At 40.8% G+C, this 143657-nt stretch overlaps 8 protein-coding genes and 2 long non-coding RNA genes across 14 annotated transcripts; 4 read left to right on the top strand and 6 right to left on the bottom strand.

Annotated features, from left to right (window-relative positions):
* The first annotated feature begins 5108 nt into the window (after positions 1-5108).
* hmx1 (H6 family homeobox 1) lies at positions 5109-8092 on the top strand. Its single transcript, XM_046378909.1, has 2 exons — positions 5109-5736; positions 7123-8092. Exons 1-2 carry the CDS (start codon positions 5436-5438, stop codon positions 7743-7745), a joined length of 924 nt encoding a protein of 307 aa, XP_046234865.1. The 5' UTR covers positions 5109-5435; the 3' UTR covers positions 7746-8092.
* Positions 8093-9202: 1110 nt separating this feature from the next.
* Positions 9203-11276, top strand: hmx4 (H6 family homeobox 4). Of its 2 annotated transcripts, none has more exons than XM_046378894.1 (2): positions 9203-9944; positions 10077-11276. In XM_046378894.1, the coding sequence occupies exons 1-2, from the start codon at positions 9722-9724 to the stop codon at positions 10649-10651; spliced, it is 798 nt and encodes a 265-aa protein (XP_046234850.1). In that variant the 5' UTR covers positions 9203-9721; the 3' UTR covers positions 10652-11276. The 2 variants fall into 2 exon arrangements, with proteins under 2 accessions (XP_046234850.1, XP_046234843.1); XM_046378887.1 differs by having other exon boundaries at positions 9203-9950.
* Positions 11277-55944: 44668 nt separating this feature from the next.
* On the bottom strand, positions 55945-65853 carry cpz (carboxypeptidase Z). Of its 2 annotated transcripts, none has more exons than XM_046404001.1 (13): positions 65557-65853; positions 64532-64564; positions 63916-63967; positions 63467-63789; positions 63137-63352; positions 61085-61320; positions 59544-59705; positions 59280-59438; positions 59023-59158; positions 58776-58915; positions 58310-58409; positions 57721-57866; positions 55945-56829 (listed from the first exon to the last, which is right to left on the bottom strand). In XM_046404001.1, exons 1-13 carry the CDS (start codon positions 65648-65650, stop codon positions 56626-56628), a joined length of 2001 nt encoding a protein of 666 aa, XP_046259957.1. In that variant the 5' UTR covers positions 65651-65853; the 3' UTR covers positions 55945-56625. The 2 variants fall into 2 exon arrangements, with proteins under 2 accessions (XP_046259957.1, XP_046259966.1); XM_046404010.1 differs by having other exon boundaries at positions 61124-61320; positions 65557-65846.
* A 908-nt stretch (positions 65854-66761) lies between these two features.
* Positions 66762-69239, bottom strand: gpr78a (G protein-coupled receptor 78a). Its single transcript, XM_046378873.1, has 3 exons — positions 68166-69239; positions 67863-67976; positions 66762-67174 (listed from the first exon to the last, which is right to left on the bottom strand). The coding sequence occupies exons 1-3, from the start codon at positions 68837-68839 to the stop codon at positions 66931-66933; spliced, it is 1032 nt and encodes a 343-aa protein (XP_046234829.1). The 5' UTR covers positions 68840-69239; the 3' UTR covers positions 66762-66930.
* Positions 69240-79663: 10424 nt separating this feature from the next.
* Positions 79664-84966, bottom strand: htra3a (HtrA serine peptidase 3a). Of its 3 annotated transcripts, XM_046403982.1 has the most exons (11): positions 84838-84966; positions 83981-84732; positions 83706-83811; positions 83234-83456; positions 82570-82764; positions 82031-82063; positions 81071-81185; positions 80886-80960; positions 80738-80795; positions 80413-80508; positions 79664-80140 (listed from the first exon to the last, which is right to left on the bottom strand). In XM_046403982.1, exons 2-11 carry the CDS (start codon positions 84399-84401, stop codon positions 79972-79974), a joined length of 1491 nt encoding a protein of 496 aa, XP_046259938.1. In that variant the 5' UTR covers positions 84402-84732; positions 84838-84966; the 3' UTR covers positions 79664-79971. The 3 variants fall into 3 exon arrangements, with proteins under 3 accessions (XP_046259938.1, XP_046259930.1, XP_046259947.1); XM_046403974.1 differs by having other exon boundaries at positions 83981-84899; XM_046403991.1 differs by having other exon boundaries at positions 80886-80936; positions 83981-84894.
* Positions 84967-86686: 1720 nt separating this feature from the next.
* On the bottom strand, positions 86687-97195 carry pi4k2b (phosphatidylinositol 4-kinase type 2 beta). The gene is made up of 11 exons (XM_046403961.1): positions 96633-97195; positions 92253-92404; positions 91667-91747; positions 91431-91550; positions 91060-91191; positions 90261-90414; positions 89817-89887; positions 89163-89265; positions 88698-88831; positions 88503-88562; positions 86687-87985 (listed from the first exon to the last, which is right to left on the bottom strand). The coding sequence occupies exons 1-11, from the start codon at positions 96985-96987 to the stop codon at positions 87812-87814; spliced, it is 1536 nt and encodes a 511-aa protein (XP_046259917.1). The 5' UTR covers positions 96988-97195; the 3' UTR covers positions 86687-87811.
* A 2484-nt stretch (positions 97196-99679) lies between these two features.
* On the bottom strand, positions 99680-101578 carry zgc:195282 (uncharacterized protein LOC100192223 homolog). Its single transcript, XM_046403950.1, has 4 exons — positions 101408-101578; positions 100240-100334; positions 100080-100134; positions 99680-99970 (listed from the first exon to the last, which is right to left on the bottom strand). Exons 1-4 carry the CDS (start codon positions 101448-101450, stop codon positions 99960-99962), a joined length of 204 nt encoding a protein of 67 aa, XP_046259906.1. The 5' UTR covers positions 101451-101578; the 3' UTR covers positions 99680-99959.
* Positions 101579-110131: 8553 nt separating this feature from the next.
* Positions 110132-134848, top strand: rnf38 (ring finger protein 38). The gene is made up of 13 exons (XM_046403936.1): positions 110132-110266; positions 111265-111941; positions 124079-124140; positions 128612-128814; positions 128909-129278; positions 129377-129541; positions 129847-130017; positions 130686-130868; positions 130989-131092; positions 131224-131308; positions 131570-131691; positions 131817-131916; positions 132223-134848. The coding sequence occupies exons 2-13, from the start codon at positions 111347-111349 to the stop codon at positions 132283-132285; spliced, it is 2223 nt and encodes a 740-aa protein (XP_046259892.1). The 5' UTR covers positions 110132-110266; positions 111265-111346; the 3' UTR covers positions 132286-134848.
* A 624-nt stretch (positions 134849-135472) lies between these two features.
* On the top strand, positions 135473-137709 carry LOC124053578. The gene is made up of 3 exons (XR_006842186.1): positions 135473-135703; positions 136065-136431; positions 137302-137709. It is a non-coding gene; the product is annotated as an uncharacterized LOC124053578 (long non-coding RNA).
* A 664-nt stretch (positions 137710-138373) lies between these two features.
* On the bottom strand, positions 138374-139666 carry LOC124053586. The gene is made up of 3 exons (XR_006842188.1): positions 139498-139666; positions 139035-139091; positions 138374-138948 (listed from the first exon to the last, which is right to left on the bottom strand). It is a non-coding gene; the product is annotated as an uncharacterized LOC124053586 (long non-coding RNA).
* Between the last annotated feature and the right edge of the window lie 3991 nt (positions 139667-143657).

Below are 143657 nucleotides of genomic sequence, written 5' to 3'. Positions count from 1 at the left end.
TATGTACAGTGAATTATTAATGCCAGAGCTAGCACAGCCCAGCTAAACTGGCTTGCCGGTTAAGGAAACAAGGTTTTATTAGACAACAGTTAAATACTGCAGGATTTGGTAAGATTCTAAATAAAGACTGCGACCTACTATCAAACAGGCTAAAACAAGAAATATTTTCAAAACATTTTTTGTTGTTTCGAGAGGGAAAATCCATTTTGTTTTTAGTGTAGTTCTGAATTACTGACGCATGCTGCCTTGCACTTTCATGCGTTTCTTAACTTCTAGCATGCACTTAACACACCAGCATAATATTACTCATGAGTAACGAAAGGATGTAAAATATCTTGTGGCTGCTTTCTAACCAACACAATGTGGGGTGGTTTCTGCAAAAACTTCTCTGATGATGAATAACTCCAAGAAATGCATGAGCCTAAGGTGCACTGAACTCTCTTCACCATTAGAGGGCCCCCCACAAAACTGACACAAGTATCTGTTAGGGAGCTACAGCGTCGGGCCTCAGATCTGTGTGTGAATGTCACAAGTCTCAGTGGTTCAATTTTGCCAGCATCATTAAAGCCTAAGTGTGCTTTACTTGTTTATGCCACAGTTCTCTTGCTGGAAAAATAAATAAACAAAAGTATTTATAGAAATGTATGTGAGTACTGTATCTTTATGTTGTTGCATGTCTGTGAGTGTGTGTGCCTCAAATACAACTCAGCTGAGGTAACTATACCAAAGTTCACTGAGTCACTATGAAGACTTCTTTTAAGGTAAAGAGAGCTGTGAAAAGCCCCTGAGGAGTTACATGCTTTCCTGTCTCACTGCCTCCAGTGTAATGAACTAGGTCAAACTGTCTCCACTTACATTGACTGTAAACCCCCACTGAGAGTGGCAGACTCCACAGCCATTAATATCACACTTGAAGGAGTAACGACTGCTATAAAATGATGATTAGACTTGGGTAAATCCAAAAGTAACAACAAGAGACTGTGGAGGTAATATAACTGGTTAATAAAAATCAAACATCTGCCTGATTTGAGGCAAGAGTGAACTGCATTTCAACAAAAAATATTGTTAATAGAAATAGACAGTCAGGAGAAATCCCTACAAGCACCATCTCTTCTATTATGTTTCATTCCTGTTACTTTTTAAGTACAAGGTCATCTGTATCTGTAGCAGAGCTAAATCAATTGTGGCTGCCAAAAAGGAAAATGTTTCATGTTGTTCCTGTGTAAGAATTTCAAAGCCTGTAAAATGTGTTAAATACAGTCAATTTGCTCTCAAAAAACAAACAAACAAACAAAAAAGACATGCAATTTAACCTCTTTGCCACCTCACAGATGACTTCTGTTTTCTCTTGGATGATAATACCACAAACTGTAACTCTGTGCTTTGCCTCTCATTGGTCTGGCTGCACTGAGGGCTGGAAAACACTGACCGCCGCCAACTGGAGAAACACGCTCAATTTGATGCAGCTGTCTCCTGGAGCACAAGCTGATGATGTGATTTTTTTAATTTTTTTTTTAATGTTTTTGTGGTGAAAATGTATTTCAAAGTTGTGGTCATATGGAGGGGGCCGTGGCTGTGGAGCGGGCCAGCAGTCAATATAAAGCAAAGGGCATGCCAGGCTGGATAAGGATCAGAATAGGATGAGAGAGAGAAGAGAGAGAAAGTGAGAGAGGGGCTTCTGGGTCTGGGCTGTCAGCCCACAAGAGCAGGAGGCGCTGGCCAGGGTGCCACATCGTTCAGACGGCCTGGTGTACACAGAGAAACCTGATCTAATGTGGAGCTTTGACTCACGCAAACATCTTTTTCCCTTTTAAGAAACGCCATCAAAGCGCTGTGTAAAACACTTAGCTCAGAGCAGATGGTTGGCAAGATGAAATAGTGGCAACCTAAGAGTGATGATTCATAAGCTCATGGTCTAAGGTACAAAGAGTCAATTTTAGAGAACCTTGAACTTTTACTTTTCAGCACTGTCACCTCCTATATTTACACACTTAGTCCAGCGGTTGTGAACCATACAGATCGTTGAAGAAGTCAGCATCTTGGACCTCCAGGAAGTGAACCACAGCACCAGAACACCTAACACAACACACACACACACACGGGGAAGATGTCGTATTCTGAGAGTGCCACCCTCCCTTATGTTGCCACCAAGTCCTTGTAGAACTTCTTGGATGATAAGCGCTTAAGACCGCAGTAATGCATGATGGCGCAAAGGCTGATGTTGTCCATTTTCTCAGACAGTGAAGACTTTTCAATTACTTGAAACAGAAATACCTAAAAAATTAGTAACTTTAAACTTCCAGCATAATCACTCAAAGAGCTGGACTGCACGTACTAATCAGTCACCTCTTGTAACAGTGATGATGAGTGATAAACTGTAGTGGAAAGTATTTCTACTACAGTATCTCTACTGTTTTGTACTTGTGTGTTCCATTTTTTACCACTTAATACTTTTACTGCACTACACTTAAGACACAACCGTTATACTTTTTGCTCAGTTACATTTATTTCATAAGCTACTAGTCATTTTAACAATCAAAAAAACATAACCCTAGAAAGTTTTATGAAAGATGTTGCTTTACCTTAGATTAAAACAGTTGTTCCAAACTCTTCTGGCTTGTAACCCACTGCAAAAAATAAATTAATTTATATATATATTATTATCATATTTTTATGCCTTTGAGTTGTTGAAGACATTTACCCTCTAAACCTGTCAAATGGCTTCATTTAAATAACTGTTTGAGGCCCAGAAAGGAAAACCTATCCATTATTTCACCTCAAGCAGCTAGCAGTCCGTGTCATGTGTCAAAATACATCAGTCACAGAATGAGTGAGCAGAATAGTTTAAATACACTTTGTTAATAAATACACTTTTACTTAAGAGGGATTTTAAATCAGTTGACAATATATCTGAACATGTTTATATCACATAAACTTTGCTGTGTGCAGACTCCTCTTGAACAGCAAATATGACAGATTGTAAGATTATCTGTTATAAGCTAGGTTTTATTAATTTTAGACTCTTTTTACATGATCAACAGTTTATTGCTGCACAATGAGCAAACAATGAGGTCGTCCTTTGTATTGTGGAATTACTGTGATGTGGGGATTATTTTTTGGGTAGGGTCTATTATTACACAGATAAGATTATGTAATCTATCATCACGTCATGATCCTGATTCTGAAGAGTAATTTAGCTATAAACAATTAATTGTCAGCATGTTACCTAAACATTGTAAACATTGTGCTTTTTTCCCCACACTTGCTGAGTTTGTTTTAATGGGACGAGCTACAACTGCATGCAGACAGACCCAGCAACTAAATTGTTCCTATGTAGAGCGTATATAGACCACGATGATTGTCTTTGTCTCCACGGATCATTAACACTCTATATCAAACTGAAATAACAGATAAATAAATAGGCTAAGAAATATTTTATTTCTACGGATAAATCTCGCAGCGGTCTGAGAAGGGGCTGTTAAAATTCATTGCGCCATTAAATAACTGGTTACCTTTCACCGACTGTCTGTTATGCTCGTGGGGCGAAGGGACGTTTTTTGTCCTCATGTTGAAGACAACGTCACTTGAGGCACTTGACTTAGCGGGATATTACAAGGCAGGTGCAACATTCACGTCTGCAACGCAAGGCTCGTGTTACTGTTGTCTGCGCTGAGTGTTAGTTTGAGGAGCAACATTACCGCTGATCCTCTGTCAAAGGGTAAGGCTGGCCTTAGGGGGGAGAGGGAGGGAGGGAGAGAGAGAGAGAGAGAGAGAGAGAGAGAGAGAGAGAGAGAGAGACTGGAGTTAAAGGTCAGCGCCGCTGAGTCTATTGAGGAAAATAAAAAGCTTAAATGTCTTGCCATTTCAGCGAAAAGGGTAAAGACGGCCGTCAGCACTCATTTAAATGTTTCATTTGATCTAATAGTGATAAGCTTATCTTAATCTGCCTGATGAAAAGTGTATTCTCATGACACATACTACTCTTAATAACTGATCTTTTGTGTGCTTGCAGCGTAGAGGCTATAAGTAGAACCAGGAGCATCTGTGAAGCGGCTACTTTCACTCTCAGATCTGTAACGAAGCTGCAGCGGCAACTTGGAAACTTAAAGTGACTCTGTTTGCATATTTATGCCTACATGGACTACTTTGTAAGGAGGTTACTCGCTGCTTTGAGGCTGATTTTCTGAGGAATATAAAAGGCTCGTTGCTCGAAGTCAAATAGAAATGTCAAGTTCAATCATTTTAAAAAAGAAAAACACATAAAGTGCTGCTTTGCACAAATTTCTGAGTACAACCTCCTGATTTTATTTTATGTCTAGGCCCATGCTACATCATGAAACGCTAAAGGGCAAGCCACTACAACACTGTTGACAAATAATGCAGTCCTTCATAATGCTGTCGACCAACTCTGAAGGAGGACAAACGGGGGGGAAATACTTTAAACCCAATTAAACCACGCAACTCAGCAGTAGACAAACAGGCCTATTATCTATTATTATCTATTTGAGCCATTACGCAAAGTTTTCGTAACCTTTGACAGCTGCCGCATCTCCGAGACGCAGCCCTCCTCGTGCCACTGCCAAGCCATGCACGGTTCAGTACGCGCATGCGTTCAAAAATCATAATCCAACATTATGCCACCACGGACATAGCTAGTTATTATATGGGCTTACTGTACATAAAATGAAAACTGAACCGTCAGCGTCTTCTTGACGCTGTCTAAAGTTATCCAGACTTTGTAGCTCAGGTGCCTCGAACATGAACACAACACAGCTAGCTTTGGTTTTTGCTGCATTTCCATGATGGTAAAAAGGAGCAAACAGGATATTTCAGCAAACACATGGGACCACCCTTAAAAGTGAGCGGCTCCACACTGTCGTTCCCTGACAGTTAATTGCTTACTATGAGCCTTCATGTCAGAGTGGAGGGAGACCCCGGGGTTGGCTGCTGCCCTGGCGGGATCTTTATTTTGATTTGCACTCTAATTGACCCAAATAAAGAGTGCTGTACCACGAATAGAGGTTTTCTCCTGGCTGCATGGCCTCAAGGGGACGGGCCTGCACGTGAACACACACACACACACACACACAGATAGAGGGGGAGAGCAGCAGCGGCTGACGCAGAGACAGTCATTCTCCTTTCCTTGGAAAACCCCATTTGCCACTGCGCTCGTCCAATCGCTGGATGCCCTGAGTCGGCTCGTTAAGCGTTTGACTTGACGTTTCACTGTAGTACCGCTTCCGTCTCCCTGTCTCCCTCTCCTCCCGCTGGCATCGAGGAGATCCCTGTCCCGTCTCTGCCATGAATCATCATCCGATCACAGCGCAAAAGCAGCGGCGCTTGAAATGACTGCTTGGACTTTCTGTTGCCGTAACGCACAATCGAGACAGGAACCGCTCGGCTTTGGCGTAAAAGCGCTGTGAAATCGGGAAAACATGCAGGAAAAGCTGACGGACACCCAGACTCCCACCTCGTCGAAGGCGTCGTCATTTTTTATCGAGAATCTGCTGGGCAGAGGAGGGAATGGGCAGGAGTCGATGTCGACCAGCAGTCGTGGGCAAGCTGCTGTGGACACGCTCTCCACTGGCAGAGTCCTGAACGCACATCACGCCGACAGGACTGCTCCAGCGCCCGATGGCTCCAGCTCCACGACTCGGTCCCCGTACACAGCCTCGCCGTTGCAGTGGTACCGCGACGGGAATGCCTTAAACGTACCAACTTTGGAAACACCGCAGAGTGAGTACAGGGTGCTTTTACGAGTCCTGAAAATAGCTGATTATTAACCCCAGACCAGGCACCAAATAAAGCTGCGGATTTATCATCGTTTATCATTATTTTTTATTTGCGGACTGTTGGCTTATATTCATTTTCAAAACGGCGATAGGTGCGTGTCTCTTTCCAGGTCACATTTATACAGCTTTTATTTAAAATCAGATGTCACCGTGACATTAACCACTCCGTCCGGTCGCTTGTTTATTTATTTGTGTAAGTTTATTACGGAGGCTTTATTATTAGAAGCATATGGAATTAATCTAGAGAAGCATGACATTCTACTTCTCACTTCATTAAATAAAACCAACAAAGTCAGGACAAATGTGGAGCCTTGACTGTTGTCGTCGTGGCTCTTCTCTCCGTTTATCTGCTCCCAGCTCACTGAGATTCCCAACCCGGTTTACAGACTACCGTGCGCTTGGCTTGCAGTGCGTGTTAACATTCAGCATTTTCACGGGACTTTGCAGTGATTCGTCTAACACGTGTTCTTCATGTCTGATCACCATGAGCGCAATTCATAGTCTGTAGTGTTTCATTGTTGTTTCTCATCAAGAGATCAGTACATCAATCTGAGGATTACGCACAAATGCCCAGAATGCAACCCAAAGCACATGTACGACGCGCAGCACTGCATTCCCATATGACGCTTTTACGCAAATTCCGTGAAATTTGCCCTACACGTACGCACTCTCACATCAAAACAAAGTGCCCCTCCCTTTGTTTAGTACTGTAAGATAGTTTGTAAAATTCCAATATCACCATCCTTGAGTGCACGAAATGTAAGTAGTCGGAGCCAGTGCCGACACAAGCGTGTGTATTCACTTTTTGGATATTGTTATTATTATTATTATTATGGAAGCTTGCTGGATTTTCTTCAGTAGTCTGTCATCTATTCATTATTCTCTTATATGTGTCACAATCAGGCCTGACACGTGGATTGTGTGTTATGCAATCCAATAAAAACGCTTAGCTTTGCCCATGCGCACCCCAACTTTCCAGTAACAGGTGAACTGTAGGACACGACTTGACCAGACTAATCTAAATAGAATTTAAATCAAATTTCATTTAGAATTATGTGTCTTCGAGTAAATTAAGACGTAGTTTTTTTTTATGTTTTAAATCTGTCTCGCTAATTTATTGCGACATGCTTTAAAGTTTTGGAGTGGATGGGAAAAGTTTTCAGCCCCTTTGTTTTAAGGCCAATAATATTTCTGAAAGCTGGGCTGAGGAATTCAACTATTTGGCAAATACTATGTAAAATAAAAAAAATAATAAAATATAATAATTTATTTTTTGTTGCCCTTTACAATCAGTCATATTATTGTTTGTTTGTTTTTTCCCTCCTCTCAGGTCCAAGAGATAATACAAATACAGACGACCACTGCTGCTCCGTTTCAACCAGTGACAGATGCTCTCCGGCCGTGTCTGAGCCCATAACGGAGGGAAGCGATGAAACCGACAGGAAAACCGGTGACAGCAACCTGACAGACGACAACGAGGACGCACAGAACGGTTACAACGCTCGGCCCGAGCAAGACGCGTCTTCGGACCCGAGCCCCAGTCGGAAGAAGAAGACCCGCACAGTGTTCAGCCGCAGTCAGGTGTTTCAGCTCGAGTCCACCTTCGACGTAAAACGGTACCTGAGCAGCTCGGAGAGAGCAGGACTGGCAGCTTCTCTGCACCTGACAGAGACTCAGGTCAAAATCTGGTTCCAGAACCGGAGGAATAAATGGAAGAGACAGCTGGCGGCGGACCTTGAGGCGGTACATATCCCACACTCGACCCAGCGGATTGTCAGGGTCCCCATTCTGTATCACGAGGGACCCGCACCCCCTGCAGCACTGAGTTTCAACCTGAGCGGACATCCAGTTTCTCCACCCGTCTCGGGCTTCTCCAGTTCCATCAGCTACCCTCTGTCCTCGTTTGCTCACTCAATGAGCATGTTAAGATCGCAGATGACCGGCTTGGTGTAAAGAGCGCTGAAGAAACAACATGACTAACAATATGAAATCACCCTGTTGAAACTGAATCGTGCAATAACACACAATACCGCAGAAACAGCATCCAAAGATAAGAGCCGCACAAACCGTGATCATAACACGGAAATGAATCGTTTTTATGAATCTGTTCGTTTGAGAGTCTGTGCCCCTGTGGCACATTAACAGCCACCCCTGAGAGCAAGGGAGGCCCCAGCTGTTCATGTACTGTACTGTATGTCTGAATACACGCAGATTTTTTTGCAAACTTTTATATTTAAAGCCACAAATCTTTCCAACTTTGTCACTTTTTTTCACTTAATAGCTAAATAAAAAAAAAAAAAATCAAGCACAAAATTGTCTGCTTGTCTGTTGCTTACACTCCCAGACGTCAGTGTGCCTTCCTCTCTGTCAATCACAAAAGTGCAGGGTCACACAGAGAAGACAAGTGAATCCATATGTGCTGTGACACGACGAGAGCGTGGAGCTTGCAGCAGGAGCCCGTGGGCCTATTCGGAAATGGCAAAGTTAACCTTTCATATACTTTTTGAAGTACAGGCCTTTGTTATGACCCTTCACCTTCTTCTCTCCGGTGTCCACCCCAGCTGAGCATCCATTCAAAAATAAGTTATATGCACGAATGTACGAATGTTTTCGCACATTTCTTCATCATTTAAGATAAGATGAACTTTATTGATCCCACAGTGGGGAAATTAACTTGTCGTGGCAGCTCACAAGAACAGAAAAAGAGTGCAAAAAAAGCAAGAAGTTTTAAATTTAGTGCAACTAAATGCAGTAGACAGACACATCTTATTTTAGTCCTGTTTTAATTAACCACCTGTTTTGTAGACTCTTTTAAACCCAAAGCCACCTGGCATCAGGAACAAAACGATCTGAACTGAAAAATAAGTCAAAACAGCACATGCGAACGCGCTGTTTCGTGAATCTTCTGAATAAATTCGTATCATTTTAGTTACACAAAATCCCAACCAGTTCTGTATTTTAAAAAAAAAAAAATCAAATGTAGGGGACAGGAAACACACAAGCAAAATAATTAAGCTAATATAGGCAAAAATTTTGAACATTTTTTTCACTTCACCGCTTTAAAAGAGATTCAAAATGGAGCATATGATTTGCTATGTACGAATGAATTGTGGGCTAACAATAAATAATCCCTTAAAAGAAACGAACATTTTGTGAAGGCAATTTTGTAGACTTAACTTTTGAAAAAGCAACTATTTTTGTTGGTATACTTTCACTACTTTACTTTTTAATCAGCTTACTGGTGAGAAGCCCTACAGAAAACAGAGCAAGCGGAATTCAGAGAGAAAAGAAGATATCAACCTACTTTTATAGATTTATTTCATAGGAAAAACAACAACAACACATTGCCACTAACGATTGGATTTTCTGTACGTTTGCAAAACAGGTGAAAAACGTTTGTTCATGTTTGGGATTTCAAAATCTAACTCGAAATACCTGGTGATAACACAGAAATAACTACGGTCAAAGCCAGCATCCACTGTCAGCGGCCTCACAGAGCAAACACTACGGTGTGAAGTAACAGTGAAATTAAAACTATGCCTTATTTCCTCGGGTCCCCTGCTGGTCTCCGGACTCCTGGTCCCGGTCCCCTTGCAGCAGTTGTATGACGATGAGAGGGTGGGGGTTGGGGGGTGCGGGAGAAGGAGGGCACAACAACAATCTCGTGCCCGCCCTCTCCTCCCATTCTTCGCGGTTTTATTGGTCCATATTGCACGCTCCTCTGGACCAATCAACGAGGACAACGCGCGCCCCATCCGGTGTGTGCAGTAAGTGAGCAGGCAGAGAGCATCGCCAGCCCGGCAGTGTCTGCTCAGTGGCTGCTGCTATGGTGCGTAGAGCATCGAGGCGTTAGTGGTCAGATTAACGTCCCACTTTCGACTTAGTAGAGTCGCGGTAGTAAACAAAAAAGGACTTACGCATTGGAGAATATGAACAAAGTGGACGCACCATGCCGACCCGCCGCCTCTCTCAAATTCACTATTGACAACATCCTCAACCTCAAGACAAGCGGGAGGAACTATGACAGCTGTCACCCCGCCGGACTGCAGGATGACTCGGCTACGGCGATACGTGACGACGGTTTCCAGAGCCACCACGAGGAGCACGTAGCCCAGCAGAGGCAGGACCCAGACAGCAGGCTTAACGAAAGTGGTAAGGGTGAGTCTGTCTATAGAGACCGTCTGTCATCTGTGTTCTCCGTTACGCACGACTCTTTTACGATAATCTTACAGTTTCGGTTGAAACGTAAACAGCGTGTTCAGCGAAGTGTCATTTTGTTCGCAGAGTTGATCTCAGCCTGCAACGGAGCAACGGAATCAGTCATCATCAGCCGGGCAGACCCGAAGAAGGCGACGGAGGTGCGCTTCGAGAGCGGGGACAGCAGCTGCGACGACAGCAGCTCCACCACAAGGGCCACGGACCCCCACAAAGGAGGAAGCCCTGCCAAAAAGAGCAAAATCATAGCGAAAAAGAAGACGCGCACAATTTTTTCCAAGAGACAGATTTTCCAGTTGGAGTCTACCTTCGACATGAAACGTTACCTGAGCAGCGCAGAGCGCGCCTGCCTCGCCAGTTCACTTCAGCTCACAGAGACCCAGGTGAAAATATGGTTTCAGAACCGCAGGAATAAATTGAAACGGCAAATCTCGACCGAGAGCGACGGACCTGTTAACGAGTTCTCCGAGACTGGAAAGCCCGTGGTGGTGGGGCAGCTCCCGGCCTTGTACAAAGAGAGCAACCTGCTGGGGAGATGCCTGCTGCCCATGCCGCTGCCAGTCGTATACCCGGGCAGCAGCACGCCTTACCTCTGCTTCTCAAACGCCAGCAAGTACTTCAGCCTGTATGACGGGGACGTATGATGGCTCCATTAACACCCCGCGTGAGAGAGACACTTTTTGGTGGTCTGTTGCCAACTTTGAAGCATTTACGGTGTTGAGATGGTGGGCCGGACCCGCGGCCTTACTATTCTGCAAGTACAACTACAGAGGAGTAGTTACATATCACTTACAATAAGCTGATTCGGTATTATTTATTTTTCTGTGGGTTTTGTAGGTCTGACACTAAACCTGCTAGAATTACACACAGTCGTTTTTAGGAAATCACGGGCTGAGCTAATGATAGCCTGAGGGAGGCCTAAAACAGAATCAATCCCTACATGTTATTGTTTACATGTCGTCATTATTATTATTATTATTATTATCATGATTATTATTATTATCATGATTATTATCAACAACAGGATTCCAGCAGCTTAAGCCACCAAAGAAACTACAATAGCCTAGCAACAGTATTTGCATGCATTTTCTGTATCATAATGAATTTTGAATTACTGAAATTACCTATGTATTTAAATGAATGTAATTAACATTTTATTCTATGTTTCACGCATGTCTATTTTTTCTGAGCATCCTATTCTTACTTTATTCCACGTTTGCGTATAGGCTCATTACACCATTTATTGAAACTGTAATTAAAACATCTTCATTCAAGAAATATTATTTTTTTTTTTTACAGAATTGACTGAGTATTTTGAATTTAACTTTTTTATGTTTCAGACCATACAAAGTATGTTAAGTCAGTTTATTAATCCAAACAACAGGTTTTATATTTCACAGTAATTTCAGAATAAAACGCAACATGGATTTTATAGGTAAAAGATTCCGAGAAGACTTGTTGATTGAACACATTGAACAGCTGTCATATAAAAGGTGTAAAATCTTACAGCAAAGTGTACACTTCTGGTGTCAGTAAAGGCCTCTTAAATGACACAGTGCTTGGAAAACAAATAGGCCCCACATGGTTGCCAGCATACACTCCTTTTAACCACTGCTTGCGTTCTATTGGGAGCAAAGCAGTTTGTATAAATGGTATAAAATATATATAAAATCTATATTATATTTAATATTTAAAACAGAAGGAAAAAGGCCATTATAAAACTGTAATAATACAATTTAGTCTATGAAAGAAATTGCAACAAATTGGTGAATGTCAATATATATCACAACCAGCATATACCAGATTAACAATATGATATGGGTCTTATTTTGCTCCTCCTTGAGAAACTTAAAACCGTTGGAAAAATACTGATTCATTACCACAGATGTAGGTCAATACGACCAACACATTTCCTGCACGCAAACTGCCACTCCCCTTCTAAGTTAAGTTTCTGGATATGCATGGAATATTCATACAAACTACACAATATTCTGAGCAATATGATGCTAATTTTATCCCTCACTGAGAAACTAAAACATTTTGGAAAAATAGTGATTCATGCAGGAAGTGTTGGATGTGTGAGCTGGTGTCTGTATCCTCAAACCCAGACCAGCGACAGCAGAGACTCTGCTGTCACAGCACAGCCACAGACCAAATACACCAGCAGCCTCAGCATAATTTAAAGCGTATACAGTGGTAAACTGTGCTCCCACTCCTGTGAAGCTAAAGCCCAGGCTCATTCCTTCAGGACTAGCTTCAAGTCAGGCATTTTGCTAAAGATATGGCTTTTCACTTTAATGAACCTAAGGCTTCACTGTGCATAAATGCAGCATGCTAATCCTTAAAAAGACACAGAGTTATTGGCTTGCTGGATTTCTTGTTTCTCTGATAACTTAATTGTCACATCATCTGCATTGTGAAATGTGTAACTCTTTAGCAGTAACCAGCAAGGCCTGCTGGCTGTAACTGGGAGGATCCAGTTCATTTCAACTGCGACAATAACTGAAGCAAAAGAAAAATATAGAGGTGTAGAATGAGTCAGTTTCAAAATCTAGATACAGTATATATCTGTGACTGGTAATGTAACCTACATATTCAGGACGGGAACTAAGCATTATTGTATACCAAACGGGGAACATGATATAACTGAATCTGATTTTACCTCTTGCTGAAAAGAAAAAAGAAAAGAAAAAAAGAAAAAATATCTTCACCAGTTTTTTTTTTTTTTTTTTTTTTTTAACATTGAAGTCCTTACAGATCTTGTGACTGGTTAGGACACTAAACTATCCTTCAATAATATCTCAAATGGTTGTAGCAGTTGGGAAAGCTTTACAGTTGGAAGTTGTGATGCTTGGAACCTCATGACTTTCTGAAGACCAAACATAATGCGATATTTAATTGATGCAGGGAATTGTTTTCACTCTCACCCTCCTTGTGCCACAAACAGGATTTGTTGCTTAGCAGAACTAAACTGGATTCATTTTCCAAACTGACTTACAACTATTGCTTTACTTACAAACTAACAAACTTCAAATCCAAACTAAAATGATCCTACAGGAATTGTCAAAGGATGAAAATGCTGTTTTTTCCCTACTAATGAATACCCACTTCCTTCTCCGACTCAGCTGAAAGCCAGTTGACCTTATCAGTGCTGCCCTTTGACCCCCAGTTGCACTTTGCCACAACATTTCACATTTCTATAAATGTAGATCTAAATCATAATGAAGAGAAAAGTTAAACCTTAAAGGACTAGAGGTACCATTCACTGATGTAAACCAGATTCTCCATCAAAAACCAGGATGCTATTTGTTCATTATTGATCCACTCCACCAAATAATAAAGAAATCTCTGAGGCATTTGCATGCATCATTGTGTGTGTGATTCAGATACACTGACTGACTGTGTGTGTGTCTATTCACCGAGGAAGAGAAGCCTGTTATGTCTGGCTGTCTCATGTTTCAGAGCTGCTACAGAGAGTCACACTACTACTCAGTACCCACAATCCCTGGCGGCTACCCGCTTAGACATTGTGGCAGACGAGATGCAAGGTGTGGTCAAATGATTTTTGTTGTATTTAATGGAGACATAAATTTAAAGACATTCAGGTTGGATCTATGGACTGCAGAGAATAAAGTAAAACGATTTTAAATAAAGTTTTATACATTATTATGAATGACCTTAGTGAGTGCATTTCAGACATGCCTGTTGTAAGTGCTAATTGTTTCTACAGCTGTGCTCTTTTCATATTGTCACTCCATCCTCCTCTCCTGCTCTTACTGTGCTTGCTTCCCGCCTCTTGCCTTGTCATAGTTCATCACAGCAGTCTGTGCACTGAAGCTCACTGTGCGACTATGACTGGATGAGAAGGACTGAGGAGTGTGTGTAACAAAGAGACACAGAGGAGAGGAGAGATCGCTCAGAACCAGTTGATGAGTGTGTGTTTGTGTTGGAAAAACTACAATCACGTTTGTATTCCTCCATGGGTCTGCGCCTCTCTATAGCAAAGGTCTGCCTGGTCAAGAGCAAGGAAGTCCTGTTCCTGTTGGATGGAGAGTGTGTGTGTATATGTTTTACACGCCTGTGTAAAACTTTGGCAGCTCCTTTCTGCATGACTAGATGGGGCCCCCTCTCTCAGCTCACTTGTTACTTCAACCTCTGCTGACCTCTCCCAGTCATCTGACAAAGGTCACTGCCCAAGATGGTGGGAGAGACTGTCCTCGAACTTGTTTTCTTTGTTCTGCATTTTCTGCGTTATGTGGAAGCACATAAAAGATTTCACATGGAGGATTTCATATAGATGCTCTAACTTAGGCTCCACAGGCCAGTGATGTATCTGTTAGATAAATTTGTCTATATGATTAGGGGAAAAACATTCTCAATTTGGTGAGGAAAAACATCCCTGAGTTCAAAAGTGACTTAAAGTTGGTCATTCTAATAAAAGACTGAAACAAAACGTGGAAGATGTATTTGCGGTTGTGCTCTCCAGCATCATCCCTGTCCAGGGATTCCCAAGGGGTGTCCCAGTGAACTGTGGGGCAACCTGAGACCAAAACTACATGACACAGCATATTGTAAAGTAAACAACAAGGCTATTAGTTAGAGGAGGAAACCTGAGACACGAGGACTGTGTATGTGTCACGCTTAAAGACTGTTTGATGGCCTATTGATCTGCTAATTTAGTCAACCCCCCTTTTTCACAATGCAAAATGCTGGAGGAAATTGAAAGAGGGGGATGAAATCAGATAACAGCAACTGATACAGAGATAAGAGATGAGAGAGTGCAGGGACGAGATGGACCAGACTGGACCACGGCTTAAAAATAACTGAAAAGTAAGCTAAGTGAGAGAGTAAAAAGAAACAAACTTACATGAATGAATTTACAGATTTAGACACAGGATCAAACTCAGTGTGCATTATCATAAAACTCTTCAAGTTTTAACCTACCAAAGGAAAATTTAAGTGTTACAAAGTATTTTCTGTGTGATCATGATCATGATGACATAATATGCTGAAGAGCAAAGTAATTTGGATTTATCCTCTGGAAATCACGAATGTCTTTACAATGTCTGTTCCAATCCATGGTACATGTTGCAATATCTCATTAGATAAGTGGAAACTTTGACCTGCTGATGGTGGACACAGTAATTACAATTCACTCTATACAGAACATGGATGCTTGTACCAGATTTCACAGCAGTCCATCCAAAAGTAGAGATACTTAATTAAAGACAAAAATGTCAGCCTCGTTATAGAGTAAAAACCAGTGGTATACCAAAGTCAGTAGGACTGATCCTCTGGGGACAACAAACGGCTTCCATTGCAATGGATTTGATAGCTCTTGAGATATGTGTGTTTATGTGTTTTAGGTGCAGTATTTCAGCTACTACTACCTACTTCATAATCTTAAATTTTATATAAACAAACTCTTAATCTATAGCCACAATAAAGTGAAAAAAGTCTAACTTAAAATAAAGTATTTTCATGCTACTTTAGTCAAAACAAATGACACTAAATCCTCGCTGCATCAAATCTATGTAAAACAAATTCACACACATGCACACACACACACACACACACACACACCATGTATCAATTAAATAGCATCGTCTCTCGCGCCCTCCCTCACGTCCTGTCCCCTCAGACACCCTTGTCAGGATAATGTGCCATTAATCTACCACTGAAAACACATTATTGGCCAATCAATAGGTACGATGGAGGGATAAAGGAAGAAGAAAGAGGAGAAGGAAGGAGGAGAAGGACAGGAGGCGGGGGGGGATGCTCTAAGTCTGGGGGGAGGCATCTGAGTGAGGGAGAGGGGGTCAACACTTATCCATAACACCAGAGAATGAGCTCCACTATTTGCAGACATGGAATACTCAATGTGGTTTCATACCGACAGTCAATACAGGTCCATTAACAACAGATATAGTTGTCAGAGTGCCCTAACTTTTTCTACACCGCTCCCCCCCAACTCCCTTTGGCATCTTTTCTTTTAACAGCACCGTCTTACATTTTACAGTTTGCTTGCTTTTCATCTAAATGGTTAAATCCCAATCATTTTCATGTGTTATTATGACATCCAAGTGTCAGTTTTATAACTGGGACAAAATTAAATGTTATTGTGTGGTAGCAGTCTGCAGCCAACTCAACACAAGGAGTGTTGAGTGTTTTCCTCTGAAGGGGTAGTTTAAAAATGCCAAAGGAAAAAAAAAACGCCTTCTTCGGGAGCCAGTGATGACTATTCTGTACTATCGTAGAAAACATGGTGGTGCATCATGGCAGACTCCATGGAAGAGGACCAACAGTATGGCACACACACATGCACACTGACATTTGATATATATTTTAAGCCAAATGTTTTGGACATTCAAATTTGTATCACACTGGTAATTAAAGGTTAAACTGAGTTAAATTAATTTTATTAGCATTAATAAAGATTTGCTAGCTATTAGGGGTGCAACGAGCCATCTATGATTGAGGCAAAGGCCAAGCTATCTCATCATTTTTAAGAAACCCCTTTATTTTAAAATATGGCAAGTCTGTGTCACTGTTTCTTATCTCTTTTCTAAACATTCAAATAGCGTTAACACCAAGCAAATAAAGGCAAGCAGCCAAGGAAGGACAAAGAGGATATTTACTCCCTTCATGTGAATAAATCAACATGAAAATATTTTGGATTTCAGTTAACTACACAACAATGCCTTACCCTACAGATAATAATGGTGACTGGCAAATCATTTTGTCTGTGAAGCTCCATTATTGAGCCTAATATTCTGTTAGAAGTTCTTGTTTTTAAGCAATGTTTTACATGTGTTAGTGGAATCAATTTAAAGGAAACTTTAGTGCACTCTAGTGCACTGCAATTATTTACAATTGTTTATGTGCTGTTCTTTTGTTCTTCAATGGCCAAAAATTAAAAAAAAGCAAAAAAGCAGCTCCTTCTGTAACTTATTGTGTCAAATGGGCATATGACACAGTCTCATATCATTCTCAGGCCCCTGAAATAAATTGAAATGGTATTGTGACAGATTTTTTTGATATCAGGAAATCAATCATTGTTCTAATAATCAATATAATATTATACTGTGATGAAACTGGCAATTTACATCCCTACCAGCTATACCAGTCCTTTCATCTGTTTCCTGACCTTTAAACATGGACACACTATTGGACACTACTGGATACTTAGAGCACTTGCACACACACTTAAGCATGGCTGCATACACTTTCAACTACAAAGACTCACCGGTCCTTCACATGTACACCTTGATGGTGTTGTACCACAGGATGCGGTCATCCAGATCTAAGCAGAGCACAACATGTACTGTGCATGTAGCAGAGCTGACCTGCATGCCACTACAGTGACATGACACACAGTAACACCCAGGAGACCCGACAGACACTGGCCTGCTGCCATTTACAGCTTCACTGGATGCTGCTGAATTAATAGCTACAGTGAAACCCAGTCCCCAAATACCCGCAGATTATCCGATTAAGGCCTACACAATTTAATATAGTCCTATCCATCAGAACAATCTCAATGGGTTAAGAGCTCAAACAAAAAACTGAAATACAAGGGGAACAAGAGGTCCGGATTGGAAAGCACTGGGATATAACAATTCACTCTTGCCCCAATTTTTAGAACTTTTAAATCCAGAGGGGAAAAAAGAAGCACATTATGCTTGTTGTTAAAAAAAAAAAAAAAAAAAAAATCAGACAGGACAGCATATTAAGTTTTGACATGAGGGCTTTGGATATTACAGCCAGTAACCACCATTGATGTAATATCCACCAAAAATATTCTAACGCTAACACCAAATCAGCTTATTAACAGATTTTTAGTGTTGATGGTGTACTACTAAGAAATTAAGTATTGCAACCGTTGAAGTGTAATGAATCAAATTAAATGAAATGTAAAATAAGGAATAAGTTACTGCACAGTCACTGCCTGAACGCTGCTGTGTTTTCAGTTAGATGGATGCTCTTCCAGCAGAATGAGCCAAGACATTCAGCCAGTAGCACTGTTGTGATACAGTGGGCTTTCGACCGTGAAGCCGTGGAGGATCAGTCTCTGACGTTTTGGCTGCTGGTGTTGCTGACTAGGCAGCTAGCTGGTGTGATGAGTTTAAAGATAAATTAAAGAAACAACCAATAACAGTGAAAGACAGTAGAAAACGGCTGGTGGCTAAATATGGACAGATGCTAGGGGTAGCTGGCAGACAAGGGTGGCAACTAATGACTGTTTTCATTATCTATTAATCTGCAGATTATTTTCACAATTAATCAATTAGTCTACAAAATGTAAAAAAATTGCTCATCACAATTTTGCAGAACAAAGGGCTTCTTTTGTCCAACCAACAGTCCAAAATCCAAGGACTCTTCATTTACTATCATAAATGACAAAAAAGAGCAACAAATCCTTATATTTAAGAAGCTGGAGCCATTCATTTGTATTCAAATGAGAACATTGAAATATTGGTCTGAGTGCAGATTTTATATTTTCAGAATGCTATTTTCCCAAACCCTACTGAAAAGCTGCAGCTCTGTGTTATTGCCTTTACATACAGACAGACGACATGAGAACATAACCACTGTGAATCGATCATAAAATTACATTTCATTTCTCTGTTTGACTGTTTCTCTGTGCCTCCCTCATTAAGCTATAACAGTCACCAACAAATGAAGGTTTAATAACAACAAAAAACTTCCACCTTCAAGCTCAAATCTACCAAGCTAACACTTCAATCACGCTTCATGTTCACACTGTAAGCAAACTTCTGTGTGTATGGGTTGAAGAAGAGGAGGGCACAAGTGCTGTAACCTATACGCCACTGCTTGTGACAAACAGTTGAGTAGACAAACCTGAAAAATAACGCAAATGGAGGCTTTAACCTTGCCAACGTTGGAATATTTTGTAATGATCTAATAAGGGGCTGTGGTGTGGTGGTTAGCACTGTTACGGCAAGAGGGTTCCAGGTTCGAATCCCAATCTCGACCCTTATGTGCAATTTGCATGTTCTCCCTGTGTCGGTGTGGGTTTTCTGTCTTCACTCTGGTTTTCTCCTGTGAGTGTGAGTGTGTGTGTGTGTATGTGTGTGTGCGTGAGATTGTCTGGACTGAATCTGAAAGGCTATTGGCAACCAAGTGAACATCAAAAGGGAAAATCAAAAGTCTCCCAGTCAATAGCAAGATAGCACCTGCATGCATGTGTGTATCTAGAAAGGTTGTATGGTTAAAGGTTTATGAAACTTTGGTTAAATGATTCTAAAAAGGTCTAAAATTGGATTCATGGCATGTTACACTGACGCAGAATAGCATGTGACAAGAGGAAACTTTAACTATATAAAGATGTAAACATCACAAGAGAAATCTTAAGCTCACACTGCTATGAGGGGTAGCAGGAGGAATATACGTTTAAGCAGAGAGAGTGCATTTTTAATGTACATGAAAAGTAATTTATTGAACAGGACAGAAATAGTCCTGTGATGACTGTGAACACCTTCTAACAGACTGTGAACACCGGAAATCCTGTGACTACAACACAACAGAATTTTTATATGTACAAGTTTGTCTTTCATTCGATATATTTTAAGTTGCTAATACTCGTGATTACTCTCTGTTACTTCCTCACAAAAACACATACAACAAACACACCTCTTAGCCCTGAAGCAAGAAGATCTCTTGAGGATTGTGCTCCCCTCTGGCCAGTTCAGGAGAGGCTCTAAGTGCTCTGTAATAGCCAGCAATCAGCACAGATGGATAGAAACCAACGTCTCGCCCTCAGGAAAGAAATATAAATAAATAAGATGAATAAATAAAAGCCCCATGTCCTCACAACCACATTCTGCATTGGGCATGTGTTTTATAATGAATATAGATTGAGAGGTTGAAATATTTATGGTTCAGGGGTGGCGTGAGGTGGGGGGTGGCTAATGGTGTGAAATCGCATCCCAAGTGGACGGAAATGAAAAAGGAAAATTCCTTTTGGTCCGGAAGCTTCCAAGCAAGCTTTTGGGATGCCTCAACTGGGATTCTGCAAAGATGCTTTCTACAGAATACCCTCAGGATGATTTTTTTTCTTTTTTTTTTTGGAGTCACAAAGAAAATCCTATGTAACACTGAAAAAACCATAATCTATTCTTGTCATAAATGGAAACATCTGCATTTATAATAATGTTTTCATAATCCTTGTGTGATGTCACAAAATATCAACACACTGATCAGTCTTTCCAAAATACCTAAACACTTGGTTTCCTCTGAAGTGCCCTATTCAAGCCTATTGCCTAACTTCCTCCTAGGAAGCCTACACCTAACAGCTATAAACAGTTAAAGCCCTCCATTGGTCAGTGGAGAGGTGTCTTGGGACACAGGCTGACTAAGAACAGCCCAGGGGCCAGATGAAGAATAACTGAGTAGACTGCTGCAGAGAGAGAACATATTGTCCCTGACAAGAACAAACATTAGACTGATAAACAAGTGGCTCGGGGTGAGCAAGCATTTTAGGGAAGCATGAGAGAGAGAGCAAACTGCAAACTGTATGAAAGAGTCAGAGGAGATGAGCCGAGATGAGCGCCGCCTCCAAAAATAGTCACACCGAGGCCTCGGGAGAGCTCTGAGATTCACCGTTTGTCTTTTACATCGTTACCTGGGATCAGCTTCAACGTGTTTTGTGTCAGTGTGTTTGTATACACAGGGGCGTGTGTGTGTGCTGTCTGTCTGAAGGAATATTTGTGATGCTATTTATATGTGTACACCTGCCAATATGGGACATGTAACCAGAGACATATTTTGCTACTTTAATTCAGTCTCAACTGAATTGCGAAACACTAGAAAGCATTGAGGTAACCCTGGTTAACCCCTGGTTCACTAAGGCAACTGAAATGCAATGTTCATTACAACATTGCACATCAATTAAGCAGACAGAATGGTGATAAACATGTAAGTCGACATTAACTACTCTTGCCCTGTAGCACTGAGACTGTCTATCAATAATAATGTCCAAGTCTCATAAAAGGGTCTCCCTGCTCTTCTGGTGATGATAAAGGAACGAGTCATCTGAGATCTCTCTTTTCAGAGCTGCACTACTCCCGGCACTTTCACTACTTAAGAGGCATAAAGCCTGCTTGTTGTCACACAGAAATATATTCCTGTCTTGAAGTAAATATTTTGCCCTGCATTTGAGGGGTGGTTTCAAGTTTAAGTGTTTTAAAGCGTCGTTTGGGGTTAGAGGCTTAGATGAGTGCTGGAGAATATTTGAAAGAGGCAACTTCTTTCGGCAGGCGGAATAAAAAGTTGATAGTCTGTTGGGAGGGTTTAATAATGAAACAAGAACATGTGGACTCGCTGGAGTTAAGTACACTTAAGAGTGCACTCAGAAGTGTTGTGGCAGAGATACCAGATGACAAGTTGGGACAAAGAGGTGCCATGAAGATGGTTAACAAACCACAGCTGAATTTCAGTTGATTTTCTTTTGATCAAGACAACAGATTTCCCTTTATGGTAACTGAAAAGATTAAATGTCAAACAGTTCCTGCGGACCTGTTTAACAGTTTGTGTTATGAAGCACATAGCTGTAAAATTTCTACATTCAAACATGGTAACAGTTAATGTGAATGTTCATAAGCAAGAATTTCTAAGTGCTGGTGTCTGGACGCTATGATGCTGCAGACTGAACAATAAGTGTATTTCCAACCATTGGTGTATAAACATAAGAATGCGTGTGCAAGTGTGTGTGTTTGCGTCTAGCCTCTCTCTGCCATCAGGAGGTTTTAATAGAGTAGTATATTCCTTTGCATTTTACATGACTCTAGGGCACGCTGCTCTCGCCTGTCTGCTCTGCTCAGATCACGCGCTCAAATTGGAGCACAGAATGGACTGCAGGTCTTCATACCATCGCGCTCTGTGATCTGCGTGTCTTTATGTGTGTTTACAGGCATGTGTGCATACTTTACATAGGAATCCAAATATGGATTCCTGGTATTCCTACAGTTACATTTTTAGGATTATACTGGATCTTCAGCATTCTGTCATTGTGCTGCAATGCTGTATACACTGGCCTGAGATGTGGTATGTCAAGCCAGAATTCAAACACACAAAGTGAATTTTACATACTTTGAAAAAACATACCATACGCACTCCTTACTCTTCATCAAGTCAGAATTCACGCTGTTTTCCTGAAAGCCTCGCACCTCCGTGAGGTACGTATAAAAACAATCTTCCTCAAATACTTCACTTTAGCCTAGTTAGCAGCTTGCCATGGATTGGCACAGACATTCATGGTCACATTATACCCATTATATTACCAGAATGTTAGAATCAGTATGAGCATGTTGGCATGCTAATGTTAGCATTTAGTTCAAAGCACTGCTGTGCCTAGGTAAAGCCTCACAGTGCTGCTAAACAGTGGACTCTTCTATAGGTTCATAAAAAAGTTAGACATGAACTAGTATAAAATTTGACTCAATATTTTCCCAGACTATCAATATTTTACCAAAACTCAGTGAATACACAGCCGGCAGTGATTGGGCTACTATATTTTAATTTATATTTCTGTCTCGATAGTTGTGACTTTGCTTTGTATTTTTAAAGAGAAGTAGCACCAATCTGTAATTGGTGCTACTTCTCTAACCACCCAGGCTGATACGTGTCTTTGTTTTCACAACACAGAAACAGGTCTCTGAGGTCCTTTCTCACACTTCCACTCTCCCATGCCCATGTCAACTTCGGTATTACATACAGCCTTAATTCTCTGAAGTATTCATGATGTTTCCTTTAGAAAAGCAAATTAATCATTTATCGGCCCATATTATAACAAAGAATATAAATCTATTTGTAATCCAGGTTCACATCTTCAGGGTGTAACATTCATCTCCACTTGGCATAAACTCAAACACAGGTGGAGCACAACAGAAAAAAAGGGAAAATCATTATTGTGGGATCACAGAAAATTACACCAACACTTCCAATTTCTTAACTGAATGAGCAGAGCAGGGCGGACTGTATATCAGCCACAGCAAATAGGATGCTCTATTGTAAATCAATATGTCAAATTCATAAATGGACATACTTAATGATAATTTACCTCAGACCCCTTATCTTCCTTAACCAGAAGCAAATCTATTATCAAAACTATCATGAGTGATTATATTGTACCTAACACTGCTAACGATGAACTACTGTGGCATGCAGGCTCGCTAAGCACTAACAGAGCCAGAAGAGTGACTGACTCTCACATTTCCACACGAGAGAGCAGAGAACTGGACTGTATGACCAGAGTGAGTTGGCGTGGGGGGGGGGGCTTGACAGCAGATGTAAAAGACACCATATGGAGAAAAACCAAGAGACAGGGACAAGAAAAAATACTGTGTTAATAACAGAGACAGTAAAGTTGAATAAACCCATCAACCTCTAACAGATTCATAAGACACATTATTGCGAAGAAAGTTCTATTGGGACATACTGTGTTTTATAGAAATGTCAATGGGGATTATACATGTTGCATTGTGTTTGTGAATATTTCTAATGCAGATGCAAAAGCTGCTACGTGTTTCTGTGTGTGAGAGCATTTGCGTGTGTGCGTCTTTTAGCTTAATGCAAATTTAATGAGACTTGCCATGCCTGATGAAGAAAAGTACTGCCAAATCCTCTCATCCCCACTGACAGGGTGAGCAGTGAGTGAGAAACCACTAAAAAGGGTAATTGCTAGGCAGAAAAAAGGTACAATCTAGATTGAGGAAATAAAATTTGCCATGTTAGGGAAAAACTGGTTACAATTAGGGGGCTCCAGGGATTTTTTTTATTTTATTTTTTGCCAGATTTAACGCTTAAATGTATCAATCTGTTTAACTGAAAAACAAATTCACAAATTCATACAATCTTCCATTCCATTTCGGGAGCTGGCAATCAATGTTTAGGCACAACAAGCAGAAAAAAGCAGCACATCTTCCCCTAATTCTGTCATTTTGAAAATAACACACAAAACATTACGACGGTAACCTTTCCACTTTCCAATCAGTCCACACTGCGACAGAATTTATAGTTTTCAAAAGAAGATTTATTAAAAATAGACTCAGGTTACTGGGGGCCTGGGTCACGCTAAACACTACTATTAAGAATCAGAATACAACAGGACTAACTGAAGCTACACGTAAACCAACACTATGTTTGGTTTACTGGTCTATGTTAAAAAAAAAAAGGTCTGAGAACCACGTAATCTAGAATGAATGCAGAGCATGTGCAACTTGTAACTGCATCTTCTCTGACAGCTCAATACGCCTGGCTAATCAGCCGTCTGCCACGGAAATCTCATCGTCATCTCAGACAATCACTCTGCTAGCTAAATAGCTAGTCAAACTACTAGCTGCTACAGTTTATTTGTAACTAAAGTATAAACATAATAAACGTGATTTCTGAATGTGCAAAATATCAAAACAACTGGTCTTATTAACTCTTTTTTAGAAGCACTGCATTGTGAGCATGAAGCAAGTGCTGCCAACCAACCTCTAATGAAGACTAACACTCATAAATTTACTCAGCTGTAGTAAATTCTGTCAGTTGATTAAACAACAACAAAAACCAATTATTGGATGTTGCCTGGTTAATATACTCTCTGGACTTGAGTGTCTGTAAATTTACAGGATCAAGATGCTTTTGTGAAAGAAGAAAACACCACTCGGTTCATAGAAATACGACAGAATGAGTCGCTTTTTAAACAAACACACGTTAACATCACTTTCAAACAGAGTTGCCAACTATGCAAGACTTTTGATTTGCACATTTACTTTAGTAAATATTGCAAATAAACCCTCACTCACAATATCAGTCAGCACAATCGCAACTTAATATTTTTGCTCAAATCATTGAGTTGATGATATTATTCAGTTTTCTTATTGTCAGTGACTTTGTATAAAAAGATCAAAACCAACACTGATCTACAAACAAGTATTTCCTGTGTAGCTAAAGCTGGGTATATCTTACTACACTACACTCTGTACCATAGACCTCCATTGACATTATCAAAAATGCAAATAATAATGCGAAAAACATAACTCAGTAGGTTCAAAATGGGAGTAAAGTCTGCTGTCCCAGCTGTATTAGAAAAAATGAAAATAAAACCCATTTTGACTTATTTAAGTCAAATCTATTTATTTAAGATTTACATCCTCAGGAACTAAAGGGCTCGCAGATAAAATTCATCATGTAGGAAAGTATAATACTTATGTGGCTTGTTTGTTAAGAAAAACAGAAACACCCCAGCCACGTCCTCTGTTTGGTTTGTAGACATGTCTCTGGTTTCAAACAGTGATATCAAGCAGAACAAGCAAAATCTCTAATTGCATTTCTGCTTCGTAGCGAGCACACTGAACAAGTTTTGCCACCTAAAAATATCATGTATACTCAGCACTCTCCCGTCTTTGTTCACACTAAATTGAGTGCCTGAACACAACTCAATTCGCAGAGTGTAGGTAGAGTTATATTTATAAATATTAGATGGGATACTTTTATTGCACGGACCTTGTCGTGCTTGTCGTTTCAGATGTGTGCTGCCCATACTTACACAGCAAACCGGAGGGTGAAAAAACTCATGCAAATAAACAAACCAACAGAAATAGTACATGCAAACCATAAGAAGAAAAAAAATAGAAGAAAAAAAAAACTAATGTTGTTTCATCTTAAATACTGAAGCAATAAAAGAGGTGTTTCTTCTCCATTTGGATCTCTAAAAAGCTTTTAAAAATTTAATCAACGTTGCAAGGGTGTTGTGGGGATAAATAAATAAATGAATAAAATACATTTCAAGTCTAAAATGCTCTTATTGCTGCAGAGTTTCCATGTATGCCCTCTGGCCAAGAAGCAGAGAAACATGTGTCCCATTACAGAGTGGGAATGCAAGGAAGAGGTATATCCATCACTTTGTACATAATAAAAATGAGAACATACAGCAGATGCTAGGCTGGTGTGCAAAACAGACTTTGCTTTAATTCCAGCATACTGAAATAAACATTTTCTGAGCATCGTTCTGTCATCAAGCCCTTTTCTCATCGCACTTTTCCCCTTTGATTCTCTCTAATCGTCTATCAAGTTACAAGCAGCCTAAGAGTGACTTCATCTGCATCACCCTGTCCTGTGAAACCCCTGCACCAGATTTATTGTTATGATTTCATAAGGTCTGTGTGTGTGTGTGTGTGACAGTGTGTGTATGTGTGTTAGAGTGAGAGAAAAACAGTGAGAGAAAAAGAGAATGTCTGCATGTTGATTTATGATGCTTTACTGGTAATCAATATGGCTCTTTTAAGTCATTTAGATGCAGTGATTGATACTTGGAGTGGTCAGCATATGGGCTGGGAACTCGAGCTGCAAGTCTGACCGTTCCCACATGGGTAACACTATCTGCGATGAAACCAGTGCATCTATTGTTTGTGCTCAAGCGAATTAGCCTGAAATAAAAAGGACAAAATAAAAAACACTTGTCAACAACCGAAGCTTTTCTACGTGGGAATTTAAGAATCTTCTGAAATAATTTTTAATTTGCAGTAAAACTTATGAAACCTCAAATTAAAAAGGTGGTTCTATCTTCTTTGGAATTGTTTAGTTCCTGGAGATGATGAAGGGCTGCACAGTTTAGGTTTGGGGGTGTTTCTTGTGTTTCTTTCATGTGCAGGTTGATTTGACAGGAGGGTTAGATGAAGATAAGAACATACAGAGCTCTCTCTTTGGTCATCTGTCAGCGGACAGAGACAAGACTCCCTGCAACAGACATATTTTACCTCTGACCAGGCCCTGGAAGAAAGGCAGCTATTTTGATTGAGCTTTGATTAAATGTTGTTAACAATGCAGAGAACTGGTTTGGCCTTTTCCTAACTTGGCCGGCACACGGGCCGAGGGGCCACAGACGAAGACTACAAAGAATTCCTGCTCGTGCTTTAAGATAGGTAACGTCTCAAAGAAGCTGTCTGTGAATTAAACTGTCATGTCTTGGGTTCAGCTTTGTGGTGCTTATCACATTACATGTTTTTTTTGGAGGAGATCAGAGACTAATAAAACAATAAAGAGCATGTTGGGCAATATAAGCGATATTTTTCTCAAAAATTTCTGTTCAAGAGATTCATTTTGTAACTGTGTAACTAAAGAAAACAAATATAATTTGTTCTAACTGCAGACATAAATGTCACATGTATTTTTCAAGATAATCTTTGCAAATACTTTTTCAGTTTCTCTCTTTGGTTTTAAAAGTGCACGTTGACTGGCTCCACATGAAAAATTGGTAATACTTGTGCTTTTTCAGCCAGTGGACACGTTGTTCAGAGTGTCTTTGTCTAACCTGTGTTAACAGCCTGTGAGGCTGATCCAAACTATTAGAAAGGAATGTTTCATCCAGGGCGATGAAAGACAACAACTATACCCATCTTATCAGCTCCTGGTGATCAGGACGGATACTCAAAACCCTGCATGGAGGGATCATTGCCCTCGAGACAAAGAGCACACTCTCACACAGGCAAATAACGGCACAGATATCTGCAAAAGACACACTCACAAACACTTGAGCGTAAGCAGACGTTGACAATTGATACAGCCCCGCTGAGAAATACTCTGTTTGTTTTCAGTAATATTCCAAATAAAACACTGCAGAATTTTTATTTTGTTGTGTTTATCATTTAAAATGTATTTTCACAATTTTGGAAAATATTAAAATATTAATTATGAAGTTAAACCAATGTGAAAATCCCCCAACCTTCTGTACAATAGCATTGCATCCATAATACTGTATCTAGAGGGAAGATTTTTGCATTTTGTGTGTCTCTGCTTAATATGGTTGTAGTTGACTAGAAAAATGCATTTCAAATGCTAAAATTTGTAGGTAATTGGCATCAAAATGACATGCTAAGCTTTCAAGCTGTCAAATAACTACAACAGGCTATCAAAGGTGGTGCAGATATATTGTATAGCCAGTATATTAAGTACATGTGTAGGTTAACCTAATGCTTGAACAATCCTAGAACATGCCTCCTTTCATGGAGGTTATATTGTTCAGTTTTTGTTGGGGAAGTGTTTTAGAGAGGTATTGGCTTAACTTTATGGTTGTTATGGTGGCTGCAGGTTGTGGTGCTTTTGAATTTTATTGCATTATACTGAAATGTTACTAATATTAAGCCCTCCCTATTTATATCAATAAGGGCAAGATTTCTTGCAAGGCTGTTGTATTAGATTGTATTAGTTTTAGTTGCCCATCAAACTGACTGAGTGTTTACATATACAGTATAAATCTTTTCTTTCTACATAGACATTAATCTGTCAAAATAGTAAAAAAAATAAATAAATAAATAAAAAAAAACATAAAAACTTCTAATTTAAAAAAACTACTTCATATGAAACAGTAAAATAAATAAAATTAAAAAAGCAGAAATGTGAATAATGCATAATTTTAAATGTTTCTCAACCCCTCTACTGTGTGTCTCATTGATTATTTTGGACTGAAACTGTAACAAAAAGCCATCTCAACACAAACTGGCTGGCTCACACACACACACACACACACACACACACCTATCAGATCTCACAAGCCTGTATTTCATGTCCAGCACAGCGCTGATTGCAATAGATTTCAGATGAGGATCAACACTTTGAAACTGAGTCTATGACCTGAGGGCTGAGAAGAGGGGAGGAGAGAGAGAGAGAGGGAGAGAGAGAGGGAGAGAAGATAGAAAAAAGAGGATAGAAAGATGGACAGCAAAGGAGAGAGAAAGAGCAACTGAATAAAAGAGACTAGCACAGTCCAGAGAGCGACAAAATAAAAACAAAGGGAAACACAGATAAACACCTAAACAGTAGGAGCATTCAGTGGATTTAACATCTGGGTGCTGGTGTTCATGTTATGTCTATGCTGTAATGACAGTCATAATGAATAGCCTTGGCACATTCACGGCTGCTTGTGTTTTCCTGCGTGTGCAATCTAAGAAAGATGTATTCATAACTCGCCGTTCATAATCCAATCTGTGACTGATTTAGCCGTCTGCTGCCCAGGAGCCAGGCGGGCGCTATGGGATACCCCATCCAACACTCCGCTTTCCCACACCGGGACAGCGGGACACTAGGATATCCCCGCGGGGCCGGAGCTGGGTCGAAGTGGGCCGATCACCTTAGTCTAAACTGACGTGTCTGCTTAACACACACACACACACACACATACAACACTCCAGGTAGTTTGCGTGGCAAGATCTTAACGGCACTGCATCAGTAAAGATATGTGCTTTAGTCTGTGGTGTTGAATATCGTCCCTAAAGGGGTTCGGGAGGTGTCTGTGTTTGATCTGCTGTATGTATTTCTAAGTTTCTGTGACTCTGTGAGATTGAGCGTTGCATGTTTTGGCATGTTCGCCCACATGTAACAGAGACAAAAAGGCTCTTAGAGATATAGTTTACTAGCCTACACAGTAATGGTACATTTGAGCAGCTTGGAAGACATTCATGATCACACAAAGCACACGGAGGAAACACTCACTGGCATTAATCCTCAGGCAGTGAACAGAAATTGCCTTTCCCTCAATGTCTGGACAATAATCATCACCATGATTTTCATCACCGTATTTCAGATGCACTTGGCTGTTGCCTCCAGCTCTCTTTTGTTTCTAAAATACAAAACCTCCTTCTAATATTGGTTTCAAACAACAATCACGATCTGAAAACACACCACACTGATTAATAGTTCGCGTAATCGCTCCTCCTGAACCCCATTTGGCCTCTTCATCAGCGCAAGAAACACTTACCCAACTTACCCAACCCAAAACCGTAGCCTGTATATACAACCAAAAACCAACAGAAAAACATCCTGGGTCCAGGGGTCAAGGTAACTAGAGGGTATTGTTGTTCCCTGGATCTTTCGCCTCTCACCCTCTGTAATGAATATGAGAGGCCTAATAGACCCTCAGTGTGACCTCCAATAAGTGCTCCACGCTTGGAAACATGAAATGCTGTCTTCAAAGTGCTGCCACTTCCTGAATGTTGCCCTTTCATTTAACGTGCAATATGTGTGTGTGTGTGCAAGTGTTTGTGTGTCGGTGAACATACACTTGAAACCAATGCAGCAGAGGTGACTGCCCCCTTGAGCAGTGAGGAGAACCAGGGGATTCCAGTCTCACACACATTTCAACAGTTACAATTATTCATAATTGCAGAGAAAGGTTGTGTGTGTGTGTGTGTGTGTGTGTGTGAGAGAGAGAGAGAAAGTTGCGCGAGACCCACAAACTGACAAACTCAATAAAAGGTTAAAAATAACTTGGCAAACTAGTGGGAAAAGCAGAGAAAGTAAGAGGGTGAAACTGTTTATTTCTTGGGCAAGATTCAGGCAGTTTTCACATGGATTCACAGTCAATGAGCCAAGCTGTTTTTTTTGGAAGAAACCAAAATGAAGACATTGTACAATAAATGGTTAACAATGTTCATAACAATCTTAATTGAACCGTTTCCAATCAGACACAAATCTACGAAACAAAAATAATTCTGAATACATGCTTGGATTTCATCTTACTAAAGGCCCAAACAGAAAAAACGTGATCTCGTAACTGATGCATCTTATAAATTATTTCAGTTAAATGTGTGCTTTCACAGGCTTCCTCACACAGGACACAATCAACTGCAATTAATCTGATCAATGGAATGTTAAACGGTATACAGGATATGCTGCGGCAAGACTAAGTGCCCTCGAGCCCCATCGAGGATATTCGACGTGATGGAGAAAAACCATGTCCCCTTCTCCTCAGGGGGCTAAATCTCTCCCATGTTAGATAAATTAGTCTGGGTTAGTACCTGGACTTCCTATAGTCAACTCACAACCTTTTGATCTCTAACTACGGCAAAATGGATCCAAGCTGATGAATTTGTGCCCCGGTTATGATTGATTATGTGGGTGCTTAGGACGGAAAGGCCTGCCAAAGTTTATTTTCAGGCTTTCTGGCACTGGAATGAGAGTTGGTTTCTCTCAATATCAGGATTTTAAGAGAAGGAAGGGTAGCATTTGAGAAGACACAGAAAATGAAAATATAACAACATAAAGGCTTACAAATATCCAGAATTTAAGGAGTTGAGGTCATCATGTATGAGCTGGAGTGGGTGGAGGGGAGCTGTTGTGTGTGTCAGTGTGTGTGTGTACGATTGTGAGACAATGAAGGTCTTGGGAGTGGTGGGACGGGGGGGGGGGGGGGGGGGGGGGGGGGGGGGGCAGATCTGAAGTTAAATGATGACTCTAATGAATGAGCCTGTAATGATCTTCATATGCAGTGGCTGGTTCTCATGCTGACCTGGAGAGACAGAGTCAAGCAGGAGGCTATCACATACGCACAAACTCAGAATAAAGTAGAAACACATGCTGAGTGCGTATGTGTGTGTCTGCGTGCACTGCTGCTGTGTGTAGGAAACAAAGCATAGCATAAAATTACTTCACACCACTGCTCACTCTTCTGTTACTTTCTCCTTTCATGCCGTTACACACTAAGCAGCAGGAAGTAGCCTCCTCAGTTTGTTTCAGTGACAGTTTGACAGGAGCTTTGCCCCCCTTGCCAGGCTATGGCGGCACATTTTGTCCATCTGCGTTTACACACATGACGGGGTACAGAATATTTAAAACACATTATAAAATAATGAAAACCAATGCACATCACAAAAAATATTTTTTTTAATTATCATAGACCATATTTGTGACCCAGACACATTGTCAGCACAAACTGAACATGATAATGATAAAATTTATGGAAGGGTTGCTGTTTTTGTATGTCTTACCCTGTACAGGTTTGTCCTGTAAGTTGGTAAGTCACTGTGTATACTTTTACTGCTTTGCTGGGTTTTTACCATAGATGTACCACGCAGAATATCACATGATCTGATGCAAAATGTTATGCAGGATTCAACCGCCAAAAAAATGTTGCAAACTGGTACAAAGATTTTACACTGAACGCACACACATGCTATGAAACAAGCTGAGAACCACAAGAGGTTGACCTAAAATCTGCTGTAGACATGAAGGTTGCCAGTGGGGTTTTTTTATGAGCTCTGTGCCGTTAAAATGCAGCTGCCTCTTTTTTCACAGTAAAAACAGCCCTTGCACACAAGTATATATACACACACAATATTTTTTCAATATTTAAATTTTTTTCCTTTTAGATTTACATTTGGGAACACAAATACATGAGCTTTACGGTAAACCAAGGATATAAATGATTAATTGTTAATTGATTAATTGACCGAAACTCTAAAATATTAACTTTTATACCACAAGCGGTGGACTTCATCCTTGCAGCTCAGAAGAACGACTGGCACAACAAAGGAAGAAGGAGTTGATGGGAAATGTCGAAGCAAGATGAAGAGGGCCAAACCTTGAAAAACATTCTCCAGTGTGGGAGCATTACACTATAAAGGGGACAACTGTTTAATGTTAACATTGCGATACTGTCTTCAAATACAGCTTTAGTGCAATGCCAATGTTGTACTACCTGAAAGGTCAATATCCAACGGTTGCATTGCAAGTCCAAACTTGTGGAACACCACCATTTAAAACATCATCACACCTAAATAACAAACTATCATGACTATGGCGAACAGGCGCAATAACTGATGGTAATTTGGTAGTCTGTAAAAGATTTCATTAGCTACAGAACTACATAACAATCACGTAAATAATGTCACTAGAATTTTTAAAATAAAACTTACCAAGAGAAAATGACATGTGTTTTGTATCTTATTAATTATTAATTGATTGTTAACATGCTAACTAACTGACTAAATATCAGTTACGAAAAATGTGTTTATTTTGAAACCCTACTGTGATGGGTTAAAAACCTCAGCTCAAACAAAAGCTAGAATGACTGCCTCACATCTGTATGGCTCCATGCACCACCAAGTTGCAGATTACATCCGTATCTACATCCTGACTCAAATAATGCATGTATGACTGCTAACAAGCTTTATCACATGGGGCACCAACAATGTGCTCAAACACAGTATCATCAAAACCAACGAGTTTGTGTTGGACAATGCATCAAATATGGATGCTGCTGCAAACCAGCTACAAATTTTAAAATACTGATTGATTCAAAGTGGACACCCAAGACCAGTGCCACCAATTCAGTATCTGGCAAAATGTGAAATATGGTCACAGTCTCCCGGTCTGTCCCTGAGTTATGGTATGGTGAATAATGGACAAAAAACATTATGATGTCACAGTGTTATCCTATTACACATCTGTGAACTGTTGTTATAATCAGTGTATGAATTTTTGAGTGATGGACAAGTTCTAATTTGTAACTCACCATGTATGCATCAATTTGGGTACAAGTGGACATTTGTGCCAAATTAGAGAAACTCCCTCAAGGTGTTCCTTAGATATTTGCTTTCGCAAGAATGGGGTGGACGGACAGACAGCCAGCCCAAAAACATTATGCCTCAGGCCACAGCTACCTCCGGCGTGGACGCACAAGAAATTTGTTTAATGCAAATTTACTGTCCTCATTGTCAACAATGAGGACAGTAACATTGGCTGGCTGTCAACATTGGCTGGCTATATTGCTTAACCCTCAGGAGTTGACAGACGCGCCGGCGCGTCCTTATCACAAGACCACTTTAAGACCACGTAGCTGCAAGACGCAGCCTCGCTGAATCCCAGTTTTGTTTGTTTTTTGTGTCGAAAGTGGGCACTTCAAACTATATACCAGTTTTTAAATTTTGTTAATATGTCAAGTAAAACCCGAGTTATGATAAAAAATATACGCACTGTTTTTTTCATGACCATTGCCATCAGGTTTGGTGCGCGTTTGGGGCGCGCATTTTATTCAAGAAGACGCAGTAAACACCAGCGCATTGAGCACACTTCATTCAGCGCATTTCAGCGCATTTTCCCCAGTCGGATTTTAGAGTTTTGTGTGATTTTAGGTCCAGTGTGTCAATACAGTATGTCAAAATGAAAAAAACAACAGTAAATCACACTTGTGAGGTTGTGATGATCAAAAATGATTCAAAAATGGCAAGATAAAAAAAATTCTAAGTTGAAATATAAAATTAGAATCAAAAATAGTCAACAACTGACAATTATACATGACTTCAGAGGGTTAAACCTATTATGGTCGTGAACACAATTACCTCCCAAACCCTGTCCAAACAGTTAAACTGTTAAAAATATACAGCATCCTGGTGTGGAAAGTGTTGTCCATTGCCTCATGGCTTAATAAAAAATTTATCCCTGATTTTAATAAATATGTGATGCCTCACGTCCAGAAACCACCTAGACTAGGGGTGTCAAACTCAAATACACAGTGGGCCAAAATTTACTGAAAACAAACTGAAATGACCTTATTGAATATACTGAACCTGAACACTGCACAGCAGTTACTTCCTATAAGACAACATCTATCACTAAAAAATGTAAACTTGTTGCATTCATTTCTTATGGCTCTTTATGCAATGTTTCCAGAGTAATTTAAAGTGAAAACATTTTTTGCTACAGACCAAAAACAGCCAGAAATTAATCTACTTCAAAGAAAAATCAGTTGTCCTGTAGTAGCAAGGAAAAAAAAAACAAACAAAAAAAAACATGCATTAAAGTTCAGTCTGATGCTCTGTAATACTTTTCTGTGTTTTGCCATTTCTGAACATGGCCTGCTGTGACATCAGACTTCTGTTCAACTCTTCTACCTTCTGGAGCCTTTGTTTCATGTCCAAATCCCTGTACCTGTCATGGTGTTTCGCTTCGTAGTATCTTCTTACGTTATATTCTTTCATTATAGCCACATTGTCTCCGCACAGAAGACAAACAGCTTTGCCCTTCATATCCGTGAACATATACTCTGCCTACCACCTTATTTGAAAACCCCTGTTTTCAAAGTCCACCTTCCGTTTAGCCATTTTTCAGGAAGAGACGTAACGCTAGCTGAAAGGTGGCCACAGGTAAGCTAACTCACTCCATCAGGCTGCTGATAAACAAGCGGGACAGGGACTTGCGCTCGCAGGCCTTTGATTGATGTGCCATCGCACTAGCAGTGCATTGTGGGACTTGCAGTTGTAATAGTGCGGTCAATATACCAGCGGGCCAGATCTAATAACTAGAAATTATCATGCAGGCCAAAGATAATTCCATCCATGTGACCTAGACTAAGTCTGCTCAACCATTAGTAAAGGCACATATGATGTAATGAGTGCAATGTGTCAGCCACATAAATACTGCATTCAAATCAATGCTCCACATGGGACACTGGCTGCACTTATGACTTGAGTGAAACATCATAATTACAAAGTTTTACTGGAAAATTCAAACAAGTTGCTCAAGCCTTTTAAGATTTTTCTTCTGCTCAGGGATGTATGTCTGTCAGTATGGCATCTAACAAAATACAATCTGATTTCTATTAGATGTGGTAACAGCTGTTTCAAAAAACATAAAGCTTCTTGCACTGTGATGTTTTGACATACAAACGTATTGTGATAAATAAGGGACAAATTCCATTAGCTGCTTCAGTATCATGCTGGCTAACTGTCACACTATCATGGAACCACTGATACTGTTATTAACAGATATTCTGAAAAGCTCAAGGGTTATTGTAAAAAAGGCCTACTAACTAATACAACAATATATGAATACACAATACAACTTGTGAACAAGAACTATGTGAATATTGCCTTTATGCCTTAAAAACAAAAGATTACTCTGTGTGGGCATAATGACTTTGACCCCACCATAACATGCAGTAAACAGATATCACACCTAAAACTGAACCTTGCCTGGGCATAAATTCAAGTCATTATTGCTCAGAAAAGACAGTCTATCCTTGCTTTCGCACTGGCAATACGATCAAACAGTGCTAAAAAAGTGAATTCTATGGCATTCTGTGGCTTGGAAATGATGAAAAAGAAAGTTTCGACAAACTTTACTCAAAACGGTTTGTCAGATAGTTCAGTTGCTGAATTTGATGATGTTTGTGTGTTTCATGAAAAGAGTCAAAGCTGCAAGTGAGCAGCAGTGGGCAGAAACAGAGGCGGGACAATCAGGATCCAGGCATCCTACATGAAGGCAAAGGAGTAGAGTTACATCTATGTTAATGTTTGAAGCGACTGTTTTCATGGAAATTAATTTAGGGGTTTAATCAAAGTCAGGAGTGGAGCTTTAAAATGAAAGTCTAATCTCTTATTTAATACCAAATCAAATTCTAATTTGTTTTTGTTTTTTTTGTTGTTGAAATTGTCAAAATATGTCAAAAGTCTGACATGGGCTTGGGTGCGGGCTACCTAGTGTACCACAGTACAGACTTGTTCAATAGCTATTTTCATTTTGTCTCCTATCCAATGGCCTGTGAAAGGCATTTGAAACGGGTGTGTCCAGCCTTTCTGCTGTGTTGTCAACGCAGTTAAAGCTAAACTTAGAGCGTGTTTTTTTTGGAAAGTAGCCAAAGCTATTTACTAACAAAATTATAACTATAGTGGAAATTACTTTTCAGTACTTCATCTTTCAATATGTGCATGGATGTGGCAAGTAGAGGCGCTGACACACGGACAGAAGTGCAGATTCGAACTCAAACTGGTCATTTGATCATGAAGCCTGATGTAACTATAATTTCATCTGTGAAATGCATGAATTACACAGCACACTGACTTTATTCAATGGATTTTCCTTTTTTTTTGCAACCTCCTCTGGGAGGTCATACATATGCTTTGATGACTCAATGAAACAAGCAGCTTTAGTGGAGGAAACATTGTGAAGCAAAAATAATCATTTTTTTTTAAATGTATTTTAATCTCAGATGTTGCAAGCAGGCTTGTATGATATTTGGACTCAATAGGCACATTAAGCCTACATTTACAACACCGGAGTCACTATTTGTCAGATACATTCATTAACAACATTTCCTCATTATGTTGATAGGGCTGTTAACTAATTGTCATGTGTGCCAGTTACAATCCTGTTAATATCCCGCAACAGACTTTCCTATTTAAAGAACTCGCCTCTATACAGCTGTTACTGTTTACTGCTATGTAATCCACTGGCCAGTGGCCACAGCTGCAACTGGAGCTGAAAATGCTCAAAATCAAAAGCTATTTGATTTAAGCTACCTGAGGGATTACCTTTTCACTGCTATTTATGATTCACCATTTGAATATGAACATACAGTATCTTCAAATATCTGTGGAGACATCTGGTATAACATTGGTGTATAACATCAATATTATACCTACTCTACTCAGTCTATTCTGACAGGAGGGTTTTGTTGTAATTGCATCGGCTGAAATCAGACTGCTTTCTGATTGGGCAGCCATCCTGACTGTCAAAGTCATTAAAGTCAATGTTGTATTCTCATAGAGTAAAATGGCTAAATTGGATTAATTCTGAATCTGAAACATTCTAGCTGCCTCTTCGTAGTCTTCTTCTCTTGGCCAAAAATTGCACATATTGTATTATTTTAGACGTTCCAAATAATATTGCTTAAGATGGTCATGAGTTTGGCTGCCAACCAGTGCAGGGTGTACCCCACCTCTCTTGTCAGCTGACTCCAGCCTACCCATGGCCCAGCAAGGATGAGCAATATAGAAAATGGATGGATTAGATAATTGAGTAGTAGGTAGACAGAAAATACAAATGTTACTGTCGGACATATAAAGCATAATGCATACATGTATAAATGGGTGATGTAGCCAGGGCAATCAATGCACATAGCAAGGAGGTCACTCTTCTTGAGTGTGTGCGCATGTTGGACTAGGTGTTGTAGAATTAGAAGTGGACTTGAGGTGTCATGGTATCAAAGGCCAGATGTCTCCATAGACGTCGTTTGCCATTTCACTTTATAGCCCCTTTGACTCAGAATTGTGAGGGCAAAAGTTAATGGACCATCTCATGTGTATCTGTCGGAGTGTGAGCCCTTGTATTACTTCCGCTCAGTACTGTGTATTTAGACAAAAAGCAGCAAAGTGGATGAAGGAGCAGCAAAATAACTTCATAAGCAAACTCTGTTTCAAAATGTTTCTCTCCCCAGGAACTTTAAATATTTTGCATTCTAAGACAATGATAAAACATTTACAGAGAACAACCTGAGAGGTCCAGGTAAATGCGAGTCTGTATGCAGGCAGTAGAGAGTGCAAAGTGAGTTCCTGCGTCTGTATCTTGGTCCTCTGCTTTTAACATTAACAGAGTGCTGGTGTGACTTACTCCCAGAATAAACTCTCTAAATAAAAAATAAATACAATCTGATCTACTTTCAGTGACTACACCTTTTCATCTTATCTTCAAGGCCCTCCCCTCCCCCCACTGGAGTTACCATGGAGATGACCAAATGCATATCATATGCATGCATGAGCTTGTGTGGCTTATGCGCTCAGGGCTGGTCGGCAGAGGGGGAGAGCGGGGCGCGACACAGAAATGTGTTCTACTTAAAATGCTAATTTTACATATTTAATGCCATGGAGCAATTCCTATTGGGAGATGAGCGTAGAAGCACTGAAGTGAAAGGAGAAGGGGGAGAGCACTTATAGCATACACTCGACTGTCCAACAGGAGGGAGGAGGGTGTGGGGGTGGAGGTGACGATGAAAGCACAAATTCCCTTCTCCCCACTTAACTCATTTATTCATCTGTTTGTACTCTCTCTCTCTCTCTCTCTCTCACTCTCTCTCCCGAGTCTCCTTATATAATTGCTCTGAGTGTGTTGAGACAGAGATTCACTGACAGTAGCCCAAACTGTTTCACGTCTGACAGACAATATCAACCAAAGATTCCACTAACCTGTTGCCAAAACACCAACACGCCTGCAGTTTGTACAATGACACAGGAACAAGTCTGTCTTTAAAAATGTCTGTCATAAAGTGTATGAAATGGTGTATTTACAAAATTTTGCAAATATTTATTTGTGAAAAAAAATGTTTTACAGAGAGAAGAGATCTATATTGTGTATCAACATGGCAGAGCATATATGTATCAACACCACATCCACATCATTTTTGACTATTAGTTCAATGTCCCAGTGTTCTCTTGAGGTCTCTTCCTGTTGTGCTCCCTGACCCAAGCTAGCATGCAGCCATCAGTGGTTTCATGGTTGATTACAGCTGTTCCTGGATTACTCCTGTGTTGTTTTTGGGGCTAAAGGTAAAACCAGATTAACTCGACTTTGGATCTGTGAACTCAGCTGGAAGGCCAGAGGGCCGGTTCTCATGGAGAGAGAATGGACACACACATCCACAGGGCAAGAGCATGTATACACACACACACACACACACACACACACACACACACGGGCCAATAGTGTTCTTAACTAACTTACTATGTATCTACTTAATAAGTATAAGTTAATATATTACATAACTGCCTATGAATTATATCATTACTGGTGTTATTAATGTCTTAATAATTAATAACAAAGTTATTAACTATGGCTACAACCAGCTGGAGTGTCACTGCTAGAAATGACTATGATATTGAGACACTAGTATGGACATGTAGCTTAATGTAGATAATCGACAGTGCACTTCTGCAGGATAGCATTGTATTACACAAATTCTATTCTTGGCAAGCTCTCAAGGGCCACTTAAAATGAGGTGCTGAGTGCACTTTTGACACAAGAGGACTCATACTTTTGTTCTGTGTTGTCAGTCACCACCAGCAATAATACCAACTTTTAAGATAAACTGCCATCTTTCATCTGGTAAAAACACAATTCAGCCAGATTTACATTTTGGGTAATGACCAATCATAGTAATTCCCATGCATGTTTCTTATTTTTTAAAAAAGAAACATATTACAATACTATTGCACTTTTTTCCTAGCTCTAATTTATACAAAATTTAAATACTTCAGTATTTTACACCGTTCTTATTGTGGAATGGCACTAAAACCATGAATAGTTGAAGATTTCTAGTTTACTCATATGGAATTCTTTTTATTATAACAACAAACCTTCCCTGCTATTAAGATTTAAAGTTGCCTGGTCCAGATCCTCTCAAAGCTGATGTCAGTTGCTGTTTAAATATTTGTTAAATCATCAATAAATTTACTATATTTAACTTTTATGGACCCTTTGAGATCAAACTAAAAATGGCTATGATAGTATCAACTCATAAACCCCCTCTTTTAATACACCACTTCACAGCTCTGTCTCAGGTGCAGTGTTATGTTTTCTTGCTCTACCCACACCTTGTAGAGATAATTCCTCGCTTCACCTTGTCTGCATATCAGCAAAGAGGCCATTAGCAAAGTTCTCTCAGCTTTCTCCGTCACACTGACAGGTTGCTTCTGCTGTGGAGCTCAGTGGAGTCAATGGGTCTCTCTGGCTGAGGATGCTCATGGCTGACTGGAGCTATTGACAGTCCCCAGCACTGACAGCAAAGCAATCTGCCCCCAAAGTCCCTGGACTCACCGTCTGTGTGTGTGTGTGTGTGTGCACGCGTATTTAACTCAAGTCAACTGACCTCCAGTTTCCAAACTACTTTTCTGTGTGAAGATGTGGAGTTATTTTAACTCCCCCCCCCTCCTCTTGGATCTAAGCTCTTGTAAAGGGGTGGTCTGCCTGTGATTTATTTTCATTTGCTGATACAGTTCAAGTGTAAAATACAGTGAATTATAGAAATTATTTTTTCCTCTCTTCCTGCTGGAGGTTGGCATAACCCAGCATCCCAGTAACCTCCAATCTGGTTTTGTAGCAGCACTGTCATTATTTCTGTGTACAACATGGCCTTTTGGTCATGGTAGACATGAGTGAGCGTGCCATCTTGCCAGTCACAGATGTCCTTAACCACTGTTTTAGTCTGAGGAAAGACAAATAACATAAGATAAAACTGACAGGTTAACCTTTTCAATTATCTCATCGCCATGAGGAAAAACAACGCACACTGTTAATGTAATGTGGCATGGAGACAATTGAAATATCATCACGCTCATATCCTGGGGCCTACACACACACACTATATCTCCATGAGATACAACATAAAAATGCCCAAACAAAACAGCTGGAATTCTGCTCCTGCGCATGTTTGTAAAGTTCAACTCGCCGGTGTCAGTCGAGTCTCTATGTGTCGTATGCCTCAATGAAACAACGCATACACAAATCTCAGTGAGTGGCCTGCTAGACACACACAGTTTCCCCAATCCTCCCACAGGCACCAGTCCAGCCCATGAGGTCATCGCCTGCCGAGACCCAGGATTATAACTCCAAAGGAACCCTTGGAAGCATGCGGTTATACGTTCTGACAGCCCTGCAGCCTGATTAAGCCCCCTGTTTGCCAACGCTAATGCTAAGCTAATATTAGCTTTGTTGTCAGCCGAAAGGTGCCTTTTTCAATAGTCCCGACAGGCTAGGCTATGGCAGGCTAAGCTAAAGCTATGCTAATTTCCCCGATTGCACCTCTGTATTTCCTATCCAAATGACTTAGCTCGATGTGGGAGACTCATCATCATGTAATAAGCTCATTGCACTGAGCTAACAGAGGATCACTTTGGTCTAATACAAGATTAAGGAGGGTCATATGCAGAGGATTTGGGTTTAACTAGTTTGGAGGCTAAAGGGAACAAGACTAAAAAGGGTGAAGCACAGGGACACAAGCTTAATGTTGCTGCTTGCCCTCAGGATAGAACTTTACTGGCTGAATGAGCTGAATTGTATAGGAGTTGTTTTCAACAAATGAACATGGAGCCTCTAAATTCATCATATCCCTCTCACTAGTTTATAGTAACTGCAATAGTTGTTCGCTACAGTATACTCCAACAGAAATTCAGGCCTCTAGATGAAAATGTTTTTGCCAATTATTACTTTGCCCAAAATGTTTAGTCCCATCTGTTTGTTGGCACAATGTCTCCATAGATTTCACATAAACCTTGAGGCGTAGCTCAAGAAAATGACAAAAAATCTGCTATGTGTACCGTGTGATTGTGTACCACTACTTGCACAGTAGTATATTCTTATGTAGATCAAATGGTTTTAAATATTTTGTAGTATTAGAATAGCATGTTTGCAGACTTTGCTTTTTTCTCAATGAGCATGTTGCACTTACAGTTGAGTATAATGGAAAACATCATCACAGTTTGCTCATCATAGTTGGCTCTAAACAGTTAACTGTCAGTTGGTTCCTCAGTAGCATATTTCTCATCTACTAGTTGAGCTTACCATAAGACTGTCACAGGCAGAGTAATGACAAATGTGACAAAATGCCATGAAACAGAAACTGAGAGAGATGGAGCTCTCCCAAGAAGGTGAACTTCTGACATTACGGACATACTTTGTCATCAACACACTGAATATTGTAAGGTTAGCACAGGATTATCTTGTTATCAAAATTGCAAAATTAAAATTACTGGGTTGCATTGCTCCAGAGTGATCCTGTAGTGGACCATTTCTCTCTCTCTCTCCCTCTCCCTCTCAATACATCAGCACTCTGAGCACTTGGTGGCTTTACCATTAATTAAAATCCCAGCGCCACTTGCTGAGCTGCACTGTGCACTGTCACATCGTGTTGTGTGAGCTCACAATGTGGTGTTTCTCTGCAACACACACATTAACAGACACAAAAAAACTCTTGTATGAAAACATGCAAAATGGATCTCTAACATACAGCCACTACGATAACCGTTCTTGTGTACACACAGATTTAAAGACATCCATGCATGGCTGCACAAGCAAACACAATTACCAGATAATAAGCTTTGGCTGAGAAATCAAATAGAAAATGTCATTAATTACAATGAGAGAAGAGAGAGTGAAAGAGAGAGAGAGACTTGTGTGAGAGAAATCAACCATCATGATCTCCATCCGTACGAGTTCTCCGCTTCATTCTCCCTGTCCTAACACATCGCCCAGTAAATAGGCTGAGGGCAACAGCTCAACTCAACGCCACCACGTGTTATCCCAGAGTGTCTGCTTACGCCTCCCTGGCTCTAATCAGCTCTGACAAACCAAATATCTCTGGAGAGTTTACGCCACTTGGTTTGACTTGTCAGTTGACTTCTAACTACACAGCAGATTGCATGGCTTTGAGGTCAGTTGCTTTTTCAGCAGTCACGTGATATCATGAATCATGAACTCGTGCTGTTTTTCTACTGACAGTTAAAGTAAAATATAGGGAAAGGCCTTAAAAATTGGTTTTACATATATCCTTTCATTTATCCACATATGCAATTTGCTGCTAAGCTGGGCAAAAGGTAAAGATGGAAAAAAAAGGGTTAAACTGATGCTTTGAAGTTTTTTTGTTTTTTGTTTTTGCTTGCTGCTTTCTTGTTTTTTTTTTTACTTATTCTGTTTTTTGCAATGATTTTAATGATGTTTCAAACTGACTGTGATGACTGAACAAAATGCTCAGTCATCTAGTCAAAACATAATAAGTACCTCAGCTATCATCATCATCACCATGGCTATCTGTGTGTGTTCAGCGATGCTGACTGTGTGCTCTCACATACTCTTGCATGACAGCTAAAGTAGCTTCATCTAATGGGACTGATGTTCCCTGCCATTTGCCTTCAGGGCTTTTCCTCATTCTCTCTCTTCCTTGCTGACTTTTAAAGTGTTTCTCTGTTTTTTTTTCTCCCTGAAGAATCATGACCAACAAAGCTTGGCTTTTGAGAGAGAAAAGGCACTGATCTCAGTGTATGTTTATTGCTTTATTATGGCCCTGCCAAAGTCTTCCATCACTTTATGGGTCATTCAGTAAAACAGAGGTTGAAGTGAGGGTGGGTGAAGTTGGCGTTTGAATAGTGCCCCTTTCTGAAATTCCTTTATAAAATGATGGAATTTGCAACTGTAGACTGCTGTATTGGAGAAAACCACATCCTTGTTGAGCTGCCCCAAACACTGTTGTGTGGGCTCTGGAGCATTGGTAGTAATCAATAGCAAATATTCAAAGCATCAGGATCAGTTGCAACTATTTTCTAAACAAAGTAGCATAAGTGTAGGTTTTTGTCATGCAGGGGGTAAAAACGTGGCTTAAACATCAGAAAAAGACAGCTTATGGTATTGCCACACACCTCTTTATTATTGAATTCAGGTGTGGTATGGGTCTGTTTTTCAAGGGTTGGGCTCAGCCCCTGACTTCCACTGAAGGGAAATCTTAATGCTTCAGCATACCAAGACATTTTGGACAATGCTATGCTTCCAACTTTGTGGCCACAGTTTGGGGAAGGCCCTTTTCTGTTCCAATATGACTGTGTTCCAGTGCACAAAGCAAGAGGTCCATAAAAACATGGCTGGATGAGTTTGGTGAGGAAGAACTTGACTGGCCCACAAAGAGCCCTGACCTTAACCCCATCCAACACCTTTGGGATGAACCACTCTAAATCCTCTACTGCACGAATTGGCAAAAATTCCTATAGAAACACCCCAAACTATTGTGCAAAGTCTTCCCAGAAGAGTGGGAGTTGTTATGGCTGCAAAGCTGTCAGTTTATTTAGAATGCAATATCATTGAAGTCTCTGCTGATGTAAAGGTCAGGTGCCCCAATACTTGTTTCCATATAGTGTAAATTTGCTACCTTCTTTTAATCAAACAATAACCTGCTACTTACAGCATTCAGGCTGTTGTGCCATCATGACAAATCAGTTTCAACAGTATTATATAGATAATTTTATTGATATTTGGAACACAGTCGTTCACTGCTGTGAGTGGAACGTCAGGTACCAGCTGAAATGATCTATCATAATGTCATCAACAAAGAAACAAATGACACAAAAACCTCTTCACTGTCAGGTTGATGATGCTTTCTGTCCTTCTGTAAGAAACGGAAGCTATATCTATTAAGAAGCACACACTCTTGGGTATTACTGATCTGCACACATCCTGTTAGTATTTATGGTACTTTCATCCCACATGACATGAGTTAGGCTGACTGGAGACTCTTCCTTCTTATGTAGATTCAATAAGGTGATCATGTTAAATTGTTCTGACATTCAGGTTAGCTGAATGAGCTGTTGTACTTTAATATTAAACTGCAACAGGCATTAAAATTGTTCTTTCATGTATAGTGTATCACAGCTGCATATTGGTCTCAGTTTGAGGTGAGTTTTTTTCCTACATCTTTCTTCTTCCTCACTGAGTCCACTACTGTTCAGTAGACACGTGTAATAATAACAATATTGCATGGTCTACTTCCCAACATTGCATAAGGAATAGAGAGAGAGAGACTGACTTGAGATGCAGCAGGAACAGAAGGAACATCAGAGGCCTCAGGGTAACAACCACCTAATTGAATTGCATTTTACTTCACTACTTTCCACAAAAACTAAGAGGAGCGGAGGTTGAGGAAAGGATTGAAGAGATAAGAAAAGAATAAAAACAGTTTTACCTTAATGGTGAAGGTCATTCCAGAGCACTCTCTGTCAGACTGATTCAAAGACAGACACAAAAGACAGCTCTGAATTATGTGCACCATATGGTCTACTTATTATACCTCTTGAATTCAAACTGACAATAAAATAAAGAAAAAAAATTCTGTAAGTTCTGACATTTATTTTGAATGACATTTCAGCTTCAACGTTTGACTTCATCACCCCAATTTAACATCATTCAGACATATTTAAAAATGCTTTAGGTGAATCTGACAGCCCATCCATGAGGAAATTTCATTTCAGACATCTGTAATGATCCTAAAATAAAATTATCTCATTAGCTGAGTAAACAACCAAATATTTTTATCTTTATATGCCTTTTTCCAAATGCAGCTAAATTTTGATCTCAGTTCGGTTTGCAGTGAAACACATATTAATCACGTTGCCCTTTCACCATTTTTCTTCTCTTCATTAACCTTGCTACCATCTCCTCTGAATCATAATGACACATACTAAAAATACAAGCTTTTCATAAGTTTGCTTCCTCCGCTTTTGTATTTGTTCCACTGGCCACATGGTTTAGGGGCATTTCTCAAAATTGGAAAACAACATGTCAATATTATTGCTTGTTCTTGTGAAATATTAAGTTTTAATCATTTTCCTTAATATCTCTGGTGAAGTTTATTGCATTCAATTCACATTTGGATATAAGAGTATCATTTGTTGCATGACGTGTCTACTCACATTTTCATGGACACACCTTAGTTGGAGAAGAAACGTTCTTAAAATTGTGATGATGTTACAATCGTAGCAGCTGTACCAAATATGGTACAATATAACATATATTGTTACTATTGCACTTTACCATCCACTGCGACACACTATTCCCCGATGATTCACATCAGCTCCAAAATTCGATGGATTCTTCCTTGGCAGAAGCTACACCCTTCCACCAACTTTGCCAAAAATCAGGCCAGTACTCTTTCCATTATCTTGCTGACAGCTAAGCAGACAAACAACCCAGAAAGAAAATATAACCTCCACTGCAGAGGTAATTACTCCCATTCTGCAGCTCTACATGTCTTTTTAGCCACTTTTAGCTAATTGTTTTGAGTCCACAGCCAACAGATTCAGCTTAAGGCCATTTCTGGCAACAACACAGCTGTTTTCAGCAAAAAAAAGCTTTAAGAAACCAGCTATGTGATCCCTGCCCAACACAATTAGCAATTAGTGGAACATCTAGTGGGCTAAAGAGTCAGTAATTTTCTCTTGCGTTGGTTAGAACCAAAACAGAGCAAAATACCCTTTTCAGAACGGACAAAAACCCGCTAGTATCTACCAACATCTAGCTTTTGTCCTCAATGGGAATGGGAATAATAGGAATTTATTCCCATGTCAAATTTCTCTGGGGTGGAGACTCTAATTTTTGCGTCTTTTCTGGCACAATACTATGATTATGGTGAAGTTAAGGATGTTGGTGCATAAATATTTTTCTATCCAAGCAGCACTCAAACATCATTTAGTCCAGGGTATTACTTCTTTCCACACAGCTTTCACCTGTTCCCTGTTTTCTGGTACATTTATGATGTTGAAAAACAAATAAAAAAACAAACAAACAAACAAAAAACATAAAGGGAAACTTGTCTACTGGTAATGAGAAAGTAACCAGTCACCTAGTTTTAAAGGGTATACCTGTGCTTATAAGAAGTAATTCTGGTGTAAACAGATAAAAGAAACAATGAATATCGAATGTTTCCTCAGGTCTGTTAGATGTATACACATTGTTGGCTGAAAAATTAGATTCATTTTGGGGCAAGAATGTTCTGTGTTAATGTTCATGTTTTTAACGTTCAGCTTGGCATTTGTGGTGTGGACCACTAATGCAAGAGCTCCAATCAGAAAGCTTTGGCAGCATTGACTTTTTGCTCAACCATCCTTTTAAGCTTGTCTCAGCTCATACTAATGTGGCAAATACAAAAAGCAAGACATAAATCTACTCCTGTATCATATATACTCTGTTTAGGAGTAAATTATAGCAACAATTGACTTTGCATAATGGCCAAAGTCAGGTAACTTTATATTGGCTGCATCTTTTTTGATGGTACCGCTGGGGTATGTCTAGTATCAGTCAGCGTAGGCAAATGGAACATTTTCTGTCCACAATGCTCAAAAATTTATTGAACAATGACCAATATTATAGGAGAGCAGAGTGCAGCTTAGTCTGACTCAGAGTATGGCATTCAAGAACAACATGCTTACAGTGTTCAGTGTGTTCGTTCCTGTTCGGATTTTTCAAAGTAATCTTTGTTTTGCCTGCTTTCCTGACAACATTCTGAACTCAGCTCAACTCATATTAAACTGTGAATTTTGTCTGTCTAATCTCTGGAGGCCTTGTCTTGCGATATTATATATGGAACGAACATGACGAAGAATGACACTAAAAATCAATAAATCCTAAACTAGCTCACCAGCCCTTCTTCCACCATAGATTCCCATGTTATGCTGTCTGTCAGTGAGAAGGTGCCGACAGAAGTTGCCCTAGGAAATTGATGTAATCACACACAAATGGTGCATAGCTGTGTCCAATTTCACACGCTTTGCTGCTGCTTACGGCTACCCTGCTCTGACCTCTAACCCCTCCAGCAACCAGACACTGGTTGTTGTGGTACAAAGCTATGGCAACAACACTCCAACCAAATCAGAAACAGATACTGTCTCTTAATAAATTGTGAACAATGAACTTCAACTTTATGAGGCAAATGAGCTATTTACAAGGAAAACAAGCTCACCAGTATAAGAACTGTTTACACAATACCAGTATGATGAAGATCATGCATCTAGATTGCTCTGTCTCATACATTCAATGGCTTCAAATGATCTGACTGAAGAAACACCAATAAAGTTTGCACCCTATCTCAAACTTCGCAAAAGCAAGCCAGAGAAACTATGAGAATGGTGTTGTGAAAGAATACTAATGACAAGATTTTTGTTCTCTCCTTTCTTCTTCTTTACAGCTCTTTGTACAAAAAAGAAAGGGTTTTCTTTTTCATAACAAATAAAGGGAAAGGAGAATAAGAGGTAAACAAACTGGATTGGTGAAACTTCCACTTGTCAAAAGAGCTTAAGCTGGCAAATTAGTTTTGGGGTCACATCCTGATTCTGTTCTATTGTCTACCATGACACCAGTTCGTCATGCCTCTGCAGAGAAAATCAAATAAAACAATAGCAGCGTAACAGGAAAGATCAGTCGATGTTTTAGTAAAACCTCGTGATGGCCATTGTACAAGTCATGGATGGGTAGTCATGAGAGTGTTTAGTAAAGGAAGTGACTCAGAGAGAGATGTCCAACTGTGTGCTACCCACACAAGGTCTTAGTTATCACACTTAGTTAGACAGTGTAAAAAAAAAAACACTTGCAGATTTTCCTTTATCTCTCATTACTAAAAATGGTCTTGTTATTTTAGTTTTAATGTCACCTCAGAACACAGAACACAGAGACAGCACCAAACAACTTATTTAAATAAATATGGTTGGTCAACTACTGATTATGGTGTTGTCGTTCATTTTAAACTGAGAAGCTGCCAGTTGCAGATTCACATCTGAACTGTTTTTAAACTTTGTGATAATTCATGTTCACAGTAATGTTGTAGCTGCCCAGCTAAACATTAATGTCTGTTCAATTCTTAAATCGAGCTTAGCCACAACACTGCATTTGCCCTTTCCATTGTCCTCAAACACACACACACACACACACTGAAGCATACATACACCTAATTCAGTTACTCATGCACCCCTTAACCTACCGCCCCCACCCACACCCACACATATACACACAGTCTACTGTTCCTCTGCCTTTACTGTGTGCATGTCCAGTGGCAGGCCTGTAATTGCTGCCTCTGTGGCATGGACAGACAGGCAGACCGGGGATTGGAGATGACACGCACCCATTATTAGTGGACCAAGTGCTGTTTTTGCAATTACCGAGGGTTTGGCTGAACACACTGAATCAGACTCCGGGACTCTCTATTCAGAAGCCATTTCAACTCCAACTGGCTGCACAGCTTCTGTTGGCCCCAGCCTAAACAACACTGGGCTGGGCTGAGCTTCTATGTGAGCCTGAAAATCAGTTCTGTTGGGGGTTGGAAAGGATGGAAGGGAATCAGATTTTCACTTTTTGAAGTGTCTGAATCAAGAGTCCAGCTATCCAAATATGTTTTTATTTTCTGAGGCAGGGATGAACCACTTTGATTTGAACCAGAGCTTTTCTGGTTGTCCCTGTGGCCTGTGCCCACAGTCCATAGAAATTTACACGTAAAACATCTCTATATGTCAGCACTGTGATGATGATGTGATGATCACTGATGATCTGTTCTGGGTCTACCCCACCTTTCACCCAAGGTATTCTCAGATCAGCACAATCCCCTTCATGACCCCCCAAAAAATAAGCTGTTTCAGACAACAGATGGACACTGTGGTGAGTAAGGCAAATTGTACTTTGTGATATTGGCCTGTATTAATAAAAGTGACTTGCCATATTTGTCAGGTCAAGAGCATTTGCACTTGGGTTGTTTTAAAGGCTAGAGATTTTATGTGTTTGATTTTCATGTATCAGAAACATTTTGGGGAAAATGCTTTCTTTCATTCTAATACACTTTTCTTTCCTGTCAAGAGTGAGATGAGAAGTTCAGTTACATTCTGATAGCTATATGTAATATGCTACAGCTGGGAGACTGTTAGCCAGGCATGGAGCCTTAAAACAAGGGGAACAGCTAGCATGGCTAAAATCTACCTACCATGCTCACTAAGTTCACTTAGCTAAGTAACTGGAGTGTAAAAACAGCAATTTGTGGTTTCATGGGGTGATGTGCCAGACTATTTCCTGGCCAGGAGCAGCGACTTTCTTTAGCCGCTGTTTACCTTACAGTGATGACAAGACCTCAGCATGTTGCTGCTTCAGGCCAAGAAATGGTCTGCTTTCAGTTTATATGCTAAGCTACGCTAAATGCCTCCTGGATTTTGCTTTATTTATTTTTTTTTGCTTTCAGATAAATGACCTTGTCTTCTGAATGCACTAAATGGTTTACAATATCAGAATTGCAAGCTTTATCTCTAAATACACTTGCCATTAAAATAATTTCTTGAGACAAAAACTGATCATGCCACAGTGGACACAACATAAGTCTATCAGTAAAAAGTAATTGAACAATCATCACACATACTGTGCTGCTATGTATTCTCAGGTAGCAGAGTTCCAAGGAAGTCTAGACATACATATTAGTTCTGCCCAGCAGGTCAGTTAGAGAGGGGGTCTGACTCGGAGCCAGCTAGTCGCTCAGGCATGAGGAGGGTTTGAACTTAGCTGGGTCTATACAGCCCATTGTTGAGGCTGAGGTTGTGGTTGTTGTGCTGGCAGCCAGTGGTTGCTGCGTACCTGCAATCTCCCTGATGATAATGCAACATGGCAGCCCCGAGGGCAGAGCCCATACAACTTTCTCAGCCCTCTCTAAGTAATTGGTGACCCCTGAACCTGCCCTTCGTATAAAGGGAGGGAGGGAGGGAGGGAGGGAAGGGTAAAGGGGAGATAAGGCGAGGAGGGGGAGACAGGACAAGGGATAGTCAACAGAGACACTGAAAATGGGGAGACAGGGTCATAAAGAGGAAAGGAAGACAGAGGTTAGGAAAAAGAAAAATCAAGGAGACGCAAGCTGAGAGGAAAAGGTTAATCTCTTTTGCTGGTGATAGTCTGAAAGTTCAACTGAGACAGAAAAAGTCTGCAGCCCAGTTGTGTCCATCACACATTGGGGGCAAACAGAGAGACCCCTCACCTCCAGTCTGTCCTCTATACATATTCTGTCAGGTTAAATATCAAACTGCAAATTGAGAAAGTTGTGTTCTATCATTTGTGATCATCATTTGTGACATATGAAAATATGCTAAAATAACCATTTTCTCCAAAAGAATATACCTGTACAGACCCAAAATGGTTTTATCAGACACACTTGGAGGGATCACACTTGCAAGTTGCAACCTCAGTACATGCACCCCTTAACTTACCGCCTCACAGTTCATCAGGACGATTATGACACATCACGTTTTTACTTCTCACAACAGCCATTCAAATGAACTTTTCCTCTTCTGATGTTTAACATCAAAATAATAAAATAAGATTTAATGTCTAAGTCCATTGAAACATTTAATGTGCGTATGAGAACATGGCAACTGAGTAAGTTCCTGCTAATATTTCATATTGAAAGCCTTGTTAAGAAATTAAGGGTTTCTGCCCACTGAAACAATAGGACTTTTAAAATAGACACGGGAAGTGTTGAGTTTGTATTAACACCTCAATGCAGTACTTTCATCAGGGAAAAGGCAAGTGGATCAAAATGAGGCTTCATACTAATTTCTAGTAGTGTGTAACATTAATAATAACATAGTTTCACAAAATAGACTTGCTTCTGAAAGCAGCAGTTAACACTATACATTTCAATATGCAATGCAGCCATATGACACTGAGATGGACTTTGTTGTTGTTGTTGTTTGTTGTGTTCTTCAGAGCTTTCTATAAGCTACCTATTACTTACCCTGGATCCTCTATCATTATCATTCAGCATCTTACATATTAGTCTGTTCCATTGCATTCATCGCTCCGGCCCTGTCTGTGTGGGTTATTCTATGCAGTATGAATCCATTTGTCTCCACTGATGGAAAATAATTGCAAAGCAAACAAATCATCTCTGCCACATTGAGCAGGCCTCTACTCCTGGGGCATTGCAGCTAGATAGCTACAGCAATGAAAGATCGACACAGAGCAGAGAGAGTGAAGGGAGAGAAAGGAAATGAAGAAGATGGAGGAAAGACTGAGTAAAGTGGGTTGACATTTACATTATGTGTATAGTGTTAAAAAAAGGTTATGTTAGAGAAACTGATACAGTCAGACTGAAAGTGACTTCACTGGGGAGGCCAGAGTAAGAGAGGTACAGAGGCAGAGGCCTAAGTAAAAGTCTGCCAGATGGAAACTCACTCCAGGAACATAAGGAGGAGACATCTGGGAACATGCCTTGGAAAGAAGATAATTATAGCATGATTCAAAAATAGCCTAGTTTCAAAAAGAAAGCCTACAAATGCATCATAACTGTTCATGTTGTTCTGACTATAATATCAGCAACAGGTTCCACTAATGAGGCATTAAGAATGCTTTGAAACTAGAGATGTTGCTGAAGTTTTATGAGAAAATATATGAAGGCTTCTTTGAGATGAACACAGAAGAAATACTAAACAGAGTGACTACCCCATTCATACTGTAGATTCTGTTTGGGTGAAAGCTAAAATCAAGAACAAGCGGCCACACAACAGAGGTTATTTGGAAAAAAATGATATTCTGTTTTTGACAAGATCAAGAGGAACAGTTCTACCATGTTAAAATGTGATTTAAGAAAGACAACAAAGGTGATGATGATTTATATGATAAAATTTAAGTCCTTTATTTTTCTTTTAAGCTTATTAGATCAAAAGTTTGCCCGTGATTCCTTGATTGCATTTTCCCCCTTGGATTCACTGGTTTATGTGAAACAATTAGAAGTTGCTACTGTCCGCCCTACAGAAAGTTTTGAATGGACATTATGTGAATGAGTTCAGGAAGACTTACCAATAGCTGGCATCTGACCACCTGAAAACTTCAAATTTGACTTGAAGTTTTCTCTGTGTTATTATGATTAAATAAGCAAATCAACAATCAAAGTTAAAGTTTGAAAAAAGGACATTCTTCGTCGTTCTTTATGATGGGTTTGCCAATCTAAGTCTCATCTAATCTTCTTCATCAGAATTCCCTGTGTGATTTGATCAGATTTGACTGACCATGGCCTTGACTGACAGCATGCACCCACCAACTTTCACCAGCGATTAGTATTTTGATGAATATACCATGTGTGCGCTGACAGTCACTGTATTGTGCGTGTGTGATACCTTGTTTCAAAGTTTCTGAGGTGAAGTGATAGCAACAGCTTGCGTAACTGCATGTTCTGCATTTGTGTATACAGACTTTCACTCCCTACAACAAAGGTTTAAGAGGTTAAAGGAAAATCTGACAGTTTGTATCAAGTGATATATCAGAGCAGAAGATAAGGTTTTTCCATTTCTAACTCTGAATACTTCCAGCATGGTTCGAGGTTGAAAAAGCAGAGACTTTCACAGATTAGCTTTCATAGTAAGCTGACACACAGAGGCCCTTATGCTACTGCTACAACCTAACCGTAATGTAGGCCTTCAAAAGGACATTACCGTATGACTAAGTATGAAATGGTTAACCTTTCAAACTATAACATTTATGGTTTGCGTCCAGCTTTGTAGGATATATTAGGAACATTAGCACCTCCGACATGAGACTGATGAAATGTCTAACAGTTATTTGTGTTGGGTTCAGTTCAGTTCACCGTTACATGGTCTCGTAATGAGGATGCTCCTCCAACTCCTGCAGACTTGCATTAAGCTCACCATCATCATAAAACTGCTGTGAGCATACATGATCAGCCTACAAGGTCGATAACTGCTTTAGCATCCTTGTTAATTGCATGAATTACATAATACAGACTATACTATGCAGACTCCATATACTGCAGCTGATTGTGGTATAGATTACGGATATGAGTTGTGCTCTGGCTTAATACATTTACATACATTAGTTCAAGCACAGGTCAGTGTGCTTTAGAAACAGACAGCAGATGGGCTGCATGCAATCCAGTCCTCAGCAGATATTATTGACAGACTGCTGTGCATCCTCCATTCCAGCTGTGAGGACTGGGTAAGCTGGAAGATGCAGGTGGGACAGATGGATTATGCCAGACAGATCTAAATAAACCACTGCTACAGACTATGGTGGAACCAGGGATTCAGTTTACGCCTCATTATGCTATTTGTAGTCACGGTGCGCATGATCATGTCTTTACTATTTTAGTCTGTATAAAATCTTCTTTTAAAATTCCCTAATGCCTTGTGTGCATGCATTCAGCCTTGAGAAGTCAATGCTGATTGGTTGGTGCAGATAGGTTTATAACAGGATTCAAAACAATGTGACCAGAAGATGCTTCTTTAATCTCTCAAACTATTGCTATTAAAAGAGATTAAAGGCTCAGTTAACTCATAACACCTCTAACAGAAAGCAACCATACAAACAACTATGGTTGTATTTGACCAAGTATTGGGACAGCAGCCTCTGAAGTTATGACACCACATCAATACTGCTGAAGTGAACAGAATTTCATCCACGGTGCTTACAGCTTTTAAAAATTACATCGTTTCATTTGTTACAAACAAAAAAGCTGGACCCTGGACAACACTATCGATTTTTTTTTGTAACACTAAAACAGGATTCTTTTGTTGCATTATTTCTATGAGAATATGTTGGGCTGCAGCTTCAACAGAGAGACATAAGTATGACTATAAATAATGGCTGTGTTCCATTTAGCCGTTTAAGTGACGTAGCCCAGGTATTCTGCCTAAATGGAAGTAAGTCCTCGTTCGTGTTATTAGTTACACCTGTGCTTTTACCACTATGACAAGACAAAATGCATGCGGTGACAAATATGTTGCCTAGTACGTATGCACAGACTGCAAATTAATGAACGTATTCACACATGAATTACACACGTTTGTAAGAAGCTCACCCTCCGTAACATTTAAAAAACGTCAGACAGGTAGACCCGTTTATCGTGTGGGGGTTGGGTACTAACATGTCTCGAAACGATCTCCTCTCCTACCTATGTGGTCTGCAGGAGTCCTGCTTGTTTTCATGCTAGCCAGGCAGAATATTCATGGCCTGTTTCATTCAGTGAGTGACAGCTGATTACATTAAATGGTTCGAGAGCAAAGACACCACTGCATAAAATGATAAAATATGTCTATTAAATTAGCCTACCTTGAGGTTGAATACTGAAGGAAAGGTGTGTTTCAGTTGTAGCGTTCTTGTCAAACACAAACTTAGCGTGATGCGTTGGACTTATCTCACACAAAAAACAAATTCAGTAACTTTGCGTATTGTCATCTTGTCCCGAGTGAAACGTCTTATCGTAACGCTCATTTTATGTCAAACTTTTGACTGCAGAGCCTATTAGAAAACCAAATCAAAGAAACTGCCGACAATAACAGCAAAACAAAACGTACCTGTATACCCTGAAGGCGCAAGGATACAGCACGCACCTAAGCAGTAGCCCTGTATGTAATAAAAAATAAAACGTGTTCTTCCGCAACATAACTTAAAATATGTTACAGTAAAATGAGATTAGCAGATGCAGCTTCACCCTGAAAGAAAACTGTACTACATGATGACCTCTGAGAACCACTTCAACTTCTCATTCAAAACTTAAATTCTGCACAAACTGCGAGTTTAAATTACTTTTCACTGTTGTTATGCGCCACAAAAGATTCAATGTCATCATGAAGAGACACACGAATGAATTAAGAGTTCTAACTCCGGTCACGATCTATTACTAATCAGTTTGACTTTACATATCAGTGACTTTAATAAAGTTGTGTAGTCTGTCATTACATGATCTCTGCCCCCCCCTGGTGGTCAAATGCTACAACAGTCTCTCGAGACAAGGTAAGTAGGCCTCAGGCTTATTTCAAACTCTAAAATATGTAACGTAATGATTCCTAAATTTAAAAGTGAAAAAGATGTGCCACAGTATTATTTAGTATATATTTTCATGCTTGTGAAATACAAACAAAGCAATAATTTCTGCTGTTCACAGTTGGCACAGTATTGCTGCTAATCCAACTTTAAATGCAGTGCTCAATGTGATGTATGCATATGAGATGCTGTTACATGTCCTGGAACTTTTGATTGTAGTACTTAAGCCTTGTATAATGCACACAATGTGGCTAAGACATAAAGAGAAATCACCTGTGCAATATAAAAAAAAAAAGAAAAAGAAATCAGCAAGAAATTTGTACTCAACTCTTTCTTAAAAAAATATGCACAAACACAAATACATTTTTTGTCGCAGATGTCACGTGTGGAATTGCAATCTGTAATCAGAGTATTCAAATGAGTGCTCACCATTGTTTTAGACAGTGAAAGTATTTAGAAGTTGAACAACTGAGGCATCCATTACTGTTTCCTAATTCTCAGTGGTTCAGTTTTACGTAAAACAAGTTAAATGCAGCTGCAAAGCATTATTGGTCAAAATTCTTGGTTGCCTGGTAGAAAAGAAAAAAACGTATTCATATCCTTCCAGGAAGCACTGAAATCTATTTAGGAATGCTGCTGATTTCAGGGTCACAGCTTCTGTTATGTAGATGTCTCTGACAATACGTCCATCACCAGTCTCCCAGTGGTATGGAATATTTATTGTCCTGTAATGCTTCTAGACATTTCGCAGTAGCCAGTGTGGAGGTGTGATGCCAGACTGGGAGAAGTAGGTCCACCACCATGGTTTCTCCTGCCGTTCTAGCCCTCCTTCACCTATGTCTGGCTCACTGTAGCGCTCGAACTGATTGTAGGGGTCGAATCGATCCCATGTGTCCACTGTGGGGAAGAGATGGTCATCGATATCGGGCTCCACAGGAACCTGGATGCAAGACAAGGGAAAAGGGAAGATGAAGAGAAGAGATAATAAATTACCATCCCTAAAAGAAATTCTGTATTTGCACAATCTGCCTTTTCAATTAAGGCCATTAAGCAATGGAAAAAGTTCCTTACGGAAACTGCTGGAGCAGCAAGTGCTGAGTGATAATGATTATGTATATGTATTGCATAGTGTAAAAATCTAAGATTGAATTTAGTATTTGTTGTATTTTGAACTTGTTTATATTAATTGCATTATACTGTGCCAATAAAAAGTCCACCTCCTTGGATGTTTTCCTCTTTTATTGGACCTCTGCCGAATCAGGTCATTCACTTTAGGGAGACATAACGTCAAGATTTTTGCTTTTGTAAATTCTTGTCAAAAAAAGACAAATTATATTGAATATTTTTTACACACACTAAAAGTCTATTTACCAAGGAAATGTAGGTGAAACTAAGCTAATAACTAAGTCTGTATCAGTCAACAATGTATCTCTTCTCCTTATTTAATTTTTTTTGTACAGTACATAAAAAAACTTTCAAACTTTATTTTGTCAGTATATTTTTTACATACACCAAAATCCTTTCTCTGCATTTAACCCATCAAGTGCCCTGCTCAAGGGCACATCGGCCACCTAATAGAGGGGGGGGGGGGGGATCATTGATCACTCCACCACACCCAAATTTTTCCTGCCAGTTTGGGGTGGAATCAAACCGACGGCCCTCCAGTCACAAGCCGCTTCTCAAACCTCTAGGCCACGGCTGCCCCCTGGTCCCTGATGCATAAAAGTATACACTGAGCTAAAACTAAAGCATGCATCAGTAGAAGGTGAGATTTGAAAGGGACTGTTGAATGGCATTAGTTGAACAGGATAATGAAGACAAAGCTCCAAACCTTCTCCAGGACAAAGTCGACACGTCCAGCCTTGTTCATGTTGTGAGGCAGGTAAACCCTCTTACTGACCCTGGAGAAACCTTTGGCTGTGGCTGTCAGGATGTGAGTTCCAGGGTTTAGCAGGCGCCAGTAGTCTCCATCTTCAGCTGGAGGGGTGAGGGAAGAAAGGGAAGAGCAGGAAGAGAACAGTTTAATACAGTCAACACATTGGAGAGCGGGAAACCAAATGAAAGATGCTCCTAAAAACACCTGTACACCTCAGGCTGATGGAAACAATGGTAGTATTTAATCATAAAACAATGTATTGGACATAATAAAATTTTGTTCTGATGGTGGTGCTGAAAGAAAAGTTAAGAGCTCACCAAAGTGATTACAATTATACCTGCGGATGACATGAACCTGTATGCCAAACGGCAATCCAACTAATAGTTGTACACATTTCACTCAAAACCACAAATATTAAACCTGTGGTGCAATGAGTGGGACCACCACAGTCATTAGAAATTATCATCTGGGGACAAAGTTTCATGGTGATCAACCAAATAGTTGTTGGGATAATCAGGACCAATGTAGGCAGGCTTGCGTTTACCTGTGGTGACATCTTTCCGAATTCCCCTGACGGAGATAGTTGCACCTTTTATCCCATTTCCATCAACATCCTTAACTACTCCCTTTATCCCTCGGTGGACCTGTTTGGAGACAGTGAGCACAAAAGAAAGCCATATAATTTCCTTGTCTGTCTAGTATTTTTGTTCTAGGTCAAGTGCTTATGTTACCTACATTCATCTTCCGTATAGTTCCTCTGCCTATAGGCACATGTTATTAAAACCGTTTTAATTATTTCTTGTTTCTCAAACCTGCTACTTGTTCAAGTGTTCACTTTTTCCAGCAAAGCTTACTTGACAAATGGCTACCATTTTACACTTTCATCTTCAAATATGTATCTTTACTCTATCAGTTGAGATAAATAATACACTATAAAAATATGTACTTTGAACAAACATGTGGCAACTGTCCATTTCTTTTTCACATTTGGGAGTTTTTCAAATACTTACAGACTCCATAAAACTGAGCAGAGCTTCCTTATTCCTCTTCCATTCAGGATAAAGCTCGCCTTCTGATGGGAACTTGTCACAGCCGAGCTCCACAGTAATCTCCAGACAATTAGTGTGCAAGTAGTTGAAGTCTGACATACCTGCAATGAAGAGATGTACACAGTGAGTCCCTCACAACCAATATGAGTGGTAGAAAATGTTATGTGTTAATAGTTCTCTCTGTAGTTTGAAAAGTGTTTTATCTCACCTCCAGCAAAACTGTACCACAGTGCACCATTGATGATTCCCCTAGTTCTGTAGAAGGAGGCTCCACACCTCTCTGTGTCATTGTTTGACATGGTGGCATGTGCATCTGCATAAGTCCGAGCCAACTGTTTGAAAGCCTGAGGAGGGGAGGGGAGGGAATATGACAAACGAAATACAATCTTACACCAAGCATTTTGACAGAATGCAACAATATGAATATGTCATCAATCAATTCAGATTTCCAACCTCACTCCTTACCTGCTCATCTGGAGTGGGTGAGAACATCCTCTCCTCATGAATGTCTCTCGAGAAGTCAAAGGGGTAGGAGATCACCAGCTCCCCGCCATGGAGACTGGCAGACTGAACAAAGGGCAGTGACCTGATCCACTTCATCACTGCATAGGTCTCTGGTGCCACCTAGAGCCCAGTAATAGAGTTGGATCTTGTAGGGTTCAGGCTGAAATATTCCATCTAAAAAGTTAAAGTCTCCAGAAATCTGATTAATAAAAACTATCCCCTTACCTTCCCAAACCAGTAGGCATCAGGGATTGGGATGTGGTCAATGCGGAAGTGCCTGCTGCGGCGGCTTCGGTAGAAAATGGAAGTGAGGTCCGGAAAATTGCGATTTAGGTCGATATTCTGGGCATTGGTCCGTCCATTGGTCCAGCCATTCAACAAGTGACCCTGAAACATTCAGGTTCAACAAGCTAGGAGTATTAATAATTGTTAGACAGTGTGACAGCATTTAGACTAATAACAATGATGATGATAAAGGTGATGACGTGAAGACATTAGACAGAGTAGTGATTATGTGAAGAGCAAATTATATGAATTATTAGTCATAAGTACAAGAAGGAGCATGTTAGGCTATCTGTTATTCAGTTGTTAACATGTAGACAAGACCATATATCCGTCATGAGAACAAGTAGCAGATGGAACTACAAGAAGAAACCATTGTTCATTAATATTAGAGGGGAACAGGAAATGCATTTAATCTGTCATCTGTCCATCCAAACAATCAAAATGCATTTTTGGACTATGCAAACTGTTTCATATCATTGCATATTATAAACATATACTGTATATGTTGCCATATACAGTACAAATTTGTGAACGATATGAGGGTTCAATTTGCTCTTTGATGCATTAAGTGTGACTGAACTTCTTCAATACATGCAATATGCATAATATACATATAAAGTTCAAAGCAGTTTAATTTTCATAATATTTTTTGGGACTAAATTAGTAAAAGGTACAATATATATGCTTCAACCATGTAGTGAATCAGTAAGACCAGTGCCATCAGGCACTCTGTCAGACTAAAGCCTGTGCATATAAAATGTGTTTCTTGCAGCATTTTTTACATGGTATGACAAATACATGAGCAATGATGATCCTTATAGTGGGCATCACAGTGTGAACTGCACGACACACACACGATCAATGAACAGCATGCAGGATATGCATGCAGTGCTTGTTAGTCTTGATACAGCCTGGGACATTAGTCAATAAACACACAACTTTCCTCAGACATGTGCAATTGCTAAACAAGCTAGTGATGATTAGTGTTAAAGTTTCTGGTTAGTAGAAAATAAGGTAGAAGGTGAAGGCTTGAGCACGTTTAACTTCGTCCATCCAATTTAGCAGCTGAATCTGGACTGAGACAAAACACAAGTCAGATGTACCAGCAGATTCCCACAATTACTGAATTGGGCTGCCACAGCTTGTCTGGTTGAGTAAATTATTTTGTGTATACAATACCACGGTTAAGAGTAGGCACACTTTGTTCTTCAGCAAAAGTAAAATATGCTCTTTTTCTAGACATTTTAAAAGTGACAGAATCTATATTCACAAAATGCACAGCTTCAGTATTGTCATAATGCTTTATAGTGTCCCATTTATAACAATCAATCAACATCGTAAAACCCTGGGCCTAGTAATGCCCAAACTCCTTCAACACAGCACCTCATGCCTCCACCTCCAGACCTTTGACTGAAACTCTGTACAGTGAGACTGAGAACGGATAATGGCGGTTTGTCTTTTTCTCTGTTAACAATATTTACTTCCTGGTTGCTGAGCTCCGGATCATTGCTATCCTCTACCTCTGAGGCGGCAAGCTCATAGCCATCTGGATTCATGGAGGCCAGAATATGAATGCGGGTGGTGTTGATGAGGGTCTGAATTCGCTGGTTCCCCAGAACGTACTCTGAGCACAGGTACTGGGTGAGATAGATGAGCAACTGACGGCCCAGTACCTCATTACCATGCATGTTGCCGATCAGCTTGATCTCTGGCTCCACTATGGTTTAGACAGAAACATGGTTAATCCTGCATTAATGGATTTTTTGGATAATTTTTGGGACAGTGGAACAAGCAGTAACTACAATATTCTCCCTTTAAAAAACTGTAACATGCTAAGAAAAAAACAAAAACAAAACTGTAGCAAACATGCTCTTTGCACTTCCAGCAGACACATACCAACATTAGCATTTTTTGGAGTAGTGCTTGTGTCTACCTGACTATATATATATATATATATATGTTCAATATTCACACTCCATTTTGGTCTCCATCCACCCCCAAGCATCTAAATGCTTCACTATGTTCACCAGCTAATTCACCTGCAACTTGGTTTATCAGAGCTTTTCAATTTAAAATAGCTTCTTGCTGCAGCTGTAAACCAGGGCAATCAGAGCAGTAAGACAGAACCTAAACAGGCCTGTAAGTTCAGAACAATGAGCTGAATGACACTAAAATACTCCGCTGTACCTTCATAGTCAGGTCACTGTGAATAACCTGAAGGGTCATCTCTACGAGTGCAACGCAAAGTTATTCGATTCTTTGTTAATAAAAAATACTGAAAGTGCAGCTTTAATGCAAGGGTTGCGTATGTATGTTAGAAGTATTTTTGTTATATTTGTAGGAAATAAAGATATAATATGTAGCATTTCCCCATTAAAGTGTCTAAAAAGACTTTGTGATATATACTGAGTAGGGTACTTAAATTATCCCAAATGATTCCAAGAATGTTCAAACACAGAGAAATCTGTAATTTTATTCAAGATAATGGTGGGTTTTATTTGGTGCCCTGTCACTTCTTCCTCTAGGTATTCAAAGTGAGGAAGGAAGTATTACAGCAGACCTGTATTTAGGTAAGCTGCTCCAATTATTTCATCCAGTCCAAATGAAATGATTGGAAAGTCTACCCACCTGTCTACTTAGGTACCTGCCTACCCATGTGCACACTCCTCTCATTGTGCATGACCAAGGTGTTTGACTAAATAGATATTTTTCTGAAGCTATTAGTGAACAAGACACACAAAAGAAATGCAGTCAAAATGTCAAAATATGAACATCTAGAACTTACAAAAAAAAGGCTTCACATTTTCCCACAAGACCACTGTCAAACACAAAAAACTTGTTTGTCTACATGTGCAAAACCAACCTAAATTAAAATCAGCGAATGAAAGAAAATAAAACGACCAGGAAACCGAATCCAGGACACAAATGTTTAAGTACTGGCAATGAACACAAGCACAATATAGTTATTGAAATAAGAGATAATCCAGAGGCAGGAAAAAGTACACATCTCCAGTCAAAGCAGAAAAAGTTAAAGCTGTTCTTATTGCATTATGAGTAATGTCAACAGTGTCACCACCAGTGACGAATCCACAGAGAATTATGACCTGTCTGTGGCCTCTCTCAGCTCTACTGAGATTTTTGGTGTCTTTTGGCCCATTGTTTTGGCTTCACTTTGCCCGCAACTTGACTGTTTTAGCTCACTCTCTGGATAAAGCCACCGTACAACAACAGCCAAACATCAAAGGTAGCTTAAGATATCAGAAAGAGCTCAAAAGAGCATAAGTATTAGACTTTCCAGGTGTCCATATACAGGCATAACTCCAAATGAATGCTTATGTTGTTCATTATCTGCTGGAGGTGTAAATAAACAGCTGCTATCTACTGTAGTTCACCATATTGAAATGATTTTGAAATGATATTATGTTAGTGTTGTGTTTACAGCTTGTTTCCATTGCACCCAAGTGGCAAAAAATCCCATACACATATCAACAAAATATTATTCCGCTGAATTTACACTGCTTCTCGTTACTCACATAGCTCGTGCTGTCCTGGGTTGTCAGTGAACTCGATAACCAGTAGATCCTTGCCCTCTGTGCTGCGTCCGATGCTGTAGACATGAGAGATATGGGAGCACTTGGCTGCTGTTCTCTTCAGTAAATTGTACATCTGGGCGTTGGAGGTATAGGTGAACTGGATGATGGTGCTGGGTTCTTCGGGAGCGAGGCTGGACATTGCTACCTCCTGTCTGGCTATAGGAGGTAATACCAAAATTTAAGGAGTTAGAGAAGGATTTTTAGGTTGCTTTCACAGAGCACTAGATTTGCATCTGTCTGAACAGTACAACACAAAAGTATGACCTATACCTCTCAGCCCCACCAGCGGGTCAAAGCAGCCCTCTTGTTCGCTGGCAAAAAAGCGGTCACAATCTAGGAAGTAGGGCCAGGCCATTTCAATGGCCTCAAAGGCATGGGCGCAATTCTTCCTCAGTTCATCGCACGTGCTGCGGCAGGGTTTGATCATCTTGTCATTCTGGCAGGGTGAGGCGAGTACAGAGCAGCCCACAAGACGTATCTCTGGGGAGCACTCCCCATTGAGCAGGCCATGTATGACACTCAGGAGGAGGTACTCTGGTCCTGACTCTGCCTCCAAACGACTCCGGTGGCCAAGGATGTTGGGGAATATGGTTCTAGAGCATAAGCATTTGAACAGAAGTTGTTTAACTTATCAACTGCAATCTCCTGTGAAGAACTTAGAAAGGACACTGAAAACAAAACAATAACAGCATTGACTAGTACCAACCTCTACGACCCACCTTGAGTATTCCATATCATTACAGTAGCCCAGGTTCAGCTCTGTGCAGGTAGCTTGGAAGAGAGAACAGACAAAGAAAGCTGGTAACTTAAGCACTGAAATGTGATGTGCTACGTGATGCATAGTTTGGTAAGCAAAATAAAGCTTTTCTTTGACGGTTGTGAGTTTTCTGCTGGAGCTAGAACAGTTTTTGTTTTTTATTGCTTACACTGAGAAATCTGTAGCCTGAGAAGTCACAAAACATTTACCTACTAAAAAGAACACGGAACCTGGCTGGTGTAGCACCTGGTGTGAGAAATGGACTGTAGGATTTTTGAAGCTCTATAAATTCTCTCCTGCAAATTTGAATCCTGTCTGAGACTGGTTATCTGGAAAAGAGTCCTGTTGTATCTTGCAGTGAGACTTGGTATTTGTTTGTTTTTTAAAGTCTTGCAGGTCAGGTCATGGCTTGAAAAGTCATATAATGGCACATAATCCACTTTCTATTTAATTTTACACTCCATACTCCAATCACTTTCTGTACCTGGGAAGTAAGATTTGATCTTTGAAAATACATCAATGATATGATGTAATGTAAGGCACTGGATTGCACAATGAAAAATGAATCAGACACTTATGTTTTTCTTCAAACACATTGTTGCTGCATCTTCCTGTGGGAGAACAATTTCAATTTCAATTTATTTATATAGCACCTTATACAATCATAATTGTCTCTAGATGCTTTTCAGAGACCCTGAGCCTGAACCCCCGAGCAAGCAGACAGTGGCAAGGAAAAACTCCCTTTTAACAGGAAGAAACCTTGAGCAGGACCCGACTTACAAGGGAGAACTATCCTGCTGATAGTCGGTCAGGTGAAGGGGAGGGAAGAAGAGGTAGACAGGACAGATAGGATGAGAGAGAGAGAGAGAGAGAGAGAAACATACATGCAGTAAACATCAGAAATTACAAGGACAGGCATGACAGGTTGTTATAATTGGAATTCTGAAGAATATATATTGTATGTATTTGTTTTTTAGCTGATATGTTGTTTAAGTTAGTTATAATAGCACTACATAGAAGAACAACATAGGCAGATGTTGAACACAAGCCGGGCAACAAACACAAGCAAGCAGGAAAATATTAGTGCGTCATAAATTAAACGCTAGGAGGCGACATCTTCAAAGGAAGAGACAAACCATAATAGAGACTCTGCGTTATTACTGTTTATGACAGGGCTGATGTGGTTCAGCAAAAACAGCAGGTGACAACGTGTCTGCACTCTGAGGTCATGCTGAAATTTCCATGAGAAGGACAATTTGTAGGCCTATTACAGAATTCAACTTTAATTAAGCTGTCAGGGAGACTTGAGAACATACATTAAGAAATAAGAAAAAATGTATAATTGATTATTTTAAAGAGCACCCTTCAAATTTGAGTTTCTTCTCCATTAAAATTTAAGTTATGATGCGTGTTGGGCGATCTGCTCCTCAGCTCTATCAGCTGGTTTTTTATTGATCACAAGCGTCCGAACAATCCATTTTGTAAAATCGTCCATATTGCTCCGGTTTCCTATACATCCCGCGCAAGCCAGCACGCATCGTGGTTTTGTTTTCGGACAGTACGCGTATTTCTAAACATTTGTTTAAAGTTGAGGAGACCTTACCTAAAACCTCGTCGTCGGGCTGACAAGTCTGCTGCGGGGCGCACCAACAACTTTTCGTCAAGGAAAGAAACAGCAAACAAAGTCCTAAATGCATGTTGGAATGCAGCAAGCTGCTTGACAACGACCGGTGTGTGATGTGGCAGTGTGTGTTTGAAGTTGCAACTTTTCCGTTCTCTAGGCTGGATGATAATTACCACCCACAGCACGGAAACCTCCTTCCTTTGTCTGCACGGAGCATCCCTGACCCAAAAAAAGTACGGCGCGCCAGGATTATGGTCCTCTGCTGTGCGTTACGAGAGAGCGCCGATCATATTTCACTGCACAGGACTGTGTGTGTGTGTGTGTGAGTGTGTGTGTGTGTGTGTATGGGAACATGAGGAAGAAACGTGGCTTGTGGGGGTGGGAGTGAGGGAAGTTCATGCCTGTTTTGTTAGGGCCGCTGAGCCTGTTCACCAGAATGTACTTCTGTACCATTATAAAATGAAACCTCGTCAACCTTGATGTCCTCGCCGTTTTATTAGTGTGATTATAATCTATAATTAGAATAGGATTGGAATTTATCATGTGTTAACAGCAGTGGTTCCCAACATAAGGGTCAGGACCCTCCGGAGGTCCCAGGATGAATATGAGGGGTCACCAGGGATTAAAGGATCAGAATAAAGAACCTAAATTGTCTTGTGACTTCTTCAGGCATCATTCAAATGAGATAAATCTTAAAAGTAAAAAATTGCTCTGATCAAACTGATCACAGGTGGGGAATTACTGCTACAATGTGACCATGTTGACTTACAGTATAACATGTTACCAGAATGTAAAGACTGACACACATGCTCATAGTGTTTGTGACAGTTTATTCTTTAATCTGTGTTTTTGCTGTGATGCAACATCTTCACACATTCTCACTCTTATTTTTACACTCTTTGTGTTCATTATGACACTCATCAGCACAAACTTTAATGCTAGCTTCAAAGCAGAATGAATATGTTTTTCACTGAAACTTGAAGACCACTTCCTAACAAATTCAAGGTTACTTCAATCATACATTTACACTGATGATGGGAATAAACATAGTGTTGTGTGTTTCATGTGGTGTATCCTTGGCAATGCCTCAGCAGGCCAACTGACGAGCCCTGTGGAAGCAGCAGTCTGTAGAGTCTGAAAAGGCCTTTGGCACACATCAGAGGCTAATATGCTCTTTCTGTCCTTTACAATCCTCCCAGTGAACAACTCTGTGGCTTAAGGAGTACTGTGGCCTTCCCCTGTGCTAAAGACAGAAACACTGACTCTCTTCCTTCTGTGGAGCTGCCCCTGACCTCTGACATTTCTTCAGAAGGGATGCAGATGTCAAATCATTTCAATATCTGCACATCAAGCTCAGGTAATTCTGGCAACACAGTTGTCGTCTGTGGTGTCCAGCGTGCTGCTTGTGCTGTGAACTGACAGCGAGTAGCGATCCTGTCTCAGAACCCGGCTGATGATACTAACCAGGACCTTCCTGTACTGCTGGCGCAGCAGACAGTAGACAAAGGGGTCGGTGGAGGTCTTGGCATAGGACAGACATTTGGCAGCGATGCCCCAGTACCGGGGGATGTGCGCAGAGGGGAACAACTCCACCAACCTGAGGAGGAATGCAAGCACAAGATGTCAGTTCAGTTGGCCCTGATATAATGAATGTGGAAGCCCATTTGTCTTTGCTAAAAAGCTCAGAATTATGGGTTGTCTAACAATTATTAGAGTTATTGTCTTATAATTAAGTGATACACAGCCAGTTATATGAATATTATGCTATGGTTATTAGCAAATTTCATTAGATATATTTTAATTTAAATGAATCTTCTACATTTTAGCTGATTGCTTTGCAAATGTAATTGTGACAAGCTAACAAATACGAGGATATGAACAACTGCAAAATATAATGCCATTCATTGCACTAAATGCTTCCACAGACATATGATGCTGAAATGTGGTAATTAGTTTCACTTGTTCATTTTGTGAGATAACAATAAACTTGTAGTAAAATTTCAGGACTCTTAAATTTTAATGATATAGACGTTCAAGAAGTCTGATCTCCCTGCATCGGATGTCATATCACAGCAAAACTGTCAGATGCACAAAATGGATGCAATCAATATAAAGCCATTATTGTATCATAGACACATCAGACACACAGGAAATGTTACTTTGCTTGATTTACTCTGGGGGCATTATTGTAAAAGCATCCATACAGACAGCTCATATGGGAAGATAACCAACTGGCATAAAAGCCTGTGATAGAAGAGACAGCAGGCTACAGAGCAGGGTGTTACCTTGTTATCACATAAGGTGAAAAGCAGAGGATGAAGGAGCCAATGAAGATGCAGATTTTTTTAGTGGCTCGCTGCCTCCTCTTCTTCTGTTCAGCTAGACACCTCTCCCTCACACTGACAGACACAGAGATTAATTCATATCCGAGACAACAGCTAATACATTAACAATCTAAATAATTAACAGTACAAACAGGTTTTGGCCAGTATTCTAACATAAACCAAGAATGAAACAGACGAAAGTGCAGGTAAAAAACTCAAGAAAACGTCTCAGAGCTTCAAAGTTTTATCTCCAGTTTACTTTACCTGGGGTGAATGTCGACCAACAGAAGCAGAGTCTGCACTGTGATGACATCTATCCTCTTGCAGTGGGATCTGGCCACTCTCAAAACCTTCAGGTAGGCAAAGCACAGCACGACGAGACAGAGCGCAAAACTGCTGCAGTGGAACAGCGCCGTGAAAGTCGCATAGGCGGCCAGCTGCGACCTCTCCTCCGCGTCCAGGTGAACGGTACACGAGGCGTACGTGTGGCTGTAACCTCCCCAGTCCATCAGCATCTGGGTCAGAGAGAAGGTGAGAGACTGCAGCCAGGAGTATGCCACGATCAGAAAAGCGTCCCGGTAGCGCATCTTGCTGGAGTAACTGAGGGGAAACACCACCGCTACCCACCTGTCCATGCTCAGCGCGGCCATGCTCAACATTGCATTAGTGGTGAGAAAAGTCTCGGCAAAACTGACAGCTTGGCAGCACAAGTCCCCGAAGGGCTTCGCGCTTTTGGCCACTCCGAGAAACGTGGCGGGCATGTTGATGACAGTGAGGAGGATGTTGGAGAAGGAGAGGTTTAGGATGAAGATGCCTGGCACATGGGATCTTAACTCGGCGCTCTGGGTGAAACATAGCAGCACTGACAAGTTTGTCAACAGCGAGACAACAGCTATCACCACAATTGACATTTCCAGCAGGAACTCCGGTATGCTCATCTCTCGAGGCTCGGCGTTAGCGGCTGTGAGGAGGACGCTGTGGAGAGTACGCCATGCTCTCTGCTCGTGGCCACCACCAGCTGTGACTCATGGTCATTTTTCCGGCTCACATGCCAGAAACGCGCTTATGAACAAGAGACACGCGGAGAGAGCTGTCCAGTGCTGAAATACCCAAACAAGCCTTCCTGTCAGTGGCAGTCAGTGGCATGAGCTGCTATTCAAACACATTACATGTTATTTAAGCTGTCTGTCCAGTGATTAAATGAGTGTTTGATGTTCTTTTCATTCCTCCAGTAATTATCCCCTCCAGTCCAAAGTGAAAAGCTGTGGAAATGATGAATTCAGGTTGCCAAGTGCTCTGTGTTTACTCGCGATCATGCGCACTATCCAGCGCCTCCTCTCTCGCTGGCGATGCCGTGCGCCCTGCACGTGCAGGGGGTGGCTGGCTCATGTGACGCTTGAACAATATTCATGCAAGCAGGAGTTAATATCAAAGATGGATGGTATGGTGTTTGCACACATTACACACCCTACAATAAATAAATAAATACTGTTATTGTGTTTTGCATAAAAGCCCTCAGTGATGCCTGTGGAATATGTCCGAGTGAGGCACTGCTTAAAATTTGCTTAGAATTTGGAAAGCATTATGTAGGTGTGTGTGTGCCTGTTCGTGTGTGAGGCAGCAAGAGCCACTCATTGTATACTCTCTCTGACATATTGTATATAGATAATTCTATACACCTATGTATCTATCTATCCATCTATAGATGGATAGATAGATAAACATATATAGAGAAAAAAATAGATATACAATCCTGTATTGCAGAATGGCTAATAAATGAACCTTGAAGCTTAATTTTCTTTAAACACCTTCTAGTAGATCAATCTGAGCACATAGCCACGGTTAAACTGTGACCACAGTGACAAATTTAGTTGTAATAACCCCCCCCCCCACACACACACACACACACACACACGCCGCTGCAAAATATCAGTTGGCGCACACATACACACACAGAGAGAATCACTAATCTCCATAGCAACACCAAATCTCTGGTGGCTTCATAACTCTTTGAACTTCATCTTCTTCAGTGCTGATTTGTGATGATCTCCCCTCACATGCCTGTAAGAAAGCGTTTGCCACAGCATGTTCATCTAAATACAGTTCTTGAAAATATCATACAAGGTATTACAAGGCATATTCTACATTACAGATGCAGAGTGAAGAAAGGAAAGAAAAAAGGAAGTATGAGAGGAAGGGTGGAACCCAAGGCTGAAATGGGAGGAAGGACATGTGCAAGATGGATGGGTAGAAAAATGCATGGCGCCACATTTGCCTTCTAAACTATGTTAATGGGCTTTAACAACAATAATAGTAATTTCACACTCCTCCACTTTAATAAGCTGGTGAAAATGATTTTCAACACATTTTCTGTGTGTCTTTGTGCATCTTCTGTCTTGAAGGCTCAAGATGCCTAAAAACAAACAAAGCAATACATCATTTTTTAATGTGTGAATTTACAGTGAGATCAGTCAGCAACACAGATGTCAAAAAGACAATTATTTAGCTTGATCAATGAGCAAATTGTTTTTCATTTATTGTTTGCTGTGACACATGTTCATGTTTCCAAGCTGTGATTGAGCAGCTGGTTGTTTTATATATTGGCAAGGAAAACGCTCCCCTGCACCTTATTATGAAAAGTAATGACAGGATAGCATTTGGTGTTGGCAACAATGAAATGCAGTATACCTCTTTCATTCCCTGTTTGTTGTATTCCCTGATGAGTGGTAAATTTATGAAAAACAATTCATTCAGTTACATTATGATTAAGGTTTGGTTGGGTTCAGGCATAAAATGATTTAGTTAGGTTTAGGTAAAGACTGCTGCTTGGGTTAAAGTGGTTACTTTATTAATGTTGGGGTCATTTCATCATTGTTAGTTACAATAATAATTCTGGTTAAGCTTTGGGAATGATTGTCATGCTTTAATAACAAGAAAGCAATGAGTGTCAGTTAAACATCAGCATTCTGTGTTAAAACCCGATGTGTTGACTCAACCTTCCACCCAGACCTCCTCCACCTTACATTAACATCACATGACTTCCTCACTTGCTCACATTGCTTTGTCTTTTGGATGTAAACTTGGGGCATTTCCTCAAACAAACTGATGCTGTTTTCTTGTGAGGACAGTCTCATCTAACAATGTGACTGATTTGATTTGATTTTGTCATTTTTAATCTTCCATAGCTCTCACCTCTGCCAGTGTGCAAGCATGAGTGAGCTAGTGTGCGTGAATGCGTGGGCAGCTTTTCGCTCAGTATGTGCACATTATACATGTTTGTTTGTGGGCATGAAGGTGGGCTGCGTTAAGTTTCTTCCCGGCAGCTCCCCAGATGTTGTTTTTCCCTGCTGTCATTTATATTCAATCATTAATGGATTCTGAGAAGATCACATTTTCAGCAGTAATATGCCTAATATGCTGCTCTTTTCTTTTGATTTGTCATCCTACTCTCCTCAGTGGAAGCACTGTCCATGAGCGTGTTAGTTTAATGAGTCTTTTTTCCGTGAAGGAAAATCCCCTTTGTTGCTAAGGAGGAGAAAGAAGAGAGACAGAGAGAAAAAAAAGAGGGAAAAAAGAGGAAGAATGAGAAATCACCCCTCAGCCAGAAGGAACCCTCTAAGTGATCACGTGTTTCCTCTGGGTTCCCAGGCCTGGAGAGGCTGTTATGCAAGCAACAGAATGCTGATGGCAGAAACACTTAAGAAGTCCTGTTAGCAGGCACAGGGTCCATTCGACTTCCCCCTCAGCCGCTGCCCCTGGCTCTATGACTGTGTATATACTGCAACTCTGTGTGAGATTACGTAACATTACCGTTCCCATGGTCGGCAGCACAATATGGAGCTCTCTCACCACCTTAACTTTGCCTCTGTTCCTTTGCCTTTGAGCTGGATAAATGACTTTACTCTCTGTCCACCAGCCCGTGCATCCGTCTGTCCTTATATTCCTCTATCCCCACTACTGCACGCAAGTCAACCTCAGCCATCCTAAGGCTTGGTTCCCTGCAGGTGAATTCTGTGAGAAAGGTGTCTATTTGAAACTGACATTTACATTTGAATACATCCTCAATGGGCTACATCCCTATAGGCACAGGTCTTTAGTACAGCTAAAGGTTCTTAGTGACTGGGAAAAGAGAATCACACCTTTTTGGCAGCAGTGACCCTGATCTGTCTGCTCTTTTCAGTTCTGCACTTGGAAGACCCAGAGAGCAAGGCACTTTGTCGAGGTGATGGTAGCATGCCCCTGAAGTGTAATACCTGTCTGAGGATGATGGTGATAAGAAATGAAATAAGAGCTGTGACAAAAGATGAGGAAAGAGAAAATGATGTGAGCAAGAGGAAGAATGGAAACAAATGTCATGGGTGAGTGCTTCTGGAGCGGGGGAGTCTGGGAGTATAAATAGGTCTTAGCCCTGTGAGCTACAGAGCAAACGCTCCGCACACAAACGTTAACTCTCATAGACACTCACATGTCCAGACACACATATAGACTCACTTTCATCCGCGCTCTCTGCCACTCTTTCCCTCCCTGCCTCCCTCTCTCACTTTAACTCACGCTCAGTCACGTGCTAACAGTATGAGAGGCTGGCTGTGGCAACGATTATGTGCAAGTGTGTGATGCTGTACGGGTGAGAGTGACTTTTCTCTTTTTTCAGTTTTTTCTGTCTCACCCGAGTGAACTAACAATGAAACATGGCTGATGATTGTCACAGACCACATCTGATTCTTTCCTAAAGGTTATTAATGTGAAGATAAATAAATACATTTATCTTATATTTAATTTTTATCTGTTCATATGTAGACATGGACAATGTGTAGTAATGAACTAGTCCTCAAAAAGCCGCAGATCCTTATGTATTTCAAGTCATTTTATGTATTTACATGAACTGTTTGTACTTGCCTCAAATTGCCCCTTGAGGGACAAATAAATAAATATTTTTATTTGAACTGAAATGGTCTTGTTTGACTGGACCACAGCAGCAGCCAGTATTTGTAAAGGTATCCTGCTCTTGACCACACTGTCAACATGAAATGCCCTGATAGTGAAATAAACAGAGTGACCAACTAACCCACACTCCATTCTTTACATCCTACCACTGGTGGGAAAAAGGCTTGTATTGTTATAAAGTCATAACAGTGTTGTATTTGTTTCTGCAGACTTCAAATCATCAAAAACATTAGACTCAACCCATATGTAGCAAAGTTCAAGTTCACAAGCCATGTTCTTCTGGTTAACTGTCCTTTGGGCCTATTTTGAATTCCTATTGTCTTTGCAATCCAGTGTGGAACTTCTTGTTTTTAGATATTACAATTCTGGCACCTACTCAGGCCATTAGAGAACATGTGGTTTTCTACTTTGCAGTTATCCAAGATTACAGGTCTCGCTTTCCCTAGTTGGTTTGTTGTTTACTTTCACAAATGTGTGCCCCAGCTTCCTTCCAGCATCCTTTTCAGCTTTTAAAATGTGAAAAAGAGACTTCTGGATACTGTATCCTAAAAAAAAGTTGCATCTTCAAGCACAGCTTCAAGCTTCAAGCACATCGGGAATATGATCAAATGGCACACATGCCAAAACTGCAACCAAGTAAATGCTCCTCTTCTGTCAGTAACCAACAAAAAGTTAAATATTCAAGGCATAAGGAACCCTTTCCAGCTACAGTAAAATGCCAGTTTCTGTGTGTGTGTGTGTGTGTGTGTGTGTGTGTGCCAAATTTACCCACTGAATACTGGGCCTCTAGCTTGGGCACAGCTGTCATTATTCTCACACAAAACTAAGCCAACCATACAGCCAAAGTACAAGGCAATTACTCTGTTGACTGGTGATACACACAATCCATGAACATAACCAACACAGACAGACAGACAAATAATATTGCCTGCGCGCACACACACACACACACACAGAGAGAGAGAGAGAGAGAGGTTACAAGATGAGAAAATGCAGCTGAATTTTCCAAATCCCAAGAAATGCCTCAGTAGGAAAAAAGAGGAGTTGAGAGAAAAGGCTGTAGACTAGATATATAAAGCAAGAGAGACATCAATACAGAAAGAGAGAGAGAGACGAAGGAGAGGAAAGCATGAGTCAGCAGTCTGCCAGAAAGAGGGAGTTGAGAAGCAGGGGAAGGGCTCACAGGATTTAGCTATCACCAGAGCCCTGACAAAAGAATTTCTGGGCTCACTTTACTGTGTGACTGTGTGACAGTGTGTGTGTGTGTGTGTGTGTGTGTGTGTACGCGTGCATGTGAATATTTGTATCATTTCCTCAGCAGAGCGTATGTGAGGCCATCAAAACTGAGGAATTTGTGTAAAACCACAGCAAAGAATTGGCTTATGTCTCTGTTTTGAGCTTTGCTGGACAGTTTAGCTAACAGCATGACAGAAATACTTTAATCTCAAAGGAACAGTTCAGCAGTTAGGAAATATGTTTATTCATGTTTTTGCCAAGAGTTGGAACTGATACCAATTCTGTCTATTTCACAAGTTAATCTGCACAGAAAGGAAAATGTATTAGCATCTGGTTTTTCATTAAATTGTTATGTTTACAAGTATTCAGGAAGTAACTCATCATGGCCACTGGTTGTAAATAGCCTAAATAAGAGCACCCGACTTAAAACAACAACTTGTCGTTTCACATTTTTGTTTGGATTTTGAACAAATGAGACCAATTACATTCATTGGTCAGTTTTAGACTTTGAGGCCAGGCTAGTAGTTTCATGCTTCTAATCCTCATGCTAAAATAAGCTAAGCTAACAATTTTCTTGATTTAGATGCTTTGTTAATGCATACAAATTACAATATCAGAGTAGCATTGATCTTCTCAGCAAGAATGTAAGTTACTATCTGCATTAAAGAGACTTGGCAAATCAGCCCAGGATAGGAGGGTTCTGCAGCGGGTGATGAAAAAGTACCCATCTGCAGAACATCAGCGATATCAGTGAGAGGTGAGATGAGGTGTTTGTGCAGAGCTTGAGGGACACTAAAAGACAACACCCACCACAGCAACAGCCTGTCAGACAGATACAGAAGTATGAGCTACTGTAATACCAGACTATAGAACAGCTTCGTACCTCCGTTGCTTTTCCATACTCCATCATAAAAATAGTCTATTTTTATGCCTTATTTGTGACTCTTGGGTGAGAATGGACCAAAATAGTTGTGAGTCACAACATCAAAGAGTAATGAGCTGAAAGCAGCTAAAAATCTCTGTAGAGCTGAGGGGATCCTGATAGCTTTATCATTTTGAGCGACACTTTTGACATGCAAGCGACGTCCTGTGATCTATCCATTGTTAATATACTGTAGAGAAACTGATTACTGTTGCTTTAAATACAGAGAAAATAATACAATTTAATATATGTTATAAGTCAACAGTAGTCTTTTAAAACAATCCACCCAATGGTCTCTTGGCTGTCTTTAAATGTGGATTACATTAATTATAACTCTAACAAAGTGAACCAGAGTAGACTGGTGAAGTTCACCTTGGATGTCTAACGCGACAGCCTTTTTGTTCAACGCCTGGAGGTGAACAATTAGGTATGCTGCAATACTAGACAACACTCTTAGTAACCATATTCACACCCTGAAGAAGTGAGAGGTCTTTGAGGGAAAAGAGCACAATGTCCTCTTCACCGTCTGTTCCTACTGACTTTATGTTATACCACAAAAAGTACACCACAAAAAGACACAATGGAGACTTGTCTTCCTTTGGAGAAAAAAAAAGAGAAAATTTGGGGGTGTGAATGAGAAAGAGACAAGGTGTGGAAGTTATAAACTAAGAGCCTGTTTACGCCTGGTAGTGACCGTATCTGTCCTGGGTGATCCGAACACAAGTGGACAGCTCTAAGTAAAATGTGTGAATACAGATCTGATCACTCAGACCACATTCTGAGGTCATCTGGGCCACACTGAAGGAGCTGAGGATGTGGCTGACAAGGGTAAAAAGCACCTATGCTGGTAAGAGAAAATAACAGTAAAACATAAAACCTTTTTTTTCTTCCCTCTGTTGCCCCCACCCACCCTGCTTTTGTGTATAATCAACCCCAGAAAGCTGTTTGGGTTGAAAGGACAAAGAGGGAAAGAGGGAGGGAAAAAAGAAAGAAAAAAGAAAGAAGAGTCATCCACTGTCTCAGTCCAACAACAACTGGGAATGACTCTGGACAGACAGAGTATTTCCAGAGAAAGTCTCATCAAGATCATAAACAGGACTCTCTTTGCCTGGAATGCCTGGAATTTAAGCTCTCATTAAATCTTCAAAAACTATGTGGCCCTTGGTGAAAGGGTCACACAGGGCCACATGTGTTGTACCTATCATATGCATAGAATATTCCTTGCATGTATAGCTGTGCACTTCAGTGCACTATTTTCTATTTTATCACATTTGTGGAGGTGGAGGCAGGAAAGATTACATGCAGAATATACTCAACAACATGTGGATCTACTTAGCCAGACTAATTGTCCAGTTGTGGAGCCTTGCTGTGTGAGAGATGTGTTTACGGTATGCTAAGGTTGTGTGGGCATCTGAGCGTGCATGTGTGGTGAGCTGAAAAACTTTATTTTCTCTTCTCTTCTCTTCTCTTCTCTTCTCTTCTCTTCTCTTCTCTTCTCTTCTCTAGTTTATCACACTATACTTTTGGTCAGTAAGGCTTTGAGTCAAACAGTGAGAGCTGGACTGCAAACAGATGGAAGTAGTTAGGGCCTGTACTACTGTAATGCCACAGTTTAACAGGATTTTTTTTAATTGAGTCCAATCTGTCTTCAGCTCTGCTGCCGTGCCAGATGCCCCAATCTGCAGTCTGTGCCTTCAAAGCTCCTCAACTCACAACTTTTTACTGTGAACAAAGTCTCTTGAGCTTACTCAAGATTCAGCTGAAGCCGCATGCTGTGAATTTACTGTTTCACAGTTTTATTTTTCTTGGAACATTTCCCAGTCTTATGTTACTCACTCCCTCAACCATATGAAAGCCCACAGGCACCCACACACTGAAAACCCAGTACTGGGAAATGCACTCAGATCTTTTACTTAAGTACTAATGCCACAGTAGAAGTCATGCATTTCAAAAGTAAAGGCACCAAAATACGCTCTAAGTACCAAAAGTAAAAGTACTCATGATGTAACAGTCCATTTCAGAATCATACATATTATCATTGTTGGACTTTAATTATTGGTCCATTAATTAGTTTATCAGCCAGCAACTATAGCTGTCAGATAAATGTGGTGCAATGAGGAGAGAAATATAATAGTTTTTACTCATTATCTTTATTATTTATGCTCTAGACGTATAAATCAGCATAAGGCATCATTTCTAAGGTGAAGCACACGTACCTCAAAATTAAGTACAGTCAGTGTACTTAGTGTACTACTACCACAAAAAAAGTCAAAATGCAGAGGGTTTTCTTGATTAGTCGGGATCAGCAGCTCAGCAAATGCATTTGTGTGTGTGTGTATGTGCATGTGTGTGATTGCAAACAGCAGAGAGATGAAGCTGCTTAGCATTTATTAAGCGCTGTTGCTTGCACTCAGAATGTCATCAGGTTGAATGACTCACAGTTCGACATTATATGAGACCTTACAGTGGTGCCCCACTATAAATGCCTCTGAGTCCTTATCTCTGTCTCTCTGAATGATGAAGAGAGCATCATGAGAACATGTGACTGAAGGTCCATTATTCCCTATGAATGCCTTTCCTGGAGGTCTAGAGTCCCTCACCCCAACCCCAGCCTTGTCTAAGCTACAGGACGGAGCTAAGAGAAAAAAAGAGAAAAGAAGTGAGAAATGAATGGGAGATAGAAATGCATACAGGCCAGCTTTCAGGATCCCTGAAAATGTATTTTAAAATCTCAAGCTTTTATCTTTCACATTAAATATTCAAGACAGAAATGTGCAACAATCAAAATTAAAGTAAAAAAAAAAAATACTCATTATGAGGAAAAATGTCCCCTATGGCTGTTGTAGTTGGTTGAGGTGAAGCTCATTTTGAGCTCTATTGCATTTTATTAAGAACTCATCTGATTGATCAATAAATTGATCTGTTAGTCTAAAGTTTGAAATAGCGAAAGTTAATCCAGAACCCAAAGTGACACCTTCATAACACCTGATTTGTCCAACCAAAGCATTTGAGCAATTGAAAAGAAAAGCAGAAAATGCTCACGTTTGTAAAGCTGAGACCGTGAAATGTTTTTTTGGGGTTTTTTTTTTTTTTTTTGATTAATTCGAATTAGAATTCATCACTCATTAGAATTCCTGGTTAGTCAATTCATCACTTAAGCAGGACTTGCTTTTGTGTTTAATTCATAACAAAACCACATATTTTAGAAGCTCTTTGTATGTTTTGCATTACTGTCAGAAAATGTTGCAAAGTAAAAAAAAAAAAAAGATTTTTCTTTTTCTGCATGTGCTTTTGGATGTTTATCAGTGCCCCTCACTTCAGCTGTATGTAGACTGCTGCAGGACTGCACACATACAGCACTCTGAGCGTCAGTTGCCACGTCAGGAGTCAATTGTTATACCGCACACGCCATCTAGTGGTCTATTTGGGAATCATAATTTGGGTTTAATTTAAACCAGACCGGGTTTGGCCCGTAGATGGCGGTACATTCATTGGTCGGTGGCTTGAACAGGCGTTGAACGAGACCTCAGTGTGAACATGAATGCTTTACAGGGAAATGTAGTGCATATATTCTGTACTGTATTGGATATAAATGAATACACGTTTCTAATTTGAGCATAAAACAGGAAGTCTGTTTAACAAAAAGATGTTTTGATCGGATGTGAGCTCTGTGGTCTGTTCTAATGTGGAGTTTTGTCTGCATAAGGACAAACAGCTGTGTCTTCTGTCTGTCCCACTGAAGTAGTCTGGCGCTGTGCTATGACAATATGTCTTGGCATGACTAGAAAACTGTACACTCACACTCAAACAACTGGGTCAGCGACACACACACATAGGAACACATGTTAGAGGAAGACTTCCACTGCCTGATATGGTTGTAATTTGTCCACTGTGGTAGTCTCTCGTTATTCTGTCAGCATATGTTTCCCTTTTCTCTTGATCTCTTTCCTCTCTCTCTTCTTTTTTTCCATCGTTCTTTTCTCTATTTTTCACTGTGCTGCGGTCCATAGTAGCATAACGTCATCATTGGAGACACGAGTACAGATCAAGACTAAGTCTATTCTAAGCAGGGGTGTGTAGTAACGGATTTCACTGTGTCTGGTTTTTTAAATATAAGATGCAATTTCTGTGTTTGATAAGCAGTTCAAAAGTATTCAGATTATAGTACATGTTTTTTGGTTATTCAAAATTACAAACATTGTCATTATTGGAGATCTCATTACATGTTACATGTTCAGTAATTGAATACATTTCAAAGGTCCTAATCATCAGGTTACCAAGGAGAGTTTGTTCAAGTTAACTATACATAATTGTATTCTGACTCATTTAGAAGAAAATGCTGCCAAGCTGAGTTTTTTATTTGTTTAAGACTGCATTTGGAGCAGCAAAGCAGCCCCACAGGCATCTTCTGTCCTCATCTCCAAAGTCGAGAACATTTATTTTATCTACGGCAATTTCCATGGCCATAACAGGAGCAGCCAGTGTGTGTGTGTGTGTGTCCGTGTGTGTGTGTCCTGGTGTCCACTTAGGTTTGTTTAAATGAAGAGAACGTCCCCCGAGTGCAGGGAGGAGAGATGAGATGTAAACAAAGGCGTCAAACTGCTGCCTGTGCATGTGGACAACTGCTGCTGACGGGACTGGACAGAAACAACTGTACAGCTCCTTTTTAGGAAGCTTTTATTCTTGGAGCTTCTTACAATATACAAAGCAATATATTTTCTTCTGCACTATTTTGATTGTTGCAATAAACTACTATGTAAATCAAACAGAGGCTGTATGAAAAAAAAACAAGGAAATATTCTGCTCACCAAAACGCATCCAACAAAATGTTCATCAGAACTGAAAACAGATCAGTTCATATTTGACTTGTTCAGAATTCTGTGCAGTATGTTGTCCAAGGCCAAGTGGAGCTTCAATGCCAGAATACTGAGTCCTGGCCCACTTTACAGAAACTGAGGGTGCTGTTCTTCAGGGCACAACAACTTGAGGGTGGATGTTGAACAGTAAGTCGTCATTGCCTCGCCGAATCTCAAACAGGAGAGGCTCATCACTTTGCAGCACCTCACGGATGTCTTCAGCGGTCTGGACCGCTTGTCCGTTTAGTTTGACTATAACGTCACCCTCCTTAATCCCTCCTCTAAGACACAGAGACAAGAGAATGAAGTCACTGATTTGTTGCCTGAGGTATAATAACTGTAATGTAAAATGTGCTCATGTCAACAACACATGACTGACTGTAGTGTCATCATTTGTGTACACAAATTCCTTGATCAGAACAATCATTTTTCTCTATAGTCCATAAATAATAAATAACTTCACAGAACCACTTGACAAGCTTCATGCTGCTTTGATGAAATGCAGCGTTTTGTGTGGATGTGCTTGGATGTTTGCATGTGTGTGTGAGCATACTTTTGTGCTGGAGTGTCAGGTATGACCTGTTGCACCAAAACTCCACTGCTGACCTCAGGAAAGTCCAGATACTGACGTTTCAACTGGGATAATAGACTGAGACACACAACAACGCAGCAATAATAATAATAATATCAGTTTTATTAACCAACACTGCACATAACATTTACCTCCTTTCAGATGTAATAAAAACACGTTAGTTTCACTGTAAGAAAGCCAAACATTATTTAGCCAAATGCTAAATTAAATGATTCTCAGGCTCTGTAATCAAGAAGCTAATGTGTGTCCGTGTGTGTGTGTGTGTGTGTGATATGCTACAACTCACGCTTTGGTGACAGTAAGCATCCTGATGCCTAAAAAACGTCTCTTCACTTCAGAGAACTCTGAAAGCAACACAAAAGTATAAACTGGACGGAGTGATGGACCACCTCTAACGTGTGGACAGTCATGGAGACTCCGTCCGTAGCTCTCACCTGCATCCGACTGTGGTTCCTCTGTAAGTCTTCGCTGCAGTCTTGTCTTTTCTGTTCCAGCAACAACAGCAACAACTGGGTTGGGATTTACTAAGAAATAAGCTCTTCACACAAAGTATTTGTACAGGTAGGTTCTCAAAGTACAAAAACTGAATCAGTGTGCTGCTCAGGCTCTGACCCCTGACCTTTGCTGTGTTTGGCCTGTGACTCTGTGAGGAAGCGACTGATTCTGTCTGAGGGTATAGCGAAGGAGATCCCCGCTGTCACTTTCAGAGTGTTGATGCCAATCACCTCGCCATCCTGAAATAAATACACACATGTACAAACATACAGAGCGCACACACAAATCATTCCTAATGGCTGGATCTCAAATACTGTCCAAGAGCTGGGGTACATTTACAGGCTGAGAGACAGAAATATGGCATAAAATGAGGAAAGTGTGTGGGGTTTATTCAGTATTTAGAGGCTACAATATCATTTTAATCACTACAATTCAATTATTATGTGAAGGAAAACTGCATAATTCAACACATAAATACACAAGCACTGATGCAAAATATATGCAAATGTTAGCCTGTTATCACACTGAACTGCCATTTTGTTTTTACTTTATTAAAATAGCTCAAAGAATAACAGACAGTGGACAGACATTCAGAGGTCTGGAGCTGAGCTATGCCAATATCCCTCACTCAGCACTCACGAGTTTATCTGAGGTCCCCATAAGTCAAATCAAGTCAGTGATTACAGTAGGAGTCGTTAAAGCAGTTATATGTGCACATGTAATATGTTAAGGCTTTAAACATCAGTTGACAGTGTTAAAAAAAATTCAAAGCCCAATCTAATGCCAGTTTTGCATTTATGGGGTAAGAAGCTCATGTGGGTTTCAGATATTTCAAAAGACAGATTTAATTAGCTTTGTTTGTATTGTAATGAAAATAAAATTATTTACACTATGTTTCAAAAATATTTTCATTATAGTTGTATTTTACATTCGTAGCTTCCTCCATGATGTTCAAAAGTCACATATCAACAGATTATTTTACTTATAATACATTGGGCTAAGAGATATTTGGGGCATAACAGGACACAAACCGTCCCACTGACTAACCCTCCACAGTCATTTAAGTCATTACAGCTCTACTCACCAAGTTAACAAGAGGTCCTCCGGAGTTTCCGTACTTTTCCCCCCGAAAACATGAAATATGAGACGGAGACAACTGCATCAATGAATTCTGACACGTGCAAAAATCGATCTAAAACAAAACAATGTCAAAATCTCTATGTGCATCTGCATCAAGCTGTAAGCAATAACAGGATACAGTTGTGCATACGGATGTGTGTGTGTGTGTGTGTGTGTGGACACATATTCCTGTAGTTGTGGGGATAAAAATCTGTTTGCACAGTCACATTGTGAGGACCCGCCTTACTTCTGGGGACAAAATGCAAGTCCCTACTATGTAAGTAATTAAACATTATGGTGAAGACTTGCTTTAAGGTTAGGCTGAGGTTAGGGTTAGGTTAAGGTTAGGGTTAGGTTAAGGTAAGGGTTAGGATTAGGCAAGTAATGTTTATTGTTATGGTTAGGTGGTGGTTAAGCCTCCAGGAAATGTATGTAAGTCTGTGTAAAGTGATGGAGTGATGGAAACAAGACTGTGTGTGTGTGTGTGCGTGTGTCTGAGCTCACATTAATAATAGCGTCAGTCTGGATGTAGTCCATGTCTGAGTCCTCGATGCCCAGCTCCTTGCCGTCCCTCTGGGCGGTGCTGACGATGCCGGTGGTGACGGTGTTCTGCAGGGCGAAAGGGCTGCCAATAGCAACCACAAACTCCCCTGGTCTCAGGTCAGCTGAACGGCCCAGAGACAACACAGGAAGCTTCTTCTGCTCCAACATGGACACACACGTGTGCACAGAGAGACATGTCAGATAGGGATGTATTGGGAAAGATGGATGGAGAGAAAAACACAAAAGGATGACAGGTGGAAGATGGTTGCTAAAGGGACGGAGAGAAAGAGGTTAATGCTTACAAAGCTGTCCAACAATTTAGGATATGGGTGTGAGAATACACACACCAGCGCTGTGTCTCTGAGTCACAGTGCTGGTGCTTATGAAAGTATTCCTGCTAGACTTATGACTGTCTAGCAGGAAACTGTCAGAATTTGGCACATAGAGCCGTCAGGATGTGGGTTCTTGTGCAATAGTGGAGAATGTTTTTTGTATTAGGGTCAAAGATGTAGAAGATATCTGGAAAATAACATCTTTAACATTACTTCACTTTGAACAAGAAGAGAAGGTGAAGAGAGTCATTATGATGTTGACTGTAGCCTGTGCTTGGTGCCGATGCTCTCACCTGAGGATTGACCTTGATTGTGGCGATGTCAGCCTTCCTGTCTATATCTCTGACCACAGCCTCATACGCGTCGCCGTCGTGGAGCTGCACACGCAGCTGGGGCCTCCCCGACGCCGTGGCAGCTGTGGTTACCACGTGAGCGTTGGTCACAATCACACCTGAGTGGGTCACGATAAAACCAGAGCCACTGGAGAGACGCATGTGACGACCAAACAGAGGATGCCTGGAGACAGAGAAGAGAAGGAGACAGAGAATGAGAAAGCAGACAGAAATAATCAAATCTTGCGTTTTGAAAGGCAGGCCTTCTGTTCTGTCAGGATGAAGTTTGAATTTGACATCAGTGAAGATAACATCACAGCTTGTGAATTCACAATGCATCTGTACCCAAACAGTGACATAAGAATAATTCAAATCTTCAGTGGAAAACACACACACACACACACACACACACACACACACATGCACATCGCACCTTAGAAACAGTTCAATGTGGACAACGGCAGGTGCTATTTTCTCCACCACATCAGCAATGAAATTGAACTTGTAGCGAGGACTCCCAGGACGGAGCAGGGAATGACCTGTACTGACACAACACACTGCACCGTTAACAAAAACACACACACACATCACAAGGCCCACATTCAGGATGCTTATTCCCCAGTGAAGTACTGCCAAAACTCAAAATATGTTTTAAAATAATAATAAAGCCAACTTCTCCAGCCCTCTGTCCACCCAAAGCAGTCCTACCTGCGACTGAACAGGGTCCATCGTGCGCAAGACTAACTGCTGGTCTCCCCTGCTGCTGGGCTTTACGGCTGGCTGCAGTCATCTTACACGCATTACCGTACGTTTTCCCGTCACTTCCACACATCTCATGCTCGGTCTTACACCGGCAGACCCGCTTGGAGCCTCGCCGCCTCCCCGCGGCGACCAGCTTGCACTCCAGGCCATCCCCGCAGGGCAGGTCGTTTTTGCGGCCACAGGGGTCTCCCTCCCGCGGCGAACACACCAGGCAGCAGTTACATCTGTCCAGGACGTACCCGCCGGAACAGCTGGGGCTCGGACACGAGCTCACGTCGCACCGGGAGGTGCACAGCTTGTCAGAGCGCACAGCTCCGGTGAAGTCGTGCGTAAAGAGAAACGCTGCTGCAAGTACAAGTAACTGCATTGTGATCCCGACAGAAAGAACGAGCAGATGGCTTTAGATTCCTTATCTCGTCATATTAAATGTTACTCTCCACACATCCACCAGCCGGGGTGTTTCTGTGTTCAGACTGTAAATAACACAAGTTCAGAAATACTCCACTGGTACCTTGGTTCTACCGCTCAGACTCGTGGCGCTGCTGAAGCGCGCGTTCCGAGCTCTCTGTAGATTGAACCACGGACGACGACGAGTCATCGGCGCCCGCATATTCTGACAGCCTTGTGACTGTGCATTAGCTTTGCACAGTGCTGATACCTGAGCCGCTCAAGAAAATAAAACTGATAATGTGCACCACCTAGTGGGGAAAAACACATAACAGCACAAGTTAAAACATTTAACCCGACTAAGCCGACTTTAATCTAAAATGAGATAGATCAGTTAATAACTAGTAGTTACTAACTGAATGAATTGTAGATTTGGACAGCCGTGTTACATGTTTGATGATTGCTGGAACATGTGCTGCAAGACGAATTTCCGAAGCTCTGTGTAAAGGCACGATGAAGCCTTATCTTATCTTATCTTATCTTATCTGAGCCTGCAAAGTCTGCAAGAGAGGTGAAGTCCACACACGGGATTCAGCCCACTGACATACTGTATATCGACTTTATAAAGATAGCAGTAGTAGTTTACAGTCGTAAACGAGCTGCTATCGCCACCTATAGGCAAAATAAGTAGTTGATACAGTGTTTCAATTTTAGTACGCCCCCTGCAGGCAGGTAGAGCTACTGCTGATTCTTTTATTTTATTTTATTTTTTTTTAATAGCTGCTGTTTTTTGTGTGTCTGAGCACAAAGTAGGACACAGATGTAAAAAATAGAATTCACGATTGCTGAATCTCATTTAGCTGCTTCAGTTTCAGGGTGCTGGTGTTGTGCATGCTGGCGTACATGAGCAGAACTGAGGCGCCACATGAAAAGGATTCTTGTGTTGACACGTAACCTACCTCTTTGCACAGTGCACCAGATGTTAGCTGAGTTAAAGTGCAGTGACAATAACACATCACTATACAGCATTTTGTGTTTCAGCCTTAAGTTAATAGCCTTTACATTTTATAGGATTAAAATGTAAAAAGTAAGCGTCTGTATCAATGCGTTTATTTTCAAGCAAATATAAAGACCTGTCATGGCATACTCCACACATCACATGTTGAATTTGAAGTGATGACAATTTGCATCTCCTCAACTGCTGACATATTTTCCCACTTGGTGGCAGTGTTGAGCCCTGCCCCCCCACCCCCCCTTCCCACTGCTGACACAGACACTGATCATATTACATATTTTATTTCCCCTCAGTAAGAATGTATGGGTGCTGCCGTTGTCTAAATGGATGAGTTTCTGTGTGGTGACACTTTTGAGCTCCTTCACTAGTCTACCAGTGTCATGGCTGGGGAGGAGCGCACCGTAGAGGAAGGATGTGGGTGTGTGGTGGTACACGTGTTTCATTTGCACATGCATGTGGAGATGCTTCAACGAGAGCGAGTAAATTATGCACGTGTTTGTGTCCACATGATGACATCTGCTCATCAGCGCTTCATTAAATGCATTGTAAGTCTAACCTGCAGCATGAACTATGAGGATGCTCTGCACCTGTACGTGTGGTATCACTGCTTTCTACAAGGTGACTGATCACAAGGTTGTTTCCATGACTTTGGTGTCAGCATCAGCCCTTAGATCCCCAGCACTTCAGTTTGTCAACAACTGCCAACACTTTTAATGACAAATTACTTGTTCCCATTTATCAGTTTCAATTTTTTTTTATCTAGAAAACTTGCCAATCATTCACCAATTCAAGTGTCTCAAATATGAGGATTTTGCAGCCTTTCTCAGTTTTATACTTTAGATAAAATTGAATATCTTTGGTTTCATGAACGCTGATTCAGAAAACAAAACAAAAAAAAAGTAAATGGAAAATTCTAAATGTTTTTCTTCTCACCCAGTCAGTTTTCACACACAGATTCAACAGTTATTAATAGCTCACTTTCACTGGACGCATTACGCTTCCAGTCATCGGTCAGTCATTAACTAGCCTGCTCATTTAATGGCTTTGTCCCAAGCGCATGGAAACCGACAAACAAGTTATCTCGGCTCTGCTGAGCACACCTTTGTCAACCGTAAATATACACTTATGTAACACTCTGTGTATCGTGTGATTTCCCTCAGCAGAAGCTTGGTTTGCTGCTTCTTTATCTCATCCCTGATTCATCACCTTTTCTGTGAAACTGTAACATAATCAACTGACCAAAACAAAGATTCAAACTTCCCAAATTTTATTTTTTCATCTGTTAAATATACAACTTTTCAACAATCATTGAGTTGGAATAAAAATTTCAAGATGCATACATAAGAAAACACAACGGCATTGAGCAAATGTGAAATATTGTCGTCGGTGTTGATTTTCCTCTTCATATAATGTGTTACTAAGGGGAGAGACAAGGTGCCACCCCCCCAAGCCACGAGGTTTGAGAGAAAGTTGCTTTCCAGCAATTAAATATGTGTCAAACAACAAATACATTCATTGTTACGAGAAAAGTTGATTTTTGACAGCATTCACTCATACTGAAATGTTTAGGAGCAAGAAACCGTATAGAAACCGTAAACAGATTACATTCAAGCAATGTATTTATTACTAATCCTGCTTCTCCAGATTTCATATTCAAGTTTCAACAAGATTCTTTTCTTGAGGTTTTTCAATATTCCTTCCACAATCAGATTTTGGCAGTAGCGACACTTGAAGACACTGGGTTTGTGTTTGTTTAACGGATGTGGTTTTGAAAACTAACACTGGGTAAAGGATGGTTTGACCCAGTTATGAAGCGCTAGTCAAACACTTCCATCAGTGCAAGTGCACATCTATATTTTAATAAGCAATCCTACAAGGCAAAGCACGTTCTTAGACTTTATCCCAGACCAGGAACAACAATGTCCCAGATTAAAAAAAAAACAAAACAAAACAAAATCACTTTCTGGAGAGATCTGTGAAACCAGTCCTTTTATTCCCAAACACTCCTGGACCACAGATCTGTTAGTTTGTGGTTTGAAAGTGCTTGTTCTTTGGCCATTTGGGTGCGTAAAAAAACAAACAAACAAACAAAAAAAACCTTTCTGCCTAACAATAAACAAAACCCATCTCGGTGGAAAAGTCGATTATCCAATCACGTCACCATGGTAACCGCAACACAGCACCAAGGTCTCAGTGAGACACTGGTATGCCAATCTCTTCAGCTCCCAATTTTGTCTGCACTCTCTTTACAAAATGAGAAATGTTCATGAGTGCAATTTTTTCTGTCTTACATTCTATCATCATGTTTTCCTCTTCATTTCTCTTCTTGCCAAGGTGTCTCCCCTCAGCTCTTCCCCCTCCTCACCCCTCTCAGTCTACCAAGAGGAGAAAAAGGGCCGCTTGCAGTGGAAGGTTTGCGTGAAGGCGTTGCCAAGAGTGACCACACGTCCCTGACCTCCTGAGCGGCTGCGCTCCACTACCACCCGGGGCATCTGCACCAGCTGGATGGGGCTCTTCCCATCCTTCAGCGCCTGGGTCAGGTTCAGCACCTGGTGACGAACAGGGTTCATTGTGTATGAATGTCAAAAACATACAGAAACATGCAGAAACAATGCACTGTGAAAGAGATGTGAGATGAAGATTGGTTAAGGTTTCATTCTGAGCAGTGGTGCACTGGTTGCATTTCAGTTTATCACTGAGGTTAAGCAACTATAAAACCTGAAGCCAGGACCATTCAATCTGTTGAAAAAGATTTCAACAACTAATCAGAACAGCTTTAGTCTAACTGATTAGTGGTTTCAGCTGTAATGACAACAGAAGACAGCATTATAGCTAATATTACCTATATTATAATATTACTAATAATATAATATTATTAGTAATATTATAATATTACTAATAATATAATATTATTAATAATATTATTACCTAAACAGAAGATAACAAGACAGGAAATGATGTAACTGACCGCTGATTATCACGCTAGAAACTGAAAGTGGGACACTTGAGAGAGGAAGGAAAGCAAGGTAAGATATAAAAAAGGACACAAAAGTCAAAAATACTCACCTGACCCCTCATAACAGACATCTGTCTCTCAAACATGGTTTTGTCAAAGCCTTTATCTGTCTGAAGAGAAAAAGAATACCTCCTGTTAGCACACCTCCCGTGTCACCACATTTTACTTAGATATGTCTACATGACCATGACACAAGAGGAATTTTAATCTGTATGAGCAGGGAAAAGTCACAAGATGGTTTGTACCTTGAACATCTCATAGAGGTCCTCACAGAGATCCTGGACGAAGTTCATGTCAGATAGGCGGGACAGAACCAGGTCTTGGGTCTCCTGGGAGAAGGCCACCTTAGCCTGGGGGAGCCACGCCCAGTGGAACGGGTCTGATGGAGGGAACACAACAGTTTGTCATGAGCTGTCGCAACACACTGCACCTCTAAAGCTCATTATGCTAATCCTTATCATCTCACCTGATTGCTAAAAATGTTCTAAAAGAGTTACAAGGTTTTTATTTGTTTTTAGCTTTTTGTTGTGAAATACTTGACTTAAACTGGACCCATTGTGCTCTGGCAACTATAAGCAATCAATCCAGCATAAAAGTCAATTTCTGCTGTTTACACAAGTATTAGTGAGGACAAAGAGTGGAAAGAAACAGTGGGTAGCAATGACAGAACATGACTGAGAATACGTAAGGGAGGAAAGAGAGCAACATACAAGCTCTCCATTCGTCTGGGTGTTTGAAAGGGAAGGCCAGGCCGTTGTCGATTGCTGCAATCTTGATGCATGAGTCTGTGCTGCTCTGTGGCCACTCTGGATCCTACAGTGATGGGAAAGAGGAAAGAGAGAAGTCATCATCAACACCTGACTGGTTATTGATCACTGTCCAAAGGCCCGATTAACTGGACACAGAGATGACAACCTTTGCTCATTTATCAACACGTGGCAAGTAATGATTGATGATAGCAAGTCAGATAGCGCTCTGGTTGTTCATCATGTTGTCATCCCACCTCTTGTGACATTTCAGAGTGAGACTTCTCCCTGAGCAAGACTCAGGTTAAGTTTCTGGTTAAGCAAATGTGATCTTACTCTCCAACAAAACAGGTTTATCTTTTCCATAATGTTGTCCACCACTTAAAATGTCAGCTATTGAGTGGAAAAAAAAATACACTTTTAATGGATATAATTTTGACGGTCAGCTTTGCCCCAATGGATCAATTTGCAGCCAATGCAGCAGTGTTGCCAGAAATACACCCTTGTTCGGACTTTCCTCACTTAAGCTGTGTCCTTCCATGACAATGCACCAACATTCCAGCAGTACAACTGCCTGCAGCAGGGTTAAAATTTGTTCCCCGATCAGTCTGAACACACCTTTTGTCCATCTCCTTCATCTCCTTCTCCTGGCTTCTCGTACTTGATCAACCAGTTATCATTTCCTCGATCTGAGGAGGAAGACAAAGAGAAAAAGGAAGTAAAGGAGCGTAGAGGAAGAAGAAGTTTTCATATGAAGATATGTAGGTGGAGGCGGAGAGCACAGTCTGACAGATATTAAAATTACTGGGCATGATTACAGGTGCAAGTTCAACATAACATAATCATGAACATGGAAGAATGCCGACCGTCTACAAGCAATTATCAAGTGCGAAAGAACACTGGTCAATAAATGGCACGTGTGCATTAGTAAACTTAAATCCAAAATACTCACGCCCAAATTCTAGGAACAGGAACGTAACAAAGTTTGACTGTTATGTAGTCCTGTTTTTAAGTTCAGTAAACACAAAAGTTCAGTAAACGTTAACACAGACACACCCTCACCTGTGTTCCTAATAACGTAGTCTAACACTACAAGCCGCTCAAACTGTGACTGCAGCTGCTTCCTGATGTTCTCTGGCAGAGGTTCTGCCTCGAAGCGCCGCAGCCAGTAGTCTGCTTCACGGTAACCCTCCACAAACAGCTGAAATGAGCCCACCTGGAAACAAACACACAGCATGGAAGACATCGCATATACACAAAAAAAATCCTGTTTGCATATAATATGAAATTGTGATGTGAACAAGCTAAAATGACAGCAGTGCATGACAGCTGAAATATGAAGCCGACCTTCTCTCAGTGCTCCCTGAACACATTTTCTTCAGCCATTTTTGACAACATATACAAAGCTATAGATCATTAAGCAGGCTGCCTCAGATCAGAAACAGAGTCAAATGCCAAAACTGCTGCTGTATGTCAGCGGAGTACACTGAAAAGTAAGAGCATCAGCATTTGGAAGACTCAGAAAAAAAAATACAGTTTAAAGCAGAGAAGACTTTTTTTTTTTTTTGAACAAACACATTTTTCAGAGAACACTAAGACAGCATTAAGACAGCATTAAGACAAGTGTGGCACGATTAAGTTTACTGTCCTCCGCTCACTGCTCAACTCTTTTATTACATAACGATGAAATATTTCTTCTAATTACACCATTTCTCGGCCTTCTCAAAATGCAGCTAAGAGAAAAAAAAAATGCATATAGCAGAAGACAGGAGCTACCAGCTGACGCTTCTCACCGATTGCTCATATAAAACAACTAAAAGCTGGTGACATCAGACCGTGGAGGTTCACTGCCATCTGTTACCTTGGGTGGCAGGCCCACTCTGTGAAAGCGTCGTCCCACCTTGGGGACTTTCTCTAAGGCGTACTTCTTCCCTCTGGACTTGGCCCTGTCGATGGCGCTGTAGTGGAACGTCTCACTAGCCAGATACACCACCTGATAAAAAAGGATGCTCAGTTAACACAGATTTAGTTGTAGCTTGTGACCACTGCTGGATGGGTTCTCCTACAGTTATAAAAACGTGAACGTAATCACATGTACATCCATGTTCATTCAGATGATCATTTGATTTGAGTACATTTATAGGCCTTCAGAAAGTAACCTGATTTCAGTTCAACTGTGACAGCACATTGCAAATTCAAAAACCTTATCGCCTATGGACTCAGAGGCCCCACCTTCGTTCTCGGCACCACTCCCAGACCGAGCTTGGTATCAACCAGCGAGGCTGCAGCCTCTGAGAGGTAACCCTGGTTCGGCAACAAGCAGCCTCGGCCGAAACAACAAGGACAGCACAGCTAATCAGAGAGTGAAAGAAAAAGAAGAAAACATTGAGAGAGCTGTTTTTTATGACATGTCTGTTATTCCCCTGTACATTGTTTACACACAGATAAAACATGTGACACACTTGTACCTTGTGAAAATATTTGGTCCATTTGGGGTTCAGGTGGCCATATGGTTCCTCAGACTTTGGTTTGAAAACACCAATGATTTTCTGAGAAGAAAAAGAGAATAATAAAAAGTCTTATGAGGAATTCTAACAGTTGAAAAATTCATCTCACGCAGGGACATGACTATAACAGAACTAATTTTACGGGACAGGAAAAGATTTAAGAACACAGGCAAGACATGTGAAGTTGTAAGAAACAAATGTGAAGTGACAGAATTGCTGCTAACAAGTTAGAGATCAATATCTTTTCCTCGAAGCGTACATTAAACTTGTTAATATGATGCTAATCATGCATGCTGGCTATCTGTTATCGATGTGAGCATCACTGCCTGCATTACTCAGACAGTCTCCATGGCAGATTCTTCCTCCTGTGAACATTACAACTCTTGCTCACTCCTTTCATCTGCTGGTCTCTTCTCGAGGGAACATAGAACCACATCGTAGGGAGCTAACAGTAAGCTAAATGTCAAAAAGTTAACACATTTAATCACTAGCTGGGATTTTGAGCTAGCTAGAATAGGAAAATTCCTGTCTTTTCTTCTCTTCTCACCCCTTTTGGATCTTTGACAAAGTAGCTCCCACTGGAACCCTGGGAAATCCGCTCTGGAAAGACGCCATTCTCAATAGCCTGCTCTGCCCTTTGGATAATATCCGCAAACTCAGGATCATCAGGAAAATGGTTGAAGTCACCACTGTTGGTACCTAGAATGGGAGAAAGATCAGAATAATACTGTGGGCAACAAACTGGATGCACAGCAGACATTTTGACATGTCATAGCACGAAAGTCACAGGCGTATTAATGAATGCCGCATTCCACTTAGAGAGGATCCTGCTACTGTGCATGCCAGTTCACCGTGACTCCAACTGGGACACTTCATGAAACTGAGCCACGTTTGCTGTTATTAAGCTCACCTGTGTTGCAAAATGGCACAACAATTATACTGCATCATCATGCCACTTCCAAAATATGGCATTAAATTTATGCCATATTATTAAAATATGTTTGTGAACCTCAAAGCATCATCTGGAAAGATGAGGCATCTTTCAAAGAGGGATGAGCAGCAAAAAGTTGGGTGGAAGGCATCGGTTCACTTGGTTTAACCTGCGCGGTAGCATAGAAAAAGGAACAGCTTGCCATTAAAGACATATTTTTATATGTATAATGAATAATATTTAAAAGCATTCACAGGTGTTTCTCTATTAAAAAGTGTTAGAAAAGGTGAACACAATTTTTATTTAAATTCCCCAAAGAAATTTGTCATAAAACCATCCAAATAGTGCATATTGCTATGGCTGCCCACCTACCTACAGGTCAATATTTTCAACCTGCTGTCTCTCCTCTAATAACTCATTCTACTGTGTCTGATCATGCACACAGTTTGTATGGGAGAGGCAACTGGAGCCACCACCCATTCTTCAGGGTTAGTTTACCTACGGGAAATTCAGAATTGTTATTTTACCAAACCGGCTTGTCTTCGAACAGACAGGTTGATCAAACATGCAAATTGCACACAGAAAGGGTCCAGTTGGCGGATTTAAACCCGCCCTTGTGGTGAGGCGACAGAGCGAAATGAGTGACTCTGCCACTTTCACAAAGCGGCATTTTCTATTGCTCTGCAGATCTGAATGTGACTCTCTGATGGATATGGGGCACCAGTCATATGACATGACGTGTTCTACCTTCTCCGGCTCACACTGGGCAGAAGAGTCAGCTGACAGAAAGGCTCCATATGCTCTGTATCAGTCACAGTAAAGTCACAGTGGGATGCCGGGAAGGATAAAGGGACACTCGTAGGGAGGAGGGGAAGGAGGAAATAATGGACAAAGGGACGGGAAGACAGTTAACATGCCATTTGTCACAGTGAGATAAGGAGAAACAAAGATAGCTTTGAAGCTAATTCACTTGAAGGGTGTCTGGGAGAGCCTAATTAAAAAGTAGGAAGGACAGAATAGAAGGATGGAGATATGCATGAATTACATCAGGGAGCAGGGTTATCACATAGCCCACCTACAACTGACCAATTACAATTAAATGTCCTATTGTCTGCTTGGAGCCAAATCAAATCTTTTACTTAACTCTAAAGGACTTTCTGTTGCCATGTTGGGTGACCCCTGAAAACTACCAGCCTCACTGTTATCACTAACACCTCCAAAAACTCCACATATAACTGCATTTTTATGGTTTCGTCATCAGTGTGTGAAGTGCACTTCAGAGCTATTGTTTTGTGCTCCCTTTGGCTCATGGTTAGCCCAGTTTATACTATGAAATCATCTAATTTCTGCCTGAAAGGAGAGAACCAGATGAATGGCACACACACTGGTACAATGGCACTGGTTCTGGACTGTTGGTTTGACTGTTTGGTTAGCAATTTGAAGACATTATTTTTGATTCTCAAATTGGTAATGAGCATTTTTCAGGATTTTTCCAAGGATCAGACTAAACGACCAATTAATTAAACAAGAAAATAATCAGCAGAGTAATCAATAATGAAAACAATCATTATTTGCAGCACAAGTATGCACCAGCATTTTGCCATTACATAGTATTACACAGGTCAATCCCATTAGTTAGACCACTATGAAGCCCACATTGACCCCCCTGAGGCTGGAAGATCTTCTTGTATTTTGTATATTTATCCCCCTGCCACATGAAGTGTGGCCATGACGGTATCTTTTTGGTGGCCTGCAGGGAAGCTGATTGTTATTTAATAACAGTTCCACCCTGACTTTAACTTAGGAATAATGTGCTGTCAACACAGAGCTAAAGATAAATTGTGAGAAAGTCCTGCTGGATGTCTCTGATTTACAGCATGATTTATCTGTGTGAAAGACAGAGGTGACACAACATTTTATCATCATCGTTTAATTTCCAGCAATAAATTCAGTGCGTTTATTCAGCTGTCTTGCCTGATGAGGGATGTATGCTTGCCTGTACTGTTGATGAAATCAATGATCATGTCACTGTGTAGTGTGACTACAGATGGCAGGGATCTCTCTCTCTCTCTCTCTCTCTCTCTCTCTCTCTCACCCTGCAGAACACTGGTGTGGAAGTAAATACACATCCATACTTTCTCCATCCCAAACTTCTTCTCCATCACCCTCATCGTCATTGTCATGCACTGTACTGGACTAGAGTGTTAGCATGTCTGCATGTGTGTTTGCTTACACAAAGGCCTTGTGCATATTTAATGTTGATCTCAAAGCCCTTGGCCAGTTAATGGGCCCAACGGAGCTCTTTCACAGCTCGAGTGCAGCTCTGTCAAAGCTCAAGAGACGTGCTGGCCTGCAGTGCACACAGTGTGAGACATCGCAACACTGCTTTCTAAAAGTGTTGCTGCTACAACGTGTGGCCACACTGAACTTTTACACAATTCTATATTCAAGTCATTGCAAGTTGATATTCATGAGTAATTCCCTGCTGTTCTAATGCAGGAGTTTCATCCATCCATCTGGTGCTTTAAAACAGCTGTTCTACACTTAGTTACATGATTAAATATTGAAATGTATGCAAATATATCAATCAACATCAGGTGTATTTTGCCTAACCTTAAATTAGATTTCACACGGCTTGCTGCACACTGCCAGCTGACAGTGTGAATGCCTGCAAGAACAAATATGAATGTAAATTTTAGCAGTAAGGACTCACATGGTCTAGTGCCAGGGTGGGAGAGATATGAGCTGTAGAATTTGATGGTCAGAATTTACCATGGAGATGCACATGACATTTTATATCACCAAACTAACACAGTACAATAGCTGTCAGGATCATGTGTGACTCTTATTTTGTAATGCACTTAAAAACTGTCATTCTAGATCAGAACACCATTAAACTAAAAGGCCACGGGAAATGGGACACCTGTGATTTCAGGCTCAACCTGTCTACCTGTGGCCTAGATTTCAGGCCCTGACAGAACGTGGTCAAACAACAGATCTCAGCAGAAAGAGGGGAACAGCACAGTATGAGTGAATATAGGAGAAAATGAATACTCCAAAATTATGTTGCAAGGAGAAAAAAGCAGTGGGTGGTATGAGGAGGAGAGGTGTTAAGTCCAATTAGCAGTCAAGTTAGAAATCATGGTGCTGCCATTGTGTCTAGGTCACATTTTTTCTTTCCCCTATAGCATTGCTTTTTTGTGCTTTTTATAGCCCAAAACATAACCTGAACTGCAAATATGAACATTTGGGAACACCCCAGCAACAACCAGACAGATTCTGTAAGCTTCCTTATTGAGAACTGATACTGAGGGGGGACATCTGCCAAGAAAACATCTGCTTCTTCTGAATTTGCATTAACAAAATACAGAACACAAACATAAACATAATAACAATTAGAAAACACTATAACATTTGATTACCAACTGCACTCTGGGCTTCCAGTGTTCAAGTCACCAGGTTAAAGGGCTAGCTCATATCGTCTACATGGACGATAACGTGCGGCTGTTACATCAGCTGACTGGAAAACTCACACACCGCACAGACCAGTATCTCCATGCAAACAGGCCTTCACTGTAACATGAATGTACTGATAGTTTTCGTGACACTCACAGAGTTATCTGTTTGTTTAGAAAAGATACTTTTTAGTTGTGCTGAGGCAACAACTTATTATTACCTTGTGTCCTATCCATATCCAACGCTGTGGTTCCTCGCATAAGGCCTAAGACCCTCCAGGGGCCCTTGATGGACTATCAAACGATAGCCATAGTGAAAGGGTTAACGCCCCCATAAGGGGCTAAGATAACAACGTTTTGTCTACCTTGCATTGTTCTCCACACACCTAATCTAACCTATTAATCAGCCTGTGCAATTTTGCAATGAGCCATATGCGACAGGACATATCCGCATTGAGCACTAAGTATTATGTGGACTCGCTGCCTATTTATTCACCGGGACTTCCTCTAATCAGATCTTAAAGGCATCCAAAACAATTACCTGGGGAGGCCAAGGTGTCTTTATCCGATGACGAGCTGTGTCTGTTCCGCCTGCTCCGCTTCTCTCGTACACCCCGTGGAGACGACGAGCTTCCTGCTAAGCACGGTAACAGTAGCGCCTCTTCGCCGGAGCCGTCGGTCTCCAGCTCGGTCAAGACGCTTTCACAAGAGCCCGATACCCGAACGGCGACTCCGGGGTTCACCGTAAGCCCCAAACCTAACCTATTTCTATCAAATAATACCGTTGGGGGCTCTGGGGAGTGAAAGTTACACTCTGAAGTAGGCACCGCTGCTGCTCCGGTGTCCAGCGCTGGCTCGATGGTCTCTGTCTCTGTCGGGTCGCATTCCGACATCATTGTCGCCGAGTTTATTAATACATATAGTTAAATACACATTAAACTACACTACGTTTCCCTTAAGCTGTAAGACAGTCATTTTAAAGAGATGTCTTTCTTTCTGAGAATACAAAACCCCAAATAAATGATTCGAAAGCAACTGCTTTCGCTCACTGATACGTCCACATAATCTGTCAGGCTCGCCTGCGCCGCTTCCTATTTGGCTCACTACGCATGCGCTCCACTAAAGAACACCGTGGGCTAAAGTTGCCTTCAAATGCTCCATATGAAATCCGAAACCCGAATTTTAACGATATTAGCAATTTACTGGTTAAATTTGCTGTCGACTAACGTACACACCCTGAAAAACAATTTCCTTATCAACATGATTGGACAATAGCCATCGTAGGTTGTTTTTTCTCGACATAAATGTTACACTTAACTTACACACTTGTGTAACACATGCTTTCGATGTCCAAAAGATAATATAGTTGGTTATTGGATACATCTTTGAGTCAGTCAGCTCACCATTTAAGAAGCTACGTTAACCTCAGCTAAACATCATTATATTACTCATAATAAAATCATTGTACATGAATACTTTACATTCTACTTTTAAGGATCCATTGCTAAGAATTTCCCCAAATGAAAAATATTTCAGGAGGTGTGAAGACTTTCTTGTATTTAGTCGTAATTTAAAAAAAGCGACATTCTGTTACACAAATATATTTTATTCCCCGTCACATTTCAAAATGTTAGACACGTTACAAATAAGCATAGTGATACATTCACTGTCCATCCATTTATGCCACTGCTTGCCTTCCTTCAAAATGTAGCAGCAGCTTTAATGACCACTAGATGTCGACAGTAATACACAAATGAAGACTGTGAGTCCCACGCAAAATGACTCAAAAAACACTTTAATCGTTCTTTTAATCATTTTTTTTCGTTTTTTTTTTTGAAAATACTGTTGTTCATTATTTATCAGTTCAAAACTATCCTTTTCTCATCAAATATCATCAGTGTGAATGCACAGAACACCACAGAAATAGCATAATTCCTGGCACACCCACAGACTGTCTAAACGTAATGCTGGGACGACAAATCAGACTTTTTTGGTGCAGCAATCACATGATAAGATGTTGCTACATTTTGCTACTAAGCATCCATTCACTAGTCTGGACTCATAGTGGATTAATGCAGACTCTTTAACTGTACCAGGCTTAATACTTTTTGTACTACTTTATTTGACTTTGTCGTCCTTCTCTTCAAGGATTCAAGGATTCAAGGATTCAAGGATTCAAGGAGCTTTATTGTCATTTCACACACGTAAAACATGAGTGGAACGAAATTAGTTTCCCCGGTCCCAGTATAAGCCCAGTTTCTTAACAAAATAAATATAAATATAAACAATGCTATATAGTATAAAAACAGTGTAATATAAGTGAAAACAGTAGATGATATAAACACCAGTGTAAACAGTATAAACAGTAGTGCAAAATGGCTGACAGGGTAGTGCAAAATGACCGTAGTGCAATGAACATGAGCAGTTTGAGTTCTGTGCAAATGCTGCATTGTGCAAAATGTTCCATGGGTGGTTGTTTGTGTATTTGTTGGTGTGTGAGGTGTGAGTTTGGCAGCAGGGGCTACAGAGGACCTCCAGAGTTCAACAGTCCTGGCCCCCCTAAAAGGTGAGACTGTGGTATTGTTTCTCTCAGTTCTTTAAATTCTCACACTGCCCCTGATTGGCCCAGCTCTCTTCACTGCACCTCATTCTGCTTTAACCCTCAGCCCCTCTCCATCTATATCTTGGCCCCTCCACTGCCACCCTTCTCTCTAATAAGGGAGCAAAGCTGAAACACATGCAAATGAGCAGTCAGCCAGCTGGTATCACAGCAGTCATGTGATCTATCAAGGTAGGGGGTTAAGGGGTGAAGGAGACATGGAGAGAGGAGGGAGGGAAGGAGGGGAAGGAGGGGGATAGAAGAGGGATACAAGGGATGCAGGGATAGAAGACGAGGGAGGATGAAGGAGGGATCTGGGGGGATGAGAAGGAGACGGACAGGTTCAAAGACATGCTGTAGAGACACGCAAGCATCCCTCTGCCAGCTCTTTGCGAGATGTTACAATAATCCCATCAGCCCTCTCTCCCTTTGTCCATCAGCTTTCTCCATACTGCTTCTGCCTCTGCCTTCTTTATCCTTTATACCCTTTGTTTCTGTGTCCCTCTACCCTTCAAGGACAAATACCTGAAATGTTGTTTGTGTGACATATGACACTTTACAGGGAAGCACATGAGCACACCTCTCTCTTTCTGTACGTGTGTGTGTGTGTGTCTCTGTCTGTCAAACCTATGTACTTCACCTACCACTGGGTGACAAGCCCTTGCAGCAGTGTGCATGAATGTGTATGTGTGTGTGTGAGATCTGTCTTTGCCTCAGTGTAGCTCCCATTCCAGCAGATTCTGCTGGCATAAGATCTGGTTTACTCTGCCAACAGCAACCACCCTCGTCCATTCCTCCTTCCTTCCTTTTCCTTTCCCCTGGCTGCTTGATGAGGGAGAGACGGAAAGACCTATAGCTCATCTCATTTTTTTTATGTGTGCCTGCGATGTGTGTGATTATTACAGTATTTGATTTGTTAGTTTGTGAGCACATGCATCCACCATGCAGTGCCAGAGCAAGCTCTTCGGCAGTCCACCACAGAGACAGACTTTGGAACATAATATATTTATTAATACTGACTAACAATTTTCTGCATGCAAAGTTCTGTTACATTTTTCTTTTACAATCACATACACATGACATCAAGTGGTCATCACGCCTTTATAAATATTTAACTTCGTGGAGGTATTGGTTACTTGTCTACTATTCATCTGTATTTTTTTTTTTTTTTTTTTTGGCCTTGTTTTTCTTTTATATGTCAGCATTTGTCCGTCTTGGCTCAGTCTGGTGTCTGTGAAGGAGCACTGCATTGTGCCAGGGCAACACCAGTTACCTGTTACCTGTCAAGGGAGATTCACACAGAGAAAAGACATTCAGAAACTGCACGCGGATGCCATTGTGCACATTGTGTGCATGTGTGTGTGTGCTTTCTTAGTGGTAAGGGAGTACCTCTTGGACCAAACATCTTCAGGTAGCAATGTGAACAGTATGGCTTCTCATCATACTGAAACACAGGAGACATTTACTGCATCATTCTACTCATTTGACTGATCACTTTTTATTTTTCCTGTTTTCCTCATATATTTGATCATCTACTGTCCTCATGTACCTCAGCATGTTGTCCAGCTGTGAGCTGTCTGTTGCACTTTTGACACTTCAGACACAGAGGGTGGTAGTCCCTCCCTAAGGACCTCTTCTTCTCACCTGTACCAAAGAAAAATTGCGGGCATTATCAGTATTTAAACAACACATCGCTTACAGTTTTTTTTACAACAATATGTACAGATTCTCCAAGATGTGGACCAATTGTTTCAGCTGAGTAATAATATTTTCTCTTTAGTCAACAAGAAACAGCGTGATTCAAGTGTCTGCTTCAGAATACAGGCTGTTACTTTCATCAGTACAAACAGACCAAGGAAGGTGGTTGTTGGAGGAAAAGAGGTCAGTAAGCCACGTCACGTCTAAGAATTTTAACCTAGGCTGCACATGAATAGGATCATAAAAATAGCAGTTTAAAAACAACAACTACTACTACAAAAACAGACTTGAAATCGCTGTGCTGTTGTGCATCTAATAATGAGGTCTGAGTGCTTGAGAGGCCTAAGCTAAAAAAGACAGAAGGTGAGGAGGAAACCCAGAGAACAGCATGTGAGCTTGTTTGGCTGGACCCACATCCTGTTGTTAGAATGGATATGTGTGCATGCATTTCTCTCTCTCTCTCTCTCTCTCTCTCTCTCTCTCTCTCTCTGCGTGTGTGTTTCTGTGTGTTTAAAAGTGAAGGAGAAAAAAAGAGTGAAAAGCCCTCTTTTTGTCCTCCAAACAGAGAATAGAGCCAGATACACCAAAGCCCCTATTTGACTTGTCATAATAGCAAAAGCGCAGGTGTAACTAATAACATTAATAATGTCTCAGTTCCATTTAGGTGTATCTAAGACTCAATATGCACAACAACAGGGCCTTAATACTGGTACATCTGAATGGAATGCAGCCCTGATTAACATTATAAGTTGCACCTGTGTTTGGCAGGTTACAATGTCCACTAGAAAGTACACTTTTGTGACAAGCTCTGTGATAAGGCCATTCATGTGCAGCTTTTCTCCTAAAGTGAAGCAACTAAAAGACAGAAATTCAGAGAGAGACAGGGAGAAAATCAGAAATAGAAAAAAACAGGAGAGAGAGAGAGAGAGAGAGAGAGAGAGAGAGAGAGAGAGAGAGAAAGACAGCCAGACAAAGGAAGACAAACATATAGAGTACAAAATTAAAGAGGTCAGACTTACCAAAGTAAACAGGCTTCCCGCAGATTGGACAGTAGCCTACCATTATGATATTTAATTGTTTATCATACAGTGTGTGGCGTGGTGAGAGTGAGAAAATATATCCTAGGAGAGCATACGAGGGTATAAGTGTGTGAACTGAAAATTGACAGGAAAGCCGTTAAAGAGTCGGTGTCTTGTGAAGTCAAAACCAGGATGTGGTGAGTGAGACGTCACAGGAAGAGAAAAATGTGATTTGAGTAAGTAAATATTATCTTAAGTGGAAAAAAGAGACAGACTACACCTTGAGTGACTTCTTCTATATGATTACAGATTTAAAGGCAGGGAAATATTATACATAATTTTTTAGCCAGCTCAGTATATGTTTTTACACATGATTTGGGTGTCCGGCTATGGCACTGTATAAAGGGAGAGAGAGAAAGAAAGAAAGAGGGGTGAGGAGAGAAGGGACAAAAACAGCTGTCAGCAGCTCAAATTCCCAGCTATCTTCTCTCTGTTTTCACCCTCTTTTCTAGATTAAAAACAAGGAGTTGATCCTTTCAGCTGAAAAGGGAAACCTGACACTTGTGCCTTTCTCTCCTTCTTTCTGTTGGTCCACTCTCTCCCTCTCTCTCTCTTTCTCTCCCTTTCCTTGTCACATACTCACACACATGCACGCCCCCGCTCACTGACTCACACAGACACACACCATACACCCATTTATACTCTCTTTAACACACACACACACACACACACACACACACACACATACATACGTACACCAAAAAGGCTGTACTTCTCCTCAATGACATCACACAGGGAGACTGCAGCCAAATAGCAGAGGGAGCGGCAGGGTTAGGTCGGGTTGGTTACGGGACCAATGAGGGGCGGTTCTGTGTGTGTGTGTGAGAGAGAGAGTGTGTGTGTGTGTGTGTGTGTGTGGAGGCGGATATCCCCTCGGGATAGGTGATGGAAGTGGACCTGGGGAGGGACAGGGGTGAGGAGAGATGAGCGAGACAAGGATGGAGACAGTAGCTGGCCTCAGCTCAGCAGGGACAAAGAAGATGAACTCTGATGAACTTTGCGGAGTAGGAAGACAGGCAAACGACTGTGCAGATCGATCCCTATCACTGTCAGTGGGACTCGTTTCTTGCCTGTGAATGGCTTAAACAGGCATTAAAATACAGTAGTGGAAGACATATTCAGATCTACTTAAGGAGCAGTACCTTATAGTAAATAAAATAAAATTTGACTTGAGTAAAAATTCTGAAATTGTTCATAATGAAATATTACCTTTGTCACTTGATTCAGGATCAGATGGGCCTGAAGACTACAAGTCTGAAAATCAAACAAATTTTGCAGCGTGTAGTCACAAACACGTGAGCTTACCAGATCACTGTAGCCTGCACCTCATCTATGATTGAGGTTAAAGGCTGAGCTGAACCAAACAGAACTGTCAGCCACTGAGTTGCATCATGGGTAATGTGGGTGCCATGCACTGGCAAGGAGCAGGAACACGTAGAATGAAAAAGATGATGTGTCTGCCTCTGTCTATCAGTTTCAATCATCAGTCCGACAACATTATAGAGGAAAATGCTTAATTGGTTGGGTGCTCTTTTATACTTTACTTTCACTTTCAGTTATATTAATGTGGTTTCATGTTTAAAAATTGTGTGGAAAAAAATAAACTTCTAAAGAGCTGATTTAATTTTAACACAGTATCTCTGAATTTTATCAATTTTATCTTGTTTAATAATCATATCACATATTACAGAAGAAACAAAATGATAAGAGATGCTGATGCTAGATGTAAATTATGTCGAAAATATTGTATATACTTAAGGGTTTCTTAAAGCAGACTCCTTGTTCACATCCTTATATTATTTACTTTCTGAAGGTATGGGGAATATAAAACAAATGTAAATCCAATGTTATACTTAAAAAGAGATCTGTAAGGGTTCTTAAGAGAACAACTTAAAAAAAATACCCCACCGGTAATTAAAATAAAGCTCTAAAATGAGGCCTGAGATGTGAAACAAAAAACAAACCAGAAAGCATGCAAAAGTTGCTTAAAACAAGTGAAACCCAAGATGATTTGGCAGCAATGTTCATGTTTAACTAATCAAGAGTTAGGACCAAAAAAATCATTTTATTTCTATTAAGGACTCTGTCACAGCTGTAGTGAGGAAATGAAACTGTGTAGAACATTTTGTACATTTAATAAATGTATCTTTAAAATGTTTTAATGGAAAAACATGAGCATGTATGATCAGAATGACATGTCGACATTAGTGCAGTATGAGGTTCAGATTTTGTTTGATGTTACTTTTGACGTCAAATAGATCAAAAATAATAATTGGAATAAAAAATAATTTATCATTAATTTCTTAATGACTTTATAGACTGCTGAGTATTCTATGGCAATATATCATATTCTAGAAACGGATCAAATATGTAAAACTGTAATCTTTAAACTCACTTGGAACTACAACTGATAAATGTAATGAAACATAAATGTACAAAATTTCCTTTTGAAATGTGCTGGAGTTAAATGTAAAATAGCTTATAATGGAAATACTCATGTAAAGTACATTAAAATTGCTCTCTCACTGCCTCTTCAGATGTATGTTACAACATTTGTGATATTTAAAAGTGTATTTTCTCAGGACAAAATCATCTGCATATCATTTCTGTTGCTGATGAACTTCTGAGGGCTATGAAATATATGAAGTATCTCATCATTTGCATATTTGCCAGCATCCCTCTCCTGTGTGTGACGCTTTGCAGAGGGATGGAATACCAAGTAGCTATTTCATTTGACCAGCCTTCCCTACAGGATAACCTATCATGTCTCTCCATCTGCATTCATTGTGTGTGGACAGCGCGAGGAGAGTTACATCTTGAATCTGAGCCTATATGAATGCGCAGCTTACAATGTTTTATGCAAATGATGATGTCATGATTTTAATAGAAAGCAGATAGTGAATATGTACAAAAAATGCAGAGAATGGAGTCATTAGAGAAGGAAATGATAGCGAGAAGGAGAAGAGGATAGAGGATTTCCACAGGTTGATTTTGAGGAAAATGTCAAGGAAATCAAAAGGAAAGAGGGATGGAGCATGGAGAAACAGAAGAGGTGTAATTGTGAAATGGAGAGAGAAAGGAAACAAGAGGAGACAAGAGAGGGGGCGTTAAAACCACATTTCCCAGAGGATGTTTTGGTAAGGCTGCATTAAGAAAACTGCCAAAACTCTTAACACACACATTCCCGCACTGGCATGCACATATGCATGGTTCACTTCTGCCAAGTCATATGAGATACACCAACACACACTGGATGGAGAGATGTGGGAATATTTGTGTGCCTGTGTGTGAGCTGGATTTATAGTAACAATCCTAAAGTGGTGGAAACAGACAGAGCCCAGAGGAGGGAGAGAAACACTGGCTCCTCTCCTCCATCTCCTCTGGTGGGTTGGATCTCGCCGAGGCCAAACCCTCTGATGCCGGCTTTGAGAATTGTGTGCGGGGGGTGGGGGTGGGGGGGGCAGGAAGAGGCTCAGGAAAGAAAACGGCTGGAAGGATTCCTTCTTCCCACACATAAATGCACTCTTGATTACATGTGCATACACATGAAAGTACACTCACACACACACAGACACACAAGCAAAAGGAGCCTTTGGAAGGCTTCCTTTTTCCCCACTCACTCTCACACACCCACTCTTCATCACGTTTCAGTTTTTGGCATCCTCCTTTCTCCTCCAAGCCCAGAATATGACATGGCTTTGGGGTTGCATCTCAGCTGCATACACACAATCAGCCTCGCAGTACAAAACATATGGCAAACAAAAATCAAGCAGCATTTCGAACATTTGAGAGATGGAGATAACCAAAGGACCATATGACTGTGGTACCTGTTTGACGTACAGAGAATAATCATTCTGAAAACTTTTTTGTTTTACTAGTCCATTCTTTTAAATCATCAGAATTATCAGGAAAACGGGAAACAGCTTAAGATTTTCTGACCAAGTCAAAGAAAAAAAAAAGCCTCTCCCTTTATGGTTTCAAAGTCATTATGGTGCTCATTTGGCACAGCCAGCTGGATATTTTGGTGTGTTGTGCACCATAGTGTGGAGGGCCATTTCTGGGGTGTGTTTTCCACAAATATCCCCCCTCTGTGACGGCTGTTCTGGAGTCAGACGATCGAAAAGCTATAATCCTCTACTTAGGGTATCAGCGGATGGAAAAGTCATGAAAATAAGTCCTTGTTTTCCACTATTAATCTGGCAAAGCTCATAAGTCCCCTCATGCCACTATGTCATGATATGATTATAGCATGAAGACTATTACTACATGATTAGGAGTTATGAGATGCTGGGTCAGTCAGATTGCATTATGGGATATTTTGTTGTTTTGTATGGTCTATGTTTGTGTCTGTGTGTCTGTGTGCCAATAGCATAAATTACACAGGTGTTGATGCCACCGTGGCTTTCAGTTCTCTATAGGGCTGATATACAATGCCAATCCTCCAAATGGCTTGCAGGGAACATGAAATATTCATACACACACAACAAGAACAAAATTTTTCAGCATTCATTTGTTGCTGAGAATCCTTTAACTTCAAGAACTGCTTACTAAAATGTTGTTAAAAAAGGGGGTAAACACAGTAAAGGCCATGATCCATCCATCCATCTATTTTCTATGGGGCTGGAGCCTATCCCAGCTGACTACGGGTGAGAGGCGGATACACCCTGGACTGGTCGCCAGTCAAGCAAAGGCCAAGATGAGATTTTTAACACATTTAAGGCCAGCTAGAGGCAAGTCTTGACAATATTTCATTAACTTGGCCTGTTGTACGTTCATAGTCCCTAAAAGGATGAATCCTACTAACTTTGGTAATCCCTTCACTTTTTAGGGGGACCATATAGCTGTTAGTGAAATATCTCAACAACAATTGTACAGATTGCCATGAATTCTGTTTTTTTATACCTAGCACCACAAAAGGTCACAATTTTGATATATTCAGTGAGATACCTCATCATATCAACTAGTTGGATTGAAACAAATTTTTGTACAGACATTCACGGCCACCAGGAATTAATTACACGAACCTATCTTTCATGGATTTTCTTCTGGTTCCATCATCAAGGCAAGTTTTTAATGTATGTGGTTCTTTGGTACTCTCTGTTTAGTACTAAGCAATGTTAGCATGCTAACTAAGCTAAGATAGTATGTTCAATAACATGTTCAATACTGTATCTGCTAAACATCAGCAAGTTAGCGTTAGTTCATAATGTTGGCTAATATTAACATTTAGCAGTCTCACAGAGCAGTTTGCTTGGCTGTAAAAGTGTCGATGTTGAGGCTTTAAGAATATTTTTTAAGTGTGAAAAATTATCCTTTTTTTTTTTTTTAGGTTTTTGGTAACACTAGTAACATACTGTGTGCCTGCTGGCGGGCCAGTCTTTATAAACTCAAGCCATGGAGTGAATCAAATCAAACATGCACAACCGTATATTAAATCTTTGCAGAGACTGTTAAATTTACAAAGGATCTTAAAATGTCACATTGAATTTGGTAAAAAATCAAATTCAGTTTGATTGTAGACCTATGACTTCAACAAAGTGTTGGAGCACGGTGATAATATGAAACAGTCAGACTGTGTGGAATAAGATGTTCTTAATGACCTTAAATCTACTTAAGATGAAACAAAAAAGGTTTAAACAGTGTCGTTATACACAGTTTAAAACTTTCAGAGTGAACCTCAGCCACTCAGCAGGGTTCTGATAGCACTGGGTTCTTGAGAATGGTCCCACCTATTGTTTAGATCTGCTTGGGGAAACAGAAAGGCAGGCAGAAGGAAAGAACCTAATGTGTTGCTTCTTGCCTGTGCATTCTTGGCATAGCTCTTTGCCCTTTTCATTTTTTGACTGTGATTTTTTTTTTCTCCCTTGCTTTAATAGTGAAGCCAAGGGTCCACAGCCAGCCAAGTCCCACCGCTCCAGTCTGGCTAAGCCACAGAAAGCTTGGCTTCCTCATCTCCCTGCTCTCTCATTCTCCATGTAAGACTACAGTATGCGTCCCTCTCTCTTTCTCTTTGTATGTTTCTCTATGTCTCTCCTATATGTCTCCATGATTTCTGTTTTATTTTTTATGTCTGTATTGGTGAGTTTGCCTCAGTTTCTCTTCTCTAGTTCTCTCCTACACACAGAGAGACACATACACACCACCCTCTCTATTTCCCTGCCTGTCGGTCTGTCACAGCCAGCGGACTGGTTTAGCAGGCGGGGTTCAGCTGGGCTCCACAAACACATGGCTCTCAATCTGCCTTCTTGTGTGTGCTGGAATGGTATTTCTTTTTCTATGCTGTTCATGTTTTCTATTTAATCTTCTTTTCATTTTGTGGACATTTAAAGTTAAATATTTTTACACTGACACATATGGATGAGGCATCATACTGTACATGGTCATATGAGTTTCTTTTTTGTAGTGAACTTTGTATTTAAACCTATAAATTTCAACCAACTAGATCATTTGAAATGTCTTTGCTGTTACATATAACTTCCCTAAACATATTGCATAACGATTAGGTAACACTCAAGGTATTAATGGAGTGACATGTCATCTATCTCAAATTCAGATGATCCTCTGAACTGTATTTTTTCAAGTAATATGAATAAATGAGAGTTTGAATGTATCCATAAGAGACAGTGTTGCCAATTTGCTCCTCTCTGTCTCTCAAGTGACATTGAATCATAGATCAAGAACCCCTTGTGTGCACTAAAAACAGAAATCTCCAACTCAAACAAAGCCTGCTCCCTCTTATATGCCCAATTCTATCTGATCAGCACCATTCATTCCGCCACTTAGACAGGAATCTAATTAGAGCAGAATATCAACATTAAAACACATATCTGCCCCCCCTCCCTCTTCTGTCTTTGTTTCTGTGCTCTTCCCTACAGCTGGTGAGAGTATGGTTTGTGGCTGCCCCTCCCCCAGCGTTTGAACAAACCAATAAGAGAGCACGTCAGCAAAATAACCCCCCTCCACACACACACACATCCCTCGTTTTCCCTCACCACCCCACCATTCCCAACCCCATCCCCCAGAGCCCTCTCTACACCCCATCCCCCTTTCCTACCACCCCTAACCCACTTACTCATCTTGCCTCCACCCTCCCACACACCCACGAGACGTCCCCACCCTCTCTACCTTCTCACCCATACTCTCCCTCCCTAACTGCTCCCTAGTCTTCTTACCCCTTTCCTCTCACTCAGCTCCCCTCTCACCCTTTTTCCTGGACACCCTCTCTTCAAACTCCCCCCCCCTTCATTACACCCACTCGCCATTTTCCTTATCCCCATCTCTGCCGCTCCCCTTCCTTCCCCCACCTTTCTCTGTCCTCCCTCCCTCCCTCTCTCCACTCTCTTCGGCCTTATCTTATGAATATCGGTAGCACACTGGGTGAAAAATTGATCCTCCCCGCCTGTCTGTGGACGCTGCCACAGCGCATTAGCCTGCATGTGAGTGTGTGTGATGTGTGTGTATGTGTGGAGGCTTTCTGCTTGCGGGAGAGAGGGAGGGAGGCAGGGAGGGGAGGAAGAGGGAGAGAAGGAGGGTGGGAGGGATATTTGCATATCATCAAAGTAGGGAAAGGGAGTGTAATGAGGAGAGAATGTGTGTGTGTTGGGTGTATGTGTGTATTAGGACTGGTGTTGATGGGTTGGGGTTGAGTGTGTGTGAAATGAGAGAACAAGACCAAGGGAATAGGGTATGGGTGGAGAAGGGCTGACTGGATGGATGGGTTTAGGTGTGTGTGTGTGTGTGTGTGTGTGAGGGAGAGAGAGAGAGAGAGAGAGAGAGAGAGAGAAGACAGACAGATCACAAACACATTTCCCTTCACATGCCATCCATTACCCCCCTGCATACACATACAGAATATCAACAACACACACTATTTACACCCATTTATGTCAGAAATGTTCCATATACAGTCCATATTCTCGACCTTTGACAGAAAAGCCGTTTAATATTTCCGCAGAAAAGCGCTAGGCCCTTTCTAGCTTCAGTAATTGTTGGAGAACTGCGATAAATTACCATATTCAAACAGATTTCAAATTACAAGAACACATGGAGCTCAATAGACCTGTACAGGGATGAACACGCGTGCACAAACCTGATCTATTCGTAGGGACGTGTCTTGGGATAGAAGCAGACTCGTATCCGTTAGTCCTGATGACCAAAATCGAATTAGTTATTAGAATTATTTATTTCAGACATGGGCTAAATAAAGCCATTTTAAAATGGTTGTCAGTCGTTTTTTTTTTTGTTCTTTCTGTCTTGTTTTCTAGTCACTGCAAACTGGTGTGCAACTTTTGCAAACACAGCGAATACTTATTTTTAAAGCGAACTTATGGCTCCAGAGGAAACAGCTGCCTTGGGTAGGCTTGGTATTTGTAAATAAATAATTTAAAGCCCCCTTTTGCCTGCCTCTCTGCTATCCACAGCTTCTGATTTTACAGGAGACACAATCGATTACCGAGCCTCAACGCATTTATCTCATCAATATATTCGTGGCTGTAAATTAAAACGAATGAAAATAAACCATATTGAGCAGTTTCATATATCGTTTCGTGGTCTTCTCTTCTATTTGAATGTTTTGGAGAGAGATTTTCTAAATGCAACTACAAACACTTTCTGTTTTCCGGTATCGATTGGGCAGGCCTGGTGAAATTCTACTTGAGCGTTGACGGTCTGTCACATTTCACGCTGACACCAAGCGAACACTGGGCGCATACACACACATCCTCATACACTCACACGCAGGGCTCACCATATTATCGACAGATCCGAGTCAGGAGTACAGTCGAGGAGAGCACATTGAAGGTAAGTTGTTGTAAAAACTACTCAGGGCAGGGAAATTAGACTCTATTTCAGTGGTAGACTCAAAGGCGGGGTCATTCCTTAAGATCGTGTTAATTTTAGCCATGGTTCTTTCTTTGTAATTTTAGGTTGACCACTTTTTTATCTCTCTCTCTCTCTGTGCGCCTTGCTGTATGCCCCTTTCCACTTAGGGAAACATTTTGGGCTCACCCTAACTCAATGAAATCACCCACCTAAGTCGTTTTTAACTGTTTTTGTTTTGTTACTATTAACCAAGCAATTTAAATGGAATCGAGGCGTGGGTGGCTAGCTACGGGATTTTTCTCTGTGTTGGTCGGTGAAGGAGGAGGGGTTGGTATGGTTTGCCAAGCTAGCGAGCGACATTACGCAGACTGGCTGAACAAGTTTAAATGGTTGTTGAAGTGGGTAAAGTTGCTTTAAACTCCGCTCGGTGATAAATACGGTTATGAGAAAGCGAGCGGATGTGCTAACACTGTTCTTGTAAGATCGCAATAAGCGTGATAAAGCGTTTACCAGAGTAGGCTATGCGCACGAACGTTAGCATGTTTCCCCAACGTTAGCCTCCTGTGAGCTAACGAGCCATGGCCACACTCGCTGCCTGGTTGTTATGAACGAAACGTCGCTGTTGAGTCATATACTTTATTATCCTGTGGAAGTTACTTCGCTTCATTTATTTTTTGTTAACGTAAGTTGCCGACCCCTGGTCACAGCTGTGTTTAGATAAAAAAAAAAACAGGAGATAAGGGCGATAACGCGAACGGAAAGCGTTATTTAGGTAGTTGTTGAACCAGTTTGGGTAACTGCGTTGTGTTTAGCAATGTTACCTATACAAACTTGAGGGAAGTAGTTACAGCGCACACATGGTTGTCAAAATAAGCAGTGGCGGTTAACATTAACTGTTTGTGTCAACAGTCTAACACAGAGTGCCCCCCAGCTTAGTTTAAGTGTTAACACCTCTCCAACTTTATACTTTTAAACAGTGACTTAAAGCTTCTTCTGTGAGAGGAAACGAGAGAAAAAAAACGCAGAAAAAAAGAAACGGAGGAAATCCCCCGAAAGGAAATGCCAATCGCAGCCGCTGGACAGCCAACGACTCAGGAGCCTAGAGTTTGCCCCCGGCTGCCCTCCACCCCGGAGCCTGTCCCTAAAGGGGCTGATTTATTCGACGAGGCGGGGGCGGCGGAGTCGGCGGAGCGAACAGAGTACGGGGGCGCGGAGGGGGGTAGAGGACTCGGGGGCTATAGTTACAGCCAGAGCGGCGCTAGGGGCTTTGCACAGCCCGGATCCATCAACGGCTCTCCGCCGCAGTCCCCAGCCGCGTCCTCCTCTTTTCTCTTCCACCCTCTTCACACGCACCAAATGGCAATGGAGCCCCCAAGGACTCGATCGCGTTCTCGGTCTGGATATTACCAGCACTACGGTGGTGGGAATAGCAACGGAATTACCGGCAGCGGAGTCATGGGGTCTAACCATCACCACCATCACCATCAGCAGAATCAGCAGCTACATCCACAGCAGCAGCACGGTGCCGGTTGCGCACCACTTGGAGCTCACAGCAACCAGTCGGAGAACCAGCAGCGAACCCCAGGAAGTAACGCCTCACCCGGCATTCAGAGGCTGTCTTCGGTTCCCGGTGCTCACCGCATCCCGGCGGCAGGTAAATGCCCCCACTTGTCATTGACTGTGTATATGGCACTCTATTCTCGACCGAGACAATGAGAGGATTCACACTTTTTTTTTTATTATAAATAAGCACGTTGCAAGCAAGTTGAAGTGATAAAAGTCGGTGTGTTTCATTCCTTGGGGGAGTTTTTTTTTTTTACAGGCAACAAAAGTGTCTGAAGATGTGTGAAGACATTTGTTGTATTCTAATTATACAGGTATTTTATCTGCTTGCCACAAAGCTGCAGTGTGGATGTGGTGCGACTGTTAGCACATGACAGTAGGTAAATGAACAACAGCAGTCTGTGGTGTGGAGTGGGGTCGCCTCAAGCTTATTGAACTGCTGTACATAGTTAGTTACCCAGACTGTGTTTCTTAAGGCACTGAGGCATGTCCACTTTTAGTCGACTACACAAATATTGATGTAGCTAGGTAACAAGCCTTACAGTGTGTACAGGTTGATCTTTTTTCTAAACTAGACATGATCTGTATTTTTTTCAAACACTCTCATGGGTACATGGGGTTAATATCATGCCGGGGGTATGGCTTTTTGGGCTGCAAGTGTGAAGTTGTGAAAAAGAAATAACTAAGAAATCAGGCACTTCTCATAAATTTCTGTATTGAAATATTAAGTCTTTAGGTCTCATATAGCTCAGTAGGTAGATGGCAATAACTGGTAAAGACACAGGTTTGTTTTGACTAAAATCATAGTGCTGTAAATGCTCACCTATTGTGTGCCTGCAAGAGAATCAGCTAAATGACAAAACAAAATGTGTCATGTTATATGAAAGAGGATGAGGAAAGAGGCCTCTATATAACAGACTAAGAAGTGCTAGGATGGGCATGTTTCACTGTAAAGCAAAACTTTGTGATTGTGTGTGTGCATGGACTGGTGCTGGGTGTTGAATACATGCGAGGGCACTCTCACACAGCGAATGCAGTGCATTGAACCACGCAACATGGAAACAGCACAGCTAGAGTTTCACATTCAGCAAGGCTATGGCAAAGCTTTTCTTTCAGCACATCTATCAGGCTTCTCAGGTTAGGGAAATGCTTGGTTGGTAACTGTCTCCTGTGTTGCTTTGGGTAATATTTTGTAAGTGATTACTTCATAATGAAAGAAACTTTAAAGGAAAATTACTACATTTTTTTACATTTCTTTATGTACAATTCATGAGACAGATTTTATAGTATAAATTAAGGAACAAAGGGGCTTAATGTAACAAGGGGTTTAAGAGGAATTTCTTAAAGTTGCTTATGCAAAACATTCCAGTGAATGGTGTGCTTTACCCTGATCAGACTGAGTACTTGTTCTGCTTCTTCATGTTGGGAGAGCTAAACATGCACTAAAAAGACTAACAACCCAGTCATCCCTCTCATTGAGCGACTCACAATGGACCGATACAATCAGTCCCATTAGTCCCTTAGTCATTTGTCGCATTTTTTTTCTTCTTTTGAGCACACAGCTGAACTACACCGTGAACTTAATTGAAGTTGTATATAAAGTCAAAAAATATTCTTCACCTAATGTCTTTGTCTTTACTAACACATTTAAACAAAACGTGAGATGCGGCTGTATGTGTACATGAGCGATTACTGAGCTGCTGTGTATGGAGACTGGAATTACCTGTCTGGGAGAGTGAGAGTAAGAAAAAAAAAAAAACCCAAAAAAACAGCTGAACACATATGAACAAACCAGGGGCCCATCTTGACTCCCAGCCTATATGTTGTCTAGCAACATGTGTTATACATGGGTCTTTGTATGGGTCTGTGGGGTTGGAGTTAGTCAAGCTCTGTGTTTGCATGTTTGTGTTTAAAGAGAGACGAGGAAGAAGTGAGACAAAGGATTAAAAAGAGAACAAAAATACAGTGGGCCCAGTCACGCAGCGTTGCAGTAGGCGAACTAGTCATCGTCAGAGTATCTGCTGTGACCTATGACCCATACGCCGTCATAGTAGCTTGGCTATTACATGTAGGATGATACAATTCAATGGGTAGAATGATTGTATTATAGTTCCATTGACATGGATTTTGATTTGATGGTTGGGGTTCTGGTTAGAAATTCTGTAGGCACTCACTCATTATTTGGATTAATTTCAATTAGACATGAAATGCGTGGCACACAAAAGAACAGAAATTCAGAAAGAATGCAGGTGTGTGTACACTCATGTATGTTTGTACTTGGTATAAGTAGCAGAAGTAATAATGTTTGACTGCAGCAAAAGTGCAAAAACAGAAAAGGTTATGCTTCATTTAAAAGCCTGGATGCATTTGAAAAGTAAAATAGTTACTTTATTTTTGAAAAATTGTTAAGTTAGCCAGAGGAAGCTTTAGAGCTAATTTATACTTGAATATTCTCATACACAAGTGAAACAGCTGCCTAGCCGGACCTTTCTCCACACTACACACCTTTTATTAGACCCTCTTTCCATTCTCAGAATGCGTCCTGCTTGTTGGGAGAGATACTTACACTATTCTTCCTGTGCTAGTCACCTGCACTGGGCATGAAAGCTAATGATATCCTGTATGCTTCAAGCCCTCACTCTCCCTGTCTCTCTCTCTCTCTCTTCTCCTTGTACTCTATTCTAAATCTGTTGGGCTCTTTTCCCCCCTTTGTGTCTTGTTCTCTCATGCTTGTTTTATACAATTTGCTCCACTCACATTTTTTTTTCTCTTTTCTCTTTTGACATTCTCTCTCATGCACTGTTCACATCCTTACCATGTTAGGAAATCAACATGAGTTATGAGCAAAAAATGACTCCTGAGAGCCCATGTCTGTCAAATTGAGATTCAGGGTGCAAAAATGAAGCACAGAAAATGTAGAAGTACTTCAGCCAAAAGTGCCCACCAAATGCTTAAAACTGCTGCCAAATTGGTCCAAGTGGATAAAAACATCCTCTGTGGCAGCTGATATCCTTTCCTGATTCTGACCCATCTCTGTCACTGCCTGTCCTCTCTTAGTCACATTCATTTCTCCCTCCTATTTGGATCAGTCAACCCTTTCTGTACCCCTCCGGCCCATTTTCTCTGGTCTCCTCCCCCACCTTTGTTTAATGGAAGGATCATTTTAATGGAGAGGGGCAGACGTTCCTGCCACTCTACCTTTACCCTCCACTCCACTCCTGTCCTCTCCATCCTTCTGTCTGCAGTAGAAGTGGAAACATGCACTCTGTTTTTTTTTTTTGTTTTTTTTTTTTTACTTACTTTCCTTTGTCTTGTCGCCCAGGCAACCCCCTCCGGTTTGAAGAGAAACTCTTTCACTTGGATTGACCAAGTAGCAGGGGTTCCCTGCTACTCCGTCACTCCAAATAAACAACAAAGCAGTCACTTTGGTCAGTAAGAGTACATCCCCGGGGTAGAGGACAGTGACTTTAAATTGGCTTTAAATCCAAAGGATTTTCTCTGATCTGTCTGGGGGGGATAGGACTTCCTGGAGGGGGAGAGGGAATGTCAAAGGTCACTGAAAAAGCCTTAAGTAAGGTCAGTATAGGGAGAGTAGAAGAGGGGGCTGATAGGGTGCAAAAACTGAACTGGAGAAGAAAGGAGATAGCGGAAAGTCAGTTTTAAAAGAAGTTGTATGCTTGCTGAGGAAGTTACAGGAGTTGATGTACACAACGTGAGTATGAGGAAGGTCAGGTGCAAAGGGAGGATGTGGAAGGAAAGGGAGAGATGATTAGACCGATGCACAGGAGAAACAGTAAAAGAATGTGACCGAATTTCGTGGAATAGGGCAGACTGTGGAGGAGGCATAGGACGTCATGAGTATTATTGTAAGCAAAGCACAGACAGGAAGCACGCCTCACAGTCAGCAGTTAAACCTGGGAGGAGATTTGGATACCGTGACTGAAAAGACGAAGATGAAAATGATTGGCTGGGAACAGGTTTGAGGCACATTGCGGGGCAGGAGAGAAGGCGAGGCCAAGACCAGAGGCAGTAAGTTTATGAGTGTAGGTACAGGTATGTGTGAGAAAGACATGAGTGAATGTTTTAAGGAGAAAGGAGGGAGGGAGAGGTTGTTTGCTCCTCCTGTTTGCATGTTGGCCTCCTGTCCCTGTTGATCTAACTGGGAATGTCCAGCGGATGTGGTTCGGTTGTGTCATGGGTGCAAATCTGTGGTTCCAAAGTCCACTGGCTGTAGTTCAGAAGGAGCATGTCTTCAGGCAGATGGTTTTATGTTGTTTTATAGCTCTCCCCCTCTCTCTCACTGACTGGACTAGAAACTTATTATTGTGTCAGAAGCTACATCAATCAGCCTCAACATTTTTTTGTGCAGCCAAAACATCTCTGACCTGTCAAGGGAAGGGACACAGGACCTCTGGGGGTTTTTGTGTTCAATGGTATCGGACTGTTGGATCCTTTGGGTCCTGTGCGTTGGGGGTGGGGCCTCCAGGTGGGAGTGTGTTGGGGTGGGGGGTGTTGTGTATTTGTTCTACAATGTTTAGGTGGGTGGTTTGTATCAAAGAACATCCACATGATTGCCAGAACCCAAGGTTTCCCCACAAAACACTGCACTGTAAACAGATGATTGATGTTATTCATTTCACCTGTTAGTGGTTTTAGTACTGTAGATGATCGGTGTCTATGTTGACACTGTCGATAACCCCTTTCCTCAAGTTAAAATCCTGCTTAATAATGAGCCACGGATACCAACAATTTTATCATTCCATGGTCTGTCACTGTCTTAACCTCCAGTTGCTTTTGTAGCAATTCTGTGTCTCAACTGTTTTTTTCCTAACCTCTTCAGCTTTTGCTTGCCATTTCAACATAACTCGTCTGTCTCCTTCCCTATTTGCACCTCTTGTTGTCCTCTTTCTGTCCCTGTTATAACTGTTATTCAAAGTGAGTTGGCACTGCACACATGGACTGAGCACCCCACTGCAAGCCGGTGTAGATGTTGACTAAAGTAGTAAAAGTTTGTTTTGGTTCTTTTGTATACTTGTGTTTGTAAGAAAGCAACCTTTGTTTGTTGGATTTGGGCAAAACAAGGGATGTTTGGGATGTACTGACAATACAGATGGGGGGCATTTAGATATCAAACATTTAAACAAATGAAATGAATATATTTATTCAGCCTCTCACTAGAAGTCTTGGACCAAGAGACTGACACCTTATCTTATGAAATTAACATATGTTTTTTGCATTTCAAATCATGTGGAAGACACTGGAGCTTGCACATGCATTACTGTTGTATTATCACCTACTATGTAGGTATGCAGTAGTTTCCCATGAAATCAGATTTGTCAGTGTTTTTGGATGCATTACATAGTGAAGAATTAATCTTTCCTTGTTTTTAAATTCACTGATTCGGAGAAACCTTTTCAGACAGTGCACATGCGTTGGTTATGCCTATTCAAAAGTCATAACTGTGTGCGTGTTGTCACATGATTCCTTCATCTAAATGAAGTTACACCTACATCTTATTATTAACATCATACAGCCGCAAATGGTGCAGTAGCTGTGATCGTGTGTTGAGCTAAAATTTTGCCAAAGGAGAGGATGATCTCAAATTCAGAATGGGTGAATTGTAATTCAAAAAAATACCCATTTTCTAAGTGCTTACATTCATCCTGGACACATAAATTGTGGTTAGGTTGACACAGAACAAGTACATTTCTTACAATTTCCATTTATCTCCCCCGAATGTACTTTCAATGAGTTGATAGTTCAGTTTGTGCCAATAGTGTTAGGATTTATAATGGAAGGAGAGAATTAAGACTGTCATCTGTCTCTGCCTTTCTGACTGTTACTTTCTCTCCACTAACACTCCCTCTCTCAGCTGGTTCCTGTCTTTCATTTGGGGATAAGAGGAGAGGGAGATTGTGAGGACAGAAGGAGGAGTGAGAAACAGTATGGAGTGTGATGGAGTGGTTAACTCTGTGTTTGTGTGTTCATGTACCTCTGCTGACTGTGTGTGTACGTGCACATGCCTTATTTAGTTGCTGCCTGGGTGGGCTGGGAGCAGGAGCAAGGTTGTCAGAAACATATTGCATCACTATTGAAGCTTTACTGCACGAAGAAGAAGCTGACAGAAGTAAAAGCAAGTGTGCTAAGGTAGATTGCATATAAAATAATGCTTAGCAGCAATATTTCAGTGACGTGTCAGCTATTAGGAATTCTGTAATTGCCTAACAGACTACTTACTATGGAGCTGGTAGTGTATGTCAGACTTGGGGCCTGGATAGCATGCAGTGAGCTAAATGAAAACATTTTGACAGATTTTTTTTTTGGTGTATCAGTGCATTGTATGTCTGCAGTCTGAGTGTTAGGTTTAGCAACTCTCTCTTGCTGCACAGACTCTCAGTTTTGTGACGGAAAACACAACAACAAGATCACAAGATGTGATGAGTTCATTTTACAAATCGCCAAAGACGGCCCCGATGCCGCCACTATGAGTCTCAATAAGAATTTTTTTGAAAAAAGGAGTATATTAAAGATTCTGAGTCTCAGAATATGCTGAAACTTTTAAATTCAGCAGTTAAATTAAACACAAGATGTCTCTTATTTAACTGACAAAGACATTCTTTGTATGTGCACAGGAGGTATCAGTTTTCCACGTCACACTTGTGTAAGCTACATGCTTGATCACGATTGGTTTTCAGACTAGCTGCGATGACACAAAGTCATCCTTGTACATCCACGCCTTGAAGGTGAGAGTCAAACTCTTCTCTTTCAGCAGAAGAATGTGAAAATGTTCTTCTAGAGTCAAAATCTGCAGTTATACCATTCTGTACAGTGAAGCTCAGTCATCCAAGTGAAGTACCAATAGGCAAAACACCATCTTCAGTGGTGGGTGTCTCTAATATGTTGAAGTAGTGGCTCTTAAATTCAAAGAAACACAACATTTGAAACAAACTGACATCGCAGTATGAAATAATATAGGACATTTCACCAGTTACATGTGTTTTTATCATTTGGGGTACTTTAAAAGTCTCCTTTAAAAGGAGTGTTTCTTGATAACAGGTTATTTACATGTAACCAACCATTTTTAATGATATTAAAAATATATGCTTAATCTAAGTGGTGGAAGACCAACAGGCTTAAGAGAACTTTTCTTGTAGATTAGTCAGGGAAGAGGAAACCTTGTGTCTTCTGTATTAAGCAGCAAAAAAGTTTTAGCATGATGCGTAATTGTGTAACCCTGTCACGAAGCAATCACTGATTTGCATCAAGCCGATGTATTTTTGATTTATTTCATTTTATATACTTTTACACTCAGGATGCAAACCGGTTTTGCTTTAGTTTCCAGTGCATTCTCATTTTCCCCAAAGCAGTATGGCCATTTGTACACACAATAGCTTAATAATCAAGTTTGTTGAGAGTGAACACCTGTGCATGTTCTGTGAGATGTAGAAGCAGTTTTCAGACTTGAATAAGTACAGGATGGAGGAGCAACCTCAAGGAACGCAGTAATAACAGAACAAAAAGGAAGATAATGAAAAAGATAATGAGGATGCAAAGAACAATAAATAGATGGAAGAGGACAATGAAGTGGGAGACAGACAGAATCATTCCCATTTCTACACACACACACACACACACACACACACACACACACACACACACACACACACACACACACACACACTCACTCTCTTACCATCAGGTCTGTGTGAAGCAGTGTTAGGCAGGTAATGGCTGGGCAGGCATTACATGTCTGCCTATTTTAAGTCTGTATGCCAGCTTGGTACTTGATTCTGCTTTGTGTGAGGGTGTGAAGTGTGCTGTGACATGTGTTCAAGAGGCGGGGTGATGCGAGAGTTGCATATATATGCACGTGTGTTTGTGTCACACATATGCTCGACTAAAATTGTCTTTACTTTCTTTATACGTTATTTAAATTGGTACAATTTCTGTGTCTGTCAACAAGATTTCTATCGATTTTCCCCATTTGTTACTGTTGAGCTGTTGCTCTGTTAAGCAAGCCTGTCACTTATCTACCACCTTATCTATCCAAGTGCCTTAACTCTCTTTCTCCTGTGTTTTTCTGTTTTGACACGAGAAAGGAAGAGGTAGTTTAATAGAGAAAGCCTGCAAGAGAGAGGTTGATGGAGATCACGGACAGATATGGGGTGATAGGGAAAGCAAGGAAATGTGGCTGCTGTGAGATAAAGCAAGCAGCAGGAATATATGGGAGAGAGACAGGCCGGCAGATAGGGAAATAGATCGGTGGCAGGGAAGGATAGTGATGAAGTGATGGAGAGTGTGAGGAGGAGGAGGAGGATGTGTGAGGAGGGTGTCTGAGCTGAGTGCAGTGGGGTGGGTGTCGGCGGGTGGCTGAGAAGGGGAGGGAGAGGTGGAGGAAATGGATAGAAATAGCTGATGCACTCTGAGGCTTACAGAAAATCAATAGCAGTCAAGAGGGGAAGCCACAACCCCCACCTCACTTTTTCTCTCCCTCTCGACTGCTCTCTCACCCTCTACTGCTCTTGCTCCCTCCAGTCATCTTTCTTATGTTTTTCCTCCACACTATCTTCTCCCATCTCCCTTTCCTCCTCAGTGCTCACACCCTTTCATGTACATTTCCACCCTTGTCCTCTTCTCCTGTACCTTTGCCTTTGTCTTGTCCTCCACATTGTCTTCAGCGGTCGCTGCGCTTCTTCACACTCTCTCTCCTCTGATTGCTGTTATGCTGGCCTTGTCTTTCACCCTCTCTCCAAGACATCCTCTTCTTCAGGCTGCTCAAAATGCTTTACAGGGATCATAGATGTCCATAATTTTGTTCAGCTTGCCAAAACAAACACGTGAAGTACACGGTAATTTTCTCTAGCCATTGAAAAGGTGTGGTTGAGTTTTAAAATAGTTATGTTTTATATTGGTTGCAAACTCTCACTACTTTACATTGTAGAGAGGGCTTTTCTGTTGGCTTGCGTGTGTTCATTTGATCAGACATTGTGCTATAAAGTTGACATTTCAGTTAAACTTTCAAAGGCAAGATGGTGGAAGCTATGATGCAGTCTGTTGACCTTCGTCACATTGACAGTGACTGTAGTATAGTGCCATGTAGACATGCAAAAAAAACATCTCTTGATGCCAACATCAATAATATTTTTTTGTATTTGTTAAAAGAAAAGTTACAACATCAGTACAGCTTAGCTTATCTGTTGTTACTATGACTGTTTCCTACTCACAACCACCTTTGCAGCCTGGTATTCTGTTGTTTTCAACACGTATACATGCCTTCTAAGCTCACTGTCTTCTCCACCATGATTAGGAAAGTGTTTTAATTGAACTTTGCGAGTCCTATGCAAGCACATCGCCAGCATCATACTCTCCAAGTGCATGATTTTAGGCGTTCTGGAAGCAACAAAGGCATTTGGTTGCCTTTCTTCTTTCAGTTAGTTGCTAACTGCTGCTAGCTGCTTTTTAAATTCCTCTTTTCAGCACGTCATCAAAATATCACACCCCTGTCCTGTCCTGCTGCCTCACCCTTTTAACTCGAGGCTTTGATTTGGATCTATTGCTGCTTTCACTGCCAACTTAAAGGCAGAAAAACAGGGCCCTCCATTCCTGGTTCATATCTTTTACACGGTGAGGTCGAAAATCAGCGCAACATTACGCCTTGAACACTTGGTGCAAAAGGAGTTATTGACACTGACTCTGCCTTCAGTGTGCCTGTTATGTGTATACTCAAGTATCCAATATCTTCCTACTGATCAATGTGTTCATTATGCAGATAGTCCCACTCTGGTTCTTGTTTTCTGCACAGCCTGATGTGATGCATCCATGTGTCCGTTCTGCCTTTTGAGCTGTGCTGTTGTTTCAGGGTCCAGCTTTGAATTTTTTCTGTTAACTAGATTACCGGTAAGCCTAAGACTGAACAAACAATGATACATTTAAATCTTAACACTGAGTCTGTCTCACCAGTGGAGTTGTGAATCATGGACTGTTTATATATGGCAAACAAGAAGACCTCTTGCTGTGCCTGTCTGTGCAAATGAAGTCTTACATGAGAAAATCTTTAATTTTGAAGCTGATCATTCATTAAAGGGACACCTCACCCCAAAATAAATGAAAGAATGCCTATTTTCCCTCTTACCTGTAGTGCTTATTTATTCATCTGGATTGTTTAGGTGTTAGTTGCAGAGTTTTGAAGATATCAGCTGTAGCGATGTCTTCCTTCCCTCAAATATAATGGAATTAGATGGCACTTTGCTTTGGGTGGCTAAAATGTGTATTTGAAAAGCTCAGCAGACCTTGTTGTGAGCTGTTTCATGTGGGAACTATTTTTCCATGAGGAGACGTGTGCCTTCTTCAAATACTGATACAGTAGAAGGAAACAGTTCCGAAAACTCAGCAACTCACACCAAAACAGTCTAGATGGAAAATAGACCTTTATACGTAAGATGAATGATAATTTTGATTCTGGTGTGAATTGTCCATTTAAATCACTAGTATTAGAATTTTTAAAAAAAAACTTCCTACATGCAGAAGATGAAATTACCATGTCCATGCCCATTGAAAGTCAAACTGCCATCCTACTATTCATCTTTCCTTGAGGCTTTAAGTGTTGAAAGTTGTGTGTGCTGAGCTGTGTGCAGTCTGTTAGTCCAACAGTGGACATGATGTCATCGAAACATTTTAAACCTGTTCTGTGGCTTTTGTATTGTGCTATATAGAGTGACTCGAACTGAATGACTTGTCTCTGACTCAATTTACTGGACTCTGACAATGTGCAAGTGAGACCATATTCAGGGAGGGAGCTGGATTTTTGCCTATTGTGATCTGTGAATGAGTGTTGTACAGAAGAGCACCGTGCAGACGGTGAGTCCCATGAATGCTTCAGCGGTACTCAGTCCCTAGTCATCGCTGTGAAAATAGCCTTTTAGCTGGTTTTCACTACTCTAATGTAAGCTTTACTTACCTCAACCTTTTTCAACCCATTTATTTTGACTGCTCTGGGGACTGGAGCATAAGAGGAAATGCTTTTTTAAGGATTGAGGAATTCAGTTGTGAAAACCTCACTCTGTGTGCCTCTTCGTTCTCTTTCTCTACCCTTCTCTTCTTTGTTGTCAATCACAGCTTTTCTTCAAAGAGGGAGCCTGTGAGCAGGAAAAATCCCACAAACAGCCGAGAGGTGAAAAATGCTCCTTTTAAAAGCTCTTTTGCATTTATTCCCCTTCTACTTTAGCTTTCTTCATCTCTGTCGTGAAGGTAGCCTTGCCTGGAGTGCCCTTGGGAGTGCTTACCCTTGGTGTGTATACCACTGCCACCATCTGTGGTGAGGACGTCCCCAGTTAAAGACTTGCCCGTGAAAAAAAATCAAAACAAAAGCCTGAATAAATAGAAAAGACAATAAAAAGATGAAAGGACTGTGGAAAAACAAAAGAGTAAAAGTCTTAGCCATGATGCAAGCTGTGGTATCATCAGAAAGCTTCTCTAATCCAGGATTACTGTGTTTATTTTGTGCGTGTGTGTGTGTGCGTGTGTGTACACCTACATCTACTGCCTCTGATCTGAGAGAACAGTGTACCATATGGGTTTCAGTCACTTTTGTGTTGTACACATGGTCAGCACCTCTTCTCACAAACATGTTGTCATTGTTTTGTGCTGTTGTGTATTAAATCCAAGTGGCACGAGAATAAAAACAACAACAAGATTAAATGTAGTATGTAGATAAAGAGGGGTCTCCCCACAATGACGGAGTATAATGGTGTTATCAGTTTCAAGAAAAGGTATTACCAACACATTTTGGACATTGTATTTTAAGATCATACACAATACAACATAGACTTTGGAGGTCTGTGTGTTTATGCCAGAAGCACATTGGTTAGTGGAAGTGAATTAAAAAAAACAATACATACATTCAGTTCTATTGTTGACTTATCATGGGGAATGTTACTGGACTTGAAAGGTCTTACAAATGAGGGTGCTGAATGCCTTTGGAATTTCTGGAAAATAATCAGTTTCTCTGCTTGAATTGGAGATGTCCAGTAGCTAAGCATTTTATGTTATATTTTTGATGTATGAACTCATCCGTGAGAATCAGATGAAATGTAGAACATGTGTGATCCCTAGGCACTGTTTACATGAATGTACAGTGTATGTAACAAGCACTAGCGTTTACAGATTTAGTCACATCTCATACTTTTTCTCACTGTGCCATCTTGTATTCTGTTCTCCCCATCTCTGTAGGAGCCTCTGGTGGATCCTACCACTGCCACCCAGACATTTCTTATGGAGAGGAGAGTGATAAGGTAAGCTATACCCACGTTCATACTAATAAAGCAAATAGAGGGATGACTTTAAGTTGCACACTTTTGCACAGCCTGTTTGAGATCAGACCACACTACAAATCCATATTGAATGACATATTTTCTCAGCAGAAACTATGCGAAGGACTGAAATGTAAACAAGCAGAACTAGACCGGTTGTTTCTAATGTTGTAGTGACAGATGATCAGTTGATTGTATAAAGAGAGTGCAGTGTTGTCTAGGAGAATAGGAGGTGTGAGTGTTGTAAAGGTCGTGGTCATGAAATTTTGTATTTCATTTGAAAATTTGAAACGCTGCAGCTCAGTGAGCAACTGAAACAGGGCACAGTTTGCAAATCACAGCTCTGCTTTAAGTTTCCCAAATGCTGAAGTAGATTTTTACAGTGCATACATAAAACACATTAAGCAGCATAAGCTTGTGGCAAGTATGCCCCCCAGGGATGGAGTAATGCAAAGTGTGCTTGTATGTTGTGTCAGTACATTCCCTATAGACAGTTGTGTTCACTTTGATCCAGGTGTTTTTGTTTTTCTTTCTTTTCTTTTGACTGTAATGAACACTGTAGGAGCTGACCAAGTTTTGAACTAATCAGCTGAATGCCAGTTGTGGAAACATTTTGTTTTATTAGCTGATTTCTGGTTGATGCATCATATTTTTATATTGTTCCCTTTCCTTTGAGTATGCTTATTCTTTGCTAGGCACTATAAATTGGAATTCATAAGGGGAACAAATTAATATCTTGTATATTTTCAACATTGTATTACTTATCATTTCAGCAGTCCTACCATGCCAGTGGTGGCAGTTTTTGAAAAACACATTTAGTTCATGTAACCACAATTTAAAACTCACCACTGTATACAAGTGTACTTCAGTAAATGATAGTCATCTTCACAGGAGAAGGGCTGAGTTAAAAAAAAAAAAGGCATGCAGATGAAGCAAAAAAAAAAAATAAAAAACAGAGGAGAAGAGGGGAGGCAGGATGCTGAGGAAGGTGTTGCAGAAAGCTTGGAGGGAGAGACGGAAGGGAGGGTAGGCCAAAACCAGGGAGGGGGTATTGCTAATGATTTCACCTCCAGCTGTGGGACTTGGTTGGAGCGAGAGGAGGGGAACGAGCGAGGCAGGGAGGGGGAGGAAGGGAGGAACAGTGGCAGAGGAAACAAAATGGGCTTTGAAATCTTGTTGATGGAAAGAAAATAAGTGGGGGAGGGAGATGTGTTTGAGTGTTAGTGGAAGCATGTCTGCAAATATTAATGAATCTGTAAAAGCAAATGACCATATTGGCTCAGTGTTCATGCACCCTTTCCTACACCATGAATGCTGGAAGAGACCTGGGCTCTGTTGTATTTTGGAAATGTGTGTGTGTGTGTGTGTATGCATGCACTCTGTGGGCCTCCCTTTATTTCAGTTCTCAGCAATGACAGCGAAGCCACAACAGCTGCCGGCCACAGTCACTGTATGTGCAAGCAGGAAGCATGCATCCAAATGTGGACATGGTGAACTAGAACGTGGATGGGTGTGTCTGTACTCATGCTTCAGGATATCTGCCCAGTCTGGTGTGTGCACATGCTGAATGTGGACACAGTGAAAGGTTGTGTATGTGTGTGTGGTCCCTACGCTGTTAGCACTGCAGCATGTGCTGTGATATCAGCCAGAGAGCAGTTCACAGTGTTTCTGGGCCGTGCTGGAAAGTCACTGTGAGTCTCTCTCGCTCTGTGTGTTTTGGAGCCTTAAAAAGTCAGCATGTTTTTTTTTTTCTCTGTTTTTCTGGTCTTAGTGGAAACATGTTTGGACCAGACGTGTATATATGTGCACAACAAGCATTCTACTAGAACATAAGACCACGTTAAGGCGTATTGCTTGAGGACACACACGACTCCTTTGTCTGATACTGCTCCCCTCCCACTAACGCGGGTAGACAGGCCCATCAAACTTTCATACTAATGGGCAATAGGCTGCATGTGTTCAGACAGTGTGTGTATTTGCGTGTGTGTGTCCTGTCTAAGAACTTCTTGTCTTGTCCCTTCAGATTTCAGGCCAGGGTCTTGGGCAGGACAGACGGGTTAGAAAAAGGGGGGTAGGCAGCAAGAGGAGGAAGGGACTGTAGATGGGTTCAGCTTATCTGATAAAAGAAAAGGGGTGGGGGTGAGTGTAAGGGACTGTTGAGAAGGGTGGGGAGTATGTTAGGAGGGAATATGTTAGGCTCTGGTTGAAGGAGGCTAGTTTAGATATGAAAAGGGGCACAGTAGATGTCCCAAGGGTGTTGGTGTTGAGGCTAGGCTGGTAGAGAGGGTTTTGGGTATGGGGTTGAAAGAGAGGGGGTTGTTATTGAGAGGAATGGAGAGGGGTGGGGGTGGATCACTGGTTCCCTCCACCCTGTGCAGACATGGGTATAGATACAAAGTGTCTGCTATGGCACTTTTGGTAAAATAACCTAAAAAAACTCATCAAACATTAATATAACTTGATGATGAGCCATATGACTTTATACTTTAATTTACCTTAAGGAATACATAGATTTTTTTTTTCAATATATTCTATGTTACCATTCTAAACCGAGAAGGACTCATTCTAGAGCCTTTATTTTTCACTGGGAAAGATTCAAGATTTTTGTTTTTGTTTCTTTGTTTCTCACCTTGTTTGACAAGAGAAGGTTTTGATATGTTGAAGAAAGTTCAACCTTGAATATCAGAATTGGTCAACCTTAAGAATTGCCCAAGTGAGTAAAGATTTGAGGGAATTGCCTGGAAATGTGTTTAAGCACATACAGTAAGAATAAGAAATTAAAACTTAAATATCTTTGTCTGTTACTGGAACATTTTTGGGTCATTCTAACCCCTTTGCAACTGCACAATTCAAAATCTGTCCATCAAAAAAAAATATTATACCATCACATCCAGAAGAACGAGGTAACCAAAGTGTATTTTGGATGATGGAGAGGGCAGGTAAGGATTCTTTATATATAATACAGCTTTTAAGGATTGGAGCAGGCTTGCTGATGCACCAGTCGTCTTAGACACAAATGTTCAGGCATGGTAATTTACACGGCTTATTAAGAAATACAGACAGATGCACTCAAAATTGTGCTGTGTAACTGTCACTATGACCTAAATTTGTTCTGTCAATTAGGGTCTGGTGTGGCCTGAGGCTCCACCAAGCTTCACCCCTCTCTCATCTCTGCCTGTCTTAAGCACTAATTCTATCTCTTCTCTTTTTCATCCATTACCTCTTCCTTCTTTCTAGCCCTCTCCTGTCGTGCAGTCCACTCTGGTCAAGAGTAAATGAAGTCATTGTTATTGTTTGTCTTTCCCATAGGCCGGCCCAGCTCAGGTCACATCCAGTGCTAGTGAGCGATAGAGCCATCAGTGTACTATGTGTTTGGCCCTACAGTCAAAATACATTTTGTTCAGGTTTGTTAGAACAGCAGAGTCTGCCTCTCGCAGCCTCGTAAGGTATTGTTCTTTATAGGCTGTAGAGCTCAAACAGTGGCAGCTGCCCATGTGTGAATGTGAATTTGCGCATGTCTGCGGGCGTTTCCATAACTGTGTGTGTGTTTCTGCAGCCTGCTCTCCAGCTGTTTCCTGTTAGCTATCACACTGCTCTCAAGGTTGCTGAGCTGTGTACATGTGTGTCTGTGTGTGTGCGTTAAAAGTCACAGCCGCTGAGTCATTTTTATCACACTTTAACAACGTGTCCCTCCCACAAAGAGGGGAGGTGGGAGCAGAGATCGACTAGAGTGAAAGGGGGGGGCGGGTATTGAGATGGTAACTATGAAGAAATATATAGTGTGTGTGTGTGTCTTAAAGAACGAACCGGTGTGTTCTTCAGAGCACAGCTAAGGATCGCGTAAGGGTGAATGACTAAGAACTGACACATGAGCGTGTGTGTTCTTGCCTCACCAAGTGCCAAGCTTGAGAGTCACTGCTTGACTGTAAGTGAGGTGACTCATGGATGAGTTGAGTATATGATAACTCTTTAGTCAGTCTAAACCTTGATGAGTACATGTTCAGCAATGTCAGTGTTTGTCTTTGTATCAATGACTTTTTTTGTCTGCAAGAGAAAGTATTTGTCAAGCTGTCCAGTCCAGGGTGTGTACGATACGTATATGGATCATGCATGGGCTTGTGAGTGCTTGTCTTGCGTTTGCATTTCCTCACTCCAAGAGGAAGTGACTTTGAACCCTCAGGGCCTCAGAGCACTGGTGGTGTAATATGCTCTCTTACACACACACACACACACACAAATACATATGAACACACACATACAGGAAATGCCAAGAGTGACAAAGGAACTTAGTGTCTGTGCGGTAGTATGGATTGTAAGCCAGAGGGACCGTAAAGCATGGTGAAATTGATTTGATCCGAGTGCTATGGGTCACTAACCACAATACCCATCTTCTCTCCCACTCTTCTTTTCTTTCCTACTTTTCATCCTCCATTTTCCACCCCTCCCTCTGCAGAGTGAGGAAAGCCCCAGTCCAAAGCGCCAGAGGCTGTCCAGTCAGTCTGTCTTGGAACAGCTAACCTCATCAGCCCCCCCACCGTCCACCCCGTCTCCCCCCATCCGGCCCTGGGAGTCAGCACCCCCAAGTCGAAGACAGCCTCACCCCCACACACACTACCACCAGGAGAGATGCTTAACTCCTGCGCGACACAGACGCAGGTATGGTGGTTTCCTGATTTCTACAGCTTACTTCCTCTGGGATAAGGTAACTGAGGATCCCTAATGTAAAACATTACTTCTTTTCCACCTCTAGCCCACCAGCAAGACGTCAGCGTGGCCGTCTCTCCAGACCCGCTCGTCACTTGCCTCCCCATCACAACCCCTCTCCCCAAGGCCTCACACCTCGCCTATCACCACCAGAGCTCCAGGATGAAAACTACCACCGCAACCCCCACCTCTCCACACACCAGACATACCCAGCACACACACCCAGCCCCTATGGCCAGCCTAACCCAGTTGGAGGTGGGGGGCCAGGTCTGGAGGAGCCCCGAGCTTTCCACCCTCCCACTTTGTCACCACGACTACTGCATCCAGCTGCTCACCACCACCACCACCACCATCAGCAACAGCATCATGGGACGCAGCAGCAGCAAGGAGCCATGGTCATGGACTTGCATGAACAGGTTAGTGTGCAAACACTTTATGGTGCGAGACAGCCAGGAGACATTGTGTGTTTGTGTGTGTGAGGCTACATAGTAACTGTGGTATGTTTTCTCCCCAGCTGCAGCAGGCCAGTGTACCAGTCTCCTACACAGTGACCCCAGTCCCTCCACATGGCCTCGCAACGCCTTTGTGTAGTGGCCAGCACCTTCCCCCTACCTGTTCCTCTCAACAACAAGTCCCTGCCTGCAGCGTGGTCTTCAGCACTGGACAACATTACCACCCGGTAAGACGAACACAGCCATGTGCAGTTTGTAGGAGTGTGTGGGTTTGTTTGTTAATAGAAAAAGTACAGTATGTGCTGTACAGCTCCTCCTCTGGCTCAACCAAAGAAAAGACAAAGTGGTCAAAAGAAAAAGTCGGTAAAAAAGTAGCAAAAACCTGGAGAACATTTCCCTGTTTGAAGGAGCTTGTTACTGTTTTAGGGCTTTGCTGCCACCTTGTGGCAAGATCAGGCACATTACAATCACCATGCAGAGAAAACATACATATAAAACTTTCTTCTCTCCTTTCTTATGCACACTTTTCCAGATGCTGCAGGCATGTTCAATGCAACATTTGCCAGTGCCCTATGCCTTTCCCTCACTGCTGTCCAGTGACCCTCAGTTCCTGCTTCCCCATCCACCTCACCTCTCTCACCACCCTGCCCACCTCCCTGCACCCGGACAGTTCCTGCCTTTCCAGACTCAACAGCCACGATCGGTAAGTGCATGAATCTTTTGTTATATTGTGTATGTGGTATTTATCCACGTTGACTTGTGTCAATCTGTACCAAAATAATGTTAACGCTAGCATTTTAGTATGCCTAAAAGAAGCCAGTGATGTTTGTGAAGTGATAGTTTAGGAGTAGTAATGTTATATAAACTTAGAAATACTTCATAGAGTATATTCTACCCAGAAATCATGCCTAAAAATTTGCAGACAGTTAATTTTATGTCCATGGGGGAAACATCAGAAGACAAACGTAATGGCCAAAAATCAGAATTATTATAGAAAAATACTATTGAAAGGTAATGTCTTGCTTTTAAAGGCTGCATCAATGTTAACAGAAACATTACAAACATCTGATCGTCCAGAGTGAAACTGTAACAATAACGACAAATGTCTCTGAGTTTAAATATCTTTGGATGACGCTGCCTCTCATGTTGGTCATCACAATGTAGGCAGTCAATCTTACTATAGCGTTTGTAATTACATCATAGTATTTGAAACACAGAATATTAATTGCATCATTCACCTATTAACAAAAGTGAAGCCACCAAACACAGATTTCTCATTCAAAATCTGCTCTCCCACAAAGCTACTGGTAAACCCCTTTGGCCTGGTTATCGTCCCATCATAATGATTGGCATGCTTGTGTTTCTGCTCAGCCCTTACAGAGGATTGAAAATGAGGTTGAGCTTCTGGGAGAGCAGCTTTCGGTAGGCGGAGGCTTCAGCTACGCCCACCATCACCACCACCATCACCACCAGCCTCCCTCCACCCTGCCGCCATCCACACCTCTCCAGTTCCTCTCACATCATGACCCCCTGTCGCAGGAGCTCTTTACAGTGGTGAGTATTGAATACATGACATTGTCAGTTGTTTGGATTATAATACACGATTATGATAAAATAACGCTGTTATCCTCGGGGCAATAAACCGATTTTCTCTTGTTTGTCCATCTCTCACAGCCCTATCCCCACTTCATGCCTCGCCGATTCACAAGCCGGCGTTACCGCTCTCAGCAGGCTGTACCCCCATCACCATACCACCCCAGCTTCCTGCCTTACTTCCTGTGAGTGTTTTTTAATTCCTCAAGTTTATGTTGGAACTAAACAGATGAATCTGCTCAGGATTTGATCACGTGTCAGAGGTATCAAATACAGTCTACTAAACTTTATTTATATTTTCCTCAACCACCTGCAGGTCCATGCTTCCTGTGCCCCCTAATGTGGCTCCCACTATCAGTCTAGAGCTGGACATGGATGATGGAGAGGTGGAAAACTATGAGGTAGGGCAAACTGCTGCCACAGTGTTCTGCCAAGAATAGTGTTATCACGCTATACACATCAGGATTTCATTTACAAAAATGGCTGTGAATTGAACACAAATTAATTCTTGAGTCAGGATGTGCACGTTTGTACTTTGATATCCAGTTGCTCCCTTATACTCCCTTTCCACACAGCAGTTCATTAATAATACTCAGTTTCTGTTGTAAACCGTTTCTGTTCTGTTGTCCTCTAAACTTTGCCTTTCTGTTTAAAATCTTCAGGCCCTGTTGAACCTTGCAGAACGGCTGGGAGAAGCCAAGCCCCGTGGCTTAACTAAAGCAGATATAGAGCAGCTTCCATCGTACAGGTTCAATCCCAACAATCATCAGTCTGAACAAACACTGTGAGTATCTTTGTGCCTTTACAAATTTATGCCTTTTGAGATATTTGTCTTTTAGGTGGCTTGGTGTGGTATAAATTAGTACAAGATGTTGTTTTAAATGGCATTAATCTTGCTTTGTCTTACAGGTGTGTGGTTTGTATGTGTGACTTCGAGTCTCGCCAGCTTCTAAGGGTCTTGCCCTGTAATCACGAGTTCCACGCCAAGTGCGTAGACAAGTGGCTCAAGGTGAGTAAAGACGTTCAGCTATATGAATAAATGTAAATGTCAGCTGTTTCCCACTGCGCCCTTGGAGCCTAGGCACATCATAAAGTTGAGCCGCAGAATTCATCTACAACTCTTTGATTTACTTTTCCTCCCTTGAACAAATGCTGAACAGAGCAATAAATTGACTTTTCCCATAAGATTTCACAGTTTTGCATGCTGTTGTGTCCTGACCTTTAATTTGCTGCCTTGTAAATAGCTTCATTAAGTTTTTTACGGTGTATATTTTACCTGTTTAACCTTTACCTTCTTCTTTTTTGTTCGTTCCAGGCTAACCGAACCTGTCCTATCTGTCGAGCCGATGCCTCTGAGGTCCAGCGGGATTCTGAGTGACCTCTTACACCGCAGTCCCTGACTACCTTTTGGATGCACCAACTGATCAGAAAATTCTTTCTGTCATATGCCTCCACTCGCACATTCTGCCACACAACTGGGACCAGAGCTCCTTATTCCTTCACTCTGTAATCCCCCAGGACACTGAACAGCAATTCTCACCTGGGATCAGCAACGTTCTCCTGACGCATACCGACTTTATCGCTGGACTTACTCAGCCTTGTGTTTTGGACTATTACGCCCATAGTACTCTGCCTTCTGCCCATGGTTGCTCCTTACTATGAATGGCCTTTGAAACACATACACACAGTGTCATGTGCAGGTGCACATATAGAAGTGTATTTTTTTAACCCATTATGAGCCCTTCCAAACTGACCTGTTCAGTCTTCTAGGTGATGGACAGAGAAAGACTTTTGTAAAGTTGTACTAACCAACATTTAGGGGGAATTGGCAGTCCAAAGATTCTGATTATGTCTTTGTTATTATTCTGGTTATAATTAATCATCCACATTTTTGCTTGCAGAAACTGTAATTTTTACAAGACTCATTATAGTTGCAGTTGAACAGTATCAGTCCACTTTAATTTCTGTATGTTTATTCTTGCATTCCTCTGTGTGAGAGCAGTCTGTATTGGGTGAAACAGAGATACTGTACACTGTATGTTAAAAAGTGAGCTACTTTGAAACAGTGAAAAATATACTTTATTTTCTTTATATGTGTGTCTGTATGCAGGTGGGTGTGTGTGTGTGTCCTTGCACTTGTATGCAAGTGGATGTGTGTGTGTGTATTACTACTCCTGTGTATTTATACAGTTCATATGGTACAGTGCATTGACCTCCTTAATCCTGATTTTTTTATTTCACTCTGCTTCACATAGACTTAGACTCACTGAAGGTTGAGGGTCACTTCAGACCTTTTTTATGTTCAAGATTTGATCAAAAATCAGTTTAAAATCAGAGCGTAGGACTGGGAACACTTCCAGGGAAGTTAACAACGCTTTCACACGCCGCAGCTTCATCACTCCGTGTCTGCTCTTCTGCATTGTTCTTGTCTCCAACTAGAAAATGCTGGAGACATTTTTTTTTGTGCTACAGTATGTCCTATCCTGAAGGAAACCGATCAGGACTATTTAACTTTCTCGACATATCCACTAAGCTCTCCCCCCGAGGCACATCATGTGAATACAGTTGGATCTTACAGAGCTGACAAGGTGGATGCAAAACTTTCATTAGCAGTGTCACCAAGACGTTCATACCTGCTCAGTTTCTTAGCTTTCTTATGGGAATGAGGCCTTTGAAAACATGTCTGTATCTGTCTTGGTACCCAAGCAGCTTTCTGTAAGTGTTGATAGATATGGATGCTGTGTTTTGTTCATCATTGACAAGGAACAAGTTTGAAAGGATCTATAAGGTCACAGTTAAATCTACCGTTTCACCAGACGGTGGATTAAACGCTTGAGCACTTTAATATGTAGATTTAAGACTTACAGGCTCTTTTCATTCTGAACAAACCACTGATTGTTTCCCACAGTCCATGTGTGTATGTGAACAAACATTTAATCCCTTGAAAATAGAAATGTCCTCCACAGCACCCTGCAATACCTACAGTATCTTAATGTGTCAGTTCCCTCTATTTCCAGAGGTTTTGTTTCATAATAGTACTTTGTCTCTCTAAGGCCTATGTCAGCATGTCATAATGCAACTCAGAGATGTTCACCTCATGCACGGGAAAGGATTTCTAATGTAATTTATCACTATTTATCACAGTTAGTGTTATGTGTCAAGATGACAGCCTAACATAAGCCTTACAGAGAAAGTTGAGACAAAGGTTTGATTTGGAAATTCCTGCCAGGCTCCTGCTGTGTCTTACATCTGAGAAACCTTTTATAAAACTCCATTTTCTCTAGGTGCCACCTGTGTCTATCCAGCATCACCACTTCAGACCAAACTGCACAAAACCCAGTGGATCAGTGTTCAGGAAGATGAATACATTGTTCTAGAAAACTTCTCTTCAGTGTTGTCAGTACATTAAGTCATGTAATATCCATGGGAATGGAGGGAAAATATATTTTCTGTCATCTTTTTTCCTTTGGGGTCAAAGGTCATATTTGTGACTGTATGCATCCATTTTGTGTCTTAGAATTATTTTATGTTGGACAGGTTGTTTTTTGTTGCTTGGTACACTAGCAATTACCTCAGTCCCACTATTTGTCTTTTCAGAAAATGGCGCAACCAGTATGATTAGTGCTTCTCAGTTTATTTTGCTAATCTTTTCCTTGCAAATTGATGGGTTGTTTGGATATTTTTCCTTTTTAAACTCTATGAAACTCTGTCATGGAAATGGTGTCATAGTAGTTTCATTATGTATTATATCTGTAACCAAAATCGTTTGAAGACCTGTTATGATGATAATGAAATTTTTAACAAACATTTGTACATTTTGTATGAGAGTTATTACTAGTAATACTTTATTAAGTAGTGCAATGATTTTTTTAATCCCTTACCCCCTCTTTTGGATTTCAAAAGCTGGTTCAATAATAAATGTATAACATCCTCTTCTAAAACATTGTGTTTTCCAGTTACTCTTACCTTAACTTGCTTGTTTAACCTTTAAAAAAAAAAAGAAATGATGACAAATTGTGGATTTTTGGCAAAGTCCACTTGGTGGCAGTGTAGTACTGTTACCCAAGCAAAAATACTTCTAGACATACACTTCTGACCCCAGTCAAATTGGTAAATTTACACCCGTCATTATTTACTTCTTCTTGTTTACTTCTTGGCCTGTCAAAGTCAAGCGCTGGCAACATCTGCCTCTATTTGGAACTGCAGCACATTTTATATACATTTTTATTTGATCTTAAAACATCAGCCATTAAAATTGCATACTGAATTCAGAGGAAAGCCAGGGCACTACTACGGGATCATGCTCATCTGCTAAGCAGATGACACTACAGAAACACTGGAGGGCTGCTCTCAAACTGGGGAAAGAGATGCATTTATTGATGAGAAAATTTGTACAAAGCCTTATGTCAGGTGCAGATATCTTTTTCAAATGTTGTTGGCAAAAAAATTTCTTAACAAATAATCTGAAGTTCTGTTTAGGAGAAAATGGCTTTAAATAAGAAAATATCAGTGCAAATAGCTCACTGATTGATGACACTGACTCTCCATGGCTGGACAATCTGGACGACTTCCCCCATCAGGAGTGCTGTTCATGCTGTTGATTGTGGAGAGGTCCCACCCTAACCACACCAACAGATGAAAGCCTCTTATTTTATGCACCTGTGAACATTTCCACACATCTTCTTTGCTGAGTCCGTTTACCCGCCCTTGTCAAATAGCCATCTCTCCAACTGACAGAGAATACTGGACATCCCACCCTGATTATACTATTCATTTATTTTTATTAGTCTTGACAGGTGAGGAACCTGATATTCTGTTTACTGCTTTAAGTCACAAGACAAGTTGTGTTCAATTAATGTATTAAAGTAGGTATGTGAGGTATTAGGAAAAGGCCACCCAAAAAACGAGATTGTGTCCTTGATTAGGCTTCATTTATTTTTCTCTTTTGTCAATATTTACAAGTGGGTTAATATTTTTACTCATCAGTTTTATATTAATATGCATCATTGTTTGGTTGGCCTACTGGCAGAGTGTCTTCAAACTTGGAAATATAATTTCAGTGGTTGTTGGTAGGCATGTTGTCTTTTGCACTTGTAGCACTATTGCAGTTGCATTGTGCCTACAATTGTGTTCATTGTGTAGTTTGCTCTTTTTCAGGCTCACTCTCCATGCAGCAGTTGTACCGCTGATCCGTCTCCTGTCTTTGAGACAAAACACTTTTTCTTTCACCAAGGAGGTTACATACTGAGGATAACGAACAGGGAAGAGAATTTGAATTTGAATTTTTATTAGTATTAGTATTAGCCAGAAAGAATTCATTGATAGATAAAAAATAAAAACGAATTAGGATGAATTGTGTCATCTGATCACTTTCAAATGCTGTGAAGAAGGAAACATGATTGACAGTGACAAGTGTGGGATTGACGTCAATATAGCCGGAGCAGCTCGTTATGAAGTCAGCAGTTTTCATTGCCCAACTCAACCAATCAATGTGAACTGGAGACAGTAAATTTCCTTTGGGAAAGTAAGAATCATTTTTTCACTCTGCTCTGTTTCTTGCCCACTGTATTGTAGCACATTGTAGCGCACTGATTTTGCTTTAAGTTGTAATATTAAAATGACATATGTCAATTTTGCTGTAGAATGGCACAAATAAACCTGGATCAGGGGATCAGTGAGTTGATATGTTAGCTGTTGCTATTGTACATCAGTGTGTCATCAGCGTAGAAGAAGTGGCTCATGTAACATCACTGCTAAACCCTTATCCATGTCTGATCTTCCGATGTGTTTTGCTTAGTCCAGCAGCAGCTGCAGCTTTGAGTCTCTGGTGTTGCTTCCAGTTCCCATCTGAATCCAGTCAATGCAACATCAACTGTACATCTGTTTGGCTTTGTGATTAGAATGTCTGAGAATTTCAGTGTCCAGAAGAAGGTTATTGATCCACGTCTGGATTGTGCTCTCCTCGAGCTGTTGCTGCCATGACTTGCCATATGTTAGTCAGTTACAGAGTCAACCTACTATAGCTTTCTTCCTTATGAGCAGTGAAACATTTACAGTAACATGTTGCTGCTACTGTGACATATTCAGAATAAACTCAGTAAGTGTAGTATCTTTGTCTCACAACAAAATGCTGGGCTGCTTCTCAGCCATTACTTCACATGTCCCATGATGCTCCATAATGCGTGTTGGTGTACTTTGCCCATGATAAAATCAAAGATCTAGGGTTTAAAGAGATACTAGAAAATAAACAGGCAAAAACTGATGAAGATGACTCCAGACACTACATAAAATTATTTGACAAACAGCGTGAAAAAGTATACAATATGGGATCTGAAAAAATGTGCTATTTCACATTATTGTGTCTTAAGTAGTCTGCTCTGTGTTTTCTCTGCAGTGCAACAGAAACAGTGCTCAGTGGAGAAAGAGGGAACCCAGCAGCACAAACAGTCACCACTCTCCTCATTTTGACTGCATGTAGGATTCCTGTGAGAGACGCTTACCTTTTGTTGACTAAAGAATTACTGCTGAAAAATTAACCTGCGTTTTGGAAGGGGCTACCACACTTGATATGAAATGACGCAGAGTGCAGAAGAACATATACTCTGCTTTTTGATTTATGTCTTTCAGAAATTGCTGTAACTGTGCTGTCAGTGTCTGGGAGACTGCATTGGCGTGACTCTTGTTGGGCATCTGCCAAGAAAAGAAATGCAGGAAATGGACCAGCAATGACAGGCTAAGGTGAAATTTATTATGCCTCTGCACTAACGATAACCATGGCCGGAGTTATTGTGTTTTTGTGCTGTCACATTATTGGGAATGAAATATCTCAGGATTGCCTTGAGGGAGTCCTCTTGGACTCAAAGATGAACTGATTAGAGTTTGTGGTCAAAGGTCAGTGTGACCTCACAGAACACTTTTTAGAAATAAGTCAAGAATTCATGCACTGATTATGACAATAAATTCACACAAATGTCTAATGGGATAAAATGATGAACTGATGACATTTTATATCCAAAAGGTCAAAGGTCAACTTCGCTGTGACATAATAATGTTGTTTGTCCATCATTCAACACCATAATTCAGGAACAGATGGGAAGACTATAATCATATTTCACATTTGATCAGATACTGAATTGGTGACGCTAATTTTGCAGCGTGTGGATCTGTGCAATGTGTAGATTATGACACAGTTGATCGGTTTGAGATTGAAATGATTCTTCCATATTTAGCAATGCTTATGTCAAAAATGTTTATTAGTTACACTTTTGCTAACCCCACCTGTGCTTGTAGTTCACATAAAGTCAACACTCATAAATCATAAGGGCAGTACAGTACAGTTACAGAGGTAAGACTGCAGTCTTGAAGCTGCCACGTGTCAGACAACAGTAAGTAAAACTCAGTGGAATGAGAATAAATACCCAGAGGGTTACATCTCTTAGTTACGTTACATTATTTTGATATTTTAATACTGAATATCTATGTGTATATTTTGTGTATTTCTGGCAAAAGTTCAGGATGTTGCTGATTTCATCATAAAAATATTCAGTGAAAACTAGACACACACACACACACACAGTCTCAAGGTTCATTTAGTTGTTGTGTGGAGGCTGTTTATCAGATCATGTGGTCCTCACCAGCTGATTACAATCAGCAGATGTTTCATGATTCTGAACACCTCTTTGACTTTGTAATTCAAATACACGTGATGTTTTGCTGTATAAAAAGGCATATTTCATTATATTTCCAGATTTACTTTGCAGTAACTTCTGTTTTACTCGTATCCACACATCATGAACACATTAGTGAAGACAGTCAGTAATTTTATTGGCATAATTAAATAATTAGCATAATTATAGGTAATAATTAGTACTGTGAAGAAAATAACAAATGACACAAAATGGAGACTGATCATGTAGACCAGAAATTTGGCTTATTGGTGATTGGTGTCACCATTGGAAACAGGAGGAGAAAGCTTTTATGACCCTCTTAAAGAAGGCGTGGACGCAGGCTTCGCTCTCACTGCTGATCTCCACTACGACCTCTGAAAAGCCACAAAGAAACACGATGTTAGTTTGATCCAAACTGTAAGCACAAAGAGATTGTGAGGGTTTTAGAAATGTGACTGACCAGACTGGACGTGTGCTTCTTCATCCTCCTCATCCTCCAGATTTGCAGAGACACTTTCTGCTTGAGTAAAAACTGTGTATGTAAAAACTGTATGTCAAACGTAAATACAACTTAATCAATGGGTTCATTACTGCCTACAAAATAAAATGTTCCTTTATCATAGTTTAGGTTCAGACAGTCAAATGTCTAAGGAACTGAGTCAGGATGATGGAAGACATTACAGCAGTTCTCATTTAAACTTATACAAACACTAATTTCAACTGTTTCTCTTCACAAGTTTCTCACTGTCACTGTTCACCTTTCCAGCGTGTTCTCTAATCAGGGTAAGAACCATACATGTCACACATATATACATAAAAATATAGTAAGACCAAATGTCACAGTCACAGTTTTCTCTTTAAAGTTGATCTCATTTCATCTAATATTTTCAATTATAAAATTGAAAATTGAAAATATACCTCACTTGACACAGCATCATGGCAGTTAGTCTTGAAATATAATCTACAGAACTTGTGTACATGGACACAAATGTATAATTTTTTGGTGACTCTCGCAACTTTAGTCTCATAGGTCCTATTTTGTAGTTTCCTCTTTTCCTGTTTTATTTTGAAAATATTCATCTCCTTGCATGTCTTCCCCCCGTCTGATTACCCTGATTGGTGTCACCTGTTCCTTGTTGATTTTCCCTCCTTTAGGTATAAAGTCTTTGCTCTCCTTTCTCGCATTGCCAGTTTGTTGTGGGCCTTTGTGTTTAGCGTTCTAGCCGTTTCTCTTTGTGTGCTACTGTTAGAACATCCTTCTTGTATGTTTTGACTTACACCTTGGCTAATGATTTTTTGTTTGAGTACTTGACTGATTTTCTTTGCCCCATGTCAGTCTTAGTCCACTGGGTGTTGGTACCACTGTCATAGCAACATTAAGTTTTTACAATTTGTGTTCATGGACAGAAATTTTCAATCAATAAAAAAGACAATTCACGCCCACGTACATGAAGCCCGCTGTTTAAATTTTAACACTAATTGACAAGCTGCTGATACTGCACCAATAATCCATAAAAGCATTTTCTTGTTGTCTGCCATAACTGTGGTATCTGCAGTATGTAAAATTCAATTTCACCGCATGTGTTCGAGAAACAACATCTGAGAAGTTGCTCCTGAAAATTACATCTCACAACATGGGACAAGTTGCAACTATATATGTTTCCACTCTTTGCTAAACTTCCACACGACTGAATTTCCCAATGGGCAAAGCAGACCACTACCCTGGGCCCCAGGAGCAGGTTGTACCAGCTCTTCATAAATTCAAGTTCACCTCGTTAAAACACATGTGTTTACCAAGTGGAGATTAAAAACAGATTGCACCACCCAAACTAGTTCCTATTAAGATGTTTACACCACATAACTGTTGTGGAACTAACTGAATCAAAGCTAATGTTAACTTGCTTCACAAACATAACACATCATACCTCAAATGATTAAATATGCCAGTAATGTTGTACTAAATAACCAAAGCTAGGTTTCTTTTCACTTCTCATTCTATACTGCAGAAATTCTAACTTTAAAATGTTCGCATTTGTACATGTATGCATAATAATCATATCTATATTTACAAATGTCTGTCAGTGATTAAACATTTACTTTCCCCTTAAATCTGTATTTTCGGAAATGATGCAGCTTCATGCTGATTGCTTGATTGGACAAATGTTTCCTAGTAATCAGTTTACATTTTACTGGGTGTTAGCATGGTGGAAAGTTTTTACTGGCAACATTAGGTTTTAATGGCGCACTCTAATTCATAAATCAACTGTTCGTGATTTGTGATTTATTTTACACACACAGACACTTAATAGTAGATTTATGAATATGTGGTGCAGCCCTACAGGGGTCACCCAAAGCCCAATGTTCACTGTGTAGCAATTGATTAATTGAAGCATCACATTGTTATTATTTTAGTTGACATTGTGCTTACATTTGACATATGTTTATTAACTTAATAAAATCACCACACAGTGAACCTGGAGCCATGGAAGCAGCAGATTGGTCAGGCATTCGGCTTCAACTTAAATCACTAGGAGTGTTATAGAAAGAAATGGGATGATTATGCACAAAATGAGTCTGTGGTCTGAAAAATGTTCATCACTGAGTCTTTGTCACTTAAAAGTCTTGATCTGCCTTCAGACTGCCATAAAATCAGTAGGAGCCACTGTTTCAGTCATTTATTTGTTGCTGCCATCTAGTGGTGAACATGATACAGTATTTGCATGACCACATGATATCTGTTCATCTATACCTCTGAACTATTTTAAGGAGTGAGTCACTTTTAATGAACTGTAATTTCTTGAAATATAAATCTGTTTCAAAAAGACACTGAAATGTGACATATAAACAGTGACATTTACCTGCATTTATGGGAAAATGTTAAATGCCGCCTGTAGTTTGCCATAAAAACTTCCTGTTCTGGACAAGTTTTTGAGGTCATCCTTTACGCATCACCACACATACAGAACTGCAGTGACAGATTACTCTGAAACATTAGCTGATGTCTGACTATAATGATTCTGAAAGAAGAAATGAAGCAGTTCCAGGCTTCTGTCACGTTGTATTAGTAAAGTGGTAGGTGTTGTTTTCATCAAGAGTCAGTTAATCCACCTAAACTGAGTGAAGCACTTCCAAAACATTGAGAAATGTAATCCGTTACACTGAGTAAGTCATGCCAGTAAAGAAAATAGATTAACGATGACTGTAAATCTCATCAGATGCAAATCTAAATTTGGTTGCATCATTAAAAACTAATACACCTCAAGGAAAAAAAATGGATAAAATCCATGGAGTAAAAATGAGAACAATGTTGAGTGAACAGGAAAAGGTTCTATATACATAGTATATACTGTAAATTCAATAAACGTGGGTTGATAAACACAATGCTTTGTGTCTTTTTATGTAATGGCTAATATATTACAAAGCAAATTATTTTTCAGCCCTTTAACTACTGTAAGCACTTTTGCAAAATAAAACATCACACAATGTCAGCTTGTGACATATTGCACCTTCCATGTGTGTCTTACTGTCAGTGCCTTTTCCTGGACTTGTGTGATATGCTTTATATGATGCAGAAAATTGCAGCTACAAGATTAAACCAGATGTTTGGCAGAACATTAGTGATGTCTCCCTCACACTCTCCATTGTAGTGTAATCCTGCAACTATACCCTGAAAATAACACCCAGACTGGCACATTGTGTGCATACAAACAACACAAGATCTAGTAAACAGATGCCCTTGGGTCTGATGTTTTGCGTCTGATCGGTACAACTACACCTATCAGGTATGGGGAGGACAGAAGGGTATTTCTGTAGACTTCAGTTCAAGACTTTACTATCACAACAGCCCACATACCATTACCATGCCTCAAACCTACTCCTCTCTCCCAGCCTCATCCCCTCAGGTGTACATAACTTGTACACCTTCAGCTCTGATTAACTATCAAGAAGATGGACTGACCCTTTTAGCTGGAATGTATTGCCCTGCACACAACATTTATATTGGTACTCGTGAACAAGTATTGACATCTTTTCAGGATCTTAGTGTGATTTTAGAAAACCATCATGTTACATGACATGTGTTGATGCACACCCTTGGTTGTTCCTTGTCTCCTTGCTCTCTGCTCTGTTCTGTATCAGCATCAGAACCCAACAGATCCACCCTCAGCCTCTTCTGCTCCTCTGACTGGACTGCATGTTTACAGTATAATACCGCTCATGACAGTAAATGCATGTAAAACTATTTGGGGTCGAAGTTCAATTGGATCAGACAGACCACATTTGGAGGTGGTCAGGCTCATCCTGTGATCTGATGTCTCGTAAATCAAATCTGTACAAATCGACCACATATATGAAAAATATACAAAATTCCACCAGTAGGTTGACCTGGCTCCTCCTCCTCCTCCTGCTAACCTAATTTAAAACGGCTAAAAGACAAAGATAATAACAGTAGGCAGCCAGTCTTCACAATAAGCAACTTCAAAATGAATGATGGCGGTTCCCTTGACCATCTCACTAATTAGCATATCGAGATCCAATCACAATGTGAGCAAGAATGAGGAAATGAGATTGTGTTAATACCAGGTGTAAATGGAGCCATAGTGATGTCACCAGTTTTTATCACAGGTCAGGCTCTGAGTTGAGTTGGTCTGATGAAAAGATGCTACTCAGTTGCATCACAGGAGAGTAGCTACACTTTATTTATTTTCAATTCTGCACTTTTGCACAAGGATTTTTAGGTTGCTTGTTTGAGAGTTGACTATAATATATAGGATTACATACATTTCCCACAGTACACCTGTTGGCAAACCTGTCACTGTGACTGTTATCCTTCTGCTTGGAATAGTAGAATTTCCAGGTTCTGTATATGGGTGGAATATATGGTCTGAAGCTTTTTCTTCATTCTTCATTTCCCTCTTGGTCTTTTTTTTGAGTCTTGTATTTCTGTACATGTGGTGAATTTGGACTGGGTGGGTGGGCGAGGGGTGTGTATTTTCATGTATCTGAGTTTGTCTCAGAATGAAATAATGCACTAGAAAAGCCAAACAAATGTCAAAATTCAATCTGGGACAAGGCTTCTGCTGGT

The sequence above is a fragment of the Scatophagus argus genome, chromosome 2 (genome assembly GCF_020382885.2).
Source record: "Scatophagus argus isolate fScaArg1 chromosome 2, fScaArg1.pri, whole genome shotgun sequence".
NCBI lineage: Eukaryota > Metazoa > Chordata > Actinopteri > Scatophagidae > Scatophagus > Scatophagus argus.
The sequence above is the reverse complement of the archived record's forward strand: the minus strand, read 5'-3'. Positions and strand labels throughout refer to the sequence as shown.

Bases quoted from the DNA above. Each gene is read 5' to 3' on its own strand.
- hmx1 (XM_046378909.1), top strand. From the start codon at position 5,436: ATGCAGGAAAAGCTGACGGACACCCAGACTCCCACCTCGTCGAAGGCG. The intron at 5,737-7,122 runs GTGAGTACAGGG...CCCTCCTCTCAG, and splicing joins AACTTTGGAAACACCGCAGA to GTCCAAGAGATAATACAAAT.
- hmx4 (XM_046378887.1), top strand. From the start codon at position 9,722: ATGAACAAAGTGGACGCACCATGCCGACCCGCCGCCTCTCTCAAATTC. The intron at 9,951-10,076 runs GTGAGTCTGTCT...TTTTGTTCGCAG, and splicing joins GCTTAACGAAAGTGGTAAGG to AGTTGATCTCAGCCTGCAAC.
- cpz (XM_046404001.1), bottom strand. From the start codon at position 65,650: ATGCATTTAGGACTTTGTTTGCTGTTTCTTTCCTTGACGAAAAGTTGT. The intron at 63,790-63,915 runs GTGGGTCGTAGA...CTTATGCTCTAG, and splicing joins AATGATATGGAATACTCAAG to AACCATATTCCCCAACATCC. The intron at 59,439-59,543 runs GTAAGGGGATAG...ACTGGGCTCTAG, and splicing joins ATGCCTACTGGTTTGGGAAG to GTGGCACCAGAGACCTATGC.
- gpr78a (XM_046378873.1), bottom strand. From the start codon at position 68,839: ATGAGCATACCGGAGTTCCTGCTGGAAATGTCAATTGTGGTGATAGCT. The intron at 67,977-68,165 runs GTAAAGTAAACT...TGTGTCTGTCAG, and splicing joins TTGGTCGACATTCACCCCAG to TGTGAGGGAGAGGTGTCTAG. The intron at 67,175-67,862 runs GTAACACCCTGC...ATTCCTCCTCAG, and splicing joins TCACCTTATGTGATAACAAG to GTTGGTGGAGTTGTTCCCCT.
- htra3a (XM_046403982.1), bottom strand. From the start codon at position 84,401: ATGCAGTTACTTGTACTTGCAGCAGCGTTTCTCTTTACGCACGACTTC. The intron at 81,186-82,030 runs GTGAGTAGAGCT...TATTTATTTCAG, and splicing joins GAGGACCTCTTGTTAACTTG to GATGGCGAGGTGATTGGCAT. The intron at 80,961-81,070 runs GTCAGGGGTCAG...ATCCCAACCCAG, and splicing joins ACAGGCCAAACACAGCAAAG to TTGTTGCTGTTGTTGCTGGA.
- pi4k2b (XM_046403961.1), bottom strand. From the start codon at position 96,987: ATGATGTCGGAATGCGACCCGACAGAGACAGAGACCATCGAGCCAGCG. The intron at 90,415-91,059 runs GTAACAGATGGC...GTTTGTTTCCAG, and splicing joins GAGTGGGCCTGCCACCCAAG to GTGGGCTCATTTCAGCTGTT. The intron at 89,266-89,816 runs GTGTGTTCAGAC...CCATCACTGTAG, and splicing joins ATGAAGGAGATGGACAAAAG to GATCCAGAGTGGCCACAGAG.
- zgc:195282 (XM_046403950.1), bottom strand. From the start codon at position 101,450: ATGGTAGGCTACTGTCCAATCTGCGGGAAGCCTGTTTACTTTG. The intron at 100,335-101,407 runs GTAAGTCTGACC...TCTTTGGTACAG, and splicing joins CGGGAAGCCTGTTTACTTTG to GTGAGAAGAAGAGGTCCTTA. The intron at 100,135-100,239 runs GTACATGAGGAC...CCTGTGTTTCAG, and splicing joins CAGCTGGACAACATGCTGAG to TATGATGAGAAGCCATACTG.
- rnf38 (XM_046403936.1), top strand. From the start codon at position 111,347: ATGCCAATCGCAGCCGCTGGACAGCCAACGACTCAGGAGCCTAGAGTT. The intron at 129,542-129,846 runs GTAAGACGAACA...ACACTTTTCCAG, and splicing joins CTGGACAACATTACCACCCG to ATGCTGCAGGCATGTTCAAT. The intron at 130,869-130,988 runs GTGAGTATTGAA...CATCTCTCACAG, and splicing joins CGCAGGAGCTCTTTACAGTG to CCCTATCCCCACTTCATGCC.